At 39.2% G+C, this 127,704-nt stretch overlaps 1 protein-coding gene and 1 long non-coding RNA gene across 3 annotated transcripts; both read right to left on the reverse strand.

The window, feature by feature from the left end:
- Positions 1 to 6,544: 6,544 nt before the first annotated feature.
- LOC138915801 (uncharacterized) lies at positions 6,545 to 12,924 on the reverse strand. The gene is made up of 3 exons (XR_011422104.1): positions 12,614 to 12,924; positions 12,100 to 12,311; positions 6,545 to 8,490 (listed from the first exon to the last, which is right to left on the reverse strand). It is a non-coding gene; the product is annotated as an uncharacterized lncRNA (long non-coding RNA).
- Positions 12,925 to 23,556: 10,632 nt separating this feature from the next.
- Positions 23,557 to 78,618, reverse strand: GPR63 (G protein-coupled receptor 63). 2 transcript variants are annotated; one of them, XM_070223572.1, is made up of 3 exons: positions 78,313 to 78,556; positions 30,504 to 30,620; positions 23,557 to 29,357 (listed from the first exon to the last, which is right to left on the reverse strand). In XM_070223572.1, exon 3 carries the CDS (start codon positions 29,258 to 29,260, stop codon positions 27,968 to 27,970), a length of 1,293 nt encoding a protein of 430 aa, XP_070079673.1. In that variant the 5' UTR covers positions 29,261 to 29,357; positions 30,504 to 30,620; positions 78,313 to 78,556; the 3' UTR covers positions 23,557 to 27,967. The 2 variants fall into 2 exon arrangements, with proteins under 2 accessions (XP_070079673.1, XP_001501252.3); XM_001501202.6 differs by lacking the exon at positions 30,504 to 30,620 and having other exon boundaries at positions 78,313 to 78,618.
- Positions 78,619 to 127,704: the final 49,086 nt, after the last annotated feature.

The following is a 127,704-nucleotide window of genomic DNA, read 5'->3' on the forward strand; positions in this document are numbered from 1 at the left end:
AATTTTAATACATTTGTTAATAATAATAGTAATAGTTAACACTTATATAACATTCAGTAGTATTAATACCTCAGACTACTCTAAGCTCTGCAAATGTATACTAATGCATTTACTCCAATTTAACATCTTTACTTAGATGTCTAATAGAGTCTCAATCTCAGCACACTTAAAATCAAATTCCTAACTTTCATCCCCAAATTTGCTCCACCCACAGTCTTCCCATCTTAATAAATTGATGCTCCATTGCTCCAGTCCCCTGGCCAAAAACCTTGGAATGATTCTTATTCCTCACTTTCTCTCACACTTAGTATATACACAATGTTGCTCCTTGCTTTTTCAGTTAACAGTAATATATCCTGAAGATCTTCTCACACCAGCATAGTTTGGATGTCTTCATTCTTTTCACAAATGCACAGTACTCCATTGTGTGGTAAATCAACCCCCCATGGTGGGCACTTGTGATGTCTCCAGTCTTTTGCTCTTGGAGACCATGTCATAATGAGTAAGTTTATACATCTGCCATTTTGTAATTGTGTACTTATAACTGTAGAATAGATTCCCAGAAGTATGAGGTTTCTGGGGCAAGAAATAAAATGCATCTCTAACTTTGGTAGTTATTCCAAAGAATCCCCCACAGGTGTCGTGGCATTTTGCTACATTTGCCACCAGCAGCAGTGTATGACTTACTGACAGAGTGTGTTGTCAAACTTTTAGAATTCCGTCAATCTGATAGGTGAAAAATGGTATCTTATGTATTTCATTTTTATTTCTCTTACTATGAGTGGGGTTGAGCATCTTTTCATATGCTGGTGGGCATTTCTATTCTTTTTCTGTGATCTATCTGCTCCTGCCTTTTAAGCATTTTTCTGGTCTTCATAATTTTAGGAGCTCTTTATAAATTAGGAAAGCTACACCTATGTCTGTGATTTGCAAATATTTTTTGCTAATCTGCCAGTTGTCTTTGGCTTTGCTTATGAGTTGTTTTTCCATTCAGAAATTATGATCATATTGTCCTTTTCAAACTTTACACAACCTAGATAGTAGCACAATTACCCCCATTTTGGAGAAGAGAACACTGAGTGACAGGAATATTAAGTAAATCATCCAAGAACACACAGACCTGACCACAGACATATCTGACTTTGAAGATGGTGTAATATCCATTATACCACACTGTTCTCTTGCCACAAAGATAAAAAATAAGAAAAGCAATAATATCTAACACTTTACATTAACTATATTTTTATCCTCACAACTCTATGAAGTTGATATTATTATTAGCCCTATTTACAGATGGGAATTTAAGACATTGAAAAGGTAAACAAATTTCCCCAGGAAACATTAAGTGTTTCATCGAGGATCAAGTACCCACGGTGCAAGTCCAGAACTGGAGTGCTTCGTCTCCAGGCTCTACCGTACTTGCCCTCAAAGATCTTACAGAGTCCCATAGTAGAGACAGAAAAGCAACCAGCTTCAACAATGGAGTTAAGTTAAAAAATAAAATGGAGCTGCATTCAACTACAGTTGCTATCACTTCATCTATTTGGAATCTTAAGCTGTGTCTCATTGGTTTCAGAGAGAAGGATGAACTCTCAGGCCAGTGTCCAAGCAGCTGGGCAGTTTCACCAGATGCCGTCACTACACGCAGCAACAGTGACAGTCATGGCTCCTAGCCATGCGCTTAATGAAACACAAATTGCTGCAGTCCAGCTTCTTGTCAGAGAATATTACCTGAAATTCATGATGTTCAGCTCTGTGGAGAGGAGTATTCTTAATAGAGGATTTCCTGAAGAGTCAACTCTCTGTCAGTTCCCCTAATTCCACTCAGGAAGATCTAGCGCGAGAATAAGCCACATTGACAGAGAGGAAATCACCTGTCCTGCTTTATAGTTCTCCAGGGGAACAGTTCTTACTAGAATTTGGTCTTAAGTGATGCTCTTGACCTTTGGTGAGAGGGCTTTAGAAATTCTAGAAAACTATGTTTTCTGTTAAGCTGATATTAAGGGTGCCCTTCAACATGATCCCCAGAGTCTTCTCTTTGGGAAAAAAAAAAACGAAAGTGATTTCTAGTCTCAGTGCCAGGAACAGTTTTATTCCTACTGAGGAAGAATTTTGCTTACCTTGTGGAGCCCCAGACTCTTACAAATGACCACATTTCCCTCTTTGAATTGGCTGTAAGGAAGCTCAGATTAGAATCTGTGGCACACACACACACGATGCATGTGCTCACATTACTCTCAACTCTACCTTACTACCTTACCCTTCTTTTCCTTGTACTTCCTTAATTTGTCTTATTGAATTGTGTGTATTGTATTGTCAACTAAATTAGTTTTAAATAAGACAAGGTGTAAATATATATTCCAACTAAGTATTTTATCCTCATTTTTTATTCTTTTAAACATTGTAAAAACACCATGAATGGAATTCTACTGAATCTAAATTATGACCCAAATTAAATGAGTAAGTAAAGAAAGATTTCTCCCTCTGCACCAGAATTTCACTAAATTTTTCTCACTTTGTGCTGACCCATAAAATTTCAGTGGAAACTTATATTAATTTGATAAGAGAAGGGTCAAGTCACATCAGAATTCTTCTCAGATTATGGCAATTGTCTGGCATGCTAATTGCTACCTGTTAAAATGAAGCTTAAGTTATTAAAGACGAGTTTTCTGCTTTGAAGAAGACATGGAGTCTTTAAATTAAAGTCGAAATTGATGCTCAAACTGTAATCTTCCTAGAAATACATAGGCCCCTCTATGTAACAATAAAATCACCCACAGAGCAAACTAAAATTATCTGGAACATCATTGTAAAATATTAGTTGTTAAAAACAAAAAAAAAATATGATTATATCAAAAAGAATTCAAATGTTACTCTAGAGCACATACTTCATATCTTGTATAAACTTTGAGCAAATTACAATTACAGGACTATTGGTGCAATTGAGAGAATGTCCCTCTGTTCTCAAGCTTCTCTCTGTATCACTCCACCCATGGAAGGCTACCAGCATATTCCGCTGGGGAAAAAGTGTATTTCACAAAATAAAACCCTAGCTCATTGTGATAAGAAATCAAAACTAAGAAAATCCAAATATGTTTCTATCTACTCTAGGAATAAAAGCCTTTCTGTGTCTTGCTTTGTTGCTCTCTCTGTTCATTTGTTTTTGTTTTCAGTGACTTCATGAACAACTTGGGGTTTACTCTTCCTAAGCCTTGGATCATTTTATATTTAGACAAGCTGAGTGTGGTTATCTCAGGAAAAAATCATGCTTTAGGCTTTTGCAATATTTCTAACCTCAGAAAATTACCAGTGTTCCTGAAGTCTGAAATGACTATACCCAGAGGAGCTAATTTTCATCTGTGCTTTGAACTTACACAGAAACCACAGCTGCCTTTATCTCTCTGGCTTATAGGTTAATTTACCACTGGGTGTTCTCTTTGCTTCTCTTTGGTGTTATTTAGCTGATAAAAACTGCTTGGAAATATTGTAACTACCTGTCTTGCCCTTATTATATTGTCTGATTTGGTTCATATCAGTCAACCTCTCTCTGAAATTAAGTTTTGCTGTTGCCGAGAATGAATTGTTCCTTAGGGAAACCAGTAAAAATCCTGATTGTGTGCCACCTTTAGCATAAGTGTGCTAGGTAATTTTAGTTTTCCCTCAGTTTAAAAATCACTGTTTTCTCTTCTTCCCTACCTTTGAAGGGAGACGGGGGGAATTGATCATTATAAAGTCATTTAGTACTCACACTTTCAACTATAGCATCTCTACTAACAAGAATTTAAACTATCCCAATCAGCAAGAATTAATATTTAATAGAGCTGTTAAAAATAAAATGTATATCCCCCAATAATGATAAATAAATTAATATACCTAAGAGTTAAACTTTCAATTCAAACGAATAACACTCATTATTTGCTGAGTGAGGGTTAAAATCTTAAATCTTTCCTATTTTCAGCTCATTTTTGGATCCCTCCTGAAAACATTACTTTATTACTAGCAGCTGAAAAGTCTCCCTAGGGCTGTTCACCAGGTGTGGTTTCTTGCAAAGGACACAGAGAAAAAATTACAGTTATTCTAATAAACAGGAGAAAGGACAACATGATTTATTTTTTTAAAAAGGGAAAAAACAGATTTCAAGGTGGTAGAATTAATATTTGTGAAGTTTACATATCCTTCACATTACCTAAGTCACTCCATCAACCACTGTTTTCTTCGAATGCTCCAAATTCGGAGACATAATTAAAGTGGAACAGTCGAAGAGGAAACAGTTAAAGGCTCAGACTCATAGTTAAAGAAAAGAATTTGAATAAAACTATATGGGAAACATTTAAATAGACCAAAGACACGGAGATGCAGCCATGGTGCGCACTTATTAAGAAGAATGAGTTATATCTATGTAGACTGACCTGTAAAAACAGCTGTGACTTATCAATTAAAAAACAAAGATACTACATGGTAATGTATACAGTATGACCCCAGTTTTGTAAAATGGATAAACAAGCAATTAAAACTAAACATGATAGAAGGTTATAAGTTTCTGTAACTATAGAGGAAAATATGTAAGTACACAGAGCCAATGGTTAACATTGTTTACCTCAGGAAGGTATAATTAGAAAAAATGAAGTAGACATTAAAGTTTTCTTTTGTAGTTTTATATTGCTTTGACTATCGAACATGAATGTTTATTACCTTATAATTAAACAAAACAAAATGTAAGAAGACAAAAAGACAAACTATATATCAAGGAAGACACATATATCATATATGGGAGAGAATCTCTGATTTAATCAATAAGCATTTATTGAGTACCAGGAACTGGGCATATAGCTTAGATATGGTGCATTTGACTACCAGCAATAGAAAATCCAACCCAAACTAGTTTAATTAAAGTCATTTATTGGTGCACATAACCAGAAGTCCAGCAGTGATGTGGTTTCAAGAGTGACATAATCCATAGACTCCAGCTCCATTTCACTGAGATTTTCTTGGCTTTCCCATCCTCTGAGCATTGACTTTGTTCTCAATCTGCTAGGAATAATCAGACTTATTTCCAAGTATCACATGTCCAGAAGAAGAGAGAAGCTTCCAAAAAGGAAGCGTCCCCAGGAAATGAAGTAAATGCCCCCAGCAAATCTCTCCTTGTACCTCACTGGCTCAAATTTCATCACATTCCCAATCTTGAAAAACTCGTTGGCAAAGAAGATGGATACTAGATAACCCTGATTGGTTACTTTTAGAGTGGGGTTGAGGATGGTCTCCCAAGGGACATAGACTGAGTTGGGGAGGGGACAGAGTAGACATCTGAACAGGGTTCCATTAGCAAAGAAAATGGGGAATCGATGATGACGATCAAACAGTGAACAATGGTGACACGGTCCTTGCCCTAATGACTTTACACTGTTGCAGAAGGCAAGCAATAAACAAGCAATTATGACTGTGAAGAGCATTATGAAAAAGGAAGCATACTGTGCTATGCCCTGGGAACAGACAGCAAAGGATTTATCGTTGACAAGTTGGGGTAGGAAGGTTTACAGAAGACCACCCCGAGGAATGCACATGACCTGAAGAGAGGAAGGAGAAAACAGAGCATGTGAAGATAGGAAGATCAGCAAGCATGACAGGTTTAAATAACTGAGAACAGTGCAGCTGGCAAGAGCCTAGACAACCTGATGCACAGATTATGTCTTCTGTATATGGGAAAAACTCTTACAAATTACCAAGACAAAGATGAAAGCCCAGAGAGAAAAATGTGCAAAGTAGTTCACACATAGAAATAGAAAGGGTAAATGAAGATACGAAATATTGTGTGGTCCACTACCAGTCAAAGAAGTGCATTTTGGAGGCTGGCCCTGTGGTTGAGTGGTTAAGTTCACAAGCTCCGCTTTGGCAGCCCAGGGTTTTGCTGGTTCGGATCCTCAGTGCGAACATGGACATGGCACCACTCATCAGGCCATGCTGAGGCAGCGTCCCACAGCACAACCAGAGGCACTCACAACTAGAATATACAACTATGTACTGGGGGCGATTTGTGGGGAAGAAGAAGGGAAAAATTGCATTTTGAAATAAATATCTTCCACTTTTCATTTACCAAAATTAAAATTAATTCCATAGTCAAATCTTAGGTTAGGACGTAGGTACTCGCCAGAGTGAATATAAATTCATACAACTTTTCTAGAATGTAATTTGACAATAAATCCCCCCAAACTTAAAAGATGACAACCTTCTGGACTTTGCAGTTTCATTCCTTAGAATTTATCTAAAACAAGCAAACAAAAAACACAAAGTGGGTAAATATGTTCAGGGATATTCATCACAGCATTATATGTAATAGCAGAAAAATTAAAAACAAATTAAGTGCCCAATAAACAATACAGGTTAAATAAATAATGGCATATTGTATTGATAGTCATTTTTATAAAGTATATTATAATAGTGAATGACTGTTATTAAATGAAAAACAAATTACAGTAATATTACAATCTGATTGGTTTCACTTAGTAATAATATATGTGCAAAAAGAAAGAATGAAGAGATATATATGTGTGTTATCAGTGGGCATTTCTTCCTTTTATTGAGGTCATATTGGCTTACAATATTGTGTACATTTCAGGTGTAGATCACTATGTTTCAGTTTCTGTATAGACTGCATCATGTTCACCACCAACAGTCCAGTTTTTATCCATCACCATACATATGTGGTCCTTCAGCCCTTTCACCCTCCCTCTACCCCCTCCTCTTCAGGTAACCACTATGCTGTTCTCCTTATCTATGTGTTTGTTTATCTTCCACATATGAGTGAAACCATATGGTGTGTGTCTTTCTCTGTCCGACTTATTTCACCTAGCATAATACCCTCAAGGTCCATCCATGTTGTCACAAATGGCACAATATTGTCTTTTCTTATGGCTAAGTAGCATTCCATTGTATATATATATGCGACATCTTCCTTATCCATTCTTCCATTGATGGGTACTCGGGTTGCTTCCATGTCTTGGCTATCATGAATAATGCTTCAATGAACATGGGAGTGCATATATCTTTTTGAATTACTGATTTTATATTCTTTGGATAAATGTCCAGTACTGACATAGTTGGATCATATGGTATTTCCATTTTTAATTGTTTGAGAAATCTCCATACTGTTTTCCTTAGTGGCTACACCAGTTAGCATTCCCACAGGCGGTGTATAAGATTTCCCTCTTCTCCACATCCTCTCCAACACTTGTTATTTATTGACTTGTTAATTATAGCCATTCTGATGGGTGTGAGGTGATATCTCATTGTAGTTTTGAATTGCACTTCATCAGTGGGTATTTCTTAATTTTTTGTGTTTTGCAGCATCCTTCAGATTTTCTATAATAAACACGTTTTCATTTTATAATAAAAAGGGAGACATTTTTAAAAAGAAAATCAAAGTAAACCTTTCTTTGGAGGCACAGTAATCAAAGCAAAACTATTTTCCATACAACTATATCAATTGACAGATTCTTGTTATTAGAGAGAGGGCTGAGAGATTGTGAATTCAAGTCATTATGATGAAGGCAGTAGATAATATCTGTCATATAATAAAGGAGTAAGATATCTGTGTCCTGTAATTTCTTCTTTAAAGCAAATATTTACTTTATAATTAAATTGGTGAGAAGTAAGACAGAATTGGAGAGAACAATCCTTGGTCCTATTGCAGCACCTGTTGAAAGGATGGGCAAATAAGCTTTCATGTGGGATACAAGTTCATCCCCATCATTATGACTTCTCACTAACATTAATGGGATGAACTCTGCATGCCAGGTGTCTTACAAACATTATTTTATTTCCAAATCTCTTAAGAACAGTGAAGGATAGATTTTCTTTTCGCTCTTTCTCAGATGAGAAAACAAAGCCTCAGAAGTTAAACAACTGGTCAAGTGAAGACGTGAACCATATCTGCTGCAGTTCTAAGTTCATGTTCTTTCCTCTACACTAATCTGCCTCCCCACAGGACACTTTTTTACATCAACAACCCACATTATTAACATTTCCAATAGCTGCATTTCCACATCCAGTAATTGATTCAATATTTATTGAAGGACAACACATCCCAGTGACTATATAAGGGGATGGAATAGCAAAAACATGTTGCTTCCCTTCACCATGTACCAAGTCCATAATGAAGACTATGGGGAAAAGCAAACAAACGATTACAAGGGAGTATAATGAGAGAGATGAACCCTGATGAGGGGCATCTAACTCAGAATGGCATTGAAAGGGAAAGTTTCTGGGAGGCATTGATATCTCATTTTCATTTCAATGAATGAATCAGAATTCACCATGTGAATATACGTGGCAAACACACAAGCAGAGAAGAAAGAACTTGAGAAATGTATGTGTTCATACAACAGCATGGCAGTACTGGAGTATGAAATGCAAGTTAAGTGGTAAAAGGACATGGGTCCAGAGAGGTAGATAGGAGTCAGATCATATGCTCTGCTCAGGAGCTTGAACTTCTTCCTAAAGGAAAAGGGGATACAAATATTTTAGCTCACATACTTCTCTAAGTAAAAAAAAAAACCTTTTTCATTTCTTGTCAATAATGTATACTAATTATTTACATTTACACACATGGACTACCGTTGTAAAATATTTGTCAGAATAGAATTCCATTTAAGGTTGATCACTTAGGCTACAGTGTGGAAGGTGGATTTACAGGAGGCAAGACTGAAGCCTATTACAGAAATCAAAATGAAAAGAGAAGACTGAGGGACTGGTCTACAATGGGTGGGAATGGAAAGAAAGGGATGAGCTTAAGAAATTTTAAAGAAATAGAATTGACAGAACGTAGGGACCAATTAAATGGTAGAGAGATGCCCAAGAATAAAGGATGAAACACAAGTCTCTGGCCTGTTAAACTGGTTGAATGATTATGTCATACAAAGAAATGGGATATAAAGGAAAAAGGCAGGTGTGTGTTGTGATGGGAGTTGAGCATATGAGGTAATATCTGTTGTAATATCTTCTCTTTCATTTCTGATTATTTATTTGAGCCTTCTCTCTTTTTTTCCTAGTGAGTCCCAGTAAGGGGTTGTCAATTTTGTTTATCTTTTCAAAGAACCAACTCTTAGTTTCATTGATCTTTTCTGTTGTCTTTTTAGTCTCTATTTTATTTATTTCTTCTCTGATTTGTATTATTTCCTTCCTTCTACTCAGTTTGGGCTTTGTTTGTTCTTCTTTTTCTAGCTCTGTTAGGTGTAGTATTTGATTGTTTATTTTAGGTTTTTCTTGTTTCTTGTGGTAGGCCTATATTACTATAAACTTCCCTCTTAGTTCCACTTTTGCTGCATCCCGTAGATTTTTGGTATGCTGTGTTTCCATTTGCTTTTGTCTCCAGGTATTTTTTTATTTCTCCCTTGACTTCTTCATTGATCCAAAAGTAGTTCAGTAGCATGTTTCCTCTACATATTTGTGATTTTTCCAGTTTTCTTCTTGTAGTTGATTTCTAGTTTTATACCATTGTGGTTGGAAAAGATGCATGATATGATTTCAATCTTCTTAAATTTATTGAGACTTGTTCTGTTTCCCAACATATGATCTATCTTTGAGAATGTTCCACATGCACTGGAGAAGAATGTGTATTCCGCTACCTTTGGATGGAATGTTCTACATAGAGCTATAAAGTCCATCTGACCTAGTGTTTCATTTAAGGCCACTGTTCCTTAGTTGGCCTTCTGACTGGATGATCTATCCACTGATGTTAGTGGGGTATTAAAGTCCCCTACAATTATTGTGTTGTTGTCAATTTCTCCCTTTAGGTCTGTTAATAGTTGCTTTATATACTTTGGTGCTCCTATTTTAGGTACATATCTATTAATGAATGTTATGGCTTCTTGGTGGAATGTCCCTTTTATCATTATATAATATCCATCTTTGTCTCTTGTTATCTTTTTTGGCTTGAAGTCTATTTGGTCTAAGTATTGCTACACCTGCTTTCTTTTGGTTGCCATTTGCTTGGATTATCATCTCCCATCCCTTCACTCTAAGCCAATGTTTGTCTTTAGAGCTGAAATGGTCTCCTGGAGGCAGCATATTGTTGGGTCTTGTTTTTGAATCCATCCGGCCATTCTGAGTCTTTGATTGGTGAATTCAGTCCTTTTACATTTAGGGTGATTATTGATATATAAGGGCTTAATACTACCATTTTATCTCTTGTTTTCTAGTTGTTCTGTATTTCTATTGTTTCTTTTTTCCTGTGTTTCTGTGTGCAATTTCAGTTTGATAGTTTTCTGTGACGTGTTTCTCAGTTTCTTCTTTTTTTCTGTTTTGTGACTCTGCTCTGTGATTACCATGAGGTTTGCATAAAAGATCTCATAAATGAGATAGTCCTTTTTCTGCTGACACCATCTTCTCTCCATTTGCCTATGCAGCTTCTCTCCTTTTCCTCTTCACTTTCTAAGTTTTTGTTGTCACAAATTAACTCTTTTCATATTATGACTTTGTTACCAAATTGAAGTGGTTATACTTATTTTTAATGCTTTCTTTCTCTTTAGCCTTTATGTTACACTTAAGTATTTACTAACCTATTCTAGTATCAAGTTGCAATTTTCTGATTCTATCTGTCTATTTATCTTCTTGCTTAAAGCTTTGTATATCTTTGCATTTTTGTTTCAATAGGAGAGCTCTTTTCAAGATTTCTTAAAAGGCAGGTCTAGTGGCAATGAACTCCCTCAGCCTTTGTTTGTCTGGGAAAGCCTTTATCTCTCCTTCATATCTGAAGGATAACTTTGCTGTATACAGTATTCTTTGCTGACAGTTTTTATCTTTCCATATTTGAATATATCATTCCACTCTCCCCTAGTCTGTAGAGTTTCTGCAGAGAAATCCACTGATAGCCTAATGCTGGTTCCTTTGCAGGTTACTATTTTCCTCTCTCTGGCTGTCCTTAATATTCTTTCTCTGTCATTGACTTTTGATAGTTTTAATATACTGTGTCTTGGAGAAGACCGGTCTTTTACATAGAGATAGTTGGTGTTCTATTAGCTTCATGTACTTGTATATCAAGTTCCTTTCCCAGGTTTAGGAAGTTCACTATTATTTCTTTAAATAAGTTCTCTGCTCCTTCTCTTATCCTTCTGGGATACCCACTATTCTTATCTTGCTTTTCCTAATTGAGTGAGATATTTCTCCTATAATCTCTCCATTTTTTAAAAATCTTAGTTCTCTCTCCTCTTCCATCTGAATAATCTCTAGATGTCTATCTTTGAGCTCACTTAATTCTCTTTTCCATATGGTCTGCTCTATTTCCAATGCTTTCTACTTTATAATTCATCTCATTTATTGTGTTCTTCAGCTCCAGAATTCCTATTTGGTTCTTTTTCAGAGTTTCAATCTCTTTGGTGAAGTACTCCTTCTGTTCACCAATTTTATTCCTGAGCTCATTGATTTGTCTTTCTGAGTTTTCTTGTAACTTGCTGAGTTTCTTCATGACAGCTATTTGGAATTCTCTGTCAGTTAGATCACAATTTTTCTGTGACTTCAAGTTTAGTTTCTTGAGAATTATCATTTTATTTTTGTGATACTGTGTCACTGTAGCTTTTCGTGGTACTTGATGAGTTATTCCTCTGCTGGCACATTTGTGTTAGCCAACACCTTTCTTATTTGGTTACTTTGATTCTGAGTGCTTCTGGTTGTATGCAAGAGCCTGCACTTTCCACCCTCCACTGCCTCTGCCAGAGGTGTCATCAGTGCCCTTGTTGTGTTGCTTGTGTCTCTGAGATTGCTGATGCCTTGCTGCTTACAGTGTCACTGCAGTTGTGAGTGTCACCACTGGGGTTACTGGGCTGGTGAGTACTTCAGCTGCTTCTGGAGTCACCTGGTCATGGGCTCCCCTACTGTGGCAGGAGGAGGGGGAGAGTTTGGCTGGAGCCAGGGTCATGGGCTACTCCACCATGTTCAGGTTTTTTGGGTCTGTAGGTGCTGCTGCCAAAGGTGAAGGAGCTGAAGTTGCAGGGAGACGTTTTGTATTGTGAGTTTGTTACCAAATTGAAGTGGTTATAGCTGTTTTTAATACAACTACATTAAAAATATGGGGGTACCGGGGGTCATGGGCTCTGCTGTCATTGTTACCTGGCTCTCTGCAGGCTCTCTATGGGTTTGGGAGCTGCTGATGAATGTTCCACCTGTGCTGCTGCTCCTGAGTTTTCTGGGGATGTTGGCACCACTGCTGCTGAGGTGCTGGTTGTTCTGGTGTCACTGCCATTGCCAAGATGGGCCACCTCTTTTGGATATATACTCCTTGATTATCTCTTTGTATGACAAAAATTGTCTAAAATAATTTTCTATAGAGATAACAAGAAGATAATCCAGTCATTATTCTAATGTGATTGCTCAAAATTTACCTGTTAATATTAATGGTTGGAATGTATAAAACATGAGACTTCAACATAGACACTTGTCATTTGTAATACTGCTAAACTTTCTGCCTTGCAAACACAGCAATTCTGGTAAATTCTACTTCACATTATTCCCATCCCAAAAGAAATATATGTGAACTGAACTTTTTATTGCATTATTAAATATGTAACAGGAAGAGAACTTCCGATTTTACTAGGCTTCAATGAGAAGTGAATTCTCCACTTACAGTTTTACATATGTGAAGATTGGAAGAATTTTCCACAGATTAGCTTCTGGCTCCAAACATTTCAAATATTGTTTCTCCTCCATTATCCTCATACTTCCGGTGCCAGGCACCAAAAGATGCATTCGTACAGCACCTTCAAGTTACAATGCAGTGTGAGTCAGCACAGTGGAGAGTAGGAGTATTCCTGGAAGCCATTCCTACACAAGGCTTGCTAGCAATAACTTAACTGTATATACATCCCACTAAACCTACACGAAAATGTGTCCCCAATTCAATTTGGATCCCAAAATGCCTACAAACTCCCAAAACACAAAGGAAATTTGACAGAAGGTAAGTCAAACTGGAAATAGACAATGGTCTTAGAGTGAGTGAGAAAGTATATACAGAAAAATTACCATTAATATATCTTACTTTTGCACAGCATACAAATACATATAACCCTGTGAACACATTGCTAAGTTTCCACCCAGAGCCTAGAAAGAGACTCAGGCAAGTAAGATGCTCTGAAGCTTATTTAACCTTCATTGGCTTTATGGTAAGCCCGCTCTGGCTGTGAGAGATATGCAGGTAGAGAGGAAGACTTTACAAATACAGGAGAGGGCACAATGATAATTGAGGGCTTCCTATGAAGGACAGAAGGTTGGAGTGCAGGACGCAGGAGCAGGAAAGGAGGTAAAAGTCACTTCAATATAGGCAAATTTGTGTATGTCGGAACAGGAAGGTGAGGGACAGCTTACCTTTTATCCACAATTTTCTATAGGAAGTAAAAGGCAAGGCTGTCTGCTGAAGGTGAACGGAGAGTTGTGCCAAAAGAAGAATAGCAGTTTAGGAATAAGCATTTTTGGAACCTCTAAAAGAGATGACATAGCAATGTGAAAAGTTTGCTGAGTAGTGCTGAAGTCAAAATAAAGTTGGAGAACACGAACTTGAAATGTCACCAATTTTAGGGTTGTGTGATAGTCTCCAGCAGCATTCAGCAGCTCAGCTGAGAGACCTAACGTAATGGAAATCTGTTGATTTTTGACCATTCAATAATCATAGACCATCATTTTAGTCATTGTACCCCAACTTGTCTCTAGAGAACCACCCACACTTTGTCTCACTTTTAGCCCATAGTACACTTACGGGCTGCAGGGTGGAGCATGTTCCCTATGCCCAAACCGGATTCATTGGTTTTCTGTCACTTACAATGGAAAGAGTGCTCAATGAATTAAAAAAAAAAGGAACTGGAAGTGGGATAATGTAAGTAATGGATAAAAAAGATAGAATAGGCAAAAGTAAGGTAGAAAGTAACAAGCACTTTCCATCTTGGGCAGGGAAGTTGGTAATCTTTGATGAGAAGTAGTGAAATATTTAACCTTGTATCTTGGGATTGAGACCAGGTGTCCCTTGGAACTTTCCAATAAAAGACTTGATAGGAAAAGAGTTAGGAGTTCAGAGAGAGTTATTTGCTGTGGCCTTATATAAGGTTGTACAAAGAAAAGATTCACTTAGGCTGAAATTGGCCCATCTGAAAGCAGGAAGGAATTAAAATTATGACTATGTTAATGCAAACCATTTCTGCCTGTGGCCTGAAATCTGAGATAGCTAAAAATCCAATGAAATGAAACCAGGGGTTGGAAAATGGAATGTTCTACTGTCAGTTATAGTTCTTGCTAGGAAAGGCAGGGAAGAATTGCTCCAGGAGACAAAGTTGGGATATGTTCCCATGCACCTATCTGCTGTTACACACTCTAGGAGTGAGTGACAAAGGGAACGACTAAGCTAACTGCAAAGAAGAAGCTGGAAGGAGGCTAGGCGCAAAAGGCAAATTACTGATGACACCTACCAGAGCCATTGTTTGATTTTATCCCTAGGCAGAGACCAAAATGCAACCCATTCAGTTGAGAGTCAAGAACACCAGCCGATGTCTGAGACTAAGGAAGGCCAGCTGCTAAGAGATTGAAATTTCCATGCCAAGTTTCACAACTCAAAAACTATGTCTTGATACAATGTCTGATTTTGGGTTGCTAGCCCATGGAACTCAGGGAATGATAAGGGGCCTGGAGGGTGGAAAGCCTCATAAGCTGTTAAGGAAGTTGCTTTGTTTGAGCTCTAAAGCAACTCCCAGGACCCCGATATTTTACTAACCCTAAGTAGACTGCTCCAAGACAACACTATTAGATAGCTCATTCTCTCCAATATCCATCGGAGATGTAGCCATAGAAAGCAATGGACAAGAGAGAATCTCCTAGAAAGCAGGATAGGGATCAAACTATTTATTGAATATTCTGATTCAGTGAGTTTTGGTTAGGCCTCTGTACTTTTCATAAGCTAAATGGGTTTGTTACACACACACACACACACACACACACACACACACAAATATTTGGAATAAAGTACTTTAGAGGTAAAAGAATCTGAGATATATGCAACTTAGGGCGCTGAGCTTTATTGAGAGTTTGTCCCATCTGTTCAAATGAAGTCCCAGCAAGAGAGCTGCAGATTAAGGTCTTGGTGATCTACAGGAATCTGGGGAATTCCTGAACTCGGTGAAATATTTTCCCAAGGAAGCTTGCAGCCACAATTCCAGGGGCATAACTTGAATCATAATTAAGGAGTTAAAACAGGAATTTATAGCCAAGCATCAGCTCCTGGGAGTAAACTGAACTCATAAATGCAAGAATTAAGAAACGAGGTCAGAAGGTAGGAGAATATCATTCATGAGTCATCACATGGGACACATGAGGATGATTAAGATCTACATTTATATGGAAAGCCTGTATGTCTTTTGGTTGACCTCCAGGACCAGTCATTCCGTGTGATCTTCCATCCAGACATTCATGGGTCATGAGCCTCCCCCAGGGCCCATCTATCAGTGGTAATCAGTGGGATTTACTCAGACTTGAATAATTCTGGGCAGCTCAGTAGCTGGGCCTATGCACCAGGATCCAAAGAACAGGATTTTCTATAACTAGCATCCCATGGGTCTGTGCCCAGCCCATCTCAGTCCCATGAGCACCCAGAGTTCACTGGTTTACTGAAATAAAAGAACAGGAAGGAAGGGAGAAGAGAAAAACCAGCAGTTGCACTTACAAGAGCAGGCTGCACATCTCCCTTCACTGGGTAAAGAGCACCTTGAACAGACGGAGAGGAATACTCAAAGAAGTAACTGGTTTCTCCGGTATACAATTGTAAACATGCCCACTGATTGCACTTTCATATAGCAGGAGCACACTTCCTCCACACACATAGCTTATCTCCAGTTCTCAGCCAGTGAGCCGATGCAGTTGGCTTGCCAGCTAATCTTCTATCCACAGACAACTGACTTTGCGGTCTATACTAATAAATGATGTAACTGTCCAGAAAGCCTTCCTGTCAGACACTCAGGTTCTCGTTGTTCCTGGATAAAACCTGTGCTGGCAAACAGAACTCCAAGACACAGCAACACATTGACTGATGCCCCAGTAGAGGTGGCAGATGGTGGTGGAGGCACTTGCTGCCAGGCAAGAACAATCTGACATGGCCTGAAATACTTCCAGAAATCCTGCATGGTGTTCTAGGAGCAGTCTGGCTGGTCATGAGTGTGGGATTATTCATCTACTTGTCTCCTTCTCAGCCAGGACATTAAGATTCATTCTGCCTCACCCATAAATTTCACAGCCTGGGGTACAGAGTTCATCAACAGCATAAAGACATTGAGGTGCTAGACTGTGTCAGGGGAAATCTTTGTGCTAAGAGTATCAGAGGGAAGCTGAGGGCCCTGCACATAGGGGAACTCTCCTGGGCCACTATCATTGAGGGATGCTTACATCTCAAGTGGCTTCTTCTCTTTGGGACACTCTGGCCAGAAACAAAGGGGTCACTGCTGGCTCTACTGTGGCAGAAAAAGCTATGTTGTTACCAAACCTCATTTCTTCTCCACCTGGGGCACACAACTAGACTACATTTCTCAGTATCCATTGCAGAAATGTGTATCCACGTGGCCAAATTCTATCCAATGGAATATGGAGGTGAAGTGATGAATGCCACTTTCAGGCTTGGTCTATTAAAATCTCCCAGGTGTCCAACTATGGGCCCTCTTTTATCCAGTCCACCAGCTCAATACTGGAACATTGGAATCCACATGCTGAAGATAGCAGAGTTTCCATCATCCCAGATTCCTAAATGATAACTTGGCGCCAACCAGGAACATTTATCTAGATTGTGTTGTTATATGAAAAAGAAATGAACTATTCTTGTGTTAAGCCACTGATTTGAGGGATTTGTTGTCAGAAGCTAGCATTACTTTAATGAATATACAGATTGATGCTCATGTCACATTTGAGGGGCCAGGGTAATACCATCCAGGGTTATGGTTGGACCAGAGAAGGTGATTACCTAGGGTCACCTGAGGAAGCACGGCTAGTGAATTTTCATTGTAGTGTAAGAAGGAAGCAAAACTAACTGCTAGAAGAGCATCCTCAAAAGTCAGGATGAAGGGAGGAAGCCATTCACAAGAGTAAGTACTGGGGATAAGCCAGGAGGCCCATGAGTGAGTTGGGTTGCAGAGCATGAAGAGAATCAGTGCACATGGTGTTGGATGAGTTAAAGATGTGAGGGCAGCAAAGGTCCATTTTCTTCCGGTGCCAGTAGAGGGAGGCCCATCTTGCATGGTCAGCTCTGCACCTCATCAGCTTGCTGAAGCCTTCACCCACTGGCCTCATTCCTGCAAACCTGATTTCTCAAGGTTCGGTAATTTCCTAACTTCTTTGATTTAAACGTGGTCTGCACCTGCCACACTGAGTGTTTTCACACTCTACTTCCAAGCCCTCACCATATTCATGCCTAGATCTGAACTTTTCTCTTAAGCTGGTGATTGCTGAGTATTTTATTGTGGGTAACTGGCCCCATTCCAGAAGAGCAAGGAACTGTTGCTTTCATTTTGGTGTTATTCCTAACCCTCTAAACCATAATATCAGTTTGTCAGCCCCTTCTGGGATTAAGTTGAAAGCACCCAGATGAGCACTCAGGCTGCAGAAGGGGGCAAATTCCTATGAGGCCCTCCTTCAAAGACATGAGGACTTCGTGACAAGAGCCACATGCCTCTAGGCATCCCATGACCTCTTGGCCAAGCCAACATTCCAGAGGAGGTCTCCAGCTTTTTATTAAAGGCCTGAGTGTAGGCACTTCTCCAGCCTGAGTCCCTTCCCACTTCCAAATTCTTGTCTGCCTTTCTAGTGGTCACCAGGTCTGAACCTCTTCCTAAGAAGAACTCCAACACAAAGAAACTACCGTCATTTCGATTATTCAGATCTCAGAAGTCTTCTGTTGACCCTGGCCTCCAGCAGCTGTGTGTCTGCCTGGCCTGCCTGGATTTCTGCCCTATATTTGGAAGTTCTCTGAGCATACAAGGACCAATCATGCTTAATAAGGATCTTTGGTTCATTTCCTGTGCTTCTTGCTTGCAAATGACTAACACATGACTTCAGGCCATAATGAGGATATTCATGTTTTATCTTGTAGGTGGCATCTATGCAAATTATCAGCACTGAGGAGTACTTAGGAATGCTGAACTTAGTATATACGAATATGAAATGTGATGAGTAATGTAGACAGATCTCTAAAGCCTACAGCCAGGAGACCGTAGAAGAACTGAGGACAAGCTGAGGGCAGGACCAGAGGCAACAGGACAGATCATGAAGTCCAAACTAGGTTGAGTGAGCCAATCAGATTCTAAAGGAAAATCCTTCATGCGTGAAGGAAAAATAAGGTGAAAGAAATAAGCAAGCATAGTAAGAGGTTGGATAGATGGTACCACAACTTGAAAAAAGCCTGAGTGTCAGTGTCCACACAGATGTGGGTTTGAATTCTTGTATCTCCACTTTATGAGTCCTGTGACCTTGATGGATTTGTAAAATTTCAGAATGATAATATCTACCTCCTAGAGTTATTCTAAGAATTAGAGATTATATATTCATATAGATATAGTACTTCCATCATCTAGCAGGTATCCGACAAACGACAACTGTCATTAATATTTGGTTTTGGACTTTCAATAGATTTAAACTGTAATAACAGTCTTAGCCAGGAGCTGATGACTGAAATCATTATTTATAACACTTACCTTGCTTCAGCCAACAATGAATCTTTGTTTAGTATATAAATCTTTTAGTATTTATTCACTGACCAGAGTAGGTAAACTTTTATATGCAAAAGTCTAAGCTAGCTGCCAAAAAAACACAGTACTACCTCATACATATACCATAATGGTACCTGTTTTTGTGACTATTCATCCTTGTTTTAAACTGCCAGTATTTTAAAGATTTGTTACTAAATATAAGTTTTCTTCAATTCTATACAATAATACACAGACTTGGCTGACTCTTTCTTACTCCTAAATTTTCTTTTTTTATTGAACTAACCCTTCATTTTGGCACCATGTTAATATACCTTTTAGGTCTATTTATACATGTCACATCTTGGATTGACTTTTTATTCCAAGTTTCTTCCTGGCAAAGACAATGAGCACAGTGAGCATATTTCATAAATGTTACATAATAGCAACTATTAAATGTTCCTTTAAAATCTCATGTGGCTTTTTATCTTGAGCTTCTACTGTGAGATAATTATATACTTCCCCAAAGCTATTTATAGCTCCCATCAGGAAGAACAGCTGAAAAAAAAATGTGTTCCCAGTCCTGCCAAAACTATGGTGAAAGTGATTTAAACTCTGAATTTCTCTTGCAAGTGTTCAAATGGCATTCACCATATGGATGTCTAATTCCAGCAACAGAAAACATTTCCCATCCCAAATCTCCCTGATGCAGGTGGTTATTGAACACGTTTGTCCATATCATCATCATCATCATTCATTTACCAACAAACTGAGATTACACAAAACAGTCACAGAAACACGCCTTTTACCTGCTGTTATCAGTCCGACTATCTGTATCAGTGCTCCTCAGCTGCACAATGACTCAGGTCCTCCCCCTACTGCTCGAAACCTGAACCCCAGCATATTTAACCAAGACCACAAGATGCAGGCACAGATCAGTCTGACAAATAAGAAGAACAGAGGACCTCCTCCATGACATGATGTGCACATCATAGGATCAAAAAATTGCACACATATGTGCACCACTCTTAAGGTTGCCAGGTTTAGTAAATGAAAATCTAGCAGCTCTATCCACTCTATACGGTCATCCCCTAAAGTAGCCTAGATGGAGTGTCAGATAACCCCTAGATTACTTTCTCCCATAAATCAAGGAGGCAGCTGTGTATGGTGGGCAGGTCACAGGGCTTAGAGACTAAACACCTGGGCATTGGTCTCAGGTCTTGCCACCTGGAACCTACGTGGTATTGGATAAGTGCATTATGATTTTCACCACCAGGATTCTATCATCAAAGGTCCATTTCCAGACTTTTGGGAACCACTACTCTCTGCAAGCCACCATGCTGGGTGCTGGGGAAACAAACAAGCACAGGGCCCTGCTCCCCTCAGGGAGCTTAGTGTCTATCAGGGGAGAAACGTGTGAACTAAAGGGCGAAAAGTAAGGCTAGAACTCAAGACCGAGCTGATGTCTTCTTCTTTGTTTGGCTGTCACCACAACTCTGTCAGATCACACTGCTCTATTTCTCTTCAGTGTGCATCTTGTTTGTTTTCATGAGAAGCCTTTCGCCCTCGAGAGAGATCAAACAGAACCCATTGCTTGGCAATAGTAGCCTTCACACAGAGGAACATAAGTAGTGTGATGTCTTGCAATCTAAGTTAATCATAGCTTTTGAGACTATAAATCTTCAGAGAAGTCGTACAAGAAAACTTCATCTTTCTTCTTGTCAGAGAGAAATGTCTTCTGTGCCATTTGCAGTTACCTTGCTCATGAGATGAGTCCTGGAAGAGGAGGTGAGAGCAGACAGAAATGCACCGGGTACTGACAGTTTCCCAAAGAGTCCTCAGTATCCATGAAGGAAAAGTTCTTCGAGCATTAAGTCCAGAAGAGCAAAAGTGATAGCAATACTCACCAGTGCATGTGGGTGTATAGACCCCTCTCAATCCCCTCGGAGGTTTAAGTCCAGACTGAGAACAAACTGCTGGCCCACACTGGGAAGCACAATTCCTGGCCATGTCACATTGACCTGCCCATATTCCTTTGTCCCCAAGCTCAGCTGTTTATTAGTGGTTGAGCTTGGGTGATGAACTAAAAAAGAAAAATTATTTCCTTAAAAACGTAAACATTCTATTATTCTTCTTTCAACTAATAAAAATGCACCTATAAGATTAAGATACTTTCCAAGATAATTTATCTGGCCTCTGCTTACTTGATTATTGGTTTTTCCAAACCTCGCAATCTCCCTATTCCAGCCTTTCTCTCTCCGACAATAAAACCTCACTGACTTAAGTGAAATGGAAAGACCTCTAAGCTGGGAGCTATCCAGCTGTGTGCAAATCCCATCTCTACCTCTTCAATGCGACAAGTCATTTAACTGCTCTAAAACTGTTTCTTCATCTGCTTATTAGGGTATAATGCAACTGAAAACCTGTAACAGAGGTATTGTCACAGAACAGATGGTCAATAAATTACACAATTAAAAATATATTTTTCATCGTTTTCAAGAATATACAATGACAAACTACAGTAACAGAGTTTTTTTTTGTTTTGGTTTTGGTACGAAGGATTCAATCGATTAAGCAATTCTAATCACTATACCAATCATGAGTTCACGGGTATCTTAAAACACTGCCATTTTATGTCAGGCTGAAAGAGTTCCGGTGACGCAGCAGGAGAGTCAAAGCCAGCACAAGGAGCTCCGGGCTCCCGACTTCATCATCTCAACCTCTTCTCCCCACGTCATGGTTACTATAGATAAACCCCAGTACCTCAGACAAATCACTACATAATTGAACACCAACTGTGCACCAGGGTGCAGGCCTTTCCCAAAGGGGTTCTGGGATCTACAAAATTTAAGGGAAGTTTAAGTGTCTGGGTGTCTAAGTGTCCCCATAGTTCTGCACAGTTAACAACCTCTGTGAAGGTTCTGTGACATTAGAGATGGTGTGCCCAAGGCTCTCAGGTGCCCAGTCAGCTCAAGAGTCTCTTTTTTGACTTAGCCAAATAGAGTTAATGACTTAAGACCAAGAACAAACTAACCTAGATTTTGCGTTAGTATGTACAACGTTGTGTATAGGTTTTGCTGCTATAATTATTTATTAACCTAATGCATGGAGGGTAATCATCATCCAGGATGAGGCTTAGTAAGCTCTTTTTCACTAGGGACTCAGTTCTGTAATCAGAGAACAATCGGAGTAAGGTGGCCTAAGAAAATATGAACTTTGGCATTAGGCCTAGATTTGAATCTGGGCTATGCTTGAAAAAGTTAATCTCTTGGGAACAGTTTCTTCAGTTGGAAAAGGGAAGAAATATTGTGAATTAAAATAGATAAAGCGTATCTTGACTACAATAAGTGGCAAACAAATGGCACCCAACATTATTATTATTACTATTAGCATACTTTTATGCTGAGACTTAATATTGTTATAACTATAAACGCTCTCAAATTCCTCATTGGAAAGACATCATCCTTGATAAGTATTAGAAATAATGAAAGCTTACATAGCAGGGAAGCTGGCTTCCAGAGTCATCTGATCAATTGATTATTACTCCCTTTTGAGATGCTTCAAAATAAATACAGTGAAAAAGAGAGATAAATATTGAGCCCTGTGATTATGCAAATTTGAATATAATACAATTAGAATGTGTATCCCATTCTTTGTAACAAGCTTATCTTGGTTGCTTTATTAATGTCAACACTGAGATTTACATGATTGAATTTTTTGGACTACCACTACAGCCTCATAGAAGGATTTTATTACATTTTAAGTTTGGATATTGCGATTCTAGTGGGCTTTAGTTGTGTCAGTTTGGCCAGGCTACAGTCCCCAGTTATCCCATCAAACACCAATCTAGATGTTGCTGTGAAGGTATTTTATAGATGTGATTAAAGTCCATAATCAGTCCACAATAACTAAGAGAGATTATCCTAGATAATCTGGGTGGGCCTGATTCAATCAGTTGAAAGGCCTTAAAAGCAGAACTGAAGCTTCTCTGACAAAGAAAAAAATCCCAACTGTGGACAGCAGCTTCAGGCTGTGCCTGTGATTTCCAGCCTGCCCTACCTGATGACCTGCCCTTTGTATTTCAGATTTGCCTAGCCAGCCCCACAATCATGCATGCCAATTCTTGCAATAAATCTGTTGATAAGTATCTTCCCCTAGTTCTGTTTCTCTGGTTAAACATTAAATGATACAGCCATGAAATTATTATTTTTTCTTTCTGCATTGCATCTGATTGACTGCACCTTGATATTTAAGGTTGAAATTGCTCCTAAAGGTTCTCTTTATTATGAATGAATTGAGCAGGCTTCATTATTTTCATGGTAGACGTGAAAATATTTTTAAATCAATACGTTCCTCTATTTTGCTATATCTTTCTTACTTTTTCGTTTCAGAAGGAACTATCAAATGTGGATTCAATGACAACCTTCTTTTGCAGATCAACTTCTTTTATAACTTAAAAAGAAGAAATATAATTAGCTATTGCATATGAGTGAAAAAGAGAAAATAAAACCCCATATCTAATTGGCAAAAACTTGAAACTCTTATACACAAATATATGATACTTCCTGTGGATTTTAGAAAGGCCTTAGATTTTTAGAAATGGAAGGGCAGTATGAAATCATTTCATCAAAACAGGAGCAGACACTGTCGTTGCTTTGCCAAGTGACAATCTAATTTTAAATGACTCAGAAGTACCATTTTTACAACTCTTCTAGACAGAATTTCTTAAAACTGTTTCTTACTAATGCTCTTTTGCCAAGTTTCTTTTCACACTTAGCTACTCCGAGAACTTCTAAAACTAGGATATAGTTACATACACACAGACTTTGAGGGCTAATTTGAAAATAAGAACCCAAAGGAAGAAGGATTTGAAACTAAACTCAGATTTTAATTTAACATAAAGTATTATTCCTGACAAATTTTTCTAAGATAAGATGAAGTAGTCCTTTCAAAAAAAACTCCACTTTCAGAAATGTTAAACATTTATTCATTTTCTTATTGGGAGCATTTCCGTATTTGTAATAAGAATATGCACAAGGAACCATACTTGTTGAGTTTTTAATATTAACCACCCAAAATTTAAAGTGTTTTTTTTTTTTTTTTCATACAGGTCAGGTACTATTGTAAAATAAATTAATTTTAATTACAAAGGACTAGTACCAATATATATCTAGTATGTATTACCATTTACCTGTAATAACAAACATGTGCTTTGATATTTTTATTATTAAAAAACTGAGTCTTCAATGAAGGCAGTTTAACAGGACTATGGCTGTGAAAATAAATCTGAATTAAGCAGTCCTTTAAACTTAAACTAAAAATCATGGTAGAATAAAATTTCAAGCAAGTGAAAATTTTTCTGTGATATATACATAAATATTTTCATGTAAACAAAAGCAAGGATCCAGAAAAAATTAAATATCTTTGTCAGCAACTGAAATACATACATTACAAGGATTATTTTCTTCATGCTTCCATTGAACATGACTGGCATAAGCAGAGCAGTGGGAATTAGAGGAATCTTTACATTGCCCTCATACTCTTCAGGAAGCTCCAGACAATAAAGATCTCTCTCTAGGAGAAGACAGAGAGGAATTAGACTCCTGAAAGTCACGACTTTCAAATATTTTCACTCTTACTGCTCTACTGTGAAACCATATGATCTATTAGAATTTTACCAGTTGAAAGAAGGTAAAGCTAACACTGGCGAGATTCGGCACTAACACCCGTGGCAGCAAATTAGGAACAATGATATGCAGATTTTCCTCTCGATGTAGATTATCCATGCACTAGGAGATAAGGGCTTCCAACACAAAACCAACATTTTTGGATAAAACAGGCAATATTCAAATGGGTATATTTTCAATAGGAGTGTTTCCTGAAGCGTGTGCCCCAGGGACCATCTCCATCAGAATCAGGCAGAGTGCTCAACAAGGCTGCACTCCCTGGCCCACTTCAGACCCTCTGGGGACCCTGGGAATCTATACTGTTAACAAACTCCACTGGGAATACTTAGACACATACTCATAGTAAAGTTTGAAGATCACTATTCCAGGCTATTGGGGATTTCTTTTGACCACAAATATTTCACTCTCTCTTTCATGTTTCTTACTTATTAGCCAGAAGAAAAATTAAAACAAAAACATTTCTGATTATGTCGTTCAGCAGTGCTCATTAGTAGTGGTATCCTTTTCTCCCCTCAAGAAAATATAGGGAAACAGGAAACATGAGCTTCTGCACCTAAGTTTTTCAAAGGTACACCACCAGTACTGCTTTTTTTTTTTAAAGCTTTCAAAATGTATACATAATAAAAACGTTCAAAGTGACCTGTAAACTGTCATCTGATCAAGATTATCCAGTGTAAACAGAACTACTGTTCGGTGTCGTTGCTGAATTCTCACAAAGGCCCCTCGTGGTCTTCCTTCACAAACACCGAGCATCTCAGCAGGCACCCAAGAACTCTCACCAAATGATGCACTGCCTACCGAGCAGCACAAAAGTACCAAAGGATGGCTCATAAAAAAAGGACAAAGAAAGTAAACCCCAGCTTCAACTCCAACCACAAAAGAGTCTCCAGACCTACTGCCAGTACATAAGATGAATACAGATCACGCTGACTCTCCTTAGAGAAAGACTAATTTCAAATATCCTATGAATATCTGCTTGAAATCCAGTTTATATTGAAAACGGAAAGCATAATACACCTCAATGTGCTACCAGGATCTACTACAGTGTTTACGTTCTATAAGATTCCTATAGACAAAAGCAATTTTACCTGTAAATAATATAAATTAGAAACCAAAGAGGTAGGTAACTATTATCCGAAGATGGTCCCAAAACAACATATTGAATAATATGCTTGAATCTCAAAAGAGTTCCTTCACTGGAAAATGAGTTCCAATACCATTACAATTGCCTGAATAGCCGGGTTTCCAGGTCCTTCCAGATGTCACCAACCTTCCAAAACCCCAACTCCTGACACCATGCCATGTGCTCTTCAGACGTTCAATTCTAAGAAATAGCTAATGAAGTAAAATGTCCAGAAGTAATACTGGAAACCAAAGAGTGAACCTGACGTCAGCCTGGCTCTTCAAAAATCTCCAACTCTCACATAGAGAAAAGTACATTAAAGTTGGCTAAGATCTTAAAGATTCATCTAACCCAACTCTGGTTGTACAAGTGAAGAAACAGAGGCTCATTTTTCCCGCTGGTTCACAAAGCACTAAGATTCTGATAGGATGCTATAAATCCAAAGTGTTCATGGTTAACTTACCTATTCCTAAATGGCTATGCAGCCAAGAGGCTACACTTTCAGCCCTCATGGTCTTAGTCTGCAGCCCCGTCCCTGTTGACTGTTTTATAAACTGTATCAGTGGTTACAGAGAGAAGGGGACCAAAGGTTCTGGATACAGCTAGGGGGGCAGATCGTCAGCATGAGAAAAATAATTTGAAATCTCAGACATGTCCTATTAAAACTTGCTCTTCGCTCGGACCAGGGCCCATCTTTGCTTCTTTACAGGAGACACACTTCCGAGCGCATTCACAAACTCCAGCTCTGCTATGGGCAAACACTGGGGCAACAATGCTGTTCTGCCCAGAATATTTAGAAACAGCTGGACAACTGGAAACTTGTGAACCCGCAAGCCCAACACCTACAGACAGCCATACAAAACTTCTCCAGAAGTGTCAGTCACTTGTTTTGCAAGCCAAAAAATCACTTCATTTCCCTATAGCCTTATTTATCTAAGATTTTAAAGTTGTACTATAAAAGGTTGGTTGTGAGTGACTTTTTTTTCTATTTTCCAGACTTTCTGTAATGGTTTCACATTTCTTCTGGTAATAATAATTAAAAAAAAGAAGCTAAGACCCACCCGAGTGGTGCAGTGATTAAGTTCACACATTCTGCTTCGGTGGCCTGGGGTTCATCGGTTCGGATCCCAGGTGCAGGCCTACACATCGCTTGTCAAGCCATGCTGTGGCAGGCGTCCCACATATAAAGTAGAGGAAGATGGGCACGGATGTTAGCTCAGGGCCAGTCTTCCTCAGCAAAAAGAGGAGGATTGGTGGCAGATGTTAGCTCAGGGCTGATCTTCCTCAAAAAAAAAAAAATGAAGCTATTTTTGAAAGGAAGGTTTTAGTCTAAAAAAACTAAAGGATACACAGAGTTTTCTCTTGACTATGAAACATCTAAACCTGAATGAGGTGTCAAGGTGGCACAGTAGAACAGCACAGTCTCAGGACTCAAAAAATCTCAGGACAGATTTTCTTGGATCCCAGCTCTACTCCCAACCTTGAGTAAGATTTCGCTCTCTGAGACTTGCTTTCTTCATCTGTAAAAAGTAAACGATAATACCTACCTCACAGGATGCTGTGAGGATAAAATGATGCACAGTGCTGACACATGGTAGGTGTCCAATGAATGGTACCCTCCTCCCACTGGACTCAGTGAGAATCCTTGAGTCAAAGGAATCCCTAGAGCCCACACCAGCCACCCCTCACTGCATCCCACTTAGACTTGCCAGAGTAATCTGTCTCCTCGACTTTGCCCTATTGCTCTAAAGAATCGCTATTGTGCTTAGAAAAATTTCTACATTTTTATGTTCTCTCCTTTAAAACTGTATATGCAGATAAAGCACTTTTTAAAAACTATCTTCCTAGAAATGATAATGCCATGTTTCCCAAAGCACAACATGTCATGTACAAAAACAATTCTGAAAAACATGACTAAATTCGTTTGTACATTGTTTCTTAAAGTGCACCAAAGAAAATATTAATGACCTTTAAAATGTCACTAACCCTCTTGGGTTTTTCTTTTTTCAATAAAAGTAAATATTTAGCAACTGAGATGTATGTGGTTTTTGGCTCCAATGTAATGGCAAAAAGCAGCAGTGTCTTCCAGAAAAAGAGAACTGATAAACTAAGCATTCCTTAGCAGCATACAAAACACCTACAATTCAACGCAACTGCAGGCTCAGTAAAGCACAATCCTGATTTCTACCTCAAAAACAAAATCAATCAGAGAAACAAAAAACCATCTCCCCATCCTAAAGCGAAGATTTCTCTTGAACCCTGGAGGTAACATTTGTGATCACTTCCCTATTGTGTATCCTTGGTAACAGAATTACAACTAACCACCATTCTTTCTTTACACCACACACACACACCTACACACAAACCCTATAAAAAAACAGTAAAGTACACGTGGAAAAGCCACGTGAAAGAAGACTTCAGTCAAATACAGAACAACCATCACCCCAAATGTCAGGCGGTTCCAACAGTCACACCACAGTCCGATGTTCCCCACACACGTAGACAGCACTGGGGCGGATCCGGCGTCTTGTGTGACCAGGGAGCCGTGGCAAAAACTTGAAGGACTTGGGCATCATGTCCAGGCAGGCGTCGTGGAATTTCTTAATCCTCCAGTAGTAAATCAGTGGGTTCAAGGCAGACTTGAGGTAGCAGAGCCAGAGCAGCCAGGTGCTAATCTCAAAAAAGTTGTGCTTATAGTAAAAGTGTTCACTGAACGTTGCCACAAGGCTGTAAGTGGTGAAGGGGGCCCAGCAGACGATGAAGACAGCAAAGAGAATCAAGATGGTGGTGAAGGCACGCGTTTTAAAGCCCATGTCAATGCTCATCTGGAAGGGTCTCTGAAGACTCATGAGACCCAGTTTGCTGGCCTGGCTGAGGCATATACCCTCAGGGTAGCTATGGATCCTCAAGGCGTTGTGCCGAAGAGTGTTGAGGATGCCCATAAACGAATACAGTATCACCAGGAAGGGTATGAAGAAAGAAATGAGAGAAATCAAAATCACGTAAGCCTGGTAACCCGGATTGGTTGTGTACCCAAACACGCACTGAGGCGCTCTGGAAGGTATCTGCAGGTCAGGGTTTCCTACAGCCAGAGGAAAAGCTATACAAAAGGAAGTCGCCCAGGAAACTGCAATTAGAACCTTAGCCCTATATGGATTTAGCTTATCCTGCCTCTGGACTATAATAAGGAATCTATCAATGCTAATGATGAGCAGGATGGCCACTCCCTCTATCACGAACAACCAGAAAAACATAGCAGATACCCTACAGAAGAATTTCCCGAAAATCCATCTGGTAGTAAGAATAGTTACCAAGGCAAAGGGCATGTTGAGCACTGTAAGCGACATGTCTGCAAACGCCAGGCTGGCCAGGAGGATGTTAATGGCAGATCGCATGGCAGCTTTTTGGTAAACCATGAGGCAAACGACCAAGTTCCCAAGAAAAGACACGAACAGAATAAATATCATAATAGCAGAAAGGATGATCTGGAGAGGCAAGTTTAGGCTCTTAAAAACTGCTGGTGTTGGGGGCACAGCTGTGCTATTCACTGTCAAGGAATTCATCCCAGTGGGAGCCAGGGTTTCGAAACTGTATCTAAGCAGCGGACTGATGTCGGGATGCTGGAATGGTGGAGGGGCTGTAATATTCATGTACATGTTTTCAAAGACTACGAACGTTGTGTTGGTTGCCCCAGTATGGGACGCAGTCAGCACTGCAGAGAAGACCATGGTTTCAGTAGGATGGAAGGCGGCAGCCGACATGTGGGGGTTCTTCAAGAATTTCAACACAGAGCAGCAGTATCATGGTTCATGGATGGGCTTGGACAAAGAGCTCCATCTTCCACAGGAGTCCTTTTGCCTGAAAACAAGCCCAAAACACAAAAAAGAAATGAGAAATGGGCTTTCTAAATCTCATTTGACTTTTTACCTTTCATCATGAAGGATCAGTTTTGCTCTTTTTAACCCTTGAAAAATACTCAAGTCTCTAACCTACTCAGCACTAAAATATTGTTGTTCTGTTATTTTTAGTCAAACACGATAGAAATTTCATGACAGTCATGCATAAAGTGAAAGTGAAAAGCATCAAAATGTATTACTGCCTCAAAGGCAAAAGTTGTAACCTTATTGTTAATTCTTCTTTTAAATTTCCAGTAGCAGCATGGCCTTTCCACAGATACCATTAATATAATTTTATTATCAAGTTCCTCTGAGAATACTAATATTTTTCTTAATAGCTCTTTGGTACAGGCTCCTACTCCATTTTCACATTAGCACAAAACTAGTTGGCAAAGAATCCTGAACTCAATTTCCTCTTTAACACATGATAATGACACACTTTTGCTCTAACCCCTTATAAGCAGGTACCAGGTTATTAGCTATGAAGGTTTGAAACTGTTTCCTAGCTTTCTGTTTGTTCCTGGGTTTCTTCCCAGAAATCCCACCACCAACCATACCGGAGAAGTTATTCAATTGGAGAAGAAAAATTATACTAAAAAGTCTTGGTCATATTTTCAAGATTTCTTTTTTTTCCCCAAAGCTCTCTTTGCTTCTCACATTCTCTCTTCTTTCCCATGCCCACCTGTTTCCATCCCTTATTTTCTGATACATATAATTCTATCTTCTCAACTTCTTCTTCCTAAAACCGACCTTATCATGTGTTAGAAACTTGATAGAATATGTCAGTCAAATAATAAAGATGGAAATTCTAAAGGAGATGACCAGAAAAACATTCAGGTGTGAAGGATCTATTCCAGACAACTTACAAAGATATTTGGTTATCCTGCTCCAAAACGTTTCTTACTATCTAGCTCTTATCCTTACCCCCAACTTCTTACCAATGTCTGCAAACCTAGAGTTTTCTGGAAGGGACTTTCTTAATCTACTATATTACTAACCCACTTTGTGGTGTGGGTTCTTCCTTCTTTACTAGAAGGGTAACCTCTTTAATTAGAAAGAACTCTCTGTGGTCAGCCCTATGACTAAGTTGTTAAGTTCACACACTCACCTGGTTCAGATCCTGGACACAGACTTAGCACCGCTTATCAAGCCATGCTGAGGCAGCATCCCACACAGCACAACTAGAAGGACCTGCAACTAGAATATACAACTGTGTACTGAGGGGCTTTGGGGAGAAGAAGAAGGAAGAAAAAAAGAAAGACGATTTCAACAGACGTTAGCTCAGGGATAACCTAAAAAAAAAAACTTGAAAAAAAATGAGCTACTCCTTAAAAAATAAATAAATAAATAAAGTGCATAATATGATTTAAAAAAAAAACAACCTCTCTTTGGATTTCTAGGTAGGTTCTTTGAATAAATCCCAAAGATTGGGGGGAAAATACATGCACAGAAGTTTAAAACAACACTGTCATCTGCTCATTATTTGGGCTTAGAATTAGTCATTGATTTTAGGGGTAAATGCCAAACATTCATGTATTCATTTCTCAGGGTATAGAGGGTGCAGGCATCCCATTTACAAGACCCGAGATCCAGCACTGTAGCCAAATCACAGGCTCTCTACCATACCTGTACCTCGCTACAGTCCCCTCTTTGTTCTCCAGGGCTGCCCTTCCGAATAAGGAGAATACTAATCTGTTTGTTCAAAATATTAATTTTACTGTTTACTCTCATTTTAATAGCTTAATTTCTTTGTCCCTACTAGATTTTATCCATTTTCACATATTCACTTTGAAATGTAAAACATACCGGGATAAGATGCCACACTAAGACTATGACTCTCCAACTTTATCAACCACAAAAGGCCAATGAGCAGGGGCAGTGGTAGCTGGAAAGCTTTATACCACAATCACCAAAAGTCTCTTTAAAACTACTTAAATATACACCAAATAAGAATAAAGACTGTGCTTGCGACATAATCAGCCTCAATACATCTCTAGAGAAAAATTATAAATAGGCAAATGTGCAGCTTAAGCCTAATATAACACCTATAATTGTGTTCGACCAAATAAACAAACATATCCATCCTGAAGTGTAAACACTGGATTGTTTTTTTATTGAAGTATAACTGACATATAACGTTAATTTAGTTTCAGGTGCACAACATAATGATTCGATATTTGTATACATTGTGAAATGATCACCACAATAAGTCTAGTTAATATCTGTCACCAAACATAGTTACAAAAGATTTTTTCTCTTGTGATGAGAACTTTTAAGATCTATGCTGGGCATGCCACTAAGATATACAACTATATGCTGGGGGGATTTGGAGAGATAAAGCAGAAAAAAAAAAAGATTGGCAACAGTTGTTAGCTCAGGTGCCAATCTTTAAAAAAAAAAACCTACGCTGTTATCAATGTCAAAATATGCAATATAGTATTACTAATTATAGTCACCATGCTGTACATTACATCCCCATGACTAATTTATTTTATAACTGAAAGTTTGTACCATTTGAACCCCTTCACCCATGTTGCCCATCCTCATCCCCTGCCTCTGGAAATTACCAATCTGTTCTCCGTTTCTATGAGCCTGGGGTTTGTTTTGGTGGTGGTGCTGTTTTTTAGATTCTACATATAAGTAAGATCATACAGTATTTGTCTTTCTCTATCTGACTTATTTCACTTAGCATAATGCCCTCAAGGTCCATCTATGTTCTCACAAATGGCAAGAATTCATTCTTTTTTATGGCTGAATAATTTTCCATTCCATTCCATTCCACAATTTCTTTATCCAATCATCCATTGATGGCCACTTAGGTTGACTATTGTAAATAACGCTGCAATGAACATGGAGGTGTATATATCTTTTTGAGTTAGTGTTTTTGTTTTCTTCGGATAGATGGCCAAAAGTGCAATAGTTGGATCATATGGTAGTTCTATTTTTTTTGTTTTTTTTTAAAGATTGGCACCTGAGCTAACAACCATTGCCAATCATTTTTTTTTTTTTTCCTGCTTTATCTCCCCAAACCCCCTCTGTACACAGCTGTATATCTTAGTTGCACGTCCTTCTAGTTGTGGGATGTGGGATGCCACCTCAACGTGGCCTGACGAGCAGTGCCATGTCCATGCTCAGGATCCCAACCCTGGGCTGCCGCAGCGGAGCGCGTGAACTTAACCACCCGGCCACGGAGCCGGCCCAGGTGGTTCTATTTTTAATTTACTTTCCTACCAACACTGCACAAGGGTTTCCTTTTCTCCACATCTTCATCAACACTTGTTATTTCTTGTCTTTTTGATAACAGCCATTCCAACAGGTGTGATGTGATATCTCAGTGTGGTTTTGATTTGCATTTCCCTGATGATTAGTGATGCTGAGCATCTTTTCATGTCCATCTGTGTGTCTTCTTTGGAAAAATGTCTATTCAGATCTTCTGCTCATTTTTTAATTGGATTGTTTGGTTTCTGGCAATTGAATTGTTTGAATTCTTTATAAATTTTGTATAGTAACCCCTTATTATAGATACGATTTGCAAATATTTTCTCCCATTCAGTAGGCTGCCTTTTCATTGTGTTGATGGACACACTTTAAAACACTTAGTTTCTGTGACCACGTTGAAGAACAAAAACAAAAAATGGAATGGAGTCAAAGCAAAACCACAATTTAAAAGATGCTTTTTAGGTTGTTACATATACATACAGTCATAATATTTTTCTGCCATCAAAGCCTCCTACTACTATAAAACTTCTAACTCAATTCATTCAATTATTCATTCATCAAATATTTATGTAAGAACTTCGTATGTGCCAGGCACTAGAGACACAGCAATGAACAAACGCTTCCTGGATTTCTGGTTATACAGGGTAGACTGACCATAGACCCTGCATCGCAAAATCACACTGAAACGACAGTAAAGGGATTTTTAAAACAAAATGTGCAACCCAAAAGGACAAGAGGTATGAAGGAAAAGCCCAACAATAGATGGGGAATTTTTTTTTAAATGTTTTAAGGCAAAAAGCAGATGGTGGTATGGTAACTGAGTTAACATCACAGAACAGAGAACTCTTTATCCTCAAAACTTCCAGGAAAATATGCTGAGAAGGAGCTAACACACCCTGTAGATCCTCAGAGAAGATCTGGATTGGGAGGTGCCAGTTACCACAGAAAGTGTGGGTGGAGCTGGAAACTGGAAAATTAACTGAAAACCTATATACAGAGCCACTGGAACCCCACTCCATGCCCGGTCTCCTCTCCTCTGAGCAACCACGTGAAAGCACACACCCCCATTCCAGTAGCCCAGGTCTGTGGGACAACTTAACCTGAAATCACCAGCCTTGAGAATATTAGTGCCGAGCTGAGAACAGGGAGACTGAGTGACCGTCTGCACATTCAACAGGAGAAACTAAGCCCCCTTCTCCACCCTCTTAAGAGTGCCAGCAGCCAGGCATATGCCAGCCATGCAGGACGAAGGGCTCATCTTTTCCAGTAACCAAAAAGCCCTAGAGGAAAAAATTCTAGATACTAACATTTGATGACACCCAGTCACCCTGTACACTGAAGCCCCCATAAAGCCCAATCCATCCACACAGCTTCTATCAGCTTTTCAGCGCCTGGGAAACACACATGGTCAATTTCCCTAACATAGAAAGTCTACAAAGGGATTAAACAAAAGCAATTTTGTAGTTAAACATTAAGGAAAAGAACTGGAATTTATAATATCAGGGAACATGCCATGCATGGACTTAATAATTAATGCCTTTGCCCTGGTATCTGTGCAGTGCTCTTCATTCATTACACTGCTGGCTCACCAGAATGTAAATATTTTCCGGCCTTCTTCCTTTCTTACTGAGAAGCATAATAACCAAAGCGGTGTTTTTGAATGCTCACAGTAACTATGTTAAAAGATTCTTTCCTCTCAGGACTTCTACTCAAACACCACTGTGACATGAAGTTTCTTCTGAATTTTATATAAAACTAAATAAAATTTTATAATTAAAATTTGTATTTCCAAAGAAAATGGGACAGTAGCAACATGAAAACTAAAAAATTAGCTTAGGTTGGTAATATTTGCATAATGGTCCTAATGTTAAATGTAATCTAGACTAGTCTTTATTTGCCATTTGGCAGAAACTCTTACTATATTTTCCAAGTAAGAAAAACTTAAACTTACGTGTGAATGTGTGCATCTATGCATATACACACCCCCCAAATGTATGTACACATGTAAAACTCACACAGGGCAGAAGTAACTGGATTTCTGGTTCTTTCTTTCTCTTATCTTATACATCTACAGAAACAACATTGGGGTAACTAGGCTAATGATATAAGTAAAGTGTTTTATGTTCAGAGTATGCCAGAATGTCACCATTACTGGGGCTTCAGTGGCTGGAATGAGCAGTCAAGCCTGTAGTATTCTCTTGGTCTGCATCCCTTGGTCTTATCTGCTACTGCAATGCTTTAGATACTTGTTTATTCTCTGGAAAGGTTCTATCCTCCAAGAAGGCAGCGACTGACTTTGTTAATCTCATCATCCTCTATGATTACTATGCTTTGCATACAGACCAATAAATATCTGGTTAATTCAATCCATTTGCACTGTGTTTTGTGAGATCAGGGAATTTCTTCTCCACTCATTTTAATATTTATTTACATGATAAGTGCACATACTTTTAAAAATAATCAAATGAGTTTTAAAATGACAGTCAAACCCTGTATCACTCTTCACCATCCCATTCCTGTTTCCTGAGGTCGCCATTTTTAATTACTTGAAAGGTTTTTTCCAAGTACTTATTCTTACATATCTAAATAATATGAAGAAATTGCTACTTTTTGATTTATCAATATTATATATTAACTCCTGATTTCCTATTAGAATAGATGAAGGTTTAGCTGTCACAGCATTTCCAAATTATTTCTCTTCCCTTCATACTACCAAAATGTTTATTTGAAAATTGTGAATTATAGCAGAAGTTAACATTAACATTACTATATTTACATATATATAGTAAATTTACTGATAAGCCAATAGAATATTGCCCTTTCTTTGATAAATTTTGCATTTCCTAGAATTAATAATTTACTTATATTTTATTTTCAATTTTAAAAACAACTATCAACAATTTTTTTCACCTACTCCACCAGATAGATTTTATACCTAGAAGTGTTATATTTTGAAAGGTCAAAGTTTTCAACTACATTTTTATCTTGGAGTCATACTTTTTGGCGTCCTGGCCCTCCCTGGAGTTACTTTCTGCATCTGTTACACAGAAGCCAGCCTGGGACATGCCTTTACTACCATCCTGGAAAGCTTCCTTCCCGCCTTTGGCTCTTGGCTTCCATATTTCCTAGGCCCTTTGTCTTCCATTTCACTGCTTCCTTTGTTTACTTCCTTCTTTTCCAAGAACTATCTGTCCAATTGCTTCTGAAGGAAGAACAGAAGGAAGACAAATTTTGAGCCCCTGCATGTTTGAATAAGCTTTGTTCTGTCCACATTAATTGTCTTGGTTTAGAACTCTCAGTTGAAAATAATTTCCTCTGAGAATTTTGAAGGTGTTGTGCTGCATCAGTGGTTCTCAAAGTTGATGGTTCATAAGGGTCACCTGAAGCCCCCGTTAAACTACAGACTGCTGCGCCCACCCCCTGAGTCTCTCATTCTGTAGTCTGGGGTGGGTCCTAGAACTTGTATTTCTGGAAGAAGCAAAAAGGTAAATTGAGGACTTTAAATTCCAAGCCAAGGATTAGATGAAGAACCAGAAAGCTTCTTTAAACACTGTGAAAGAAACTTTTAGCCCTTGTAGCCCCAGAGATGAGATTTCTGAAAACTAAACCAAACTCTAATCCTATACGTGGCTATATTACAAAACAAATTGGACTCCCAAACTTACGGAATCTCTTTTGTTAAAGTTAGGGCATTGATTGGAAGGATTAGGGGCCTGAAAATTGGGATAGGTATATTTGGAGATTCTGAGGACGCGGAGGATCTTGTTCTGCAGAGTATTCCTTGTCCATAGAAATAGCCTTCCTTCCCCAGCTAATGAAGTTAGTCTCTCCTTGCCTGAAGAATCAGTAAGGCCCTCACCTAATGTAGTCCTTGTAAAGGACTTTTGTTCTTCCTAAGGACCCTGCCCCGCCCCCCCCCCAACTGCTATTGCTTCTAGACCTACAACCAGACTCAAGTCTCAGCAGAATCTGGAGGGTGAAATATAAAGTGTGACTAGAAAGAAGTACCGTTTACACCAAAAGAAATGCAAGCTTCTTCCAATATATACAGAGAGAAACCAGAAAACACGTATGGAAATGTATTCTGAGGGGACTGAGTCAGGTTGGAAGGAATACAGTATTAAATCAGATCAAATTTATTGTCATGGGTACACTAAACAGAGATTCTAGATTCTCTGTGTTATGTCAAGTGTTTGAAAATGACTCTAATAGTTTGTTCAGTTGGTTGATTGAAGCCTGGTCCCAAAGGTCACTCATACTCCATGAAATTGAGATGCCAAAATATCCTTGGTATAGAAGAAGCTATCCAAAGCCCTGGGCAGATAAGAATGCCAAAGTGGATTTATCATTTAAGACCTGCTCATCTGCCTCTAACTATATCACCTGGTATCACCAAGGCTTTGAGAGAAACATTGGTTAAGAGGACTGCTAGCATTCTTGAAGATCTCTGTAGTAGCTATTTTCTGTAGACCAGGAATGACAATGGACAATGTTGCCATCGAAGAAACGGGGTTCCTGACTTGAACGGGGATGACACTATCCCAGAGTGGCAAGGGCTGAGTGAGAGCCCTTAACCAGAGATGAAGTAAGCATGGTTCATAATGGGCAGCAGAGCAAAGGCTAAAATCACAATAGTCTGACCTGCAGAGATCACTGATATTTGATCATGGTGTCCCTGAGGGAAACAATTAACCTGCCAAGTTCTACTAGATCTATATTAGCAACAAGACCATAAAACAGAAAGACGCGGCCCCCCAATCAATTCCCAATCTTGAGCCAGGATATAGACCTAAAGCCACTTGAGTAAAATGAAGCCAGGTCCCCTTGAGGAAGGACCTTGCTACACAGCTAAAAATTTAGACTATAAATCTTCCTCCTAGTCTCCCCCAAAAAGCCTGCAGCCAGTTACCAGGGTCACTATACGTTGGGTAACAGGAGATAATCAGAATTTTGCGGGACTGTTGAATATGGCTCTGAACTGACACTCATTCCTAGAGACCCAAAATGGTACTGTGTTCCACCACTCAGAGTAGAGGCTTACGGAGATTATGTGATTAAAGGAGTTTGGGCTCAGCCCCAGCTCCCACTCACATCATCATTATTTTCCCAGTTCTGAAATGCAGAGCTGGAACAGACATACTCAGCAGCTGACAGATTTCCCACTGGTTCCCTGACGTGTGCGGTAACAGCTATCATGGTAAGAAAGGTCAGGTGCAAACTCCTAGAACTACCTCTGCCTATAAAAATAGTCAACCAAAAGCAACATTTCATTCCTATAGAGATTGCAAAAATTAGGGTCACCATCAAGGACTGAAGGATGAAAGTGATCATTCCTATCACATCCACATTCAATGAGCCTATTTGGCCTTGTAGAAAACAGATGGATTTTATAGAGTACAGACGCTGTACCAGATGTGATTTCATTGCCAGAGTAAATCAACACATTCCCTGGCATCTGGCAGACAGCTATTGATCGGCAAATTACTATTGTTTTTTACTTTATATGTGTTAGCAAAAAACATCTGAGCAGTTTGCCTCCAGCTGGCACCTGCTAACCTACCTCAGGGCCCCATCAGCTCTCCATCACACCGTCATAATCTAGTCTACAGGGCCTTGACTGCCTCTCTGTTCCAAAGAACGCCATGCTTTCCATTATCTGTTGACTGAGCGGTAAGTAGTAACTACCCCAAACACCTTGGTAAGACACATATGTGCTAAAGGATGGGGAAAGATTCCTACAAAAATTCAAAAGCCTGCCATCTTTCTAAATTTTCTAAGAGTCTTGTAGTATGTCAAGATATCTCTTCCAAGGTGATAGCCTAAAAAATAGGCACAGCACTTAGTAGACTTTTTTGGATTTTGAAGGCTTATTTGGTATGTTATTCTGACCCATTTATCAAGTAGCTTGAAAAGTTGCCAGGTTTGAGTGGGACATTTAATAAAAGAAGACTCAGCAACAGGGTCCAGACTGCCATGGCAGCTGTTCCACCACTTGGGCTATATGACCCAACAGATTCATTGGTGCTTTAAGTATCTGTGGCAGATAGGGATTTGACAGGCCCGCTATAGGTGAATCACAACACAGCACAGACCTTTAGGATTTTGGAACAAAGCTATGCAACATGAGCATTCCACATAAAGCTGGCGCTGTCTAACCTTCAGAAGCCATAAAGTTGGGTGTATACAGAGCACTTCAACCTAAAGCAGAAGTGCTATATGAAATCATGCCTAGTAGATCCTAAGGGCACAGTTAGGTAACATGAGCAAGTGGCTCAGATCCTTGTAGCTCCTATTCTTTCTACATTGATCTTCTCTTCAAACTTCACCCATGGCCTCACCAAGAGGAATTGACCAGTTAACTACAGAAGAAAAATTCAGGCCTGATTTAGAGATAGTTCTATATAATATCTTGGTGTCACTCAAGAGTGAAGAGTTGTAGTACTACAGCCCCACTCAGAAGCAATGAAGGACACAGCAAAGGGAAAACGTCCCAATGGGGGAAACTTTGAACAGTATACCTTATTGTTCATTTTGAAGGAGAGAGGCCAGAGGTACAGATCTACACTCATTTGTGAACAGTAGCTAATGGTTTAGCTGGCTGGTCATGTAAATGCTCATCAAATAGCAACCTCAAAGAGAAGGAGCTAAATAACCAGGCAGACAAGATGATTCATTCTACAGAGGTCAATCAACCTTTTTCTCCACTCTTCTTCTCCAAAGGGCTTGTGAACAAAGTGGCTATAGCTACAGGGATAGAGGCTGTACATGGGTTTGGCAACATAAATTTCCACTCACCAAAACCAATCTGGCTATAGCCACTCAATACTCAACCTGACAACATAGAGAACAAAACTCAACTTAACTGAATATGGCATCATACCCTGGAAGCACCAGCCAGCCATCTGGTGCCAGGTTGATTATATGGACTACTTCTATAGAAGATGTTGTTATTATCGGAATATACCCACATCCTGGATAATTTTATCAAATTAAACTGTCAATCGTAGTACCAGTATGTTTAGTACCCATGCCCCTTTCTTTCACACAATATCCTATACATATCAGAGAGAAATAAACATAAAGCTAAAATCAGTACCACTAAAGTTCGACTTTTGGAATAAAAACAATGGGAATTCAAAAATAAAACATTTAGAATTTTGTTTTTAAGTTCTCCAAAGCATAAAGGAATAGACAAATCAAGATATTCAGTCAGTACTCAAAGAGGGAATTTGTACTCTTAAAGAGAATAAATTCTTTTCTCCTGAGTTTTGTTAGGAAGTATAACATCAAAGAATGTCTTAAGCTTTTTGAATATAAATTAGCCTTTTAAAATTTCACAGGAAACTCTATGGAATTATTACTATTATAATCCCCACTTTAAGGACGAGGAAACTGAACAATTATAGGCCAACAAATTAGATAACTTAGAAGAAATGGCTAAATTCCCAGAAACATACAACTTACCAAGATTGAATCATGAATTGAAAATCTGAAGAGACCAATAATAAGAAAGGAGATAAATCAGTAATCAAAAATCTCCCAACAAATAAAAGCACAGGACCAGTTGCCTTCACTGGTGAATTCTACCAAACATTTAAAGAATTACTATCAATTCTTCTCAAACTCTTTCAAAAAATTGAAGAGGAAGGAACACTTCCAAACTCATTTTATGAGGCTACTATTACTCTGATTCCAAACCCAGACAAGGACACTATAAGAAAAAAAAATTATAGGCCAATATCTCTGATGAACTAGATGCAAAATTCCTCAAAAAAATACTAGCAAATGGAATTAAAGAGCACATTAAAAGGATCATACACCATGATCAAGTGGGATTTATCCCTGGGATGCAAGCATGGTTCAACATACACAAATCAACCAGCATGATACACCACATTAACAGAATGAAGGATAAAAATCATATGACTATTTCAATAGATGTAGAAAAAGCATGCGAAAAAATTCAACATCTTTTCATTTAAAAACTCTCAACAAATTTGGTATAGAAGGAATGTACCTCAACATAATAAAAGCCATGTATGACAAGCCCACAACTGACATCATACTCAAAGGCGAAAAGTTAAAAGCCTTTTCTCTAAGATCAGAAACAAGACAAAGATCCTCACTCTCAATACTTCTATTCAATACAGTACTAGAAGTCCTAGCCAGAGCAATTAGGCAAGAAAAAGAAATAAAATGCATCCAAACCAGAACAGAAGAAGTAAAACTACCTCTATTTGTAGGTGATGTGATCTTATATACTGAAAATCATAGAGACTCCACTAAAAAACTGTTAGAACTAATAAATAAATTCAGTAAAGCTGCAGGATACAAAATCAGTTGTGGTTCTATACACTAACAATAAACTTTCTGAAAGAGAAATTAAGAAAGCAATCCCATTTACAAAAGCATCAAATTTAACCAAGGAGGTAAAAGACCTACACTGAAAACTATAACACTTTGATGACAGAATTGAAGAAGACACAAATAAGTGGAAACACATCCCATGTTCATGGACTGGAAGAATTAATATTGTTAAAAAACTCATACTACCCAAAGCAATCTATAGATTCAGTGCAATCCCTATAAAAATGCAGATATAAAACCACACCACTGGGTGGTTGTGAGACTTCAATAAGATAGGTGGAAGTGGATTATAAAGTACAAAGTGCCATCAAAAGACAACATATTATAACCATGATCTTTCTACAGTGCTTCAACTATTTTATGCAATCTATATCTTTATTGCATATCTTTGGTTGGAGTATAAACTGGTTCAATTGTTTGAAGGATAACCAGGAAGTATTTTTCAATAAAAATAAAGAATTTACTTACTTTAAAAGTACCTTAATAAAAATAAAGAATTTAAATATTGCGTGGAATTCTATATTACAGAAATAATAGCAGCAACATGCAGATAAGGATAATTATTGCAGAATTAAGAGTAAAAAACTAGATCCTTTCTAAATGTTCATCAATAAGATAATAGTTAAATGAATTATAGTACACACATACTAGAGAATACCCTGCAGCTATCACAAACAGTAATCTACAATAGTGACACCAAAGAATATTCATCATATACTGAGTGAAAAAAATCAATTTGCAGAATGACATACAACACAGTCCCCTTGTTGTGTACGTATGTAGATGTGTGTCTATGTGTGTGAGTGTGTATGCATATATGTATATGCATCTGCATGTGTATATGTATAGTCATGCACTGCATAACAACATTTTGGTCAACAAGGGACCACATATGCAATGATAAGATTAGTACCATACAGCTTAGGTGTATAGTAGGCTATACCATCTAGGTCTGTGTAAGTACTGTAGAAGACAAAGAAATTTTCCTGTACCCTTCTAGGTTCTTCTGGTTGGTCTGAGAATTAAATTGACATAAGATAGATTAATAGGATGAAAACAAACAAAAGTTTAATAACATGTATACATGGGAGAAACCCAGGAAAACCAAGTAACTCGCCAAAATGGCTGAAGCCCTCACCTTAAATACCATCCTCAGCTACAGACAAAAGAAGATGTTGGGGGTGAGTCAGGGACCTCAAAGGGAAGGAAGGTAATTCACAGATAGGAAAAAGGATCAATATTTGGAAAACAGGGCTTGTTTGGCAATGCAGAAACAGAAAAACACAGAAGAGAGCCCAACAAACAGGCTTTCCTAAGTTCGTCCCTGTCTACCACCCAGTTCACATTATGCTAAGTGGATAGCTCGCTTCCTGAGACAGGTTTTTTGATGTGGATTCTTTAAGGTAGTTAAGGGGGAGGTAGCAGAAAAACTTTCTTACTCTTTCGTTTCTTAAAAATAATCAGCCTAAAACAATCCTCATGTTAAAGAGATCTTTAGAGGTAACAAATTTTGTTCCCCTTCAGTACACTCTATGATGTTCTCACAACAAAATCACCTAACAATGCATTTCTCAGAATGTATCCCTGTTGTTAACCAATGCACGACTGTATACGTATATATATGTATAGATAGATAAACAGACAAAAAGACAGATAAAAGAGCATACACCAAACCAACAAAAAGGATTTCTTCTCTGGTGTGAAAACAAGGGTGAGAAATATATTTTCCTTATTCGCTCCTGGTTTTGTAGAATTTTTTTTCACACCAAACCAATACTGATCTTTATTATTCTCACACTTTTCTTCACCTGTTTCCTAAATAGAAGTCCCTGAGGATGAAGGCCACAGCCTATCTTCTGTGTAATCTATCAGGCCGAACACAAAGCTATGCACTCTAGTGATGCTTAAAATGCAATAACCATTTATAGCACCCTGTAAGCACAGAGAAGAGAGTGAGAAGAAAACCATTCAGTTTGTGGATCCCCTCAACAAGTGGGCCTAGTGAAAGATCTGGGCTCAAGCTTCCCAGGGCTCCTGGCAGAGACGTCCCACCAGCCCAGTCCCAGCTCACAGTACATGCTCTAAAGGGTGGCCTTGAGCCTGATACCAACCCTGATATCAGTTTCCCCACATTAAGCCCAGCATACATGGGGTTAAAACCAAAACACTCATTGCCTGCTTACTCTCTGGCTTCCTGGCTCCAGAATCCACTATCCTCCATGGAGACAGGCACCACGAAGGACTAGCACCTGGATGCATTATCTCCTCCCCGCAAAGAGATACAGGCTGGTGGGGAAGCTGCTGACCAGCAAGGTCACGGGCTCCCTCCTCTCTGCAAGTAGTCTCAAGGCCAAAGACAGGCTGGTGGGAAAGCTCTGACCAGCAAGGCCATATGCTCCCCCTCCCCTACCTAAAACCCCAAATAAAAACCCTTCCTTCTAGCTTTTTGGGGAGTTTGGGATTTCAGTGTTAGCTGCCCTGTCTCCTTGCTCAGCACTGTGCAAAAATAAAATTCCTACTTTCTTCCACCACACCCTGTGGCAGAGATTGGCTTGCTGTGCAACAGGTGAGCGAACTCACTTCAGGTTCAGGTTCGGTATCAAGCCCACCAAGCCCAGGCTGCCGGGAAGGGTCAAGCAGCACCACTTCGAAACAACTGCTGCTCTAGAACTCTTCTGTCCCTGAAGGAGTGAAGTAAACACAAAATTGGCTGCTGGTGAAGACCAGGGGAGGACTAACGGAATAACCCAAGTGTTTTAGCAAATTCTTAACTGATAGAGTAGCATAAAAACAGGTGAGAATTTAAAATACTGGCCTTACTCAGACAGTCTGCTTTTGTCTTGAACAAAACAAAAGTCTAAAAGAAAGGAAAATGCTCTTGTCTTGGGTTATTGAGCAACTCTCTCCCATTATGGGCCAGAAGCTCTGCTAGAGGAGAAAAGGTGTCACACTACTGTCCTTCTCTGACATTTGCCACACTCTTAGCCAAGAAGAATTTCACTTAGTCCCAAAGCCTTCCTCCTTCTACCCCTGTCTTTCTTGTCATATAGGAAAGAAACAAAATTGAAAACTAAGAGGAAAGAGAAGATGTATCACACATAACTCCATATTCTTTGCCTATACTAGGCCCTTACTACATGTCTAGAGAGTCTAACTAGAAAAGAGAAATGGTAGACAAAAATACACCACAATAGAAGCAAATAGACTCTGAGTACACTCTTGAGTTCTGTTACGAGGTAGGTGGAATCTGAACTAAAGAATCAGGCATTTCACCTCAGAAGTAGCCCAAATTTAAACTCTATTTCATTAAAAACAAAACAGAGCAATCACTTTCATTGGGCCACCTGCTTTACAACTAAAAAGAATAGTCCACAAATAAATTTATATCACTATAGCACTATCTACATTTTTTTGGCCGAATTTTGTCATTTTGTGGTTTATCTGTAGGTAGAGTAGAAGGAAATTTTGAACAACTAACCAAAAGAGAAAATGCAACAGTTAAGTAGAGTGGATAGGATGGGGAGGGCTTATTTAAAGTTATTTTTATAAAGAGATAATCATCATCGAATCAAAATTTCATTTATTTTCATCGTATATCTAACTTAAAACTTATATGCAATAAAGCTAAAGGGAAAAAACTGCCGTGTGCACATTTTAAATACGAACCATGAGCAGTATTCTATTTATAGCACTGTTCCATTCCCAATATATTTCTAATTCGAACCAGAATATTCACGACAAAAAAGAATTTTTCTCACAAATGTTCAAAGAAACATTTAGTTCTTCCACAGACATTTTCAAAATTAGATTATTAAGCCTAAGGGTTTATTTGCGTTCATGTTACTTTCCCCCACAAATACTGAGAAATTAAACTAAATGTCAGCAAGGGCTCTGTTTAGAGGAGAATATTCTAAGTGACTTCTGATAACAATTAAAACTGTAACTCAAGTGGCAAGAAAGGTCAGCATTTAATAGAAGAGCAAATTAATTCTAATTAAAAACTAGGAAAATGTATTTTTTTAAGTGGCTAATAGAAGATTAACCTTCTGGAACCTTTCCAGAAACACAAAAAGCAAAAGAAGTGATGAGCCCCATGGGTGACAGGTTTTGTTCATATTCCTTTTGTCTCTCATTTCTATTTCTTATTCTTTGGCTCACATTCATTAGGTCATTGTTCTGAGAATCCTCTCCTGCCTTGAAACTATTATTGGGGAAAATGCAGTCCACTTTAACTTCATCAGCCTTTTTGAATAGTTCACAGACACATTACTTTGACGTTTCTCACAATGGTGTTTGACTGAAAATTCAAAATCTGAAGGAAATACCAAGTCTTATTAGATAATGAATCTGGAATCTCAAAACAAATAATAAGCCTGCCTAGATGTATAACTGCTATTTTAAAACTTGAATACCTCCTTTTATCACCTATAAACTATCTGCAGAAGGCAAGGGTGAAAACAAGTTTTGTTTTGTTTTCTATACCTAAGGGAGTACATGGGCATTCAGATTGAAATCCACATGCTAATTTAAAGCAATATAATTTAGTCTCATTTTGAGAAATACACAAAAAAGGAAAAAAAGGTTTAAAAGCTTGATTCTTTTCTTCTCATGCAATAAGCAATCTCCCTGCCCACTCCTTCAGTTACCGCGCGTATACAGATACCTGACAAATGTGTTTCTACATCCCAAATCTTACCTCTGAATGCCAGCCTCACATACCCAACTGCTCATGTAACATCTCCACTTGGACATCTCAAAGGGCCCTCAAACTCTGCCTGTCCTAATTAAACTTAGGGGGATGGTTCCTTGGCCCTCTAAGCTACCCCACACCAGCGTTCCCATGCTCAGTGACTGGATCGCCACCCATCTGCTTATCCAAGCCAGAAACCGAAGAGGACCTTGAGATCTTCCTCCTTCAGCAATAATTCCTTCCTTCCCCCAAGAACTGTCCATTTTAACTGCTAACTATTGTTCCTACGAGGCCACTTCTCTCCAACCCCTATGCCATCATTCTGGTCCAAACTACCAACAACTCTCACAAGGTCGGAATTTTTGCCTGGGTTATTCACAGCTAGATTCCCAACACCTACGACTGTGCCTGCCACACAGTCAATGTTCAGTAAACATTAGCTAAATGAATAAACAGCCAACTATTCACTCATCCCCATTCCCTGTTCACTTTGTGAATTCTTACTCCTCCCTTACTATTAGCATCTCCCCTGGCCCCGTGAAGCCAACCCCCACCCCCATTCTATTGTCTCACTTCAACATGTACTTCTCCATGAGAATACTGGGTCAGCAGTCATTTTACAGTTACCCAGGGCATCCTTTCATTCATCCTGTGCCCATGCCTGCCACACCCCTGCCTCGTTTGGAGCACAAACTCTAGGAAGGCAGAGATGTGAGCTTTTCTTTAAGTATTTTTAAAGATTGGCACCTGAGCTAACAACTGTTGCCAATCTTTTTTTTTTTTTCACCCCAGATCCCCCCAGTACATAGTTGTATATTTTAGCTGTTGGTCCTTCTAGTTGTGGCATGTGGGACGCCACCTCAGCATGGCTTGATGAGCGGTGCCACGTCCACACCCAGGATCCGAACCGGCAAAACCCTGGGCTGCAGAAGCAGACCATGTGAACTTTGGCCATGGAGCCAGCCCCTGTGACCTTTTTTTGTTCAGCACTGTATCTTTAAACCCAATTAAGAGCCTGACATATAGTACACACTCAATAAAAAGCTACAGAATCAGGGGTCAGCCCATGGCTGAGTGGTTGAGTTCACGCAATCCACTTCAGAGGCCTGGGGTTCCCCAGTTCGAATCTTGGGCACAGACCTAGCACTGCTCATCAGGCTATACTGAGGAGGCATCCCACACAGAAGAACTAGAATGATCTACAACTAGAATATACAACTACGTACTGAGGCTTTGGGGAGAAAAAAAAAGAGGAAGATCGGCAACAGATCTTAGCTCAGGGCCAATCTTCCTCACCAAGAAGAGCAAAAAAAAAAAAAACCCTAAGCTAGAGAGTCATTAACTTAAAAAATTCTATCATCACATTCATAACCCAATGTCTCCTTCTTGTTTATGAAACCCTTAAAAGAAGAGTTTATTCTACAATGTTGCCTTTAGAAATACTACTTTTTTGAGAGCTATTGATTTTTCAATAGTTCTTTACTGAAACATAGGGTGTATCTTATCTATTTGGGAAGCAAGCTACAGAGATTAGCATAGTAATACACAGGGAATAGATGAAATCAAGTACCTGGTGAGATCTGACAGGGCAGTTTTCCGTCCTCTAAGTAACGAGCTGGAGAGCTGCTACTGTGGGGACCTGGAATTGGCCACCCCAAGATATGTCTCTTTGGCATCAGGATTATTTGAGGCTGACTGCTTTTGATAAAGTGGGACAGGCAAGGAGGCTCTGAGGAATGGACTTGCCCTTTGTTAGGACACGTTTACATTTGTAAGGTAAATCTCTATCTGTAAAAGGTGCCTCCCTCTCTGTACCAGGAAGAAGAAAGGAGATGACCTTCTCTCTAAAAACTCTTAATCAATACCAAAGGCAAGGACTTAAAATCTGCATTTTATTGTGCTAGTCTGGTAACCTCCTGTAACTGACTTCCCTCCCGCTCCCAACGTTGGCATCTCCTTAAAGATTAAGCATCTTTCTTTAGGCTGGGAACCGATTGCGGCGCTCATCTGTGACACCGCCCCCCCAGCCCAAGGCAACACACCTGCCACCCTGCGGCGCTCACTGAGACAGCAGACCTATCTGCCATTTCCATCAAGCGCTGTGCTGACAGAGCAGCCTCGTGACTATTGTAAAAGGGACTTTTCAATCACATGTGAAACACCCCGTTTGGGGGCTATATAACCACTATGTGCACCCCACTTCTTCGGTGCCCTTTCTTCCTTCGGGAAGAAAGGCCCCGGGCCATGGTTCCTCATAAAGCTTTGTTTAATTTTCTCTTGCTATTCTGTCTCATGTGAATTTAATTCGTTCTCCAGCCAGACGAACCCCCATTTGGGGAGAGGAAATGTCCTCCTCCCCTACACTATCTTCTGAATAATTGTGTCCCCCTAAATTAATAAATTGAAAACCTGAAGGTCCAATGCCATAGTATTCGGAGGTGGGAGCTTTGGGAAATGATTAGGCCCTGAGAGTAGACACTCACGAATGGGATCAGTGCTCTTATCAAAGAGGCCCAAGAAAGCGCCCTTGCCCCTCCTCCCACGTGAGGGCACAGCCAGAAGTCAGCAGTCTGCAACCTGGATGAGAGCTCTCATCTGCCCATGCTGGCGTCCTGATCCCAGACTTCCCATCTCCCAAACCGTGAGAAATACATTTCTGCTGTTTATAAGCCACCCAGTCTGTGGTGTTTTGTTATAGCAGCCCAATCAGACTATGACACAAATAAACAGAGGAACACGATTATTTTAAACCCACAATCTAGAACTTACCTATGGAGGCGCCAGGTTCATAGAAACTAGAGGAATATAAATCTACGAATAAAACCTGAGCAGTAATGAGAATAAAACAGTATAATAAAAATCTGAGCATTATAGAACTCTTACAGACTATAAACGGGAAACTAGGAAGAGAGAGCAGGGTTGAGAGACACTGGGAAAACACTTTGGAGCCTGTTTACATGCCTGTCTATATTCCCTCAGGCCCATCTGCCACCCGGGCCTCCATAAGTCCCCGGGGCCTGGGCTGCTTGCCCAAATCTGACCCCACAGAACTCAGAGGTCTCGGCTCTTGCAACCATTTCTCAGCTCCTATTACGCACCACACTGTGGGGCATGGGGTCTGCTTTCCCCTGGCTGCCCAGAGTGGCTCCTTAACAATCTGAGAGTAAAGGTCAAACAATACCCCATGGGGTGAATTTCGGCCCGAGAAACATAGGAGACAGAAAGGAATGGCTCCCCCTCACGTCCCTGACTGACCACCAGGCCCCCAGAGCGTTCTTTAAAGCCTGTCGAGAAGACAACTCACCTGACGAGGTTGTGGCCAGATCAGTGACACACCACTTTGCATGTGCTTTTCCTTCCTCTCTGCCTCACTTCCCTTTCCCCCTCACTCTGGCCACCCAGGGAAGGCACTTTCCAGTACAGCTGTCCACTACGTTCACTTTGCCTCAGGCTATGCCTTCTAAGAAACCCCAGCTAAGAAACACAAACACACTGAAAAAGACACACTAATCTAAAATGATATTACTATTATTATTACTTTTCTCCTATACCCTAATTGCAGTTAATAGCCTCATCATCCACTTACTTCAACCCAAAAGCTGGGAGTTAAGCACCATTTCTTCTCCTCCCTCTACCAGCACACCAAACCAGCCACTCTAGCCTGCCGAAATCTCCGAGTAGTCCTTTAACTGCTTCCCCTCCTCCTTACCCCTGTGCCCACGTCTCTAGTCCGGGTAGGAGCCTCCTGAACAGTCTCTCTTCCTCAGCCTTGCCCTCTCCTCCTAAATCCACCCACCAAACTGTAGCCAGATGATTTTTTTTTAATCACAACTCTAATCATTTAAACACGATGTATTCCCATCAACTGCAGCAATGGTGATCAATCTTTTTGTTCTCAACAACCTGAGGGATCCAACATATCCATCATTGATAAGAATTCAGGGGCTAAGAGGATATGGAAGGATGGTGACCCAAAAAACATGTATCAGAATTTGTGAAGGATGCACGTGGAGTTGGGAGAAGCTTCCCTCCTCTCTGTTGTCTCAGATTATATATTTCTGACTAGTGCTCCTTCTCCCATCATCTGGTAAGGACAGGGTCCCTGGGCCTTGGAGGTAGTCATGTGACTGCCAAGCACTCTATCTCCATGCAGTGACCAGGCTGGGGATGGGCCCATGACACCTGCTGGTCCCTCTACCTAGAAGGCCTTCCACATTTCTATGTCAGGTCATTCTTACACACTCTTACACCTCCTTTAAGATATCCTTTTCAGGGCCAGCACGGTGGCACAGTGGTTAAGTGCACATGTTCTGCTTTGGCACCCCAGGGTTTGCCAGTTCGGATCCCAGGTGTGGACATGGCACCGCTTGTCAAGCCATGCTGTGGTAGGCGTCCCACATATAAAGTAGAGGAAGATGGGCACGGATGTTAGCTCAAGGCCAGTCTTCCTCAGCAAAAAGAGGATTGGCAGCAGATGTTAGCTCAGGGCTAATCTTCCTCAAAAAAAAAAAAGATATCATTCTCTCCAGCAACCCTTCTTAAGGCTGCAAGTTGGATTAAGCACCCTCTCTCCGTGCTCCAGCTGCATTCTATACACACCTCCAGATTAGCACTGTGTTACAGGGACATTATCTCCCCAGGAGCAAGGCACCTGTTAGTGAAGTCTTTAACTAAGGCCAGGTGGTGAGGGAAGACTGATTTTAAAAAGTAATCTGGGGGGCCAGCCCCGTGGCCAAGTGGTTAAGTTCCTGTGCTCCGCTTCAGTGGCCCAGGGTTTCACCGGTTCGGATCCTGGGCGCGGACATGGCACCGCTCATCAGGCCATGCTGAGGCGGCATCCCACATGCCACAACTAGAAGGACTCACAACTAAGAATACACAACTATGTACCGGGGGGCTTTGGGGAGAAAAAGAAAAAACATAAAATCTTGAAAAAAAAAAGTAATCTGGGATTCCTTTGGATTCAATACATTCTGATAAGTATAACTACCCATCAAGTAAAACACCCATTTCTGTGAAACCCTTTAATAAAGTAACAGAGGGGGCCGGCCCAGTGGCACAGCAGTTAAGTGCGCACGTTCTGCTTTGGCAGCCCAGGGTTCGCCAGTTCAGATCCTGGGTGTGGACATGGCACCGCTTAGCAAAAGCCATGCTGTGGTAGGCATCCAACATATAAAGTAGAGGAAGATGGGCATGGATGTTAGCTCAGGGCCAGTCTTCCTCAGCAAAAGGAGGATTGGCAGCAGTTAGCTTAGGGCTAATCTTCCTCAAATAAATAAATAAATAAATAAATAAATGTAGTAACAGAACCACCTCACCCTTTAAGATTTAGAGATAATTTTAAACTTAGAGAAAAAAAAGCCTCCAAAAGAAAATATTTCCTTTTCCTAATCATCCACTTCTACTTCCCATTTCACCACACATATTCCAAATGCTGACAGCTCTTTAAGGATCTTCCAACCTAAATGACCAATATTTAGGGCCTACTTAACTCAGTAAGACATGATTCAGCCACTTTAAGTGTTATTTATGAACACTATAAAAACATGGAGAAATGCTTAAAACATGAAGTCATAAAAAATGGGATGGAATATTGCATATTTAGCATAATTATAACTGTTTGACACACACACATACACACAAGCTCAAGGGAAATAATTGCCCAAAAGCTGAAAGTAATATGTTAATGGTGGTAGGAATATGGGCTTTTTCTTTTCTTTCTGCATTTTAATGTGCTTTTGTTATTTTTTTGAGAAAATAAAAGTAATTAACTTGAATCTCAAAGAATATTTTCAACGTATTTGAAAGAAAGGATCAAGCCATGCCTCAATGAAATTCTAATAAAGTAAAACCTCAGTCCATAAGAATTATTCAGTACAGCTGAGTGACCCAGATAACACCAAGGTGAGTGAACTCCACCAGCTTTTTGATAGACATATTTCGACAGATGCTATTCACTTTCCTAGCCTCTTTCATTATGCTGCAATGTTGTTAGAGATGCAGATCAGACGTGTAGGACACAGGGCTCAGCTTCATGGCTGGTCTGCTACTGTACATCGTGAGAGCTCCCAAATGACCACAGAAAGACAGGCTCTGGATGGTTTGCTTTCCTTAGTGGGACGCTTAGTCATTCTGGGGTTACTGGACTGTTTGTAAAGCCCACACTGGGGTGCAGATTTCAAGGAGGTTCCCAATGCCTGTGCTTCCATAGGCTGATGCCGAGAAGAGCAGGCATGTTCTGCCCAGCCTCCACCGGCCCAGCAGAGCTATTCCAACCCCTGCTTCTGAGTGCTCCTCTTGCTTTAAGAGTCTTCAGCCTCCACCCTCACCAGCACTTCCACTTCCTGCAGCACTGGCTGCCGACGCTCTCAGGACTTCTCCATGGCACTGGCCAGCTGCTCCTCTTTCCTCTTCCTTTTCCTGTGTTGTCTTCTACCTCCTATCATTTCATTCATACTCTTTGATTTGAATGAAAGAAGGCTCTAATATGAAGCCAGTTGCTATTCTGTTCCTTGTCTTTAGAATGCCACATGAAAAACTGGCAAATCTGCAATATTGTCTGGGAACTTGCTATTCAAAGGGCCGCCTGTGGACCAGCAGCATCTGCATCACTGAGGGGCTTGTTAGAATGCAGAATATTAGGCTCCAGATCTACAAAATCAGAGTCTGCTTTTTAAGAAGATCCTGAGACGGAAAAGAGAGAGATGTTCGTAAAGTTTCTCTATGCTTTTTTATATGGTTTTGACTTTTGTGCCATTTAAATACTTTACATATTTGAAAAAAATATTAACGGGATAAAAATGTAAACCTTCAAAATTTAATACACACAAAAATAAATGAACGTAAACCTATATATCAAATTGATAACGACAAAGAAAGAATTTACCTTCTGAACACAGTACTCCAGAGCATGCTCTCAGAACACCCTATATTTTAAGGACAAAAAAAATCCTGCAAAGAAACTCTGAACTTTACTTAGTATATTTGTTGTCTTCATCCATTTTGCTGCACCCTCCGAACTTGTCAATCTGAAGATTCAGATTATTTCCCAGAGCACAAAGGAGTGTCTATTATTTATTTGATTTTCTCAACTCTTCATTTACTCTGCCGGATCTTCTGGAATTCCAGCTATTTAGATTTTAGACCAACTTGACTCAGCCTGTCTCTTTGCCCTTCTTTCAAGTTTTCTGCCTCTTTTTGCACTATATTCTAGGGGATTTCCTTATAGTCATCTTTCAAATTTTCCACTGAATTATTTTAATTTCAGCAAACAAATGCCTAATTTTCAAGAGTTCTTCCTTATTCTTTGACTGTTCCTATTTTACTGCATCCTGTTATTTTCCAGCTGTCATCTTCTTGAAACTCTCCTAAAGTTTTCTTTTATATTCTCTTCAATTCCTTAATTAATCCCTGTTTCTTACAGGGACATCTGTGCTGTTTACTTTATCACTCTTTCAGGACACTGTTTCTTGTCATTTATCTGGTGCATACTGCTGAAGAAAGGATAGGGTGCTTCCTTCCCTGTGGCTGCTGTGGGTTTCCTCTGCTCCTGGACACCTGGCTCTGCTTTTCTGCTAATCTCTCCTCTCATGCGGCAGCTGGCAGGGAGTTCTGTGTGTGGAGATGTTGGACTTGTCAAAAGACAGGCTTCATTTTAGGGTGGGCCGGGGGCGGGCTTCCAAATACCAAGAAGACAAGGGCTTTGTTTGGGGTCTATGTTGTCCCCTTATCAACTCCACTTCTCCTCAGGCAAATTCCTTTGATTTCTTGAGAAAAGAAGTTTCTATTTTTTAACTCTGGAGTTAAATGCTGCGCTGCTCTTCTAGAGGGTAGGGTTGCAGATTGAGAAAAACAGTGCAAGCGTGGGGCATCGCTCAGCTGTCCATTCTACCTCCTTCATTCATTGCACCTAGACAGCACTGTGAATCTTGCTTTTACCTTAAAATACCGATTATGGGGGCCCGCCCAGTGGCACAGTGGTTAAGTTTGCATGTTCCACTTCGGCAGCCCAGGGTTCACAGGTTTGGATCCCGGGCACAGACCTACACACCGTTCATCAAGCCATGATGTGGCAGTGTCCTATGTACAAAGTAGAGGAAGACTGGCATGGATGATAGCTCAGGGACCATCTTCCTCAAGCAAAAAGAGGAAGATTGGCAACAGATGTTAGCTCAGGGCCAATCTTCTTCACACACAAAAGAATTATTATGGCCAATGGAAGTCTGCAGAAAACAACGTTGTGGTGAACTTTCCAAAAACCCTCAGCTTTAAAAGTATTCTCAGCATTCATGTTAGGAAATTTCTGAACCCAATTGTTTTTTGTGGGGGGTTTTGTGAGGAAGATTGGCCCTGAGCTAACATCTGTTGCCAATCTTCCTTTTTTTTTTTTTTTTTGCTTGAGGGAGACTGTCACTGAGGTAACATCCATGCCAATCTTCCTCTATTTTATGTGGGATGCCACCACAGCATGGCTTGACAAGCAGTGGTAGGTCCGTGCCTGGGATCCAAACCTGCAAATCCTGGGCTGCCAAAGCAGGGCATGCGAACTTAACCACCATGCCACCGGGCCAGCCCCATGAACCCAAGTGTTTTTATTCTTTCTCTTTATCTCTGTAACATCTGAGATGGAGAGAAAAATCACTCTGCCACAAAAAGCAGTTCACTTCTCATTTTATAGATGTGCACACATTCTTGAGTCTCCCCTACAAGTTTGTTTTACCTTTAAGATGTCTTCTATCCTTTGACTTATCTCTGAACAGTAGCTGCGGTTTTTTAACAGAAGGGTGAGCCATGAAGGACTCAACATATGGCCTGAGCAACAGATGAACACCTGCGTAAGTTACCAGATATTCAAAGTGTATTAAACAAGTGTTATATGAAGACTGGCACTACCTGAAATGTAGGATATAAAAAATTTATAAAAACTCAACAAAAAAGACAACTGTGGTCTTATTTATGCTAATTCAAGGCAAATGAAAAAAAATTTCAGGCCCAATGACATTCAATAGTACGCAAAAAATAATCCATAGACTTTTTTAAGCTTCAACTTTATATCTGAAACATAATATACATTAAATATATATAATATATGTACCATGTAAATATATATTATAGTATATAAATAAATATATATCTCTCTCTCAACCAAAGGAGAACATGTATGGTATTTTTGAGTGCCACACGGAAGTATTTTCCACCCGAATCGCGTTCCTTTTCCTTTTGGTGTCTTTCCTGACAGTGGAGCACACAGCAGAAGCCATCCTTGTGAGGACATTTCTCTGCAGGTTCTCCTAAGAGTGAGCTAAAAGCAAGTGTCTCCACCACTCTGAGATTGCTCCTGATAACAGCAGCCACCTGAATTTGTGCCAGCTTCAGAGTGGCCAATTTTGATCTCACTCAACTTCTTCACGCCTATTTCTCTTCTGTGCAGGTCATCATTTATCCCACAGCAATGCAGCCTCTAGTTCCATCTCTAATCCTATTACCTTTATTAATAACAATAAGCAATTAATGTTGGCTTTGAGTGTTGACTTTTACACATCAAATGGTGATTCCATATTAGTCAGGCGTTATTCTGGTACTCTACAAATATTACTATTTGTAGTATCTTTCGAAAGTGGGCATCATAACCACGCTCCTTTACAGATGAGGAAGCTGAGCTACAAAGAAACTAGGTAACTTGCCCACGGTCACAGAGCTAATAAATAGCAGAGCTAGGATTAGCACAGATGTAACCTGGCTCTAGTGTGTGAATCACCATCATGCTGAGAGAAGAAAAAGTCTTATCCCAGAAGGAGAGACAAAATTTAAGATGTGCAATGTTAGCTCCCATTTCTTCAACACTCATCGTGTTCCAGACCCTCACATACATTATTGCTAATCCTGACAAACCACCCTAAAGGTGGAAGTATTTTCCTCATTTTGAAGACAAGTAAACCAAGGCGTGGAGCATGACAGGCCTCCAATCACACAGCTGGGGGGAGAGCTGGAATTGGAAGCCAGGGCAGCCCAGCTCCAGAGTCCCTGCTCTCTCCAAAAGGCTTTGCTGCCTCCCTCATCCCCCGAGGAAAGAGAAAGGGACTTTTCTTCCACTTAACACAGCAATCTGCAATGTTAAAAATGCTCTCCCTAGATCTGGCCCACACCCCCGGTCTCACACCTTGAGGATTTTATTTTTAGACCAGCCTTCCCCAAAGGCTTCCATTTTTCTTCAGAACACCATTCCCTGAGGGCCAGAGGCAGCAGGAGAACAGACATTATGTTTTATGCAGAGTTGATGAAATGACCAAAAAAGGTAGAGCAGTAGCTAAAACAAGGACATCTCTGGGAGTAAAATTGTATTTCCACAATTAAGAGAGCCAACGTATGCCTAACATGATAAGGAAAATTCCACTATCCCTCCTCCTCAGGCACTATTTTCATAACGTTGACTAAAAATTAAACTGTCTAGATCATTTCTTGAAACCCAAACACTTGGTTAGAGTTGGATAAACTATGTCAATGGAGAATGCCTTAGATTTTTAAAATTTTTATGTGCACGCTTCAGAATCTGAAGTCAGTCTAAAACTGTCTTACCCTTAAACTCCTTCAAAATGCAACTAGTAAGGTTGCCATCCAGCATTTATATGATGCTTCTAGGAACGCCATTAATTTAACTTCATGTGAGGAAGGTAAGACGTATAATTTACACTTTTACAGTTGTGGAGATTTATGAAGCAGATACGTTACTTATCCCCAATAAATGTGGTACCTCACAAAGAAGAATTTGATCCTATGTTAGTGATTTGGATGGATGTGAGAAAGAAGATAATGATGAAAAGTGAAATGCCTCAGGATCCTGGCCTTGAGTACATGGTCCTAAATAAAATAATTTAAATCAATAACTAACGAAATTTTTCACAGTGATTAATCACTGAACATCACATGACACAGGAAACAAACTTTAAGAGCTTCTTCATCCTAGCTCTGCGTTATTTTTTAATGCAATCCGCTTCATGTTGACAGGATGCACCAGATACCAAGAAAGAATACAAATGAACAGGAGATACAACTCTTGCCTTCAACAATACTGAAACATTATAAACATCAATGGAAAAGGCAATTATTTTTAAGTTCATTAAGGTAATAAGCCTTTATCTTCAGATGCATGAATTCTTATTAATACAGGCAATGTTACACAGTTCTTAAAAATCAGTGAGATTAATAGGTAACTCATAAATAGAAGATAAAAAGGACCAACCGTTGCTGGAAACAGTGTTCAGTCTCACTAGAAAATAAAAATTAAGAAAACCACCATGTTATTTTTTGCCTAGCAAATTCTTAACAGTTTAAAAAGATAAAAATAATTCTGGCAAACTAATACTCCACCAACAGAAACCCAACCTTATAGTAATTCAACAAGCTTTATCAACAGCCTTAAAAAACATTCCCAAGGGAATTCTTCTCTGGCAAAGAAAGACAAGCTTGTGGAAGACCAATATTCCCACCAACAACAACCAAAAAACCTGGATAATTTTTTTAAAACCTCTTTGAAGGCATCTAAGAGCTACCAAAGCAGAGAGAACCTGAGAGGCCAAGATCCCAGAGAGAAGGAAGGAAGGAAAAGAGAGGTTGCTCTGCATTCGATGACACTTTTCCCCCGGAGGCATGAGCCAATCCTAAAATGCCAGCTCAGAGGTTTTCTCAAGGCAACTGAGAAGCTGAGAGCCTAAAAAGTGGCAGCTGAAAAGCTTAAAAGCAGCTGAGAAGCTTAAAGTTGAGTAAGAGAGGCAGCTGGGAGGCTGAGAAGCTGAGGGCAGCAGCGCCCCTGGCAGGCTCAAAGGGCTGAAAGCTGGTGTTCGGGGCTCACAGGAGCGTGGGGGCAACATCTTCTGAGGGGCTGCTCTCTTGGAACAGGCGTGGACAGGAAACTGAAGAGCCCTCCTAACAACCAAACACCTGCCTCTCATTAGTTAGCTCAAGTTTCAGTTTCTTAATCTTCATTGTGTCCGAATAAAGTTTATTTTTAAGACACAAATAAGACATCAAAAGCACTAGCTATAAAGGAAAGACTGATAAGTTGACCAAAAGGGCATCACTATGAGAATGCAAATGCAAGCCCAACCACAGAAGGAGACACTTGCAGTTGTATAACTGACAAAGGACTCACACCGGAACGCATACATGGACTTTTTGATGACAATAAATTTATAAGGAAAACACAAACAAACCCAGTTGAAACACGAGCAAAGGAATTGAACAAAACTTCACAACAGAAGATCCAAATAGCCACACACACACCAAAAAAAAAGGTAAAGGTGCTCTCCCTCATTACTCATCAGGGAAATGCAAATGAAAACCACAGGAAAACACAAATCCAACAGAATGGCTAAAATAAAAAAGATGGAAAACAGCGAGTGCTGGTCAGAATGTGGTGCAAATGGAACTTTCATATACTGCTGTTGGGAGTGGAAACTGGTAGATGTCTGTGGAAAGCAGTTTGTCATTTATGGTAAATGTGCAGTCGTCGTGCCTGCTTTAACCCAGCAATGCCTCACCTAAGTAGACACTCAACAGAAATGCTCACATTTGTACACCAAAAGTCAAGGACAAGTATATTCCCAGCAATGCTATTAAAAATAGCCAAAATTTGAACAACAAAAATGTCAATACTAGAATTGATAAATAAATGTAATATATTCGTATAATGAAATACTATACAGCCATGAAAAAGAACAAACTACTGCAACATACCACATGGATGAATCTCACAAATATAATATTGAGCAAAAGACACAACCACAAAAATGTATATACAATGCTATTCCACTTATGTAAAATTCAAAAACAGGCAAAATTAATCTATGGTGTTAGTAATTATTGGTTACCTTTGGAAAAGAGTGGGAGTAATGACTGGAAACAGCTTCTGGGAGGTTCTGGGGGGTTCCTGGGATGCTGGTAACATTCTCTCTTGATTGGTGCAGTAATTATACATATGTATTCATTTTTTCAAATTTCCCTTATGATTTGTATATCTTCTTGAAGTACCTAATACTTCAGAAAACATTATTAAAAATAAAACTATTACAAGGACTCATCCGTAAGAAATATTTTAAAATATCCTTGAAAAATTCATGTAATTAAAATATATATAAAATCGTCCAAACCTTGGGTTAGGCATAGAATTCATAAGTATGACACCAAAAGAATAGTGCATAAAAGAAAAAGTTGACAAATTGGACCTCATCAAAATTCAAAATTTTTGCACTTCAGATGACATAATTAAGAAAATGAAAAGCCAAGCAAAAGACTGAAAGTATTTGCAAAACACCTATAAAATAAAAGACCCGTACTCAGAATTTACAAAGAACACTTACATAACTTAATATTCAAACCAAATTGAAAAACTGACAAAAGATATGAATAGACATTTCAACAAAGAACATATATGAATGCCTAATAAGCACATGAAAAGATGTTCAACATTGGGGTTGGCCCAGTGTTGTAGTGGGTAAGTTCATGCGCTCTACTTTGGCAGCCTGGGGTTTGCAGGTTCAGATCCCAGGCACAGACCTATTCATAGCTCATCAGGCCATGCGGTGGCAGCATCCCACAAACCAAACAGGAAGATTGGCACAGATGTTAGCTCAGTGACAATCTTCCTCAAGAAAAAAGAGGAAGATTGGCAACAGATGTTAGATCAGGGCCAATCTTCCTCACCAAGAAAAAAAAAAAAAAGATGTTCAACATTACTATTGTTAGGGAAATGCATATTAAAACCACAAAGAGATATTTCACAACCACTAGAATGGCTATAATAAATAAGACAGACAATAATAAATGTTAGTGAGGATATGGAGAAATAGGAACTCTCATATATTGCTGATGGGAATGTAAAATGGTGGAACTACTTTGGAAAACAATTTGGAAGTTTCTCAAATAGACAACAAAATTCCCATACAACTCAGCAATTCGACTCCTAGGTATGGACCCAAGAGAAATGAAAATGTACGCCTACACAAAGACCTGCACATGAATGTTCGTAGCAGCATTATTCTTAACAGCACAAAGCTAGAAACAACCTAAATGTCCATCAACTGGCAACTGGATAAACAAAATGTATGACACCCCTACAATGCAATTCTGTTCAGCAGTAAAAAGGAATAAAGTACTGATACATGCTATGTTATGGATGAACCTCAAAAATATTATGGTATGCAAAAGAAATCAGTCACAAGAAACCCCATAGTACATAATTCCACTTATATGAAATGTGCAGAAAAGGCAACCGTATAGAAAGAGAAAGTAAATTAGTAGCTGCCTGGGGCAAGGATGGGAGGGGATTAACTATAAATCAGCATGAGGGATTTTATTAGGGGGAAGAAAATGTTCTAAAACTGATTATGCTGATGGTGGCACCACTTGGTAAAATTACTAAACACCACTGAACCGCACGCCCGAAATGGCTGAATTCTATGATGTTAAACGTATCTCAATAAAGCCGGTAAAAAATTTCATGTACATGATAGTAAGAAAATGGAACCAGCCTAAAGATTCGCATTAAAGAAACAGATTGAGTTACTTACATGATTTATAGGATAGAATGTTGTATGGCCACTAAAACTGTTTTTGAAGAGTATTTAGTGACGCAAGAAAATATTATGCAAGCATGTTAAGTGAAGAAAACAGACTACAAAACTATATATACAGTATGCTCCTGATATGTTTTTTAAAGTTTCTAAAAGGGGTTGGAAAGGAACCCATCAAAATATTAACAGATGTTTCTGACCAGCAGGATTATCGGTGATATATTTTTTCTTACTTTTCTGTATTTTCCAAATCTTGTAAAATGAGTAATTCTCTTATAGTCAGGAAAAAATTCTTCTTGAAGAATATTTTCATGTATTATAAATACATATATAAATGTTTCTTTTCAATGATCATAAGACATATTCCTTTAAAACAACCTCTACTCCTTAAGAAAGACATCAAGGAAGCAAAATACACATTCTCCTGCCTCTCTCATCATGACCGCTGTCCATGGGCAGCATACAACACAATATTTAAAAATTTGGAAACTGGTGACAGGAGGAATTACTCAAATGTGCCTTATCCTTTAGGTAAGTGTTACTGTTATTAAGCAAGAAATGTACTCTCCCCAGTAAAGGGCACAACAGACTTATGAGTAGAATAGAGTTTTATCATCCTCAAAAGCACAAAATTTAAATATGGTAATTTATCTAGTCACTCATTTTTAAAGTACCCCATATTTCCTCCAATCATTTACCTACTAATCTAAAAAAACAGTGCCTCCCTTTTCATACTAATCTCTGGATCACCTTTCTGGTTCCCAGAAACATCCCCTGGGAATCAATGCAATTTTAAAGCAAAGAAAGAAACGGGGAAAAAAAACACTTGCTTATATTTGTTTACTTTCATGCTATTCCACTAGTTTTTCTTTTTCTTTCTTTTCTTTTATTTATTTATTTTTTTGGGAAGATTAGCCCTGAACTAGCATCTGCCGCCAATCCTCCTCTTTTTGCTGAGGCAGACTGGCCCTAAGCTAACATCCATGCCCATCTTCCTCTCCTTTATATGTGGGCTGCCTGCCACAGCATGGCGTGCCAAGCGGTGCGTAGGTCTGCACCAGGGATCTGAACCAGTGAACCCCAGGCCACCAGAGCAGGACATGCAGACTTTACCGCTGTGCTACCAAGCCAGTCCCCTCGAGTTTTTCTTTTTAAATCCAACTTTAGAGTCATCTGAATTTTGGAGTACAGCTCAGCTTGCCACTCCACTTTCTACACCTGTTCCCTTAAGTAACTCTATAACCCATCTGACCCCATATACCTATCTACACGAGGATGAAACATTTAATTTTTCTTTAATAGCCACAAAGTTAACAGAGTGAAAGTTTCCAAGGCCTTAAAATAAGTTTATCTAATCAAAGCTAAATGTTTCCCCCATCCTACTGGCACTTCTAAAAATGCTGGTACATTCTTCTCCATTGCCTCTTACTACAAATGATTTTGGCACGTCCTCTGGAGGGAATAAAAAGTCAGTCAGGGCTACAATAAAGCTGTCTACTGAGCACTTCCATGCTGTTCTTCCAGATGCCCAGCGTGTCCCCGTTAGCAGTGGTCAGAGCACCTGGTTGCCATTTACAAACTGTGTGTCACTGAGCAGGTTACTTAATCTCTCGGTTCCTCAAGTTCTACGTCAGAAAAATGGAGATGCTCACAGCGCGCCTCAGTTCATGAAGCCATTGTAAGGATTAAGTGAGACAGCAAATATAAAGTACTGACACATAGCCGGTGCTCAGTGTATATGAGCTAGCCGTTCTACTTTGACCAGAAAAGAAAACCATGCCCTCCACAGAACCAGCACTTCAGTGACATTTAGGATTCTACTCTTTCACCCTTGCAAATGACTCTTTTCCATATTTCATCCCAAACTGAATTTAAACCTCTTTCTCACTTCAAAATTCTGCACTACTATTTTGACATGATACCTTGTTTCTCTCCCTCTGACCTTCTCCACTCCAGCTTCTGCTCCCCTTATTTCAGAAAAGTGACTTTCAATAATCTCTTTTCAGAACAAAAGAGATGTAGCTTCTCTTGTTCTTTCATTGCTTCAAACATGGTGGAAGTCTACATATTTCTTCCTAGACCTAAAAAAATCTCCAACCGTACTCAGTTTAAATATCTCCAGATGCAACTGTAGTATAGCTTACTTGTTTTTCATAAGAACACTTTTTGTTGCTGACTATGACTATCCCTGAGATCTCCAGATGAGCCAATTCAACAAAAATGTCTAGGGTACCAACCACATGCCAGGTACCAAGCTAGTTGTTGGAGATTCACAAATGCTGTCTGTCTACTAAAACCAAGTGGGGACACACGCTTACATCAGGGTCTCCTCTTTCTTCCTACACATCAGGACAATGTCACTGCCTAAGATGGTTCAAGCATCATCCCTTGGAAGAAGACAGACACGTCTATAAGATTCCCTACCCCACCACCTTACTACCCCCGCTTCGCACCTCACCCACATCAACCAGACACATCTCCTCCTACGGTATTTCACAGAACGTGGGAGTGGAAGACCTTCATGATGTCACCAGAGACCTCAAATAATCTCATGATTGCATATGCAGTAGTCAACCATATCTATATATATCTCTTAAAAAAAAAATGCTTGGTCCCTTGGTCCATAGTATGCAAATGCAATTCATTACCATAGCAAATTCCAATAATGAACATAAGGGAAAATATGGAATTACTAAATTTTTTCATGTGTGGGAAGCTAAAAAATAACACAAGAGAAACAGCACAGAATTAAAGATCATTCTGCTCTTAGTATGCCATTTCAAAAGAGGATTGCTGAAGAGCAGCACTGACTCATCCTCAGAAATAATGGCAAATCTGTTTGACCTTGATTCACTGCCATGATCAAAATAATTCTGGTTAACTTGGGAAGATTCTGAAAAATCTAAAGGTCATATTTAAAATACTTAGAGTTCCAAAATCCAAGAAGTAAGACTTTAGTTTTAGTATTCAAAGTGGCCACCAGATAAAGACAAAGGAAACGTCAAGAGTCATCCTGTGCCAACTGAAATTACCTTCACTTGGGTATCTTGCCCTGATACTCAGTCTTCCACCATGCTATCCACGTCTATCATATAAAGCTTTGACATGTATTTTTCAACTTGACTTATACACTTCTTTAAATTCATTTCCTTCCATCCTTTAAGAAACAGTTATTAAGCATCTGCTTGAAGCCAGCTTTTGACTAAGCATGGCATACAGGAAAGAACAAAACAGATGTATCTCCTGATCTTATGTAACTCACAAGTCTAGTGGGGAAACTCATTGTGATGGTTAATTTTACATGTCAACATGACTGAGACACAGGGTACCTGGATTAAACACTACTTCTGGGTGTGTCTGTGATGATGTTTCTGGATGAGACTAGCATTTGAACTGGTAGACTCAGTAAAGCAGACTGCCCTCTCCAATGTGGGCGGGCATCATCCCGTCCGTTGAAGGCCTGAATAAAACAAAAAGGCAGAGGAAGGGGGAATTTGCACTCCAACTGCCTGACTGAGCTAGACATCCATATTCTACCCTCAAGTGGTACTTACACCATTAGCCCTCCAGTTCTCAGAACTACACCATCAGCTTACCCTGTCTCCAGCTTGCAGATGCCAGATGGTAGCACTTCTCAGCCTCCATAATCACATGAGCCAACTCCTTAGAATAAATCATATATACCTCCTATTGGTTCTGTTTCTCTCGAGAGCCCTGACTCATGCCAAGCAAACACACAAACACAAAATAACCACTAGATTACACCATGTTGTATGTGCTGTGAAGAAAACCTCAGGATGCTCCAAGAGGAGAAAGCCTAATTCTTCAATTATATGTGTCCATACTTTCTAGCAACATTCTCTAAATCTCATGCTCTATGATAACATGATATTATCGACTAAGATGAATCCAAAAGTACTAGGCTAAAGACTAATGTATTTTGCTTTTGAAGTCTGGTTTATATTGTTCCTGTTTTATCTTTTGGTGGGGAAGGCATAGGAGAAAGTTGATCACAGGGAGTAAAAGGTAAAATAAAATGAATAAATAAGGACTAAAAGCAGGAATCTTTCATGGAAAGAATAAATAAAATTTTACAAAATGCATGCAGTCCTGAAAAAAAGTCTTCTGAAACCAAACTGTTGGCAAATAATTTTAAATTCAAGAAAATGGTTCTTGAAATCCCACTAGCTGAAGGGCTCTCTACTAAATCTTGCCATAAAGCAGAAATCACGTATAAAAGTGATTATCTCCTCTACCCCAACCTTATTTCCATTTCTATGCTTTCTAAATTTTAATTTTCAATCAAGTTTGCTGTGCATCCAACAATGCGGAAGGATCACTAAGTAAAAAGGGTTACATAATTGCTATTCTAAACTCAAAGTACTGCAGATCTGCTCCCCCCACCCAGCAAAAAAAAATCATGACTTAGCCAAGAAATTTTTTAAAGAAAATCTGTAATATTCATTTTGAACCATCAGAAATTTTTTTTAAAAAAAATCAAGATGATAAAATGGCTGTATTCGAAACACCAAACAACTTCTCATCACGCATCACAAAATCACAAGGGAGAAGGGATTCAGGGAGAGGTTGTGGTGGGTGTTCATTACTAGGTTCTCCATTGATAGGGTCCCCATGATGCTGCCATTCAGTCAGGTGCCCGCTGCTAGTCTTCTGGTCCTCTGCTCAAAGATCAAAGCATCAGCAAAGGCTTTGCAAGTTCACAAAGTGCTGATGCAACTGACGTATGGCTGGTACAACCAAGGACCCATAGGGAATTCACTGGCCCAGTGTCAACTGTACACACAATAGTCAGAATTGCAATTCTTGGATTTCCTCTTACACAAACAAAGGGAAAGAAGAGCACTAAATACTGCTGTATAAACATCATTGCTTATGCTCCTGTGGAGTTTTTCCAGTTTTATTATACTTCATTCATGCCCACTTCTCAGTTGATTTCTCCCAGCAGATACAGCCTATGAGAGAGTGATACCAGAAAGCAGTGTGTGTATGTGTGTGCTCCATATATATCCAACAATGGCAAGAATCATTGCACTAGAATGGCTCTCAAATGTAGAGTCTGCTTAATGACGGATGGAACAAAATGTGAAAATTCTTCTCATATGCAGAATATTTATTATGCTGTAATTGAGCAGAATAAGCAAAATTTAACACAGATTCTGGCTTGGACAGTAGTCAGTGAAATGATCACGCCAAGTATCAAATATTTATTAGATACATAGAAAATGCCCTTTCTACAAGGGCCACAAACTAAATGGATGCTTTATGTAACATGGCTTTTGACAGGAGTGTTTGCTGTCTATACACTAAAAAAATAATTACCAGAAGGATCTTTTCCCGGAACTTTATTCCAACCTAGAATCTAGATATAAGCAAAGACCTTACCGGAATGAGATTCTAGTATGTGAGCTTCAGAGATCTTTTCTATTCTGGTGCCTCTTTATGCACAATGAGGAAAATTAGCAGGACAAAAAGATCGACTTTAAAACTCAGACTGAAAAAAGAAAAATTATTTCATAAAAAGAGCACGGAAAATAGTAAAAGCTTAATTTTATGACAGGAATAATCATCACCTGATGAATGGAATAATTATCCAAAAGTAATCAAGTTAATTACAGTAGTCCTTTTTTTGTTTGATATTTGGCTTCATTTTACCACATATCTAAGTTTTCATAGCTAAACCACAGTAACTGAGAACTGAGAGATGTAAATGGGAGGTCTTAAACTCTTTCTCTTTTAAGTGTTCATCACAACCAAGGCTGCACCCACGTGTCTATATCATGAGGGTTAAAGGGAAAAATGTGAGTATAATAACAAAAGAGAAACACTAAGTGTTTCTTAAAATGTTTACAAAGATGTAACCATTTGAAATAAGCATAGAATAATTACTCCTTTTCAAAAGTGAACTACCCAGAAGAAGCCTGCAGTTTGCCATCTTTAACTTGTTTTTGAGAGTATAAATCAGGGCAACACAGACTATCAGTGGCTTTTTAACTTTCCCTACTACCATTTTAAAGGCAAAGCCCAGAAATGGGAGGCAACGGAAAACCAAATGTGACTGGCGGTGTCTTTCAAACTTGAAGATGTAATCAAACAGTTTAAAAGGAGATGACTGTACCAGCTTCCTAAAAAAACAAAACACAACACTAAATACTCAATGACCATAAATAAGACGAAGTTTAGGGCTTACAAAAAGAAAGTGCTGATCCCAACAACCTAACAGAAATTTCAAACTTATCAGCAGAGAAAAATGATCAATTATAAAACTGGAGTTCGAAGGAAAACTGAAAAGTAAGCATTCTGCCATCACATCTTGACACATTAGTGTCTGCTTTGTCTTTTCAAAAGTAAACATCATGCATGGTTAGTTAAGGTTTGCATATTAACCCAAATAACAAAGATCTCCTACTTCGTACATGGCCATGATCTCAGAAACAAAATAGTTTCTTTAGTATAGTCAAATTTAAATCATTTGAGATGGGATTATAGAATTATAATATTTATCAGAAGATCCCAGTAGCAACCCGGACTTCAAAGGGCTACATTCGGTACGTTAAAGATGAACAAGAAATAAACTCCTCCATGATGAAAGGGACAGCAAAGAAAACTGCAGGTCTTGATCCTTGGTGCTGCAGGGATGAGGGAAAATAATCTCCCCCAAAGGATTTGTAACCACAGACTAGTCCTGAGATTGAAAAAAAAAAAAAAACCTCAAGCAGAAATCTGATTTCAAATGTGCTCTGGTCAATAGAGCATCCAAGCTAGTAGCAGAATCAAAATGTATTTCCCCTCCGAAGGAACTCACCTTCAACCCAAGCCTGAGAAAATTGCCACAGATGAAGTTCTGAGGAAAGTGAGCCGCTCATAGTGAAAAATCACAGTACTTCAGAATGACCAAAGCAGCATGAGTGATTCAGAGCAGGGGAAAATCACAAAAACAAGTCCACCACAACTTCAGTTACATAAGTTATTAGACAAAAAGTATAAAATAAAAGAATAAATGGTTGAAATTATTAGCAGGAGACAAGCAGATATGAAAAAGAATTAAGTAATAAAAATGAAAAATACAATAAACTAATATTCAAGACAAAGTCAGGGACTGGCCCCATGTTGTTATGGTCAAGTTTGGCGCATTCTGCTTTGGCAGTCTGGGTTCCAGGTTCAGATCCCAGACGCAGATCAATGCCACTCATCAGCCATGCTGTGGCAGTGACCCACATATAAAGTAGAGGAAGACTAGCACAGACATTAGCTCAGGTCTATTCTTCCTCAAGCAAAAAATTAGGAAGACTGGCAACAGATATTAGTTCAAGGTTAATCTTCCTCACCAAAAAAAAAAAAAATCAACAAAGTGAAATATTAGACATAACTGAAGTAAATTAGTGAACTGCAAGTTGGAACATAAGAAATTTTTCCCAAACACAACCAAGAGAAAACAATGAATGATAAGAGATTAAAGAGATAAGAGACAAGGAAGATAATACAGAAAGTGTAACAAACACGCAATTGGGGTTCCAGAAGGAGATCATAAAATTAGTAGAGAAGAGAAAATATTCAAAAAGATAATACATAGAAGTTTTCAGAATTCCTGAAAGATGCTAGTCTCAAATGCACCCTCTCTAACGCCAAGCAGGATTTTTTAAAAATTCATACCTAGAAACATAAGATTGCTAACTCAGAACCGAGAGAGAGAGGTCGAGAGAATATCTTTAAGAAGAGGGAGATTATCTGGATAGCTTTAAAAGGTTCCCTAGAAGGAACCAGAGGGGAAAAATAGATTCCCCAACAAAGCAAAAGAAATTAGTTTCACTGCTTAATTCTCAAGGGCAACAATAAAATTCAGAGACAATGGAATGATATTTTTTGATGCACTGGAAGAAAACAACTGTCAAAATAGAATTTAATACCCAGGGAATCTCTCTTTCAAGAAAGAAGTGAAAGAAAAGGATTGTGACACACAAACAAAAATCTCCCTGTCTCTGTCTCTCTCACACACACACATAGATACCCTCTGTCTTTCTTTTTTCTCTCTCTCTCAATAAAGGAAAAGAATGTACGTCAGGCAGAAAAAAAAATGATCCCAGACAGAAGATCTGATATCCAAGAAGGAATGGTGAGATATAAAAGACACTGTACACAACAATAAAAGTAATGTCTAACTTATGAGAGAAAAAAACAGGCTAGAACTAAAATACTCAACAGCAATAACACATAAGTTGGAAGTGGGTATCATAAGAGTTAAAAAATTCTTAGGAATTTGCATTCTTTTAAAGGAGAGTGTATTAGTCGGCTAGGTGACCATAAGAAAATATCCAGACTGGTGGCCGAAAGAACAGAAATTTATTTTCTTACAATTTTAGAGGCTAGAAGTCTAAGGTCAAGGCGCTGTCAGGGTTGGTTTCTGGTGAGACCTCTCTTCTTGTCCTACAGACAGCTGCCTTCTCACTGTGTCTTCACTTGGCCTTTCCTCTGCACGTGTGCAGAAGGGAGAGATCTCTGGTGTCTCTTCCTCTTCTTACAAGGACACCAACCTTATTGGTCATTTAACCTTAATTACCTCCTTATAGACCCTATCACCAAGTACAGTTCACATTGCAGTTGGGGTTTCAACATGAATTTTGAGGGTACACAATTCAGTCCACCACAGAAGGCAAAGACACTGATCATAACTTTAGAGTAGATTAAGATGAATGTGCATAGTCAAACTGTCTGGGTATCCACTAAAAGAACACATATTGAGCTTATAGCCAGTCCCCTAACCCTCAAAAGAAAAAGAACAGTGAAAAAGGGGGAAATCAATCTATCTAAAAGAAGGCAACAAAGGAGAATAGAAAGACAGAAAAAGCAGAATAGGAAATACATCATAATATGATGATAAAGAAATCCGAATATATCAGTCCTCATTCTAAATATTAAAAGACTAAAGTTTCCAGTTAAAAGCAAAGATACAGCTATATGCTGTTCATAAAAGACACATCTAAAAACATAAGAACTTTAATCCAACTTGAAAGTCAAAGAGTAGAGAAAGATATATCAAGCCGATCACAACCAATAGAGAACCCTATATGGTTTTATTAATATCAAAGAAAAAAGACATTAAGTTAAACAGCACTATTAGAGATTTAGAAGGCCATCACATACAATAAAAAGTTTAATTTACCACAGGGATATTTAAAAATCTAATTGTTAAGGCACCTAATAACAAACCTCAAAATATGTAAAGCAAAAGGTAAATTACTGACATGAAATTGATAAATCCATTATTACAATTTCTCAGTAACTGAATGATCAAGTAGAAAAAACCATAAATAAAGATAAAGAAGATTTAAATACACAATTACAATTTTCATCTTATGGATACACATGGAAGACTGCACCCAGAAACTGGAGAATACACAATATTTTCAAGCTACACATGGCACATTCATTAAAAAGAGAATACTAGCTCATGTCCATGAAGCTAACCTCAAAAAGCACCAAAGAACTCATATAACAGAGACCACATGCTCTGATCATGTCACACGTAGGTTAGAAATCAAAAACAAAATATGTTTAGAAATTAGAAAATACCATTCTCAAGAACTCATGGATCAAAGAAATCACAGAAAATATTTAGAACTGTATGATTAAAAAACTACATAAAAAATTCTGATAAGCAGCTAAAATGGTGATTCAAAGGAAATGCACTGTACTCTAATGAGGTAAGATTCACAACGAATAAGCTAAGCACTCAACTAAGAAATTAGAATAATGGCAGAATAAACCCAAAACCATGGAAGAAAAAGTAAAAGAGCAAAAATGAAAGAGTTAGAAAACAAGCATATAACAGAGAATGATCAGCAAAGCCAAAAGTTGGTTCTTTGAAAAGATTAAGAGAAAATATACAGCTCAAGGTTGAAGGAGAGAAAGAGAAAAATTAGCAGCATCAGGAGTAAAAATAAATGGGACATACCACAGATGCAGCAATGATTAAACAGATAAAAGATATCATGGAAAACTTTATGCTTATACTTTATGCTTTTGAAAACCTAGTTACAATGACAAATGCCCCTTAACAGTAGAATGGATAAATTATAGAATTCATAAAACAAAACACTAAACAAACAAAAAAAAATGACAGCTATCAACATTGATGAATCTCAAAATCCTAACAAATGAAGCAAGCTTAAAAATATATATATCTATTATATATAAGAAATATAAGATTCCCTTCATGTAAAGTCCAAAAATAACCAAAATTAAAGAATATGCAGGGGCCAGCCCGGTAGCGAGCAGTTAAGTGCACACGTTCTGCTTCAGCGGCCCTGGGTTCACCTGTTCAAATCCTGGGTGCAGACATGGCACCATTCGGCAAGCCACGCTGTGGTAGGCGTCCCACACATAAAGTAGCGGAAGATGGGCATGGATGTTAGCTCAGGGCCAGTCTTCCTCAGCAAAAAGAGGAGGATAGGCAGTAGTTAGCTCAGGGCTAATCTTCCTCAAAAAAAAAAAAAGAATACGCAGGGCCAGCCCAGTGGCACAGCAGTAAAGTTCATGCACTCCACTTCAGCAGCCCAGGGTTCACCAGTTCGAATCCCGGGTGTGGACCTACGCACTACTTATCAAGCCATGCTGTGGTATGCGTCCCACATATAAAATAGAGGAAGATGGACACAGATGTTAGCGCAGGGCCTACCTTCCTCAGCAAAAAGAGGAGAACGGGTAGTGGATGTTAGCTCAGGGCTAATCGTCCTCAAAAAAAAATAGAATATGCTGCTTTAGGGATAAGACAAGGGTTTCCTTTAAGTGGGGAATGAATAAACAGAGGGATTCTACATATGCTATACTTCTTAGCCTTGATAGTATATCCACAGGTATTCAATTTTTTTAACTTAGAAATATGTTTTATGCACTTTTATATGTACAACGTACTTCACAATAAATACTCTAAGAGAATTATGTAGTAAAATCAGTTTCAAAAACATATTCTGAACATTCCCATGTAAACAGTGACTATCCACAGGATCTCATGAGAAAATCTCACGTTCTGTCTTGACATGACTGTCACATTCCATGTCAAAACACAAGGATACGGTTCCTCTTCTTTAAGATATTAAAGAAGGAAACGATACTCATCTAAACAAAACTTCACTCTGAAGTGCCAAAACAGAGGTAAGCAGCAGGTATTAAGGGAACAGCGAGCCTCAGTCTGACTTAGAGAACAGAGAAGAGATGGCTTCACAGAAGAGAAGACCATGTCTGAAGAATAACTGGCCCAGAAAATATGTTTGGGTGTGTGTGTTTACTTTCTCTTTCCTTTTACAGCCAGCACCAAATTCTAAAACTGAAAATTTGTACATGAAAATACAAATGTGACTCTGCATTCATTATGGTCATGTTTGATGGCTAAAGACAACTTTATTCATAAAAATGAAGGGAGAATTTCTCTCTCCATTTACCCAAGAATCCTTAGGTTTTCACACACGTCCTTTTCCTAGTTTTTGTCCATTTTATATCCTAGTTTTGTTCCTGGAAGTGACCACGTTTTTGTGATAGCCTGTGATACTTCTCTGGTTTCCAAAGGCAATTTCTGGCTAAGATGAAGTTTTGTATTATTGACAGAAGGGGAGAAAGACATAGATAATATACAGATATATAGAAACATATACACACGTGGGACGTTCAGATTCCCGGAGTCGGCAGCAAAGGGCAGAAAACAGAACATTTTTAATCTTAGAAATGACGACACAAGAAACACTCTCTCTGCCCTCTACCATACAGCAATTACGTGCGCATCAGTACACGTGGGCAGGAGGTCAGGTGGTAACACAGTAAGGAAACAAAGCGAAAAAGGGACAACATTCTCAGGGCGCGCTATCAGCAGCTGGATCTGTTTAGGTGGAAAGAGCACTTACAGCTGTGACTGAGCGCGACTTAACAGTTTGGTGTTGAGAACGGATCTTACAGCTGAGTCTTTTCAAATATCTAGGGTTATTTCACTGGGATAAAGCCCCCAGTCGGGTCCAGGTTCAAATCCTGTCTGACTTGAGTTTTTCATATCACACTGACCAAACAAAACTGCAGAAGGTAATCAAGAAAAACTATGATGAAGTCTATAGATTTGATATGGGGAATAATAAAGTGCCTTGAGTTCAATGAAAAACATCAATGCCCTTTATCCCTACCCCAAAATTCTACTTCTAGGGCTCCACCCAAAGGGAATAACCTTAGATGTGCACAAAAACTAAGCTATAAGATATTTACTGCTATATGGTAGCAAAAAAAAAAAAAAAAAAAAGGAAAACCTATCTGATATTACAGCATATCCCCAATAAATTATGATATATCCATAGAATAAAATACTGTCAGTATTCAAAATGTTACAGAAGATCATACCATGATGTGCAGTGTGGTTCATCTTTGTATGAAAATTAAAAAGAAATATATATTTACTTTATGTACTATAGGTACTTTACCATATGTATATAAAAATATACACCAAAATGTTACCAATAGTTATCTCTGAAAGTAATTCTCCTTTTCTTTTCCTTCTTTTTTTTTTTTTTTTTTTTTGCTTAGGAAGATTTTGCCCTGAGCTAACAACTGTTACCACTCTTCCTCTATTTTATATGTCGGTCACCACCAAAGCATGGTGGACAAGTGGTGTAGGTCCACACCCCGGACCCGAACCCACAAACCCAGGCCGCGAAAGCAAAGCACACTGAACTTAATCACTACACCATGGGCCAGCCCCCTCTTTTCTTTTCTTTGTTTATTGGTTTTGGTTTTGGTCTTTTTGGTTTTTTGATTGTCTGGATTTTCTAAATTTTCTATAATGAAGATGTGTCACTTCCATAATAATAAAAAATATCCATTATAGCACACAAATAACAAAGATTTGAAACCTTACAATAGCAACTATACATGAAATATAGACACAAAAACAGAAGTTCCCAATATCACTGCCCCTTTCAGCAGAAGCAAATTTATCCAAGTCCTATTACGGAAAATGGGGGAAGCGTAAATTCAAAACTCCTAATATATCATTAATGAAGCCAACACAGATAGTCCCCAACTTAAGACGGTTCAACTTAACGACTTTCTGACTCTACCATAGTGCGGAAGGAATAAGCATTCAGTGAAAACCGTACTTCAAATTTTGAATTCTGATCTTTTCCGAGTCTAGGGACACACGGTATGATATTCTCCCATGATGCTGGGCAGCGGCAGCGAGCCACAGCTCCCAGTCAGCCTTGCAATCACGAGGGTGAACAAGAGATACGCTTACACCATTCTGTTACCACACATTAATCCTGTTTTTCATTTTCAGTAGAGGATTCAATAAATTACATGAGACATTCAACACTATATTATAAAATAGGCTTTGTATTAGATGATTTTATCCAACTGCAGGCTGATGTAAGTGTTCTGAGCACGTTTAAGGTAGGCAAGGCTATGCTATGATGCTCAGTAGGTCAGGTGTATTAAACACATTTTCGACTTATGATATTCTTAACTTACAAAGGGTTTATTAGGATGTAACCCCATCATAAATCGAGAAAGATCGTAATTCAAAAGAAGGAAAATCGTTTGACACAGCTGAGTGGGAACAAGCGGAAAGACAAAGAACACACTTTCTGCTAGTGCTTTAGAAGGCATCACAGTTTGCGTAAGGTTAATCAAAATGGAGCAGCAAGATGGCCTACTTCACATACAGCCTGCAGGAAATGGAAAACGTAAGCTAAAATGATGAAAAGAATGGATTTTGTTGCAAGTACACACTTAGGCAAACATTTTCCCCTCTGGAAGGCAATGGATGCTATTCCTGGAGTAGCCCCTTTCTACTCCAATCCCTTTGAACCTATATCCTCCCGGGACGAATTCACATCGAAAAACCTGCAGCAGCCCCCTCAGCCAGATGCTGTACCAACGCCTGGCAAAGACGTTAACTGACTCTTGGGTAACTTGCAGTTGAAATTCTTATTCGGATGCAAACTTCAAGCATCTTTAAATACCTTAAAAAGTTCTGTCTCTAAAATTACCTATTTATTTTTGTTTAAAAAGAATAGGAAGAGGTGAGGGCGCCCCCCTTTGGAAGGTAACAGCTAGAATAAAGAATCATTCCCCTCTGCACCATCTCCCCAAGGCAGATCCTTAGAAGTTTCCACATTAAAAAATTTGCCTTAAATATTTTTGAAATGCTTTAACAATATAGATTGGGCTAAGTCAATTAAGAGAAAAGAAACTTTGGACCAAAACCTCAAAATGTATGTAAAGTTTACGACTATAATGACACCTAACAGTTTCAACTAAAAATTTCTAAGAATCGATTAACATATATGCCAGTTGATTGGTACAGTATCTGGCTGGAGATGTTTTTTTAATCTAAATTGGGCCTGGGAGGATATAATTTCTTTTGTATTATCACCCAAAGGAAATACCGACAAGTGTTATTATTAATTTCAATAGGCGACCACTAGATTACCCGCCTAACTGTAAGTGTACACTCTTTTGCCCAAGACCTGAAAGCTATATTAAAATTCAACCCTCTCAACTCTGCCTTACATTTTTAATGAACATGAAGGAACTTTCTAGCGTATTAAACTAGAGTATCATGCCTGAGTTTTCTGAATCTTTTGTCATACAGGCAGAAATGGGAACAAATTACTTTTACCAAGCCTGTCCATATTTACTGGCATAGAAGCTAAAAGGCATTTTATCCTATGTGTCAAACAGCTTGCCGTCAGCTTCAGAAATCATCTTTTACAAGGACGGCATATGGCCTCAAGCCAGCTAAGCACTAAAGCATGTTGGGCTGCCCACAGTGCAAATTATTTGGAATGTTCTCCATCTTTTGTGGTTACAAAAGTACCTACTTTGTGGATCATCCAGTTCAAATTAGGGCCACATCTGACCTTAAACAGAAAATTCCCAGGAAACTGAAACTATAATTGACCAAGATCCCATTAGTTCTGAAAGGCAGTGATCTCAGAGATTCAAACATTTCAAACGTATTTTTTAAAAGCCGAAGTGACACAACATAAACTCTGTGAAACACATCACTGTCTATTTCAAGTAAACACTATGAACTCACCCTAATTACAGAGGTCATGCTTGCAAAAAAAAGGAGGAAGGGGAGATTATTACATGCAACACATTAAAAGGCATTTGTAGCAAATATAAACACATTTCTGGTAAATGCCTGGCAAATTAAAGCAAAAAGTCTAAAAAATCATTTCATTTCATTTCTAACTTTCGTACATATGCTGAAATGTAGCAGCTTCAGCTGTGGACTGAAGCACTGTATTATAGGTATTATTTTCCCAAGCATTAATGGAGACCTCTCTCAAATCATTTCCTACACTGGAGTATCAAAACTTCCCCAGGGTTTGCCTCCCATGCCTTTGAAGTCTATTCTCTTAAGTCCCAGACCTATGGGGGCATGCCCTGAAGGTCATTTTTGAAGAGTTAAAAGAAGAAAACACTACACTGACAAGCTAAATGTTACCTAAGGATTTCTCTACTGAAGATAAATAACTGAAGCTTAAGAAATGCCTGCTTCAATCATCCATTGGTGGGATAACTCAGTCCATTTTAACAAATATGTGGTTAGGATCGTTGGCATATGGCTCCCTGGTCCAAGCCTTGTGTGAGAACAAGAACATGTTGGAAAACATAGTATTTTTTAATAGCAACCGATATTGACGAAAATGCTGAAGAAATGAGAAGTCCTAACAGGCTGTTTTTAGCTTCTGATCTTTTAGACCTGCTGTTCTCAGTGCAAGTGTATTATCAAGTCCCTGAACAGTTTTCCATGTTATACATACATAAATATGCATCTCCACGGCTATATGGATATATATATAATGACCAAGGAAGGGCCTGCGAGAGCAGCATGCAGAGTAGGCCTTCCTCAGGTGTGCTGCAGACCAAGGACACCCCACCTCCCCATCCCTTCCATCAGAGTCTGAGTGCGATGGAGGTGTTGGGGGCAACACGACAGCCCCTCACCCCAACTCTCCAGCAGGCCTGGAAGCAAGAGCCCCAACCTCAGGGCCACAATGAAGTTTGCTTTGCCAGGAAAATACATATATATTAAAATATATATATATATGGAGATATATATATCCATAGCTATCTACATCTATCCCATATCAATCCATAGATAGATATAGATAGATATGGATTTTGTGAGATATATATTTGTGATATATTTATGTGACATATATATTTAGTTTCAAAAAGAATCATTCACAAAACAATCATCTCAAATCAAATAAACTATATAGAAAATCTCATGATACTCATATTAATCAATACAATCCTAACAACTAAGTCACATCCACCTTAGAATCCCAAATTTTTACTGAATGCAGTACTGTCTCGCCTGGAGCCCGGCAAACTTAAGGAAGAATGGTAACTGCAGTTAGGGTTTTAAGTATGTGACTTTTTCTAAGCAAATTTTTTCTCAAGAATGTTCAGTTTGCTGCAAATTTTCAGAAAATGCTCGATATGGTGAATTCTTTTTTGAAAGTTTCAGTTCTGGTATATTTGACAGAAGAGTGACAAAATTGTGCTCAGAGATGAATATCTATATTCCCAACGAAATGTTATAATATTAATGGTTATTCTGGAAGGATTTTCTTTCAAAATTTCCCCACTGCAAATAAGACATTTCCTACAAGACTGTCTATTTTGGTAGTATATTTTTCACACACAAAATTATATGTAAAACATATACCTCAGAATTTAAATATTTCATGATACTCTTTAAACAAGCTCCCACATTCTGTTTTTATTTTTTGAAATAATCTGGGCTATATAAACAATTATGTCACTAAAATTACGACTATGCAACATGTCACAAAATATAGGGACTTTCCATCAGCAGCTTTATTTGTAGCTGAAATCAGATGTTCCGTACACAATGTGAGTGGAGAAGACAGAAACAGAAATAGGTGTGGTAAGACCTGGGAGTGGGAGAAAATGGGCACAGGACACCCATTTGTGTAATAAATGTACTTATATATTAGGTTTCATCAGATAATTACACGTATTACATACCTCATCCATAGGTGAAACCATCTGAGGCAATGTGGGATTATGCAAGAAACATCAGGTTTTATTTATGATTCTTAGAAACACTCTCCTACAATTAGTTGTAGCCTTCTTAATCTAAGAGACAATGAAAACCAAATTCACCAATAAACAAAGAAAAAATCTTATTTTTAAAAAATAGGTTAAAGCCTCATATTACCTCACTGAAAAAACTGCATCCGACTATGACGGTACCTGTATTTCCTAAGTTTCCAGACCAAATCTAAATATTTCATCAGGGACTAAACGATCATTTTGAAAATTTGGGTCAGTCCCGGGGGATAAATTTAATAAAGGTATATTGTTGAGAGGTTTTTTTTTTTAGCATCCTATGCCTCCAAGATGTTTTTTTTTTTTTTTCTTAAAAAAAAAAAAATGTTTTCCAAAAGGGGCGAGGGAGGAAGGATTAAAATCAGGGTGATGCTGACAACCGACCCAGGCTGACCGCCAGACACACAGCGCCCACATGGAAGAGGCCACCTCTCGAACTGCTGGAGCCCGCAAGGAGCCTTCCCACCGGGGCAAACGGGGTGAATTTCAGCCCTAAAGAGTGACGAGACCACACTGTAAAAGTTCAAGAGGATTCCATCCCCCTCCTCTCACTCCCAGCACTTAGCTTCTCCAGGAGAGAGCCCGGCAGTGAAAGAGCCGGCACTGGGTGCCAACCTGCAGCCGCCCGGTTTCCTAGAAGGCCTAAGTGCTCCAGCAGGCAGGGATGGGGGCGGCGGCGGCGGGCGGCGCGGCGAGGCGGCCCCCGGGGAAACCGAGTCCCGGCCGGGCCCCACGGTGTGGCGCTGGCTGCTGAAATCACTCTAGTCCAGCTGCAAAAATCTTCCCGAAAACCCGAGCTTCTCCGGCACAACTTCGCCTCCTTCTCCGCCATACACTCCCCCCAGCTGCATACCGATCTCGACGCGGCGCATCAAAGCGCTCCCTGCAGGCTGCTACCTGTCCCGGGGGCCCAGGACCCCAAGTCTCACCTCATACAAAGAGCTGCGCGCGGGCGCCTGCACAGGAGCCCAGGGAGCATGGCCCCACACAGTCCCTCCCGGAACTTTCCTGACATAGCACTTCTCTCCTCCGCCGCAGAAAAGAACGCTACGAGGCAGAGGAGGAGGAGGAGGAGGAGGAGGTGGCGGTGGCGATCCAGGAGGCGGCGGCGGCGGCGGGAGCTGGAGCCGAAAGTAAGGAGCATCGCGGCCGAGCGCCGCCGCCTCCCAATCTGCCGAGGGGTTCCCGCCCCCAGGGTAACCAAAGCTCCCTCTTAAAGGCGCCCGCCGCGCTTTAGGACGGGAGGGGGGCGGGGAGGAAGGAAAGGGGGAGGAGGCAAGTAAAGAGGGAAGGGGCAAGCAGAGACCGAAAGATTCAGAGGCCACCGTCCGGGGTGCCCCCGGGCTGCTGCGCTTCCCTTTCCCGGCTGCGCCTCTCTGCTCCCCGCCAGGTCTGGTCGCCCCTCTGCCTGAGCAAATGTGGGGCAAGTGCTGGGACCCGGCACGGGGGGCCGCCCTCGCCATTGGCTTGTCCTGCACGACGATCCCTGGAATTTAGCCACTTCTCCTAACCGCTCTAGTCGCTTTTAGGGTCTCGTCTTCCCGGCGCCCCCAAAGCCGGTGCGCGCCGCTGGCGACTGCCCATGGAATCGCGTTTCCTCGCGTTTCTTGCTCGCTCTTTCTCTATCTCCAACATAGTGATCAGAATCTCCCCCAGGAGCGCAGGAGACTAAAATAATTAAAGACCGGCTGGGGTCCCTAGACTGACCCCTGAAGATCTCACTGCTGTGACTTGTCACTTGCTGACTTGCCAAATGCTCTGCTTTACCCTGTGTTCTGTTCTCCTCCAGTTGCCAATTGCCAGGTGGGCATCAACTGGATTTCATGAACCATTGACCTTCATCAACAAAGACTGGCTGTAATGATTGCCAAACTGAACTCAGGAAGGCCCTCCAGAAAAGACACCGCCTTAAAATCTAAATGATGCTGGGAAATCCTGCTTCAAAGAAACAAGTGATTGTTTTTCCAGCTATCATCAACATTTGTGATCACTGCTGAGACCACAGTGGGGTATGCCCCGCGTGGGGATGCTCCGGAGACACACAGCATCAGCAGCTGTCAACACTCTAAAAATAGACCACAGTAAACAGTGGGTGTGGGCAGCAAAGGGTTTCTTTTTCTACCCCCTGGCTCCCATGCTTAGTACTTTGGGGTCTCAGCATAGTGTTGTGTCATTTGTACCCTGCTCAGTATTCTCTGGCTGAAGTGGAGGTGGGCAGGCAATTGAGGGTTAAGATTCAGCCTAGGCTCTAAAGAACCCCCAGGGGGGCTCAGAGGGAATGGTACTTTCTAATTCACACAAAGGCACTTGCATCAGTAGCCTGAAACTGGACCTCAGTTCTTCCTCTCCTGCCACCTTCAGCTGGGAAACAAGCACACGTTGACTTGTGGAGGAAGAGGGCAGGGAGACAACAGGCAAAAGATCAGAGCAATTTCTGTTACCAAATGGAGAGGAAATAAGCCTTGGGCTCTATAAAAGTGGGAGACAGGGTTCAGCCTGGACCAAACGTTAAGATGAGAGAGGAGGTTAGCCATGAGCAGAGTGAGGATATCCTGGTTTTATGATAAACTCCTGTGTAATGTCAGGATAGTTGGATGTAATAGGTACCCAACTCGAACTGACTTAAGAAAACCTACAGTGGAGGAGGTTGGAATGTATTAGCTCATATGCTTATAAATCCCAAGAGCAGAGCTGGCAAAAAAACCATGAGATTTTTAAATCCTTTTTTTCTTCAGATGCTCATAGAGTGTTAGGACTCAGTTTCTCTCCATATGGTGGCTGTGCTTTCATTCCACTGGTGTTATTTTCTCTAATCAGGGCCTAGATCTACAGCCCCAGGCTTACCTCCTCCTCCAACCTCCTTAGCAGTGGATCCCATTAGCAAGAGAACAGGCCAAGAAATGAATCTCATCGGACTCATTTGGATCCTGTGCCCAACTCTGAATTAACCATGGTAACCATGGATTAGAAGAGGCACTGCGAAGTTGGGGTCATTTGCCTGAGTCTGAAAAAGGTCACGGGAGATACCTTAGTGCCTGTTCCCTCATCCCCAATACACACCCAAACCACAGGGACTGAGCAGGAGAGAGGAGGTTCCCCAAAGGAAAATTAGTGTTAACAAAGAGGAAATGAATATGGAGAAGGGAAGGACCATAGATGACCCTTTCCTCACAGCCCCCCATTTCCCAACACACGCCCCCCCCCCCCCGACTCACACACACACATACACATACGTACACATACATATACACCACCCAAGGGACTTACTCCTTTCTGGCTCCTCTACCAGTAGCCTCAGGACCAGAAAAATGCTGATGGTCATGGAGTTGCAAGTAACTGAACCAGCCAGCCACATCCTTTGGCCTCAGAAGCCACTGGGAAGGTCTTCAGTGATGTTGAACAAACCACTTGCAAACAAACAATACCTAAAACGTAATTATAGTCAATAATGTTCTTCCTAGATTATGATACCTCTGCCTCTACACGCCGGCCATCCCACATTCGTTGTTAAGCCTTGTGTCATCATGTAATCAATTCAACTTGATAAGAGTCCATGGAAATTTCGCATTACATATATATTCATTCAACTTGAAAAAGAAATGCGGCCTACGAACAATTACGTTTCAGTATCCAAGTGACACCGGGCCCAACTTCATTTTCAAACTCCAATAAGTTCCTCTTTCTCTTTTCAGAGATAGCTCAGAGGAGTTTATATTTTGCCAACCGAAAATGCCATTTCAGCCTTTTTTCTTCCCACACAAAAACTTGTCTTGCAGTGGCTCATAAAAACGTTTCATATTTTCTTCCTTCATTTCTGTATTTTGTAGAATTAGTTTGTAGATATGATTTTTAAAAATAAACTTAAAAACCTGCAAGAGACTTTAAAGTTAACCTAAAACCGCTCCCTTCGTTTCAGGGATGAAGACATGAAAGCTCAGAGACTGACTTGTCTAAGGTCATACAGCTGTTAAGTATCTGTTATGTGCCCAGCTCTGTGCTAGACATTTCAAAAAGTAGGGAAGCAAAAGCATACCACATGGTCACTGTCCTCAAAGAGGTTAAATTTAGTCAAGCAGACATAACCGTCTAAGATATACGGCAATTATACAGAGCATCACAATATATCATATCGTTTAGTGTAAAAAAGATGTGTGATGAGCTCTGTGTGTTAACTACAGGCATTGAAGTAAGAGACGCTATGCATTGGAGTAGTCAAGGAAATGCTTTTTAGCCAGGAATCAATTTGATGGCCTTTAAAAAATGCAGAGAAAAAAAAGAACAGGCTTTCCAGGTGAGAAAACAAACAAAATGAGAAGACATCCATTGGCAAAACAAACAAAATGAGAAGACATTGCCACGTGTTTGGAACAGAAAGGAAATCTGTAGTGTCATGGTTTAGGCAGGCGCTTCAAACTGCAAATCCTGAAATCATTTTAGTGGGTTTTGACCAGTAATTTTTTAATTAAATAAAACAAAATACCAGAGTGCATCATGCTTAATAAGTTTAAGTATTATTTGTTAAACTTGTGTTTCATTATCTTGTGTTATGATGTAAATTTCATGGCTTGCTTTGGGTCATGTTCAAAAAACGTTCAAAAGCCCCTAGTTCTGGAGTCAGACTGTGAAACTGCTTTGGAGCAAGACATTGAGCGAATAACGTCTCTCAAGCATCAATTTCCTTTTGTGCAAGAGATTTCCAGCACAGCCCTTTGCAGAGAGTAACACCTATAAATGATACCTCTTATGTGCTGGCTAGATTGGAGGTTTTCAGCCCTGACTGCAAGTTAGAATGACCTGAAGAGCTTTTTTATAATACCAATGCCTGGGACCCACCCTCAGAGACCCAGATTCTGTTCTGGGGTAGAGTCTGGGCATCAGAGTTTAAAAGCTCCCCAGGTGCAGTCATGGCTGCCAATCCTTGGCTGGACCCCCAGCAGAACACATCTAGCACCTGAGGAGCACGGTGATCCCTGTCTCCTTCAGTGGGCACATTGACCTTCATGACTTATGTTTCTATTTCTTTACAAGCAATGGATAGCATACTAGGTAGTCAGCAGAATTCTAACTGCCTTCTGCCCTGAAAATCTGCAACTGTGGTGCAAACGGCTCATGGTTTATCTCCATCAGTAACACAGCGTGGATACTGAGTCATAGTCTCTTATGTATCTCTCCACCTGTGCAGTTTATGGTCAGTTATCAGCATACAGTAGTTTCTGGAGGTGTTAAAAAGTGGTAAAATACCACCAGAAATTCCCTAAGGAAGAGGAACAGGACTAGAAGCAAATGGCCTTGGAAATCTATAAGCTAAATAATTAGCAAATGACTCATTAAATTTCAGCTATCATCATCCTGGCTTTTAACAGTGTGGCTTCTAAATATAGTAATTACTGATGTGCTTTTTATAAGTTTGCATTCAGTCATCCCTAAGTGTTCACATCTTATACATTTTTACCCTATTAAGCCAATACCTTTGTGTATGAAGCAGAAGTTTTCCTCAAACACAAATTGTCCTAAGACTCACAACCACTGGTATTCTGCGCCTAGTTATCTTGTCTATGTAAATCTCAACTTTTTTTTAATTTGTTTGGGCAAAATAATAAATGTAGCATAATTTAGAATCTCACCAAAATTAGTTGCTTAGACAGAGCAACTAAGGTAAGAAAGAAAAGGAAAAAAACTGAAATCGAAAAGTCTGACAGCCAGATTCTGGACATCATGATACGACAAAATCAGAAGTACCCCGAAGCACTATGAGGTCTTCTTGCCTAAGAAATTGAATCTGGATCTAATCAAGCCTCTAAACCTAACAGGAATCAAACAGAGGATCAAGTTTAAAAACCACCTCAAGGAAGCAATCAGTCAAATCCAGAAGGTCGAACATTCAATTAGAAAAATGACCTGGTTTCTCTATCACATCAATGGCATGAAGAAATGGGGCCGATTGTAAAAGAGTAAAAGAGATTTAAGGATCATAATCATGAAATGCAATGTGTGGCCTCTGTGTCCTGTTTTGACCAAACCACCTGTGAAAAGAACCTTTGAGACAGTCAGGAAAATCCGATTATGGACTAAGTACTATAAATGAATTATTGTTAATTTTGTTAGATATTATAATAGCACGACAGTTATGTGTAAAACAAAAATGTCATCAGGGGTGCATACATAAGAATTTTATAATCCTGCAGGGAAAAAATGGAAGGAGGAATAGAAGAAAAAATTATTGATACTTTTTGAAGCTGGGGGATGGATATATGGACGTTTATTCTCTTATGCTCTCTATTATTGTGTATGTTTGGAAAGTTCCCTAATAAAGTTATTTTTTTTAAAAAATTTGCTTGATGTTGTTAATCGTTTATTAAAATCTTTCTCTTAGTTTTGCTCATAGGACAGTGATAAATATATGTGAGTCTGGGCCTGGTTGCATCTTGAATATCTTTAGAAAAAAGGTTTTAGGCTCAGAAGTCTTTTATTATAATATTTTTTAGCCAGTATTTACTCATCATATTCAAGGCATCTTTCAACTCATTGCACACTGAGGGCAAAGCTCTCAAGCCAGTCCTTTAGCTAAGGGACCCCCTTAGCGGCATAGGATTGGACCAAAAGAGTGATCAGTGAGGGTCTCTGTGGGAAAGGTACTGACCATACCACACAACTAGCTCTCTGTATCACAGGCACCTACTCTCCAGGTATCTTTGTGCCCCAGTGACTAGCTTTGGTTGATTCCACCTTGGCATGTCCATGGTGAAGTCTACAGGGGAGTCCATAGGGACTAACCAGCTGGATGCATCTATTCTTTCTGGGGACATGGTCTCTTGGCCTTTTCCCTTTCCCCACCTTACCCAATCATGCTATTCCCCACCCCCTAGAGTACACACACACTTGTGCAAGCACATGCACACACACACACCAAATAAACATTGTAGTGGTAAAATCCAACAGGCCGAGACCAGCGAAAGAAGTTGGAGAGAAGCCATTCAGCCAGTTTTTAGTCTGTCTTAGTCTGGCGTTCCTCCAGCACTGGTATCTGGACCATTGTTGGCACAGGATTCAATTTTAGGAGAAGATAACCTTTAATATGTCTATTTTATTTATTATGAATTGGAAAATATAACTAGCACATCCATCTCATGGATATTACTTCTAAGCTGTTTTAAAAAAATGAGTCAATTTAAAAATATTAAGTGAATAAAAGTACAAATATTTTGAGGATATGACAAAATTCACAAAGGTGTTTTCATATATGACTATTTTTCATATCTGGCCTTTATCTATAGAAGCAGAAAGAGGCCTCATAGCTCACACAGTGCCAGCCCAACTGAGCAGGAGCTTAACTAGAAATGCAAGATAGTGTAGCAGGTAAGTAAATCCTTTGGCATTTGAAAATCACAAGTTCTACTTATAGCACCACCATGTTGGAGGGACAGTAGGCAGTTAACTAACCTCTTCCACCCTCAGTTTCTTCATCTGTAAATTGGGAATAAAAAGAAGTATTATGAGGATTAAATAAGACATTCATCTAAAACACAAGATATTTTCTGATTCAAAGTTAATGTTGACGTGTGTTAGAGTCATCACTACCAACAACATTTGTATTTTTCTGGATGTTCCTTTATCTCATTGCCTTTTAGAGAGTTCTGGAATGGTAGCAGCTGATTTGAAATTTTTCCATTATGAAATGTAACTAACATGGGGCTGGCCCAGTGGTGCAGCACATTCCCCTTCTCGCCGGCCTGGGGTTCGCCGGTTCGGATCCCAGGTGCAGACATGACACCACGTGGCAAAAGCCATGCTGTGGTAGGCGTCCCACGTATAAAGTGGAGGAAGATGGGCATGGATGTTAGTTCAGGGCCAGTCTTCCTCAGCAAAAAGAGGAGGATTGGCAGTAGTTAGCTCAGGGCTAATCTTCCTCAAAAAAAAAGGAAAAAGAAAAAGAAATAGAACTAACAGTACTCAGTGTCAGGCTAGGAAACAATCTTTCCTTGACTCTGCCCTTATTAACTTCTTATTAGGCTATTAAATCCAGTTGTGGGTGTTTTTTTAAAGATGTGGAGAAATTAGGGAAGGGTTAGATATATAGTTTGATATATAGAAGAGTTAGATATATACATTGTCTCTCTGATTATAAAGAAGTACAAGTTTGTTATAGGAAATAGAGAAGAGTAAAAATGATAAAATAAAGAAATCTCCTTAAAAAATATTCAATATCAATGTCATTGGTTTTTTTTTTCAGCAAACATGAATTTGTTGACAAGTGAAGTGGTTCTTATCCTGCTGATAGTAAGTTTTATCAGCTTTTAGATCTTTTGTAATCACTCATTTTTCACATAATTGATATTTTTAAAACAATTATAATTGACCCTTACAAAAGGTATTACTTCAAGAACCTTTAAAGAGTATTCAGAAGTGATAAAATCTCAGTATTTTAGTTTTTTAAAAAAGATAATGGATAAACACATATTTGAGTTGAAAGGAATTTTGTTCGAATTTTTTGGCTTTCTTGGAAATCATAAGTTAAAATTCTCCATTTTAGAATAAAAATCACTAGAAGAAAACAATTATTCTCAAAATTACCATATGAAATCATTTTAATTCCTTATTATACATAATTATTTTAAATATAATACTCACCTTCTAAAGATTTTCTGCTGATGTTAGATATGTAACTTATATAGATAATGGGCAAAGTAATAAATACCACTAGAAAGGAAAGTGTTCAATAAGCCCGATGTGGTGGCCATTAAAATGCACCACTCAGCTGTCCTGCCGCAGGAATTCCAGGTCACTGCCAGCCTGGGGCCCTCAAAATCCACCACTGTATTCACTAAGACCACACTTCCTTCTTGCCACACTCAGCCAAAGACAGAGAATGTGTGGGGCACTAGTGTTGGCCTGTTCCTGAAGACAGGCCTCCTCTAACAGATACTTGGGCTCCAGGACTCCTCATCAGCCTGGCCAAAACTTTCTTAGAACTGTGCTGCAGTCTCAGACTCTTTGTACCCTCTCCTCCTTCCTTCCCTCTCTCCTTGCACGGGTAAGAGACCTGCAACATCGTCTGAAGGCTCTCCCTACTTCCTCCTTCCTCCTCTTTATCTTTCACTGACATTTCCATCAGTAAATCTCTGGCACACCTCATCCCTTTTTCATGCCTGCTTCTTGGTGGGCAAAGACACAGTCAGGTGACATGAATTTGACAGCTAGGAAACAATGATAAGAGCATAACTGAGGTTTGATTAGAAACTGTAGGGACGTTCTAACATAGCCAGCCTAGGGAAGCCACAAGGAATTAATGTGTACGTCTCCTTCTCAATACAGGAAGACTTCTTTGAAGGATAATCATGTGTGTTATCTATGGAACAGCGAGAAGCCACGCACCACTTTAACAAAAGTGTGACGTGGTTACATGAGGCAGAGCACTAAGGACTGCCTGGGAAAGAGAACCAAAGGTATTAGCCACATGGAGAGAGAACGAAAAGACTGTGAAACAGCAACAGTGGAAACTAGTTTGGGATTCCTGTTTTGGTATGTCAAAGAGATAACAGCAGAATGGGAAAGAAAAAAAAGAAGAAGAAGAATTGAGCATGTAAGCATGGATCTGTTTCTGGGCTCTCTAGTCTATTCCATTGATGTACTTGTCTACTATTTTGCTAGTTCTGTTTTGATCATTGTAGTAAACCTTATATCAGATGAAAAAAAAGACAGAGAGATAACTGCAGTGCCTACTAGAGGAAGAGAAAGAAAAGAACTAATTCATATGAGAAGGGGTTGGGGAAAAGGGGAGAGATGCTGGATGAACAAATACCACCAGAATTCTTCCTAAGTAGGAACGTGTCATGGTTTGGGAGAATAAATTGATGAGGCCAGTTGATATAAGCAAGGCTGTTAAGGCTTAGATGACAAACATATGCCAAAACATTCCAGAAGGGAGAAGCTGGATTGCACGGACAGAGTTGGGATGTTGTTGCTCCTGAGAGCAACAAGAGAGACAAATGAAGAGCCAAAGAGAGGAGGAAAAAAGAGGGAGAAGGCCTGAGTCTAGGTGAGAAGTGTCAGTGAAACTCCTCAGCAGTGGGGTCCTCAAAGGACCTTGTAAGACCTGTGATCAGAGCTGTTCTGCTTGCAGCTATCTGTGTTCCTAGAACTCAAACCACTCCTTCACCTACTCTCCAGAAATTCATTAAAGTCTGACTCAGCTACAAACGCTTTTAGGAAGTTGTTTTTGTTTGTTTGCTTTAAGAGAATTCAAACTTGAGATCCCTATCTAGGTTTACATGGTGCAGACCTGAGTATCAAAAGGAGCAGAATTCAGGAAGTGGATGTGAGCAGAAGAGCTTAAGTATTTCAGGAATTCTCAGAATGCTTGAGAAGGCTCTGGACTTCCATGGCCATGAATTTGGGGTTGAGGGTGTTGAGCTCGTTTTATCTGGCTCATAAGAGACAAGAAGGTCCCATTTGATGTCTGGGTTACATTCACTATTATACAATAGAATTATAGAATTCTTGAATTCATTTCATAAAACACCTTCACTTTTTACAGCTAAGGAACTTGAGACATATACAGAGTCTTTGTTCCTTTAGAAGTAGATCCTGACAAGGATTTGGGTGCAAGAAGTTCATCTAAGAGGTGGGAAAATGAGATGAGAAGGGAATAAAATCTTTAAAGGATGTGGTAGATGGATAGATAGATCTCTTCTTTTTGGATTAGGGCTCCATAAGCTTTGAAAAGTAATCGTAGCGTCAGATCTACTTCCTTTTCATCAATATCAACCTCTCTGTTATCAGCAAGTGGAATCTAGGTGAAGCAAATTTTAGAATTGAATAGTAACTTTTCTTTTTAAAATTGAGCCATAAATAAATTATTAACATTTAATGGCTTCGATGCCCCAAAACCCAGGAGGAGGGATAATGTGAAATACTCACAGATGAGAATAATATAGCTGTTTAGAATTTTAAAGTTATTGCACAATATATCTCTTACAGCAATTCTTCCTCTAAACCAGTTCTTCCTTCAGTCATGTATTCAGTGCCACGTGCTGTTGGAAGTCAGCAGTGAACAAAACAGTCAAAACTCCTGCTTTCAGGGAGCTCATATTTTCCTAGAGAGAGACAGACAATAAACACAACAAGTAAGTGAAATATAGGGTGTGTTAGGAGGTGATAATTACTATGGAGAAGAAGAAAGTAGGGAAGGGAGATAGAGGGCTGGAGGAACAACTAATCAAATGACCACAAGTGATCAAGGCAGTGACTATCTGGGGGCAAGTATTCCAGGCAGGAGTACCAGGAGGCAAAGCCTCCAGGCTGAGAGCCTGGAATAGTCAAAGAACAGCCAGGAGACCAGTGTGGCTGGAGAAAGGCGGAGACGAGTAATGAGGTCAGTATTTCTTAAAATGTGTCCGATGGACATTAGTTCTTTAGTCAGTTTGGGAAATACGTTAGTCTCTGTTCCTCTTGGAGAATCCCAATGTCATCTGCGTATTAAATGCTCTAAGAAGTTCTGCCAAAACCAACTTGTTTAAAGTCTATAACCCATACAATGGACTGTATGTTTGTGTCCCCTCAAAAATTCACATCTTGAAATCCTAACACCCACGGTGATGGTATTAGGTGGTGGGGCTTTTGGAAGGTGATTAACTCATGAAAGTGGAGCCCTCATGAATGAGATTAGTGCCCTTACAAAGGACCCCAGAGGACTCTCTCACTCTCTCTGCTGTGTGAGGACACAGTGAGATGGCTGGCTATGAGCCAGGAAGCAGGCCCTCATCAGAGACCAAATCTACTGGCCCCTTGATCGTGGATTTCCCAGCCTCTAGAACTTTGAGAAATAAGTAGTTGTTGTTTAAATCACCCAGTGTCTGGTATTTTTGTTACAGCAGCCCGAGCAGACCAAAACAACCAGCACTCCTCAAACTTTCCAGACCATAGTTCTCTTATGTGTCGAGTACCTGTTTCTTGGAATACACATTTTGATAAAGATTGTTCTAGCACGTGAACTCTAAGAATAAAGTGAGTTCTTCTTTATATCTGGTTAAATAAATTCTCAGTAAATATTTGTTGAACGCATCAACCCTCATTAGGCCACAATTATCTAATGCACAAGGTTATTGTGCCCTAAAGGAAGAAGCCAAACCAGTCATTTCCTTTAGGTTCTGTTCCTGTGTGCAAGTGGGTAAGCTTTCAGCCTTCTATGGTGAAGCTGCCAGACAGTTTCCCCATCAAACCCGGACATCCTCCTCTGTGCTTTCCTGGGTGGGTAAGTTAGGAGGTCCAGCAGCCTAGATATACTTAATTCAAGTGCTTAGCAGATACCTCTCTGGCTTAGCCAATTCTGTTTTTACTACTTGAACTGTAGTATCAGATACACTGCTGGTTATTAATAAATGAGCCTAATTGTTGTTTCCCCAATTGGCTTAGTCCCTGTATATACCACTCCATCAGCAAGGGAACCCCACAGGAGAGGGGAGAGTGGTGGAATTTGGGGAAACCTCACACTGACAACGGTCACTCCTCATTCTTCTCCTTTAAGCATGGTGACAGAGAGTTAATGTATGTGTACAAAATATATACAGTTTTAATATATAATAAATTAGAAGTGCTTTCAAGAGGCCTATGGAGTATGTATCTTGTTTTCTGAAGACATTACAACACTTGTTTTTGAATAGTTAAGAAATTCACAAAATAGCAGATACCAATATAAGTCCTGAAGAATGATCTGTTGTTAAGATAGCAATTAACTCCATGAATAGTCTTAAAGCACTTAGTGCTAGCCCATGGCTCCTTCACCGACAACTGGTTATATATTTACTGAGACTATGCTATTGCCAACCACCTAGGGAATTCACATTCCCACTGTGAACTGTACTCTTCTGCCGGTTTCACGTGTACATAGGTTATAAGAAGAGCATCAGTTAGTATAGACTTCAGTAGAAAATATTACAGCTATTCACAACGTGTCATTTGCATGACTTTTTTGTTTCAACCCACAAACCAAGAATATGGAGTCATATTTGTGTTTGTATGCGTGTGTGTGTGATAAGTATATAAAACCAGGAAAGCCTCAAGGCTCTTAGTAATGACTGTCTCACCAGTCTTCTAAAATTTCTGACAGAAAAGCTTTGTCCTCTAATAGAATTATTTCTAAGAGAAAATGGGAATTTAAGTTTTTCTCCATCAGTATAGCCTTCATAGATATTTTCATAAGTTCATGAAGTGGGGCAGGGCATTATGTGGATGTTGATCATTGTTCGTGGTAGGAGAGAGTTGAAGGCAACCTGGATGCACACCATTTGGAGAATGAATGTTAAATGGAGTAGATACATAGAATGAATTATATATGAAACAATATTAAGTGAAAAACGTAAGAAACAGTACAAGACAATACTACTTATGTAAATTAAAAACATATACATACAAACAACACTACATACTTCTCAAACTCATTTATCTATTCAAAGATACATTAAAAACACTAGAAGTGAATGTCAAACAGCCAGGGGCTGAATCAGCTGGGGGTCCTTGGGTATCTTTCTCTATTTCCATGTAGTCTTTCTACATGGTTTTTCCAGCATGGGACCTCAGGATGGCTGGAATTCTTACATCGTGTGCTTTCAGAGCTGTATAACACTGGTTCTCAAACTTCGGCAAGCAACAGAATCTCAAGAGGGTTTTTTAAAAGACAGATTTCTGGGAGTCACTCCAGAATTTCTGATTCAGTATGTTGGGTTGGGGTCCAAGAAGTTGAATTTCTATCAGGTACCCAGCTAATGCTGACATAGCTTGTACCAGACTCACACTTTGAGAACCAGAGCTATAGAGGAAGGCATCTGAAAGCTCCAGGAGACAGAATTGTTAGGATGCTTCTAGTATATGCAATATTCTCAGCCATCTCCTAACCATATGCCTCCAAGAGTCCTTAAGGTCCTCTTGTCACCAAGGCATTAAGAAATGCATTGAGTAGGGAGCATCATCATCCTTTCATAAGCTCTCTGGTAACTGTCCTTAGTAAGCCATAGATGATGGTAGAAGATGCTGTAATAGAATTGGGTTCCCTGAACTCAGTGACAAAAATGGAATCCCAGAGTGGTAGAAGCTGGCGGTGCCCTCACAAGCACTTGAACCACTGTGTTAAATTCAAAATTCCATGTGAGCACACTCATGGCAAAGAACCCAGCCCAAACAAGGCTTCTGGTTCATCCTCCTTAAACGAAGACCATTAGATTTCATTCCTGTACGTGCTCCTCACACTCCTGACAATAGAATCTGGTGAGCTACTGTAACTTTGGGGACAAAAACTATGTCCTCACATTTTTTTCTATCTGGCTCATGTTGTGATATAACTCTTATATATCATGCGAGGGACAATAAAAGATAGTGAGCAGATGGGTCCTGAGAAGAATCAGTATCAGCTTGTGCAACAGCTGCCTAAGGTGCAGTCATTGGAAGGCTTTGATGCAGAGTTAAGCCGATTTCCTGAAGAGCAGGAGAGGGCTCCTCTGCCAAGAGAGATTCTGAAATATTGGAGAATTTAAATCTCTCAACTTCACATGTGTCTGCCCAAATATCCTCATCCACACCTTTCCCACCAGCACCCTTACCTTAGTATAAGAGATCTAGTAGAATGAAGCATTTCATTGATTTTGCAACTCTGCAGGCCTTCCAATCAGGCCCCGGGGCTTGGGCCTCAGCCGTATCTACCCTGAAACCCTAGAGAGGAGGAAGGATTCTTTCAAAGTGGCCGTGGAGGCTTTTTGACTCTTCATGCAAGTTCTCAGGGGGACATTCATAGTTTTCATTTCTCCTTTTCCTTATTATACGCCATCTAGGCGAGAATAACACAGCTGATGCTACTACCTTTATTATCATTATTGATGATATATGATAACATTGTCTTCATAGTGATTAATTACACATGAGCTGAGGTGGAGCAACAATTATCAGGGGTTGGAACCAAAGATCTGGGTGGAGCAGTCTGGCAGTGGCTTCCAGTAGCAGCATTGTCATCTGGCAACTGAACCTTGACCTAACCAGGTAGGGAAAGGAAGCTAGGGATCCTGGGACCCTAAGATGAGCCTAGTCTATAATGAGGAGTTGAAATGGTCCCATGTTAGTGACACTATCTGATATCATTTAAAGCAGAAGCAAATCCTCTCCTTAGGAAAGCTTCCACAATCCTCAAATCAGGCCCACAGCTTCCCACCCATTAGGATCGATCAGTGGGATTATAATCAAAGACCATCCTACGAGAAAAAAACATGTAAGAAAGTGAAACTAGAATGACTGAGATTTAGCAAAATCAACAGATTTAGAACCTAAGGACTACAGATATTAGAATTTTATTAAGTCCAGAATATGAAGCAGTTAGGCAAGTGAGTTCTAAAATAATGAAGAGTGGACTTACAAAGATGATCAACCAAATAGTGACTGTTAAAATATAGTGAATAAACAGACAATTTTTAAAAAATAACTTCCAGAAATTGAAAATATATCCATTGAAAGAGGAACTCAATTAGTTACTAAATAGGAGATTATATACAACTGTAAAGAATCTGAGAGCTAGATAGTGGCTGAGATAGATGCAAAGAAATTATTCAGAATGCATAACAGAAAAACAGGAGAGAAACATGAAAGGGACTGTGATGATTAATTTTATGTGTCAAGTTGACTGGGCTAAGGTACCCAGATATTTGGTCAAACATTATTCTAAATGTTTCTGTGAAGGCATTTTTCAGTTGAGATTAATATTTATATCAGTAAACTTTAATAAAGCAGACTATCTTCCATAATGTGGGTGGGTCTCATCCAATCAGTTGAAGGCTTTAATGGGAAAAAGAATGACCTCCCTGATGAAGAAGGAATTTTGCCAGATGACTGAATTGGACTCCAACTGCAACTCTTCCCTGGTCTTTCCAGTCTGCTAACCCACCCTACAGATTTTGGACTTGCCAAGCCTCCACAATCTTGTGAGCCAATCCTTTAAAATTTCTCTCTCTCTCTCTCTATCCCCCTCCAAGAGATGTGTGTATGTGTGTGTATGCGTGTGTATGCACACATCCCATTGCTTCTGTTTCCCTAGAGAACTTTGACTAACATAAGGACATTAAAGAATTGCAAGAGTGAAATGAGAAAGCTTAACATATATTAAATTAAGAGTCTTAGAAGAAGAGAATAGAAATAGGGAAGAGGAAATGGTTAGCAAGCTAAGAACTGAAACATTTTCAGAATTGATTAAAAACATGAATCTACAGATTCAAGAACTGCACACAAGCAGTATAAACAAAAAGAAATCCACACCTAGACACTTAGTAGTAGAACTGCAGAACATCAAAAACAGAGAAAAGATCTTAAAAACAGACAGAATAAAAGGCTGTTTACCCACAAAGGAACAGCAATTATAAGGACACGCTCTTCTCAATAGCAACACTGGATTCTGAAGATAGTGGACTAATATCATCAAAGGTTGAGAGAAAATAATCAACCTAGAAAGGGGTACCTAGAAAAACTATTTCTTTAAGAATGCAAGTAAATAAAGACATTTGCAAATAAGCAAAATCTGAGAGTTTTCTACCAAGCGGTCATCACTAAGGGAGCTTCTCAAGGCTGTAATTTAGGAAGAAGGAAAATGATGCTAGATGAAGGGTCCAAGATACTAGAAAGAATGGTAAATTAATAAAATGGTAAACAAAAATATAAACCCAAACAAAATCTTTCTATATAAGATAATAATGATGATAGTTTCTAATTTAAAATGCTTTTAAAAAAAAAAGCAGAACTAAAATACTGGACCATAATAATACACCAGGAGGGTCTGGCCTTGTGGCATAGTTGTTAAGTTCACACACTTCACTTCAGCAGCCCAGATTCGGATCCTGGGGGCAGAGCAATACCACCCATCAGTGGCCATGCTGTGGCAGTGACCCACATACAAAATAGAGGAAGATTGGCACAGATGTTAGCTCAGGGAGAATCTTCCTCAGCAAAACAAAACTAAACTAAACTAAAACACCAAGAGGGAGTAATTGGAGTTAGTGTCCTGAGGTCTCTGTATGTCCTGGAGGGAGGCACAGATTTTTTTTTTAATCTTCAGACCTGTGAAGCTAAATACAAATGGCAATTTTTCAAAGACAAACACTAAATGAATGAAAATAGTGTATAAATTCAGAATATGTAGTGGGGGAAAATGGGATAAGGAAAAAGCAAAAACAACTGAACACTAATTAAATTCCATTTCTCCAAAACAAACAAACACAAAATGAGAAGCACAGAAAAAGTGGAATAAAAAATAGATGTCGAAAAGTAAGAGTCTAAAATAAATCCAAATATATTGATAATCATAATCAAAATGTAAATGGATTAAACTCAATGGGTGAAAGATATCTTTCTCTCTGTACTCTTTGTATCACTATAGACTTACGGATTTTATTTGTTGAACACATTATAATTAATTACATCATCATTCTTTTGGCTGCTCAAATGTGGCCAATGGGAGATTCTTCTGGCTGACTTCTGTAGCTTTTTGACATTATCCAATTAGTCTTTGGGTATTTGCTTGCTTTCTATCATAAGGAAAAGGGAAAAATCAAAAGAAAGAACCTCTTAACAAAAGAATGAAGGCTAATCAATGCAAACACTACTACAGAATTGGAATAGTCACCATTTTGCAATTCCCAATGTATTATTTGATTAGGGTAAAAAATGATAAAAACTGTACATAAAAGGATGTCAAGGAAAACTATATTCTCAGAGTGCAAAATTTCACCCCACAGATCATCTAATAGCAAAGGGCAAAATGTGGGTTTATCATAAAGATTTGTAGGAGATACCAAGAACTAACTTATCATTAGTTGCATCCTGGTGTGGTTGAATAAGCAGTATACAATGTCACTTATGAAGTCGTCTGGCCAACAATGTTTAATCTGAGTCTAATCAAGCCTTGAGACACAATTTCTGGCCGTCTCCTGCCACCCACATCATCTGCAATGGTTGATTGCTTCTACGACCAGCTCTCACCCACTAGGCCCTCCCGCAATGGTGAGCCCCTTCCAGAGACCACACCCAGCTCACCCACACCCTCCGCATTGACAGATGCTTCCCACAGACTAGCTCTTGCCACACCCTCTCATAAGTTTCTTCACCACTGGCAGGCTTCTGAAGAGGCCTTTACCTCTTGAGAGAGGTCTGAACCTCAGCCTTGGCAGTGGGAGGTTGGGAGACTATGCACCTGCTACTTCTGGACCTCTTAGCTTCATCTTTTATTCCTTTTTGTAGATAACTACCCTCTACTACTTAGCAATTCTTTATATTAAATTATTACTGTTCAAATAATTGGTGTGGTTTCTTTCCCTGACAGGACCCTGACTGATTACACCAGGCAACAAACATAAGATCTGTATTTGTAATACATAATTGACTGCTATAAATCAACATGAAAAAGTCAATCAATCTGATAGAAAAATCAACCAAAGATTTAAATAGGCTTTTCATAGTAGAGGAAAATTAATGGCTAACAAATACATAAAACACAAAAAACGTTCAACCTCATTAGAATACCATTTCACAGTGATTGTGGAGAGCTATTGGATCAATGGAAACTTACAGATCTCTGGTGAGAGGGAAGACCAACTTGGCAACATCTCTAAAAGCTGAACATTGTTACAGCAGGTGACCCAGAGGTCTCACTCCTAACTATGCACCCAAGAGAAACTGGGCATATGCACACCAGGAAACACAGGAATGCTCCACACCTCAATGTTCAGAAGATGAGGCAGAAAAAAAGGAAAAAACAAATGTCAGCAGAGACAGCAGGAGAATGGATGAATAAATTGTGGTGCATTCACAGAATGGAATATCACAAAGATGTTAAAATGAATTCAGAAAAATCCAACAAAATTGATTACTCTTGGAAACATAATATTGAGTGAAGAAAGCAAATCCAACAAGATTACTTACAATATGCTACTATAGATATTTTACAGCTCAAAAACAAGCAAAACTGGGGCCGGTGGTTAAGTTCACCCCCTCCACTTGGGTGGCCCAGTGTTTGTGGGTTTGGAACCCCAGGCATGGACCTATGTGTGGACCCATGCACCACTCATCAAGCTATGGTGTGGAGGCATCCCACATACAAAACAGAAGATTGGGGCCTGCCCAGTGGTGTAGTGGTTAAGTTCGTGCATTCTGCTTCAGTGCCCAGGGTTGGCGGGTTAGGATCCTGGGCGCAGACCTAGTACTGCTCATCAAGCCATGCTGTGGCAGCATCCCACGTAAAACAGAGGCAGAGATGTTAGCTCAGCAACAATCTTTCTCAAGCAAAAAGAGGAAGATTGGCAACGGTTGTCTGCTCAGGACCAATCTTCCTCACACACACAAAAACCTGTATTTAAGTATGTAATTACATATCAAATAATATATTTTTAAAAAACAATAAAGGAAAAAGATTTATACAATGCTCTACACAAGTCTTCTCTTCTATCAAATCCATAAGCAAAATCTTAAATTGATAAGTTAACAATAAATATACCAGTCTTTTATTTTGAGATAACGACCAAAAGGAATACAAGAGGAACAGCGAAGAAGAGAGCTAACATACTTGCATTTGTAGAGTGGGACAGAAGGAATTTAGAGCCAGGGCTTGTTGCTTTTCTTCCTAATCCTTCTGTGGGTTTTGTTTTTCTTTTTAAAAATAACTTTGTTTATATAGGTGCCTTAATAAAATATTTTAATTATGTCAAAATATATATATAAAATACAAAGCTATAAAAGAAACGTTTGGGATCAGAGTTTAGAAAGCCTGGGAGGATGGTGAGTTGGGGTCCTGAAGAAGAGAAACATCCGGGCAATGGAAGGCAGGATTCTAATTCGGACTCTGCCACTAACAAGCTGGGTTATGTAGGTAAGTAATTAAATTTCCTGGTCAGATCCCTTCATCTGTACAACGTGAGAGTTTATGTAGGTCATGATTAAAGCCAATTCCACTTCTAAACTTCAGTTTTTTTACTATTACTCCCATGTAGCGTTTAACTTCTGATCCTAATGTTATTATCTTTTAGTAAGCACTCATCTGGGCGCACTATGCCTTCACCGCCATCTGTGGTAGACTTCCCACGGCTGGTGGCCCTGAGAACGTTTGCTGAGAAAAAGTTCCCTTTAAATTGGACTCTCCCAAAAGTAATGGGAGACAGCTCCCCTTGTGTTCTCTGCTGTATCTCCCATCACAAAAAACGTTTGTTCCTGGGAGAGGGAGTACAAACAGAAGGAGGGACGTCTGGAGAGGCAGAGTGCTGTACATAATTCTGCTTCTCCTCGGTCTCTCTGGCTCAATGATAGAACTCTTTTATCTTGTTCACAGAACATGTGTTGTTCATGTGTCTGTTGCAGACCTCTTCTGCTTCCCACCGAGACTGCACACTTTGAACTTCAAAGCTTAAAAAGATAACATGTCCTACCTTAAAAGTTTCTTTCTTTTTTGGCTTCCAGTTTCTGGAGGGTCCACTTTTTCTGAAATCATTTCCCCCACAAGAGCAGTGGGACCAGCCTCAGGAGATAGATTCTGTGAGCCTGGAGGAGTGAGCACACCACACACCAGGTGATGTCGGGGTGAGTCCTCATCCTCACGGAGCCAAAGGGACTGGGGCACAAGTATTCCGGCTAGCAATTGGTACCTTAACAATACGCTCAGGCTCCACTTGTAGCCCATCTTTCAGATCTATATTCACATGAATTTTCCTAAAAAACAAGACAATTTTTGCTTCTCAAAGAAAACTGAGGGATTGAGTTTTAAAATTGAGTCATCAAAGCCTTTCATATCTGTATGCCCGGTGAATAGTCTGCCACTACACCGTGTGCTGTCCTATTTATTGGTTATGTTTATCACTCTATTCTGTATCCTTAAAATCCCTGGGTACCAATAAAACAAAATTATACCACTCAGAATCACTCCTGGCAATTCTAACTCAGCATTCTTGGAAGTTTTGTTGTTGTTTTCATATTTCTAATCCTATTAGAAGTTGTGATTGTGTGTCTATCTAGCTTTTATTTCTCTTTTTTTTAATAACTGTGTCAATTAGAGTGGCTTTTATGATATATTTTTCCCAGTGAATTTAATTTTGGAAAAAGCTCATATGAGTGACTAGCTTCAACCAAACTACGATGGAGGCATAAATCCCTACAGCCTGCACTTGGGTTATAAGAGAAAAATTCATGGTGAGTTTGTTTTCTTTTCATTCAGATTGTAGTTGATCTTGTCAAGTTGCTGCATGTGCAATCGCAAGATGATAAGGATCTATTATCTTTGAAAGTTAAGCTATAATGGTTTTGGTTTCACTTCATTTAACATAAGCATTTATTGGACACTTGTTTTGTGCAAAGGATTGTGTGAGTACTGTTAAGGAATATCAAAGTGAGTAAAACGGAATAGCTCCTTTCCAAAGAGGCAAGCTTTCTTCTAAAGCAGATGGAAACAAGTGCGCTAGAGTAATAAAACCAAATACGGTGGTAGTGTGGAAGAGGAGAAGCTTCATTTCACCTCAGGGATCTTGAAAGGCTTTTAGGAGGAAATAAGATTTGACCTGACCCTGCAAGAATTGATAAGAACCTCAGAGGAGGATATGTGCATGAGACAAAAATAGATTTCACCAAAGAAAAAGAGTTAATAGTCTGAGTATAGAAACACATATATACCATATAATTCATAATTATATCACAAATATAACAAACGATGATTTTCAATATATAGCAATAGAAAAACAATAAAACCCCCAAAAGAAAAGAAAGGAAAAGATATTTACAGAAGAGGAAATGTATGTGACTAGTAAACATGAAATATGTTCAAGGTCACACATAATCAAAGAAATGCAAATTCGAACAATTGCAATTTCTTTAAGAATTTCAAATTAAAAGAGTTTTAGAAAATACTATTCAGGACCTTCAAGCATAATAAAATGGGAATTCTTGCATAAACTGGTACAACCATTCTAGAAAACAATTTCATAATATAAATTAAGAGCCACAGAAAAGTTCATATCTTTTGTCTCCCCAAATAATTTCACACCTACAAATCTATCGTGAAGAAATAATCGAAGTATGTCTAAGGTTTATATGCAATGATTTTTCACCATAAAAATATCCCTAATGAAGCAGAATGGCTAAGTAACTTATGCTATATATTTCTGATGGGATATCAGTCATTCAAAATGTTGTTTGGGAAGAATTTTTAAAGACATAGGAAAAGGCTAATGATTCACTGTTGAGTGACTAAAACAGCATACAAAACAGTATCTACAGTATATTCTTAGTATGTATCTTGATATATATAGATATATGTGTATATCTATATATATCTATAGAGAGAGAGGATACTGTCTAGAAATGCACCAAAATGTTTATAATAGTTATTTCTGGATGAAACTAGATTTGTTTTCTTCTCTATATTTTATTTTCCACATTTTCCTCAATTGAACATGTAATACTTTTATTATTAGGAAAAGATAAGTCTTCAAACAAATTTGGTATCTTTCTGTCTGTACCCGCTTCCATATCTAATCCAACAAATTTTATGAACAGAACCGCACATCTACAACAGTGTTGGTCTCCGCCTCGAAATTCACATTTCCTTTGTAAACCTTTCAGCACTTCGGAAGACTAGCCCAAATCAATCCAAATCTGCCCTCTGCTGATTCTTCTGCACAGAAATTTCTGTCAAGGCAAGACCCCTGAGCTCTCATCAGAGACTTCAGACTTGACTACTGCACACCCTAGGCCTTTATCTAAGAATTAACACAAAGAAGAGAAAATGAGGTTTTGATATCACTTTATAACCAGGAATTATCTCAACCAAAAACTCTTTTCTTTAAATTCCAGGCTTCTATTTATGCAAAACTGACCAGTGGCTTGTATAAATCTGAGTTCCCTATCCTCAGTCGACTTAGGAGAGATACCTGAAATTTGTGATCAAATGCACTGAAGCCTGACACTTTCAAATAAACCCTCATCACATATATCGACACGTAATCCTTTTAAACCAGAATTGAAGAAATGATGTACTTCCATGTATTTGGGGAATCCTGTAAATCTAGGGTAATTTTATTCGCTCTCAGTATATATTTCTGTTAGATTCCATAAGACAAAACAAAACAAAAGCACAGATGTTGGGTTACAAAAGGAAGAAAATACACCCTTCATAGAGAAGGGTGCACCTCAATTACCTTCACAGAAAACAAGAGTAGATGCATCATTGGTGTTTGGACAGAGGCCAATATTGGGTAAAACTATGTAGCTGGTAAGAAACTCAGCCCACAACCTCAAGCATAAAGAAAACATCACCTAATTTTCATTAATTCAACCCAAGTTCTGCCTTCAGCCTACATCCCTGTAGATCGGTTCTATTTGGGTCATCATTAGGACCCCTGATCCCATCTCAGAGCTTCGTCAGAAACCAGAAGGCATTCATGGCGTCTGGAGAAAGAAGTCTCTAATTTCCCCTTTGTCGTGGTTGCTGCAAGCATCCTCATCAATCAAGCCTGACATGGTCTCTCAGACACTTTGCTTGCATGCCCTGAGTAGGACATGGGAATTTTCTAGGAGGCTGGCAACTCTAGCACTTAGGATCTCACCTCCATAGGCTCGTCTTGCAGCCATTTCTGGAACTAGAGATTCTGGATGCTCTGAGCCCCTTCTACTCCCTACTCCCAGGAGAATCTCATTGTAGGCTGAGGAAGTCCCTTCTCGTCTCAGTTTCTCCATGCCACTCTGCTTCTTTCCACAAACCCTATACTCCCTCTCGTTCTTTCACAATGAGCTGTGAAAGTCCATTATACCCAGAGCCTAAATCTTAAACTAGTTTCTCTTTCCTTGAGGGCAGGAAGGGTTGACTCTTCAAACTCTCCTGGATGGTGAGGGAGTATTTCACTTTCTATTTCTAGGGCATCAAAGAGAAAACAAAGCAAAATATGAAGTGTATAAATTGAATAACTCTGAACATTCATATCCTGCCCTTTCCATGTTTATTTTCTCGTCATATGTTCTTACATGCTTCACACTCACACTGCACTAGTTCCACAGTATTATCATCCACTCATTCTTTTTCCTTCCTCAAACTATTTTCAAGTGCCTAAAGCACACACACCTTCATACCTCTTCTCTGTTTACCAGAGGAAGCAACTTCCAGAAGAGATATTCTTTTATATTTTACCCGTGTAAATCTGACATTATGTCTTTTAAAATTATTCTAAATTTTTTATTTCTTTCCTCTTCCATTTTCCACTTCTGGTTTCTTTCGAGCAGCTTATGGAATTAGGAAGTGCTGTCAGGATACGAGATCTGGTAGAGATGACGTCTCCCTGTCAGTATCTTGCCCCACAAGCCCTTCCTGCAATGCCCCAGTATTCTGTTGTACACCAGAGATCAACTCCCTGAAGCAAAGGTAACAATGGGCAAGCAGAGGTATGCACTTTCTCTACTTCAACAGGATGGTGTCTTCCTGTGGGAACTCTGAACGCTCTCTCCCGTTAGATTACTTTCCTTGTCCTCTGGGTGTGGAGGTCTGGCCTGAGAAATGCTGTGGCAGCAGCTCTTCCATCCCCTCTGAGGACATTCAATGTTCAACCTTGAAAAGCAAACCAACCTCAGCATTTGACTGCTTCCAATAAACTCCTTTCTCCAAAAAGTTTGTCATGAATTACATTTTTAAGACTTTCCAGCTTTTTTCGTATTATTTATAATAACAGTGAAGACAATTTTAGCTGCAAAGTAACAGATATCAACTCAAGGGCATGACGGAAGCCAAGAACCAGCAATCGCTCATGAATCTCTCCTGTTCCCTTCTCGGCTTTGTTAGTTTATCTGCTGACGTCTTCCTTCTTGGTACAGCCTGTTTTCCACTTTTCCATTCAGAGAGCAGACCTTACTTCCAGGAAAGAGGAGTTTTCTGTCTCTGCTGTTGGTGTTGTTTTTATTAGCAGAATCTAATTGCTTATTTTTAAAGATTCTCACTTAATTTCCACATTACTCAGAAGCACTTGGTTGATAAAACCAAGTACAGTCCAAATTTGAAATCTTAAATAATTTTTGGATCTTTTCATCTGTTAAGATTTTCCAAATAAAACTGAAAACCGAACAAACCCTCCAATGCAGCAGCAATAGGCTTGGATTTGTTTCTTCCAGCCATACTGTTTGAAGCAAACAATACGGCCAACTATACAACAAACAAGCCAGCTCCACCACGGCTTAAACAGAGATGACTTATTCCACCATTATTAAAGGGCTGGAAGAAGTGAAATGATCCTAACTAGGTAGACTGGTGAAAAGCTTTGATTGCCACTTCTGATTCAGTTCAAGGAATCCAAACAGCTGAATCAAAGGGAAGCCAAGTCTCCGTTAAAGGCAAGCCTCCTCCCTCGCAGCTGGAGCCAAGGGAGGAGGAGGAGGAGGAGGAAGAAACATGGAGCAGGAGGGAGTAGCCTGGTGGGCTCTGGGCAAAGTCTTAGGCAGGATTGTTTTTCTTCCTCACATGCAATTATTGCATTCTCAGCCTCTCTTTGCTTTGACACAATCAACTCCAAATCTGAAATTTGCTTAGGGGCCTGGAATTTAAATTTACTATCCCAAATACCCTAATGAGCTCTTCTTGGACTGAACTCTAGCTGGCCTGCCGGGACATACGTGTTGACGCTGTGCATGATAATGAAGCTGCGCGTTATCTCATGGTTGTTAATCGGAGAACACAAGGTAAGACACTTTACATATACGGAAAAGACAAGGGAAGAAAGTCTGGGTGGTGCTATTGTGTGAAAAGCCTGAGGGCATCTCTGGAACTTGAAGTTAAAATGCAGCCTGAAAGGACTTCCACCCAGAAAGTGTCCCCTTTCTGCTGAAGTGTTGCGTCCATGCAGTTTCTTTGCATCCCATGGGAGGTTACAAAATAGGGATGGCTTTGCTGTATTTCACAAATAATTTGAAACTCCAATACCTTCTCTGAAACATTCAAAATTAATACAGATGAGATGTTTCTCTCAACGCCCCTGTCCTATTCATGCAGCCACAGTTTCCACAACACGTTATTTCCAGACTTCCCAACCTGCAAACAAGTCTCTGGCTCTGTGCCTGTTGTGTGTTGGGAGGCTGCTATAGCTGGTGGTTAGGTTTGTAGGCTCCGGAACCAGACCACCTGATTCATCCTCCTGGCTCCTCCACTGAAGCAGGGCAAGTTACCTCAACTTTCTGTGCAAAAGTCATGTCATCATAAAAGTGGGGACGATAACGGAATAATGATGCTTAATCCACAGGAAAATCAAAGGAACCAAAAAATTCCTTAGACAAGTATCTAGCAAATTATATTTCTATAACTTACCTCATTAAAAGCAATGGGATTTTGATATAAGGAAAATTTAAAGTCTAGATAATATAGGAAAAAATTGTAAACCTTGATTTTTAAAACTAAAAATACTTTCACAGGTTGCTCTGTGGCACAAATCTGGTAAGAGCTAATATTTGAATTACATTCAGGGCCATGATAAAGAAAACAGTAACTCTTGCCCGGCTTTCAGGTCACTGTATTTTAGAGAAAAACCATCTCAGCTTCAGGTCTTTCTGTGACCACAATTTCTTGTAGGGATAAAGCATCCTCTTGAACAAGTCATCCTGGGTCACTGGCCTCATTAGCACACCTCTACAGCCAAGCCATCTACTGGGCACAAACCTATTTTCCTCCTTTTCTTAACTAAGATGGATCTGCTGCACTGATAGCCTACAAAATTTCAATTTCATCCTGTATCAAATACTTTAGGCGTATAAGAGTATGAATGGCACGTTTTAAAAACAGAAATTAAGTAAAAATCGAGTTATAGTACTATGAAAGACAAGTTCCAACCACACTTGGTTATCCAAAAGCCAACAGATTCAAAATATGACAGCTCTCTTGCCTTTTACTTCATGGAAGGAGTGAGGGAGTAATTTCATAAGTGATGAGGCCATGTGACAAATAAATTCAGTGAGAGAACACACCAGAAATGGATTTTGGAGAGAATCCAAGAAATCTTGGTATGGAAAACATGACACCGGAAAAGAAACTGATATTTACAAATTTTGCAGCTTGGTCATGAAATGCAAAATGTAATTCTAGTATAATAAAAATAAACATCATTATTCTACGTTATAGCAGAATTCAAAAATTTCTGTTATACATAGACCAGAACTTAAAAAAAACAGATGAAAATGAAAACAGATGGAGATGTTGGAGGATAAGGTTGTGAGAGGATGTTTTTTTCCCTTATTTTGATTTTATCTGCCTTGGACAATAAATTTTAAAAACATGAAAATTATAGGAAAATATTGCATTCTCTTTATTACTTTGAATTTTGCTTAAGGCATTTCGTTATAATGAATTGCATTTAAATTTAATGGTAAACATTTTAATGATGATCATTGAAAGTCTTTCTAATTGAAAACAGAACTGAGAATTTGAAATAGTGATGAAGGATCCAAAAAGTACCCCCTTAAGGTTAATCTCCAAAATATATAAAGAAGTCAACAACAAACAAACTGATGGAAAAAATGGGCAGAGAATATGAACAGGCATTTTTCCAAAGAAGATGGACAGGTGGCCAACAGGCACATGAAAAGATGTTCAACATCATTAATCATTAGGGAAATGCAAATCAAAACTACACTAAGATATCACCCTACAACTGTTAGAATGACTATAAGTACAAAGACAAAAAATAGCAAATATTGGAGAGGATGTGGGAAAAAGGGAAACCTCATACACTGCTGGTAGGAATGCAAACTGGTACAGCCACTATGGAAAACAGTATGGAGCTTTCTCAAATGATTAAAAATGGCAATACCATACAACCCAGCTATCCCACTACTGGGTATTTATCCAAAACTAGAAATCAACAATTCAAAGAGACTTATGCACCCCTATGTTCATTGCACTATTATTCACAATAGCCAAGATGTGGAAGCAACCCAAGTTTCTATAAACTGATGAATAGATAAAGAAGATGTGGTGTATATATACAATGGAATAGTACTCAGCCATAAAAAAGAGAAAATTGTTCCATTTGCAACAACATGGATGGACCTTGAGGATATTATGTTAAGTGAAATAAGCCAGACAGAGAAAGACAAACACCACATTTCACTTGTAAGTGGAAGATAAACATAAGGACAAAGAGAACAGATTAATGGTTACCTGCAGAGAAGGGGGTTTTGGGGTGGGCAAAAGAGGTAAAGGGGCACATATATATAGTGACTGACAAATAATAATGCACAACTGAAATTCCACAATCTTATAAACCATTATGACCTCAATAAAATTTTTTAAAAGTACCCCCTTAAGAATTAAATCCAATCCATAATTTCAGTGGCTTTTTAGGCTATAAGTACCTCCAAGAGTCTATTCATTCAAGAGAAAAAGTGGACTGTCACACATACAAGTGCATCTGAATTGCTTCGGAAATAAACATAACTTTATGAAATAAACATCATTGGTTCCCAGCTATTGACTTTGAAACATCTATTTTAAATGCCCTAAATTTCCAGGTCATTGATTAAAGCTGATCTTGTCAGCAAATAAACGTTGAGAACAAATATAATACATTGACTTAAGAAATACCAATGCAATGAACAATGTGTAAAAGACTCGAGAGATAAATTACACATCAGCAGAGAAGAGTAGCTCTGTCTCTTGCTCTTAAATGGAAATGAACCTTTCAGCCCTGAACTTCTTTCTCATCCACACGGTGATGTTCCTTTCCAGAGTCTCAAGCAATCTTCATCTCCTTGGACATCCACGTGTATGCCGAGGATGAATAGGAAGATTAGCAAAACTATTGGCTTACTAAATAAATTAGAATAAATGTCACCCTTTGAATATTGTCAGCATGGTGCTGTCGCAACTGCAATAGATAGGGTCACCCTACAAAGATAGTGACCAACTCTACCTGGGGCCTCCAGGAAGGTTTTATAGCTGAGACGGAAAACGAGTTTCCTCTTTTATACCAACACCCACAGATGATGGCTGCTGGAGGAGTCTGTCGAGAGGGATTATGAGGGCACCTCCGTAATTAATCAGTGATGTCTGACACAGACACGAGGTGGCTGTGTGTGTGTGTGTAGTAGATGGTGGGGTAATTATGGCTTAAGGGCACATATTTTATATTCCTGCAACATCTCCATCAAGGCGTACCTACTTACCTGCAGTTTCCTCATTGTATACCCCATTCTCTCTAATCCCCATGCCTTTGCTTGTGCTTCCCCTCTTGCCTGATCCACCCTCCTGGGTCTGGCCTCACTGCTCTGTGTTTCTGTGAGTTCCTAGTAAAGATGGAAACGTGAGTAGAGACAGACAACTCTCCCCTCTGATCCAGACCAAAACAACTAAGGAAATGTAAAAATAGGGACAAAGCACACATGAGCATTGGAAATGAACCACTGAAATACCAGAAATTTCAAGATATCTGTTGGAGGCCAGGCAGACGGGCCCAGACTGAAGAACAGCAGAGTCCGGCTATGCAATTCATCACGCTATGGAAGCAGCCTGATCGCTCAGAAGATTAGGTGGAAAAAACCATCTCACCAATAACTTCTTGTTTGGAAGGGCAAAAGCAGGCTGAGAGATAGAAGGTGGGGTTGGGGGAACATTTCAGTCTGGCTTGCTCCCAGTGTTGGGAGAGAGGGAGGTTGGGTGAGTAGGAGGGGCCCCAGGGGCAAGGGCGGCTCCACTGAGCAAAGAGCCAGCAGTAGAATGGGACAGCACACAGCTCCTGAAACACAACAAGAATTTGGGCCAAGCTCCAGGGAGGGGCCAGGAGTCAAGTAGAGTGGGTCCAAACCAAATTGTGACATTTGTTTATTTTTTCCCACAGAAACCCCTTTTTTAAATTGTAAAAATTAAAAAAAAAAAATTTAAGAAAAGTAGTATTAAAATTAAAGAAAACTAGAAATGTATAAAATACAAAGCTGCCTCCAATTCCTTGCCTAATATATACAGGCACCCACCTAATAAACTTTCAAAAGATCACTTTTTATGATCTGGTTTATATTACTCCAAACATGTTTTATGTGTCTCTAAGTCTATACTTACATATTTAATAAGTGGGTTCATACTATTTTGCAATCTGATGTTTTTACTCAAAACATGTTTTGGAAAGTCTTCCATGAAGGCACATTTGAATCCTTTTCATGGCTGCGGAATATTACATTGTACCAATGTACTGTGATCTGGCTAATTTGTAATTTCTGAATGTATAAATTGTCCCCAGTGTTTCTGCAAATATAAACAAAGCTGCTGTTGTACATGTGTGATTATTTCTAACAGACAAATTCCTAAAAGTAGTCATTTGCTCAGGAACATGCATACTTTTAATTTTAATAGATATTATCAAATTCATACTCCCACCCACAACATATACAATTTAGGAAAGACTTTTCCCCACACCGCTGGCGACAGAGGACTATCATCAACCTAAATGTCCACAGCGGAGTACTGCTAAGGCAACTACCTCATACCTACATGAGGAAATACATGCAACTATTGAAAATTATGCTGTAAAAGAATATTTAATCACGTAAGAATATGCTGATGATATATGGTTAAGGAAAAAAGATGCAAAAAAGAATATATAGGTGACACTATTCTTGTAAAGTCTTTCTGAGCTTTAGTTTCTTCACCAATAAAATGAGGATAATAATGCCCATCCTCCTTTGATAGGACCAAAATAAGATGTTTCTTGAAAATAAGTAAACCAAGAATTTTCTGACAAATTATAAGGTTCTCTGTTTGAAACAAATGCTACCATTTTCCCAAAAGCTCTAAGTCAATGGTATGACCGGAGGCAGAGTGAATGGAACACAGTCTTTGCTCCGTCCATGGGCTACCTGACAAGACTGGCAAAAATGGGAACTCTGAGGACTCACAGACTTGATGCGGAACAACCTGCACAAAGTTGGAGAGGGCGTGAGTTTTCCCTCAAGAGTTCTCCCCAGCTCCTTCTCTTCACATTTCCAACATACCACTTCTAAGAATGTTCACTTTTTCCATGGAACTTTTCCCAACCAACCAAGTCTCGAATTATTTTCCTTTTACTTTCTCCTATACGCCTGAACACACCATCTCCCAATGCCTTGCACAGGTATTTTAATGTGCTGTGAAAGTATGGCAGCTTTGAGACAGACTCAGTCCAAACCTTTGTTCTACCTGGGTCTCATTTGACCTGTGTGACCTTAGGCTAGTCACTTGACCTCTCTGGGTCTCAATTCCTTCATTTAAAATATGGGGATCATTGAATTTATCTTAGAAGATGATGAGTGTAAAGTCCATTACACAGTGTCTCCTACAAAATAAGATTGCAACAAATGTTAATATTGTTATTATTGATATTATTATTTCTACTCTTATACTTAAAGGCAGTGGCTAGATCCTCTCCCCACAATATGAAGTATACAATATTTGTTTTAAACAAATTTATCTAGATGTATATATCTTTGATAAATTTTGCCGAGTATTATTTTCTTCTGCCAACTTTTTGCATAGGTTCATACTCAAACCCACGATATTAAACTAATAAAACATAAAAGATTATAAATGGGAAGGTAAATACTTCTTTGAGGATAGAAGATGGGAGGTGGGAAGTTGAAGGAGGAGGGAACACATGGAAGAAAAATACATGCTCATTTTATAAAGAAAAAGCAAACATGCCCCAGACCTAAGGCATTATTAGCCAGGCTGAAGTGTGTCTGAAGGAGACAAAAATAAAATCTTCACAGCAGAATATAAAGCACCAGGAGCTGATATATATATATATTTCAGGCCAAGTTCAACCCTTTGGCGTTTGTATCACATTATGAGCAGTTCCCAGATGCTGTTCTTCCCTCTTAATCAACCGAGCAAGTGTCATTCAGAGTTTAGGTCTGAACAAAACGTCTGGGCTAAAATTTGACTTAATGATGCCAGAGAGACTCAAAGCAGTTTGCACTGAGAAAAGCAAAACAACGCCTCCGGTCTCCAGGGTGCTTATGCTCAGAGGAGAGGGCTGCAGCACACGGGAAAATTTCCAGCAGTGGTTCTCAGTCGTAGAATGATTTCAACAACTTCAAAGCATCCTTTGTTTCATACAGCCATACTTTGCATGTTTTTAGCCCAATCATGGGAGAAACGAGTTGCCTGTTTTTAAATCACGTCCCTCCTTTGTGGGTGGCAACAGCTGCATCTGGGCAGGGCTGCTAATTGGCAATTTTAAAGACACGTGGGGCCAACAAGGTCTCCTGAGCAGTGATCAACAGACCTGATATCTGATAGGGAAGGGAATATCGGGGATTCCTAGTAGAATGTGTCTATTTTATCATATTTTCAAAGGGATGCATTTAAAAGAGTAAACCACATAAAGATTCCATCTTCTTACTCACAAAAAGCACAGACTATATTTTAATGCCCTATGCTTGGTATGAAATAAGTTGCAATGTATATTGTATGAAATTATTTTAACCCCACTGAGTGCTTTGATGTAAAACTGCTTAAGGAACCTAAATTCATGAAGCTTATCCAAGTTTTATTGTTTCTTAGACTCAGTTAAACTGATATTTCAGATGTAAGAAGAGCTAGATTTATAGCAGGATTTCAGCACCACATTGGGTACTGACTAAATATTTGCCTACTTACCAACCATAACCAATCACAAAAATATGATTGATGCACTCTGATCTTGCTCAGAAGCTTAATTCTTCCCATTAAGGGGTGAAACCCTTATGGAAGGGAGGGCGCAGAGAAGGGGAAAGCAGGGGTCAGTGGTGACGCACAGGCTTTGCGCTCCTTAAACCACAGTGTGTCCGGGGTCAGCTGCTCAGTAGCACCACTGCTAAAAATATTCTACAGCCTGAACATTATAACACCTAGAAAATTCACAGCATGGGAAGGGTTATACACCCATCTTCCAGAACCATCTTGGCCTCTCAAAGAAGTTGAGTAGATCCCCTGCCCCTTAATAGAAAACTCTGGGGAGACAATGATACAGGAAAAGGCATCCTTCCACACAGCTGGCATCATGCTTTACCTGAGGGGAAGGTTTGGGGTCAGGGTGCGTTTTTATTTGCGTTAATTAAATCTGTTCAAGTTTCTAAAAATGTACATTGTGAATTCATGCAAAGTTTCCATGAGAGGCCGGCCTGGTGGCGCAGTGGTTAGGTTCACACGTTCCGCTTTGGTGGTCCGGGGTTTGCTGGTTTGGATCCTGGATGCAGACATGGCACCGCTTGGCAAGCCATGCTATGGTAGGCGTCCCACATATAAAGTAGAGGAAGATGGGCATGGATGTTAGCTCAGGGCCAGTCTTCCTCAGCAAAAAGAGGAGGATTGGCAGCAGATGTTAGCTCAGGGCTAATCTTCCTCAAAAAAAAAAAAGTTTCCATGAGTGATCTCCATAAACTTCATTTTATTCTAAAAGAAAATAATGTTTGAAGATAATTTTGAAGGTACATTATACACAAAGCATTTATTAATACTAAAATGTCTAAAGGAAAATATACTCTAATCAGAGATCACTATTTATATTATCTATTTCCTTTGGGTTTATTTCTCTATAAGTGAGATTTTATAAAATCACATTTAATTTTCATAATTTAAAACTGTATGTCATATTAATTTCCAGGGCTATAATTTTGTATATTCAAGATTTAGATAATAAACCTCTTTACTTTGTAAATTCAGCATACTGCTTTCTGCTATCATTTTCTTCTCACCACCTAAATGTGGAATATAATTATCTGTTTTAGGTTAGAAAAGTTGAAGTTGGAATTGAGCCATTCCAAGCATAACTAAACTACTAATTAAATCTTCCCATGAAATAACATTTGGAGGAGACTACATTTGACAAAATATATCAATAGTCTCCATCTTTAAAAAGCTTCAGGAAAGGCCCACCCCGTGCGTAGTGGTTAAGTTCCCACGCTCCACTTCAGTGGCCTGGGGTTTGCCAGTTCAGATCCTGGGCGTGGACCTACACACTACTCATCAATCCATGCTGTGGTGGCATCCCACACAGGAGAACCAGAAGGACTTACAACGAGCATATACAACTATGTATTGAAGCTTTGGGGGGAAAACAAAGGGGGAAGATTGGGAACAGAGGTTAGCTCAGGGCCCATCTTTCTCATCCAAAAAAAAAAAAAAAAAGCTTCAGGAGAAATCTTGGCTGTCTTAGAGTTCAGCAATTCATCTGCCTGAGTGCATAGAATTGATTGAGAAGATCTGTAAGGATCCTTGTGAGCTCCTGAGTCTATAAAACGTCAAGAGTAGAAGCAAACCATGAGTTTCTCACGTCTACTTGGGATCACGTAGAACAATCTATTCTTACTCAGTTCACAGAATCTGGCCTCTTCTTCACAACTGGGACGCCCCTAAGAGAGCCAGCAGTTCTCCAAAGGCCTGTTAAAAAACCACCACTTGATGCGTGCCTGCTGCATACACAAGGCGTAATATTAGGGGCTAGAGGACAGGAAAGATTGACATAGTTCCCATCCTGAGGAAGCACAGATAATGGGAAAGGATTAATAAATATCTATGTTCAGGTTTGCTTCATGAAGCAAAAAGCTATACAAAAGGTATCAGAGACATAAAACAACCAACTTTCTTCTTTATACAAATAAACGTAAAAACAGCCTTCCAATCTTTGTTGTCGTTGTCAGTGTCGTCCAGTGGATTCTGACTCCTAGTGACCCTGGGGACAGCAGAGTGGAACCCCGCCTGGTCTTTTTGCACTATCCTCTCCACTTCCTACACTCTATCAGACAATGCTCCCTGCTATTCACAGGGTTTTCATGCCAATGTTTTCAGAAGTGAGTGGCCAGGTCCTTCTTCCTTGTCTTAGTCTGGAAGCTCTGCTGAAACCTGTCCATCACAGGCAACCTTGCTGGTATTTGAAATACTGCTGGCTTAGCCTCAGCATCACAGCAACACACAGCCACCACAGTATGACAACTGACAGACAGTGGTGTGGTTCCCTGACTGAGAAACGAACCCACGCCTTGGCACTGAGAGCGCCAAATCTTAACCACGAGACCACCAGGGCTGGCTCCAATCTACCATGGGAGAAAGTTGAGTGGAACTACAAAAATAAACAGATAGCAACATAGATCATACATATTTATACATGTATGTGGGTGTATATATATATATACACACACAGGGATGTGCACAAAACACACAAAGAAGGCCAGAGTGAGAATCTGGATTTGGTCAAATTAAGATTGTTTTTCTCTTTATACTGCCATATTTTCTAAATGTTCAAAATTGAGTGGCTTTTACTTCTATAATTAGAAAAATAGTCATTAAAATATAAAATAAATCTGGACTTTAAAATGTTTTTTCATATGTTTTAAAGTTCATTTATCTTCAAGAAATTTGAAAGTACATTTCTAATCTAGAAATGGAATAAAAAATGTGGAGTAAATCCTGCATTTTGGACATCATATCTAATCTACCTTATTAACATGATGAAAAAAGAACAGAAAGTAATGTTACAATTTGTATTCTAGTCTAAAATCTTTCTAGGCTTCCAGACACTATGATGATGAGTACTTTAAATGCATGAATAAACCATAATTTAATGTAAAATCACAAGAGCTTTTATCAAAATAAAACCATCTGTGTTTAGAATTTATGTCTCGATATTTTCAAAAATCAACAAATTTAAATGCACCATAGAAGCAAATTACTTCCACAACCCATTTCCTGTGGACAGTGACAGAGAAAAACTTGCAAATAAAGCCAGTTTTATTTACTCTCATTGTCTTATTCAACAAACCTTTAAAAACATTTGCTAATTGTCAGTCACTATGCTGAATACTGGGAATTCAAAAAGTAACATGAGTAATTAATAAGAAAAGACAGACAACTCAGTTTTTAAAATGTGCAAAACACTTGAAGAGACAATTCACAGAAGACATCCAAGTGGCCAATCAGCAAATGATTAGGTGTTCAACATCATTACTCATCAGAGAAACACAAATTAAAACTGCATTACATATCTACCCTAATGACTAAAATTAGACAACCGGCCATACCAAGTATTGGTGAGGCTGTGGACCAACTGCAAGGCTCATTAATGGTGGGAAAGTAAAATGCTACATTATTAGGCAGTTTCTAATAAAATGAAACATATGCCTACCCTATGACCCAGCAATTCCACCCCTACGTCCAAACCCAAAAGAAATGGGAGCACGTCTCCAAAAAGACATGTACAAGAATGTTAATATCAGCTTTATTCACAATAGCTCAAACCTGGAAACAATTCAAATGTTCATCAACAGGAAAATGACACATTCATAAAATGGAATAATAAGTAACAAAAAGAACAACCAACTGATATACACAGTGACACAAATAAACCTCAAAAATATTATGCTGAGGGGCCAGCCCTGTGGTCAAGTGGTTAAATTCGCGCACTCTGCTTCAGCGGCCCAGGGTTTCGCTGGTTCAGATCCTAGATGTGGACCTAGCACTGCTCATCAAGCCATGCTGAGGCGGCGTCCCACATGCCACAACTAGAAGGACTCACAACTAAAATATACAACTGTGTACTTGGCGGCTTTGGGGAGAAGAAGGATAAATAAAAAAATAAATATTATGCTGAGTGAAAGAGTACACACTGCATGTTTCCATTTATATGAAATTCAAGAACAGACAAAACTAATCTATACAGTAGAGGTCAGACTCATGGTTACCTTTGGCAGGGGCACAGGCATTTATGACTTTTGACCAAGAAGGCACAGAAGAGAACTTTCTGAAATGATTGAATAATTCTGCATCTCAATCTAGGTAGCAGCTACATGAGTATATACATAAGTAGAAAGTAACTGAGCTGTACACTTACAGTGTGTGCATTTTACTGCATGACAATTCTACCTCAATCTTTTAAAAATTGACATGGTTAGGTCTCTACCTTCAAGAAGTTATAACAGACGGGAACTAATAGTAATACAATGTGAGAAGAGCAACAATGTATTTACCGAACAGAGTTTCCACAGAGCGCAGAGGAGGGATCAAGGAATTCTATCTGGGAAAAGCTCAAAGGCACCATAAGCAAGTAAGGAATTGGTATTTGATTATGACCCTTAACCCAGGGAAGTCTCTCTCAAGGATATCACCATTTTCCTATTCATTGGTATATTGGAATCATTTTTAAAAATATAACTGAATATTCATTCCAAACAACGCTCTATCAGCATTATTGCTTTGTATTTAGTCTTCATTCACTATGTCCTGTCACACAGTTCAATTTACTGGAACGTATGTCTATGGGATGCTGAGTGTCCCTTACATTGGGAAGATGGAGCAGACACAGAGATAAGCGAAACAAAATTCTGGCCTTCAAGGAGCTTACAATTTTTCAAAATACTTCTCATATCCATCTTGTTTCCATTTCTACTGACACCATCTAAGACCAATTTTCTTTCCTGCAACCCTGGACAAGTCACAATCGAATCCTCCCTCGTGCTGCTCCCAGCCCCAACTATCGCGTACACAACCGTTCTCATTAAGTTTCTTTGATGTTCCAAATCCTTCAGTGACTCTGCAGAGCTAACACATCAGGAGTAAACTCTTCGGTATGGCTTATAAAGCCCACCACAATCTGGTTCCCCCAACAGTATTCCAGAAAGGGTAATGTCTATTAAGTGGCAGGGGTACTGTGAAGACACGTGAGAGAAAACAATTCTTAGCTTACATTTGATAAATAAATGAAAAGCAATAGGATATATTGGAGTATTTGAAGAAGCCATTTGGTATAAAACTAATTCGGCTTGAACTTGTTTTTCCAAAAGGGTCTGATGTGGCCTGTTGAGAAGGCATTGTACATCTGCCTTAAATATTTACTATGTCCCAAAGACAAGAATAATGCCCCTAAAGACAGGGATGTAGCTTTCCCCCATATTGGCATTTCTTTAAGGATAAGCATCTCTTCCTGGAAACTAAGGATTAATTACCAACCTGCTATGATTACTTTGGACCACTGACCTGCTGATCACTGACATGCTGTGCCAGCATCCTGTGACAACTTAAAAAGGGACATTCCTATCATATGTGATGTATGCTCTTTGTTCCAGGATGGTATATAACCACCCCATACACTCCACTTCTTTGGTGCTCTTTCTTGGGGAAGGAAGGCTTCAGGCTAGTCTTCAGATCTGGCTCATACTAAACTCACCCTATATGGAAATCCGCTCTAGTTTGAATGTGTTTTGAATTTTTCTGCTCCATTTAGAGGAAATGCAGAAATATAAAAAACTACTCTACTTTCAAAGAGGGAAATATCAACATCCAAAGCTCAAATACACGGTTTCTCTGTTTTTCTTTTTTAAACTACATAAAATCCTTTTCCCCTACAGGGGCAAACACAGCTCACACCCTCAGCAGAGCTCCCTGGTGAAGCCATAATTTCCCCAAGAGGATGCATTAAGTGGGATGTTGGAGAGTGTCTTAAAAGAGAATTCCCTTGCTTTATAAAAAGTTAATGAGAGAAGGAAAGTATATCTTCAAAGGTCCTATGGGTGAGGGCAACCTTTTCAAGTTTTTGCTTTTTTTTGTTAACTCAGATTTTATCATCACTATGCCCTCAGACACAAGAATCAAATCATTTTCCAGAGCCCAAGATCCCCATTTAGAAACAAGGCATTGCCATTGTAAGCAAAAACTGCTTCTTACGTAAATGTCAGTGTCTTTTAAAATAATCTAATATTTCCTTCACTAGGAGCCATCACACAAGGGTCTTTTTCAGCATCTAGGGTGGCTAATGTTGTCAACTGGAGAAACAAAAGTAGTTACCTGGCTCACTCTTTGTCGAAAAGGATCTGGCCGCTCATGTTTACACATTCACCATTGACGTCTTGCATCTTTTTTCTACTCTGCATTCCAGTCACACCCTTCTGGCAATATGATCTTTGCAAGATCAGATTTGATATGCATAAGCCGTCAGTTTTTCTGGTGATTCATAATCTGTAATTTTAGAAAGATTCAGTTCTTTATCACTTGTCTCACTTTAATAAAAGATCTTTGCTAGTATTTTCTAAAGTTCTTTTGGAAACAAAATCCCTTAGAAGATTTCCAGTCTGTGAAAGTGACAAACTCATTTAAATAATCAGTTCAGAACAAGATTTCTGTTTATGGTAAGAATGCTGCTCTGATATTTAAAGTGGTTTAAAGAAATTCAACCAGTGAATATAAAATTAAGCATAATTGTCTCTTCTCTGTGAGGGTATGGAGGCTGCAGGGAAACTGACAACTCAAAAGACGTGTGGTGTCGTGCCTTGCTCCAAGGAGCAGTGCTGAGAGCTGAGAAGCTTTCGCACTTTGCAGCCTATGCTTACTAACCGGACTCTCAAGCTTCCCTTTCCCTTTTCTTGTGGTAGCCCACTTACCTACGCCCTCATCGATCATTCTGAGCTCCTTGATATTTCCCAAAATTCTACTATAAGTCAAATATACAGTTTCATACCAAGAAGGACATGTTCTGGCATCAGGGTCAGAGCTTTGAAAAGGTAGAAAGCTCAAAAGCTAGAGTTGTACAGCTTGACTCATTTTGGCTAAAATGTTGAATGTTCGCTTTATTATTTGAGAAGAATGCATCCAATGGTTTAAGAGGATGAAAGGGAACTTTCAGAGACCCAGCCAAGCTATCCCCAGCAAGTTTCCAGGCAGTAGAGGTTGGATACAGAGAAGAATTCCTTAAGACTCCTGAGAGAGTTCTGAATTCATTAGCACTCTGCAAAGGAGTCTTTGCCCCAAATGGTTTGACTCGCCCAGGAGGGCAGCAGTTCCAGGGCCTCAGAGGGAGCCTCTCAGGTTAGAGATGAACCTGACCCAGGCTTCTTTGACATGGAAACCATCTTCCTCAGATTCTCCTCCTCCAGGTCAACACTCCCACCTCGAGGATGGGAGGGTCCTAGAATGTGGGGCATGGATAGATCTTGCAGGGTCAGCTCCAAAGGTGGAAATTTAGGCCCTGATCTTGAGGACCCAACTTCATATCCATGGAAAGTTTTTTTGCCACGTTGCAGGAGGTCCACACGCTTTGTCGGTCACACCCGTAAGGAGAGCAGCTTCACCTGTTTCTTTCACAGAGCAGTACATTAGGATAACATCAGTCTTTTTCAACTGTTTCTCCACATTTTGAAAACCACAACTTTCTTTTTTCATTACATCTTTTTGCCTCACCCACATTTGTTGAAAAACTTTAATGAGTGGCCAGCACAGATGTAAATTACTCTCTCTCTAATTCCATTTTCTTCATCAAATCCAACAATGACTCATTATGGGTTGAAATGTTTATTCAGAACTAGTAAAAGATTACAGCTGGTTGGACAGCCAGAGGGCCTTTTTCATTACAATGAGAAATAAACATTGAATTCTGACAGTAACGAGCCATGTATGGCCTTGAAACTGGCACTGCACACATCTGATTTCAGGAAAATCTGAAGGGCTTATTCAGGTTAAAGTAAACCAGAAATGTAACAGCTCAGGGCTGTGTGCAATTTTAGATTGAGTGTCCTCATTATAGGGTAAAAATAGAAATACCTAGATAATAATATTGTGTTGTTCTGAGGCAGAGCAGGAAATAAGCCTGTGTGACTTCAGTTTCTTCTGGAATCCTTCTGAGAACAAGATGTTTCTAAAGTCCTAAGTATACAAAATGACGAATGGAGATAAATGATTTGTTAAATTGTACACTATGTTGAAAAAATAAACATGGATTTGTGATTTTGCAAAAAAAAAAAAAAAGACTTCTGGGAAAGAAAGAGGAGTTTTGAGTACTAGAAGAGGAAAATAGCTTAATCTCTTTTCTCTATGTCCTCTGCCATAAGAATGAAAGAAAATCAAGACTGCTGTAGATATTGGCATTATTTTAGAAGCTATAATAGCTGTATTTTTATCTCTAGGTTGCCTCTCCTTAAAAATTATCATTTTCCTCTTTCACTTTTAGAATGATAAGTAAAAGTATTTATATATGCATATACTATTCTTAGAAATCCAGGGGAAACACAATTCAAACCATCTTCTTCTCACTCTTGCCAACTTTTCCTATTTCCCTTTACAAAAAGAGACCTGCCCTCCTCTCTCCTAACTCGGAATGGAGAAGGAACAATTTCAGGAGGTAAATGATAAATTAGCTTGCTCTTCCACGTTCACCTTTTGAGCAAAGAGGTTTCTTATACCTGTGGTGTCCAATTGCTTTGTCTCATTCTTTGATGTTTCAAATAGGCCAGAAAGAAATCTAGGCCAACCTCTCACCTCCCAAATCCTAAGTTAATATAGCAGACAGTGTGGAGGGAGGCTGTTCTTCATCTCTGATGCCCATCACTGTTTGGTGGGAACTGTGCAGCCTCCAAGGTCTGACTGATAGGGTGTCTGTTTAAAAAGACATTCTATCACCACCAGCTGCAAAGGAGAGAAACCCAGGAAAGGCCAGTATGCTGTTTGGCCACTCAAAGCCGTCTCAGTCAAAACTGTTATATACAGGGAAGAAGGGATAAATGTTTGCTGGAATCTTAGGTCTCTGTATGAGACACAACCAATAAGATTCATTAATTCTGCCTGATGCAGAAGTCAATAACCAAGCTCTAAAGAATGGTAAGAGTCAAATATTATTTGATTGTGTTTTAATCATAGTTGTTAAAATGAGATACATAAGAGAGTGATGTCAGCATCATGGTAGAGTGAGTCTCCTTAGACTCTCCCAAGATACAATGAAAACAATGCTCATAAACCAACAGAGGACATTCACACAACACAACAGACGTCTGAGAGATCCACACAGCCATATGTCTGAAGGCGGAGGTGCTGCACCCCCTGGGATGCAGTGGAAGGTGGTAAGAGGATCTCCTCTTCCTCCCCCAATGGCTGCAATCTAGGGTGCAGGATCACACACGGCTCTGAGGGGAGGAGGGGGAGGGGCAGCTCTCTGCAGGAACACCTTAGCTCTTGGAGTTGCCTCCCAGTCCATGGGAAACCTCCATACTGAGGTGACTAAGCAATCACAGGGGTGTCTTCACCAAGGCAAACACCCCAGGAGGGTAGACAGTGAGTGCAGAGTGGGAGTGCTTCTGGGATCATGCATGCAAAAGAAGTGCCCCTCTGTCCACCTGGCACACCAGCTCAGCCAGTCAGGCAGAACAAGGAACCCCCACCAGAGTGCCAGTGCAGACACTTGTAAGGCAGTGGTGGTGAGCAGGTAAACACAGATGGGCCCTTTCAGTATAGCTTCCAAAGGACAGGCACAGCTGGCAGGGATCATGGCAGGCTCAGAATACACAGCTTCTGCCCACCTCCTGCCCCCAGTTGTGGCAGGTGGAATCTGTGAACAAATACCACTGCTATGCAAAGGCACAAATGTACCCCATAAAATAGTATGAAGAGATATATTAACACTCCAAACCTGAAGGAAAATGACAAGTACCCAGAAATCAGTATTGAAGGCACAGAAATTTACAATCTAAATGACAGAGAATTCAAAAGAGTTACCATAAAAAAACTCAAAGAGTTACAAAAAAAACTCGGGAAGACAGTTCAACGATATCAGGAATAAAATTAACAGACAGAGGGAATTCTTCACAAAAGAGATTTAAACCATAAAAAAAAAAAAATCAGAAATGTTAGAGATGAAAACCCCAATGAATGAGATAAAGAAAAATCTGGAGTCCTTAAATAACAGAGCTGATACTACAGAGGGCATAAATAGCAATTTAGAGGACAGAAATATAGAAATGCTTCCAATAGTGGAGAAGAGAGAAATAGGACTAAAAAGAAATGAAGAAATTCTCTGAGAATATTCGACTCAATTAGGAAATGCAATATAAGGATTATAGGTATTCCAGAGAGAGAAGAGAGGGAGAAAGGAGCAGAGAGCTTGTTCAAAGAATTAGCTGAGAACTTCCCAAACCTGGGGAAAGAACTGAAATTACAAGTAAAAGAAAGCAATAGAACTCCTAATTACATCAATGTAAAAAGACTTCCTCCAAGGCATGTATTAGTAAAACTGGCAAAAGTCAAAGAAAAAGAAAAAATTTTAAGGGCAGATAGGCAGATGAAAATAACCTACAAAGGAGCCCCTATTAGGCTTTCAGTGGATTTCTCAGCAGAAACCTTACAGGCTAGGAGAGAGTGGAATGATATATTCAAAATTCTGAAAGACAAAAACTTTCAGCCAACAATACTTTATCCAGTGAACATATCCTTCAGATACGACAGAGAAATAAAAACTTTCCCAGATAAACAGAAGCTGAGGGAGTTCATCACCACAAGACATCCCCCACCCCAAGAAATGATCACAAAGTCCCTCATACCTAAAAAAGAAAAGAAAGAGTTTACAAAGCCTTGAGCAAGGGGATAAATAGGCAGACAAAATCACAAAATTGCAGCTCTCTATTAGAACAGGTTGGCAAGCAATTATAAGATTAAAGATAAAGGGAAAGAAAACATCAAAAATAACTATAATCACTTCATTTTAACCCACAAACTCACAACACAAAATAAGTTGTGACAACAATAACTTAGACAGGGACGAGGAAAAGAATGGAACCTGCTTAGATTAAGGAAATAAAAGGCTATCAGAAAATGGACTATCTCATCTGCAAGATCTTTTATACAAACCTCATGGTAACCACTAAACAAAAAATCAGAACAGAGACAAAAAGGATAAATAAAGAGAAAACTGAGGAAATCATCTTAGAGAGCCACCAAACGGAATTGGCAGTCCAAAATACATGGACGAAAAACAAGGGAAATACAGAACAACTGGAAAAGAAGTTATAAAATTGCAGCAGTAAGCCCTTATATATCAATAATCACTCTAAATGTAAATGGATTGAATTCTCCAATCAAAAGACACAGAGTGGCTGGATGGATTAAAAAACAAGACCCAACAATATACTGCTTCAAGGAAACACATCTCAGCTCTAAAGACAATACAGGGTCAGAGTGAAGGGATGGAAGATGATGCTCCAAGCTAATGGCAAACAAAAGAAAGCAGATATTGCCATACTTAGATCAGACAAAGTAGATTTCAAGATAAAAAAGGCAATGAGAGACAAAGAGGGGCGGTATATAGTGATAAAAGGGACATTCCACCAAGAGGACATAACAGTTATAAATATATATGCACCTGACACAGGAGTACCAAAGTAGATAAAGCACCTCTTAACAGACCTAAAAGGAGATATTAACAGCAACACAATAATAGTAGGAGACCTTAACACCCCACTTACATCAATGGATAGATCATCAAGACAGAAAGTCAACAAGGAAATAGCGAAATTAAATGAAAAACTAGACCAGATGGACTTAATAGATACATATAGAACACTCCATCCAAAAATAACAGAATACACATTCCTCTCAAGTGCACATGGAACATTCTCAAAGATAGACCATATGTTGGGAAACAAGGTAACCTCAATAAATTTAAGATTAAAATCACATCAAACATCTTATCTGACCACAATGCTATGAAACTGGAAATCAACTACAAGAAAAAAGCTGGGAAAGTGACAAACATGTGGAGACTAAACAACAGGCTACTGTTCAATGAACCAATGGATCATTGAATAAATTAAAGGAGAAATCAAAAAACATCTGGAGACAAATGAAAATGAAAATACACCATACCAACTCATATGGAATGCAGCAAAAGTGGTCCTAAGTAGGAAATTCATAACAATACAGGCCCGCCTTAACAAACAGGAAAAATCTCAAATAAGCAATTTTAAACTACACTTAACAGAACTAGAAAAAGAAGAACAAACAAAGCTGAAATCAGTAGAAGGAGGGAAATAACAAAAATTAGAGCAGAAATAAATGAAATTGAAACAAAAAAAAAGTAGAAAGGCTCAATGAAACTAAGAGCTGGTTCTTTGAGAAGATAAACAAAATTGACAAGCCATAAGCCAGACTCACTATGAAAAAAAGAGAAAAGACTCAAATAAATAAAATTAGAAATGAAAGAGGAGAAATTCCAATGGATACCACAGAAATACAAATAATTATAAGAGAATACTATGAAAACTATATGCCAAGAAATTGGACAATCTAGAAGAAATGGAGAAATTCTTAGACTCATACAACCTCCCAAAACTGAATCAAGAAGAAATAGAGAATCTGAATAGACCAATCACCAGTCAAGAGCTTGAAACAGTAATCAAAAACCTCCCAAAAAATAAAAGTCCAGGACCGGATGGCTCCCCTGGAGAATTCTACCAAACAGTCAAAGAAGATTTAATACCTATCCTTCTCAAACTATTCCAAAAAATTGAAGAAGATGGGGGACAGCCCAGTGGCCTTAAGTTTTTGCACTCAACTTTGGCAACCTGGGGTTCACTGGTATGGATCCTGGGTGGGGACCTGCACACCACTATTAGCCCATGCTGTGGCAGGCATCCCCCATATAAAATAGAGGAAGATGGGCACAGATGTTAGCTCAGGGCCAATCTTCCTCAGCAAAAAGAAGAAGATTGGTGGCAGATGTTAGCTCAGGGCTAATCTTCCTCAAAAAAAAATTGAAGAAGACAGAACACTTCCTAACACATTCTATGAGGCCAACATCACCCTGATCCCAAGCTAGACAAAAACAACACAAAGAAGGAAAATTACAGGCTAATATTGCTGATGGACATAAATGCAAAAATCCTCAACAAAATATTGGCAAACTAAATACAGCAATACATTAAAAGGATCATACACCATGATCAAGTAAGACTTATACTAGAGATGCAGGGATGGGTCAACATCTACAAATCAGTGTGATACACCCCATTAACAAAATGAGGAATAAAACCCACATGATCATCTCAATAGATGCAGAGAAACAATTTGACAAGATCCATCATCCATTTACGATAAAAACTCTCAATAAAATGGGTATAGAAGGAAAGTACCTCAACATAATAAAGGCCATATATGACAAACCTACAGCCAACATCATACTCAATGGGGAAAAACTGAAAGCCATTCCTATGAGAACAGGAACAAGACAAGAGTGCCGACTCTCACCACTCTTATTCAACATAGTACTGGAGGTTTTGGCCAGAGCAGTTAGGCAAGAAAAAGAAATAAAAGGTATCCAAATTGGCAATGAAGAAGGGAAACTCTCGCTGTTTGCAGACGGCATGATCTTACATATAGAAAACCCTAAAGCATCCATCAGAAAACTATTAGAAATAATCAACAACTACAGCAAAGTTGCAGGGTACAAAGTCAACTTACAGAAATCAGTTGGATTTCTATAGTGTAAAAACAAACTAACAAAAAGAGAACTCAAGAATACAATCCCATTTACAATCTCAACAGAAAGAATAAAATATCTAGGAAGAACTTAACTGAAGAGATGAAAGACCTCTGCACTGAAAAGTATAAGACATGATTGAAAGAAATCAAAGATGACATAAAAAAATGGAAAGATATTCCATGTACATGAATTGGAAGAATAAGCATAGGTATAATGTCGATACTACCTAAAGCAATCTACAGATTCAATGCAATCCCAATCAGAATCCCAGTGACAGTCTTCAAGGAAATAGAACAAAGAATCCTAAAATTCATACGGGGCAACAAAATACTCTGAAGAGCTAAAGCAATCCTGAGAAAAAAGAACAAAGCTGGAGGCATCACAATCCCTGACTTCAACATACACTACAAAGCTACAGTAATCAAAACAGCATGGTACTAGTATAAAAACCAACACACAGATCAATGGAATAGAATTGAAAGCCCAGAAGTAAAACCACATATGTATGGTCAGCTAATCTTCGAGAAAGGAGCTAAGAATATACAACGGAGAAAGGAAAGTCTCCTCAATAAATGGTGCTGGGAAAACTGGACAGCCACATGCAAAAGAATGAAAGGAGACCATTATCTTTCACAATACACAAAAATTAATTCAAAATGGATTAAAAACTTGAAGGTAAGACATGAAACCACAAAACTCCTAGAAGAATATATAGGCAATACACTCTTTGACACTGGTCTTGGAAGGATCTTTTCGAATACCATGTCTACTTCAGCAAGGGAAACAAAATAAAAAATAACTGGGACTTCAACAGACCAAAGAGCTTCTTCAAGGCAAAGGAAATCAGGAAGAAAATGGAAAGACAACCCACCAACTGGGAGAAAATATTTGCAAATCATATATCCCACAAGGGATTAATCTCCAAAATACGTAAAGAACTCAACAACAAAAAACAAACAACCTTATCAAAAAATGGGCAGAGGATATGAACAGACATTTTTCCTAAGAAGATAGACAGATGGCCAATGGGCACGTGAAAAGATGTTCAACATCATTAATCATTAGGGAAACGCAAATCAAAACTTCGATGAGATATCACCTTACACCTGTTAAAATGGCTATAATTACCAAGACAAAAATAACAGATGTTGGAGAGGATGTGAAGAAAAGGGAACCCTTATAGACTGCTGGTGGGAATGCAAACTGGTACAGCCACTATGGAAAACAGTATGGAGCCTTCTCAAATAATTAAAAATAGAAATACCATACTACCCAGCTATCCCACTACTGAGTATTTATCCAAAACTAGAAATCAACAATTCAAAGAGACTTATGCACCCTTATGTTCATTGAAGCATGATTCACAATAGCCAAGACATGGAAGCAACCCAAGTGCCCATCGATTGATGAATGGATAAAGAAGATGTAGTACATATCTATACAATGGAATACTACTCAGTCATAAAAAAGACAAAATCTTCCTATTTGCAACCACATGGATGGATCTTGAGGGTATTATGTTAAGTGAAACAAGCTAGACAGAGAAAGACAAACACTGTATGATTTCACTCATATGTGGAACATAAGCAAACACGTGGACCAAGAGAACAGATTTGTGGTTGCCAGAAGGGAAGGGGGTTTGGGGGTGGGCATAAGGGGTAAAGGTGTGACTGACAAATAATAATGTACAAGTGAAATTCCACAATCTTATAAACCGTTATGACCTTAATAAAATTTTTTAAAAATCAGATACATAAGTGATAGCACTGGAGAAATAACTTTGAAAACTAAATGCTGTTAACAAAGACTAGAACAGGAATAATGTACCTGTGTTGCTTTCAGGACATGACTATAAATATAAGAGGTTTAAATGATGGCAAAGCCTAGTCAGATGAAAGAAAATGAGCACAAATATCACCTTCCTTTTCTTATTTTTCAAGGATTCTTAGGTATGAATATATGAAAATATACCAGCATCACAGAAACAGGTTACATGACAGCCAAGACCGTTGAATGAGAGCAAGCTTTGACAAAAGATGCTAGAGCCTACCTCCCTCCCCTCAAAGCAAAACCTTTCACCACCTCATCCTTGTTCACCCTTCTCTCCCTTACTGTCACCAGAACAACCAACCAACATGCCATAATAAACACAATAGGATGTTGTCAAGAGAGGAAAGAGCATTCAGTGCCTGTCTTTAAGAATCTCATTTAGGGAGCTGACCTTTCTTCTCTGAGCCCTTGAGATACCTAAGGTATGAAAGTTTAATGAAGCAGTGTTTGAAAGCCTCTATCAGCATCTCATCACCAAGGATACTATGCAGAACCATGTATGGGCATCTCAAAGGCCAGCACTGATTCATTGAAGATGAGGCAAACAGCAAGATTGCACAGAGTCTCAAAATAGAATGTGATGTAAGATAAGACAGGCTCCAGCCACACCAGATAGTCTACATCCAGGTCTTCTAAATCTGTGAAAGCAAAGAAACCAAAGGCACAATCCTTGGTGGGGCCGGAGGGATGTGGGATAAAAGAATGCAAGACAAACTGCTGACCCAAATCTGAGTAAAACCATGGACCATTTCCACATTCTCTATCTCACCTCTAAGCCTTGACATATATTGTTCCCTCTCTCTATACTAAACTTTCCTCCAGGGTGAGTTCCTATCTCTCCTTTTATGTGCAGCCCAATAACCACTTCCCCTGTAAGATTCATGGTGGCGTATCACTTCCCTTTGAAATTCATCTTTCTGGGAATCTTTGCTGTAGACAATGGTGATATTTGTTTCTAGTCTCAAAGCGGAAAAGAGTCTTGCTTGCTAGGCACTGAGCATTACAAGTAGAATAAAAGTGTGGTGATGGGGAAGCAGCCCACCACCACTGTGGTCAAGACCTGGACTTTGGAGAGGACGTGTCCCTGATAGCCCCTCCCCACTGACTGCAACATGACCTTAGGTCAAGCAAGCACTTAGCATTCTAATATTCAGTTTTCTCACCTGCAAACTGGGAAGACTAAAAGAAGCTACCATATAGAATAATTGTGAGGATAAAATGAAATAAGGCATGTAAAGCACTTACCATTATGCCTAGTAAATAATAAATACTGTAAATATATGCCATGATAAAAATATCATTATTACTATCACCGTTATTATAAACTCAATGATTCAGTTACTTAGAGTACTCTACAAAGGAATAAAAGGTTTTGCTTTTGAGTTTGCCCCAGATTATTCATTTCATAAAAATTTACCATCATTGGAGTTAGATTAAAATCTCCCAAATCAAGCTAAAAAAAGTGGAAACCACACTAATGACAATATTTTTAAAGAGGCTCAGTTTTATCCCTGGTAAATTCACAGGAAAAGCAAAGACATATAAATATACACATCTTTCTAAACAGAATTCCAGTTGGGGAAAGAACAGATAATCACTCATTGGTAATTAGCATAATTGCAAATAGCACAATCTACTCACATACATAGCAATATCCTAACTCTTTAAAGCAATTTTGGGTTTTAAAAGTTTAAAACTTACTAAGTCTTCCAAGAAATTTGGGGTTTTAAAAGCAGTTTATTCTCCAGTATAAGTTAAATATGTTCCCAGTACTTTTTTCAAACTAACAGTTTGCTTAGAAAACTATTATTTGCTTTCTCCTTAGAAATCACTTTTATTTAAATGGTCTGCTTCTGTCTGTACTGTCAAATAATAAAATCCCAAGTGACAGAATCTGACTATATTACACTATGTATCAAACTAAATAATTAAAAGTTAATTTTTGGGCCAGTTCCGTGGCCTAGTAAACTTTGGTGCACTCCACTTTGGCAGCCCAAGTTCAGTTCCCAGGCACAGACCTACACCACTCATCAGTGGCCATGCTGTGGTGGCAACCCATATAGAAAAAAAAAAATAGAGGAAGATTGGCACAGACATTAGCTCTGGGCAAATCTTCTTCAGCCAAAAAAAAAAAAAAAGAAAAAGAAAAAAGAAAAAAAAGAAAGAATTCATTTTCTCTTCAATGTCATATCTCATACTCTCTCTCATGATGTTATCACAAATCAAGTTTGATAC

This window comes from Equus caballus, chromosome 10 (genome assembly GCF_041296265.1).
Source record: "Equus caballus isolate H_3958 breed thoroughbred chromosome 10, TB-T2T, whole genome shotgun sequence".
Taxonomy (NCBI): Eukaryota; Metazoa; Chordata; class Mammalia; order Perissodactyla; family Equidae; genus Equus; species Equus caballus.

What these genes read in the sequence shown, in the direction of transcription:
- GPR63 (XM_001501202.6), bottom strand. Translation starts at nt 29,260, where the DNA reads ATGTCGGCTGCCGCCTTCCATCCTACTGAAACCATGGTCTTCTCTGCA.